The sequence below is a fragment of the Hydra vulgaris genome, chromosome 05, assembly GCF_038396675.1.
Source record: "Hydra vulgaris chromosome 05, alternate assembly HydraT2T_AEP".
Classification (NCBI taxonomy): Eukaryota; Metazoa; Cnidaria; class Hydrozoa; order Anthoathecata; family Hydridae; genus Hydra; species Hydra vulgaris.
In genome coordinates this window covers 40,462,501-40,575,000 of record NC_088924.1, presented here as the reverse complement: position 1 = coordinate 40,575,000, position 112,500 = coordinate 40,462,501, and the positions used below count along the sequence as shown (strand labels likewise).

General features: G+C 27.2%; 3 protein-coding genes across 3 annotated transcripts in view; 1 reads left to right on the top strand and 2 right to left on the bottom strand.

Moving 5' to 3' along the window:
• The window catches only part of LOC101239597 (protein PFC0760c), a 22,187-nt gene extending 15,904 nt beyond the window's left edge, over positions 1-6,283 (top strand). Inside the window, exons 14-18 of the mRNA XM_065798199.1 lie at positions 3,706-3,876; positions 3,967-4,084; positions 4,450-4,565; positions 4,766-4,946; positions 5,067-6,283. Coding sequence (XP_065654271.1) covers positions 3,706-3,876; positions 3,967-4,084; positions 4,450-4,565; positions 4,766-4,946; positions 5,067-6,100 — 1,620 coding nt within the window. The 3' untranslated portion in view covers positions 6,101-6,283. The remainder of the gene's footprint in view (positions 1-3,705; positions 3,877-3,966; positions 4,085-4,449; positions 4,566-4,765; positions 4,947-5,066) is intronic.
• Positions 6,284-28,489: 22,206 nt separating this feature from the next.
• LOC100211700 (uncharacterized) lies at positions 28,490-94,155 on the bottom strand. The gene is made up of 15 exons (XM_065798198.1): positions 94,011-94,155; positions 81,898-82,040; positions 61,471-61,618; positions 56,562-56,756; positions 54,973-55,172; positions 51,791-52,083; positions 50,866-51,098; positions 45,907-45,945; positions 44,056-44,192; positions 43,706-43,769; positions 43,121-43,360; positions 42,581-42,724; positions 38,896-38,979; positions 36,734-36,900; positions 28,490-28,987 (listed from the first exon to the last, which is right to left on the bottom strand). Exons 2-15 carry the CDS (start codon positions 82,033-82,035, stop codon positions 28,661-28,663), a joined length of 2,409 nt encoding a protein of 802 aa, XP_065654270.1. The 5' UTR covers positions 82,036-82,040; positions 94,011-94,155; the 3' UTR covers positions 28,490-28,660.
• A 6,147-nt stretch (positions 94,156-100,302) lies between these two features.
• LOC100215306 (MYG1 exonuclease) overlaps positions 100,303-112,500 on the bottom strand; it is a 25,448-nt gene continuing 13,250 nt past the window's right edge. Inside the window, exons 4-8 of the mRNA XM_065798197.1 lie at positions 106,382-106,460; positions 104,248-104,370; positions 102,955-103,101; positions 102,713-102,747; positions 100,303-100,681 (exon numbers count right to left, since the gene is read on the bottom strand). Of these exons, the coding sequence (XP_065654269.1) occupies positions 100,522-100,681; positions 102,713-102,747; positions 102,955-103,101; positions 104,248-104,370; positions 106,382-106,460 (544 nt within the window). The 3' untranslated portion in view covers positions 100,303-100,521. The remainder of the gene's footprint in view (positions 100,682-102,712; positions 102,748-102,954; positions 103,102-104,247; positions 104,371-106,381; positions 106,461-112,500) is intronic.

Here is a 112,500-nt window from a genome sequence, read left to right as displayed (position 1 = left end):
CATACTTGTGACATGTTGCAGAAATATTTCTGCTGATAAAGATGAACTGCTGTATAATTTTGCTTAATCTTCAAAGTTCAATCAATCAACATACAGTTCTGTAACCATAGTAATATATTTTGTTTAGCTTTGCAAAGAAGTGAAATAAAAATTTATGATACAATTAATTATTATAATGAATATGGAGAATATATAAAAAAATTAAAAGTGAAAATATCTGCTAATACTCTTCTAACTATTGTTTCCTTTTTATAATGTTTCCTTTTTATGTTTTCTTTTTATAATATTTTCTTTTTATAATGTTTTCTTTTTATAATGTTTTCTTTTTATAATGTTTTCTTTTTATAATGTTTTCTTTTTATAATGTTTTCTTTTTATAATGTTTTCTTTTTATAATGTTTTCTTTTTATAATGTTTTTATTTTATAATGTTTTCTTTTAATAATGTTTCCTTTTTATAATGTTTTCTTTTTATAATGTTTTCTTTTTATAATGTTTCCTTTTTATAATGTTTTCTTTTTATAATGTTTCCTTTTTATAATGTTTCCTTTTTATAATGTTTCCTTTTTATAATGTTTCCTTTTTATAATGTTTCCTTTTTATAATGTTTTCTTTTTATAATGTTTTCTTTTTATAATGTTTCCTTTTTATAATGTTTTCTTTTTATAATGTTTCCTTTTTATAATGTTTTCTTTTTATAATGTTTTCTTTTTATAATGTTTCCTTTTTATAATGTTTCCTTTTTATAATGTTTCCTTTTTATAATGTTTCCTTTTTATTATGTTTCCTTTTTATAATGTTTCCTTTTTATATTGTTTCCTTTTTATGTTTCCTTTTTATAATGTTTCCTTTTTATAATGTTTTCTTTTTATAATGTTTCCTTTTTATAATGTTTCCTTTTTATAATGTTTTCTTTTTATAATGTTTTCTTTTTATATTGTTTCCTTTTTATAATGTTTCCTTTTTATTATGTTTTCTTTTTATTATGTTTTCTTTTTATAATGTTTTCTTTTTATAATGTTTTCTTTTTATAATGTTTTATTTTTATAATGTTTCCTTTTTATAATGTTTCCTTTTTATAATGTTTCCTTTTTATAATGTTTCCTTTTTATAATGTTTCCTTTTTATAATGTTTCCTTTTTATAATGTTTTCTTTTTATAATGTTTCCTTTTTATAATGTTTTCTTTTTATAATGTTTCCTTTTTATAATGTTTTCTTTTTATAATGTTTCCTTTTTATAATGTTTTCTTTTTATAATGTTTCCTTTTTATAATGTTTCCTTTTTATAATGTTTCCTTTTTATAATGTTTCCTTTTTATAATGTTTTCTTTTTATAATGTTTCCTTTTTATAATGTTTTCTTGAATATTTTATGACATGAACAGTGGTTCATGTCATAAAATATCTTTTCATTATCTTAAACAAAAATCAATTTAAGTCACAAAAGCTTGATCTTCAGTTTTTGCAACAATTTTTGCTATGTCATGGCTTTTTTTTATATATTTGAAAATAAATTAAATTAAATAAATAAAATTAGAGTAATAAAATAAATAAATAAAATTAGAGTAATAAAAGCACCTTAAGCGAAAATCGGAATATTTTCAAAAATAGTTATGCTGGATTCAAAATTTTTGCGAATAAACAATTTTTAGGGACTTCTACTCATAATCCACTTAGATTATTGGGCACCTAAAATTTTTTTCTTAAAAACACAGAGATTTTAAAAAAGTAGCAAAAGTGCTCATATTACCAAGACCACTTGGTAATATAAGCACTTTAAATGCGGTAGTGGTAGAGCGTGAGCTTCATAAGTGAGAGGTTTCCGAGTTCGATTCCCACCATGTCCCTGGTAGTATCGCACTTAACTTGTTTCTCCATGCAGCGGCCTTGTTTGTCAAGGTTCGTGTTTTGGAGTTATAGAGTTGAGAGAGGGTTATAACTAGTAGTAGCCTCCTCATCTGTAGTGGCCTTCTCCTTGGGGAGGTGAATTATAAAAAAAAATAACAATAATAAAATTAGCTCAAAAAAATAACATTAGTTAAGTAAAAAAATACCAATCTGACAATTAGAACTAATTTTTGCAATATAATGATATTAATAAAACTTATTATTAAAAGATCAAATTTTGTACCAATTTTTGTTGAAACAATATTACTATGTTTTCCGCAAAAAAAAAAAAAAAGTTTGTTATTTTTTCAATTTTATTATATAACTCAAACCTTTGAACGATGAAAATTCAGATTTTTTGAATTTAATTTACAAAAAAATATTTAGCATTGTTAAAATAATTAAATTTTTTATTGTGTTTTGTATTTATTCAAAAAGCAATTAAAACCACTGCTATTTTAGGACTTTAAACTAGGTAATTTTGATGAAAAACACTGGGTAATTTGAGCATGCTCATATTACACAAAAATGGCATCTTCTAATAAAGTCAAAACTAAATGTTTCTATGCATTGTTTTACAAACAAAAATGAGTTGGATTTTTAGCAACATATTTTTCTTTATCAAAAAATTAATTTCATTGTTTTAGCACCAAAATTTTGCGCCACAGATTTATTCATGCATGATGATATTATTATAATGTTAAAAATTTAACAGTGTTATAATAATTAGATAACAGCCGCTAATTACTGCATATAAAATTACGCTAATTGTACCGATCCTTGTAATCACCACAGATAGTCGATTCAAAAAATACAAAACAACTTTAACTCTACCGCTTATATCGAAAATTTCTTTAAGTATGCTCATATTACCCTAATATACTCTATATTTAAATTATTTAAAGTATTGTTGTAATTTTGCATGCTGATTTGATAATTAAAGGAAAAAAAGTTATTCCCTCTTGACTCTTTTTGAATGTTGAGGTTTTGCGCGAGTTTTGACAGACATTGAAGAAATTTTTTTGATTTTTTTACTATTTGTTTGTTTTGCATGGACTTTTAAATATACTGTTGGCTATTATGTTTCCTTGTTCCTAGAATCTGTATGAGATTTTTATTAATGTCTGATCTTTAAATTTTTATTTTTTGTAGTCAAGTCTTCAAAATAATAATTTGCACGCTTGATAGAAACTATTTTGTTTCTTTTATTTTTAGAAATCCTTTGGTTATTGAGCATAATTGATCATCCTTTTTTAACTTTTAACAAAAGTTAAAAAAAGGATTATCAAAGCAAAAAATTTATGTAAGATAATTAAACTATTTAATATAATAATATACTCAGCTTTATTATATTAATAATATTGCATAACTATGTATTTATATTATCTATTAATTATGCAATAATGATTAATTATATTTATAAATCTAACTGACCCACGGTACTCACAAAAGCTTGTTGAATCAAATGATCATCAGGGGGACTGGGGACAGGGGGTACAACATAAAACCGGTTTATGATAAAATTTAGATAGAATTTAGATAAAATTTAGATATTTAAATAGAACAAATAGTTAGGCAATGAAAATAACTTGTCTTCCGTAAATGAACAAACTAATTCTATCCCTTGAAAAAAACTTTAGGAGTTGAATGCTCCAAGGTTTTGTGCCTACGCTCTACCTGCCTGTTTATTACTACTCTAGTTAATTTTCAATTTTTTAAGCATAACTTACTTTTATGTAAAAAAACAAAAAAACAAAAAAAAAAGCCTAAAAACAGTTTTTTAAAATAAATATCTTTACTGAAGTTTTGTGTATTTTAGGGCAGCCCTGGCCTATTGAACGAGTTTTTATTGATAATATCCGATGATAACACATGCATATTTGAAAGCGTTGTTCATAATGGTTCTTATCTCAGAAGTGACGAGAATGGAAATATTTCGATCACAACTGACGTCACTTCTGATTCTGCAAAGTTTCAATGTTTTATGAAGGTATTTTTGAAATATTCATTGACATCACGCTTAAAACAAAGTTATATATAGTATTAATAGTATTGTACCATGCAAATATAAATGATTTAGGATGTTATTCGTGATAAAATGGAAGTTCAATTAATCTCCCATTATGATGGATCTTTACTTGCTGATGTTAGCAGTAAACCAGCATTTGTAATAGAAGATAATAAAAATGATGAAAAAAGTAAGTTTTTTTTTGTTTTTTTCTTAAGAAAATAATGAAAAATGTTAGCTTTTTTTTATTGTTTTGTTGTTTTATTATTCAATATTATGTTAAATTATGTTAATTATTCAATATTATGTTAAATTATGTTAATTATTCAATATTATGTTAAATTATGTTAATTATTCAATATTATGTTAAATTATGTTATTATTTAATATTATGTTAAATTATGTTAATTATTCAATATTATGTAAAATTATGTTATTTATTGAGATTCACTATATTTAAATCATTAGAAATAGTTCAAGTATTTACTTCACGTTTCATTAATCGCTCTTTTCATCATTTACATAAATTGCTTATTTTTTAAACTTAATTTTTAGGTACATTTGTCATATCTACGTTTAATGATTCAAACAGTTCTTCGATGATCACGTTGAAAAATAAGGAGTCCGATAATTTAATTGTTGTAAAAAATAACTCCGCTGTCATCTTGAAGGTTAAATACATTTTAATGTTCTGACATTTTTTTTAGTACAAAATTTCAAAGTTTATTCTCCATACCTATCCTAATCTTCTCCAATCTTATTCTTCATAATTTATTATCCAATCTTACTTTCTGTTATTCAATACAAGCTACTAAAATATATAATATTAGAATGTATTTTTATTGACTGTTATTGTGTTTTTTTTCTGTAGAAAACAAATCCTTCAGATATACAATGTCGATTAAAATTTCATAAAAATGGAGATATTTTTCAGTTTGAATCTACTAGTGTGCCAAATCAATACTTATCAAAAGATGAAAAAACGAGTCAGCTTGTTTCAACTTCAAATTCTAAAACCGTAAATGCAAAGTTTATTTTGAAAGTTTTAAAAGGTAATTTTTCCAATTTTTTTTTTAAGGATCATTTTTTTTAACTCTTACATCATAATAATCATCTCAGTGAACTATTAAATCTCAATTTTAAAATACTGTTTGTCTTAAACTTCCATCCAGGAGGAGATTTTATTCCGTTTGATCTCGAAGAGTCTTGTAATGTACAAGATGCACATGACGATGACGATGCACATGACGGTGAGCATTCAGATTCTCAATACGAAGGTGAAGATGACGCTCTTCTCTATCGAGATGAAAATTATTTTTCACCAATCTCTGAGTCTTCTCAATCCAACTCTTCTGATGACGGCAGTGAAACTGAAAATGAAGATAATGGCAAACAGGGGGCGAATGATGAAGAAAATAATAAGTCCTTAGATCAAGGCGATGAAGTATCTTCAGATAATGAAATTCAAAAACAATCAGCTGATGAAAGTGAAGAACGTTCTTTGACCAATAATGGCGATGATGAAAGCACAAAGTTTACTAATATTGACGAAAAATCAAATGTCGAAGAATCAAATCAATCCAGTGATAAAAATAATGATGAAGAAAATGGAAGATCTACTCCTCAAAATAATAAAGTAAACCAAGATACTCTTGATGACGAATCTGATGACGAAAATGAAAATATAAATGTATCTTCAGAAGAGGAGAGCACCAGAATTGACCATACGAACAATGAAGATATAAATAATGATGAAACTTATAAAAAAAATGAAAACGACGATGCCGAAGGAAAAAATAATGAAAGTGAATTAAACAACAATGAGGAAGAAAGCTTCATGGATCCGACAGTCGAAGATTTAGCTGGAAGTATCGTTTTGTTTATCGTTAATGAAGTTTTGAACGATATTAAAGACATCAACAAATCCTTTGAAATAACCGACAATAATTTTCTTTCCTCAAAAGACGATAATGAAAATTTTGAAAATCCAATTGAAAGTATAGCTCGAGGTATTGTTCAATCTGTGTTTGATTTTGCAGTAAACTCTGTGACTGGCATTGATAGTGTTGATTATGAAAATAAAGAAAACAACCAAAATCAAGTTTATGATTTTGCAATGGAAGATGTAGCTAGAGATATCATTATAAATTTGGCTGACGATGTTATTACTAACTCAGACGTTGAAGAAGAAGAACATAAAGAATGATGAATGAATCTTCTTCACGTTTTTAATAAATTAAAAATAAATCCTTAACTGTTCTGTCACTCGTGCATAATAAAAATATAAGCAATATTTTTGTAATTTAAATTTTAAGCATAGCACTCTTATTTTTTACCTTTTAATATCGTGCATAAAGTTTTATTAGAAATAAAAATATTTATAATACGATTTTTATAACACTTTTTGCATAAAAACCATGAAAACTAAATTTTTACAGATTTTATAAAAATTGTTAAAAAGAAAAGAAAGAAAAAAATCCTATTCTATATAAAAAGTAGAGATGATAATCGAACCCTTATTTAAAAGTTCGGGTCCGGTTCGGTTACTTTTAAAGTTCGAGTTCGATTCGGTTCGGTCTTGAGTGAAGTTCGGGTTCGGTTCGGTAACAATTAAAGTTCGGGTTCGGTTCGATTCCGTATCAACACAATTGTTTTTTTAATAAAACACTGATAAAACACAAATAAATTAAAATAATATTCAGTAGTAAAAGCATTGTAAGCTATTTTAAATAACTTACAATCCTTTTACAAAACTACTGCAACTTCAAAAGTTTAAAAAACAAAATGCTGCAATTAAAGTGTGTAAGACATAAAAGTAGTAACTTTCTGAACATAAATAACGATAGCTTAAGTACCCTACTGTCAGTCTAGTAATTAGGGCTGCATATTGTATTTGAGAAATATCAGCATTTCTAATGTTTCTGGGTTTAGACGAGCCCTGCGATCACACAGCGTCACCTCACACACTGAAAACACTCTTTCACTGGCAGTACTTGTAGCAAGAATAGCCAACAACTTTCTAACAACCGATGTCATTGTCGGAAGCTTATGTTCACAATCATTGTCTTTCTTGAATTCCAATTTATCAAACGCTGTCATGGGCAGTCCCGAGTATTTGTCAAATTCATGTCTTGTGTCATTACTGTCAGCCTTAGACATGGAATGAACAATCGAGTGGCAACTTTCAAAATCTGCTAGCAAATCATACAACTCAGGGCCAGTTTTACTCATTTTTAAAGGAAACTGTTGATCTGACTGCATTCACTAAAGCTTTCTATATCTTTTCTGCCTGAGTCCTCGCCTATTCCCTGAGGTGTTGAAGAAGAAATCGTTTTGTCTAATTTATTGCTTTGAATCAGCGAGAATGGACTTGATATCATCTAACTGGCATGACAATGATTGCAAAAGAAAAAGTTGACTGTTCTAACGAGTCGAAACATCCTGTTTGAGAGTGTGATGTAGCTCCTGGTTTTTCCCACTATGTTTGAAATAGCTCAACACTTCCTTTGAAGTCTTGATCATCTCATGAACTAAATTAGCACCATGGGATTTCAAAGCCTTTTCAATAGCTAAGTTCAGATTATGACAACGCATCTCTGAATAAACTAAGTTGCAATTTTCTGAAGAAACAATAAGTATTGATAGCTTGTGTAAAGGATGAATAATATATTTTTCATTCAAGCTGGACAGAAAAGCTGCCTTCAAATTACGCATACTGTCACTGTCTGGCCATAAACAATATAGCATTGACCATACATCAGGCGATGTCGGGACATTGTCATGAGACAATTGCACAGTAGCCTTGTGAAAGGGATGCAAAAACTCTACAACTTCACACAACAGTTTTTCATTAACGTTGTTCAATTGCTCTAGTTTGTCAAACTGCTTTGAATCAGCGAGAATGGACTTGATATCATCTAACTGGCATGACAATGATTGCAAAAGAAAAAGTTGACTGTTCTAACGAGTCGAAACATCCTGTTTGAGAGTGTGATGTAGCTCCTGGTTTTCCCACTATGTTTGAAATAGCTCAACACTTCCTTTGAAGTCTTGATCATCTCATGAACTAAATTAGCACCATGGGATTTCAAAGCCTTTTCTATAGCTAAGTTTAGATGATGACCTGCGCAGTTAAGTCTAACATCGTTGCGATTAGTTGACTTCATATTATTCCCATTATCAATCACACGTTCGGTTTGTTTGGTTCTGGTTCGGTTTGTTTCCCATCTCTAAAAAAAACAACAACAAAATTTTTTTTAATTGTAGAAATGCAAAAAAATGCGGTTTGGTGTAAATAAAAATAGAAAAAAAAAGAAACTAAATTAGTTCGTGTTCTCTGTTTGTGTCAAAATTACTTATTTTCTGATATTTAAAAAAATTTGGATATTTGCAATGATATTTTGACTGATTTATTTCGACAATATTTAAATGCAATAGCTCTATCTTTTTTTAGGAGATTTGCAAAAAAAGCAAAATTTGCAAAAAAAATTTTATTTAAATCTTTTTATTGCTTTTCAACGTAGCAGTTTCCAAATGCCACATTGTTGTTACTATCGGTAAGAAAAAAATTAATGTAAAACATAAATTATGGTTTCAAAAATTTTTGCTTTTACCAAATTTATGGTAATCAAATACATGTCTTGTTTTTTTTTTTTAGGTGAAAATTTATTTAGGTAAAAACGTAGTATTAGTGATTGGTCACAATGAGGGGCACCGAAAAGCGAGAAGGGTCGAAAGGGATAGTTTGCCCCGGGTGAATTGTGGTTGGAAATAGTCAAAATTTGGCCTTAATTCCAGATTTGCGAAAATCCCATATAAAAAGCTCTGATTATGCAAGACTGTTGCAAATTGATCATATTTTCATATTTTTTAGAAAAGATTTTTTTAGAGCACCTGGCGATTCTCCGCAGCTGCTCAAAGTTGTCATTTTTTTTTTTCAATTTCAGTGAGAAAAAAGCAATAATTTCCAACTTTTATTTTGTTTCTTAAACCACAACTGTGAACTTCTATATATTATATCCCAATTGGAAAAATTTAAAACAGACTTTCAAAATTTAATGTAAAATGTTATATAAAATTACATTTCTTGCCTTAAAAATGCAGAGGAAGTAGGGTTTCCAATCCGGATATCTGAATATCTAATTATCCGGATAATCCGTCTTAGTTTGACTATTCAAAAATCCGGATAATTTTCGTTAAATATCCGTCAATTCAGATATTTTTTGACAAATTAAAATATTGCTTTCAAACAGCGGGAAATGTAAACATGGAGAAAAAGATGGAAAGTTTAATTTAAAATAACAATCTTTCAAATAAGTTCAGTATATTTACCCAAAATAAAAACTTATTTTTATTTTATTAAGTATAATATAAAATATAAAAATATATAAATATAAAAATAAAAATAGTTTTTTTTTTCTACTGTATGTAATAGTTGTTTATTGTCACACTTTGTAGCTCAATTGCACAATGTTTTGTGTCTACTTAATATTACAAAAATGTAATATTAAGTAGACAATTATTATTCTTGTATGTATTTAAACTTGGGCATTTTTGATTATAAACTAAATGTTTTTAATATTCTAATTTCTAATTTTTTTTAATTGAATTTTAAGAGTAATGATTTTTTTTTTTTTTTTTTAGTGATTTCTGTAACATTAAGGATTTTTGAACAGTTTTTATCTTTTATTAAATTACTTTTAGTTTTCTTTTTCTTGCTATTTATATTGCTATTTATATTATTTTACTTTTTTATTATTATTTTAATCTATATTATTATGTAATAACAGCTTCCAGTTTGTTTTAAATTAGTCATACAACAAGTTATAAGCACAGATGCGATTTTACGGGTGTGTGTGAGGGGGGGGGGGGTGTTAGTATTATCAAGGATCTTAAGGGAAAAAACGTTAAATTCTCACTAAAAGTAGACGAGTGGACTGATAACTCTATGAATAGATATCTTCATGTTACACTTCATGCCCTTGTTGATAATTTAATGGAAAAATTTGAAGTGTATGTATTGGGGTTAGTTCACATAAAAAGTACGCGTAATGCTGAACAAACAATATTTTGAAAATAAGTTAAAAGAATTCGAAATTGACATTAAGTTAGATATAATATCATCAACACATGATGGAGCCGCTGTTATGGTCTAGTATGGAAGCCCATTAAGCATCATATCTCAACTTTGTTATAACCACGGTTTGCATTTAGCAAACTGATGTACTGTATAAAAAACAACAATCAAATTTTTGGAAAGAAAATGAAGAAGTATCAGATTATTTAGATGTTAGCGAAGATAGCGAAGGTGAATCTGTCAAAACCATTGATAATGAGTTTAATGCAAATAGATTTGAAGATGCTAACATAATCTGCAAGCTAGAGGAAGACATTGAAATCATAGATCTCACTGAAGATTTTCAGGAAGTAATAAAAAATCTCAGAAGAATTATAAAGTGATAAAATTCTATTCAGTCAAAAAAAATATTTTACAAGGATATGTCAATGAACAAGCAGGCATGACATTGCAGTTGATGTTAGATGTCAAAACTCGGTGGAATTCATTGATAACCATGCTCAATTAGTTCCTTCAAATAAAGGATCCTTTTATTTGAAAGAACTAATTGAGTTCCTTATATAAAACTTTAAATGAATAAGGGCAACAAAAGATTTCAGAGGAGAACGTTAGAAGAATTATAAAATGTCTTATTACCGATAGAAACTGCAATAAAGGAGTTGAGTAATAGTGCCGTAGCAAGCTAAAATGGCGCCAGGGGCCTGAGAACATTGGCGCCCCCACTTAAAATGGCCCTGTCAACTCCCATCATAAAAATAATCTACTCTTAAAAATGACTTTTTTTCTCCAAAAAACTAATTTAGTAACTTCTAATCGCGTATACAGGCTGTGGTTTGAACCTTTGAGAGATAGTAACAAAAAAATTGAAAGTGGCAACATTAAAAAAGTTCTTTAGCACTTAAAAATTTATTAGCAATAATAAATAAGTTTAATATACATCAAGTGAAACTTTGTGCTTTTATGCATGCAAAATTATCTATAATTTCATCATAGTTTACCTTCTTTGCTATTTCATTCTCAGTTGAAATAATAGCCAAACTGGATAAGCGTTCTTGTCCCATGGTTGATTGCAAGTAATTTTTGATTAATTTTAGTTTACTAAAACTTCTTTCACATGTTGAAACTGTCACTGGAAAAGTAAAAAAAATCCTGAGTGAAACTTCAATGTTTCGATATGCATCTGTTAAAGATTACGAGTGTATGAATTGCAATATTTCAATTGGATTAGCACATTCCAAATTTTCCATCATAGCTTTTGCCTGAAACTTGAAACTCTCAATCTCAGCTTACAGTTCTAAAGAATCCAAATCATATTTGTACTTCTGGGCTAAAATCGCCATTGCATTTGTGTGATTCTGTCAAACACACAGTTGCATTGAGTGACGAAGTCTTGTTCTGGTTTAATTAAAATTCTATTATCATCAGCCTCATCAAATATTATACGCATGACTTTTCTCTTTCGTTTAATTGGGAAGTCCGCGTCAATGTCTATTTTTTTTGTTGTTTGTTTGGCAGATTCTATGATGTCTTTCACTCCTCTTTCTCTGAGATACCGGATGGCCAAGACAAGCCCATTCATTTTTTTTGAAGCTGTCAATTGAAATATTTTTGCCTTGCATTTCATGATTTTCTCTGTCAATTAATGTAAGAACTTTAGTCCACAGGTTCAAAAAACAAAGAAATTTAAGATTGGACAATTTGAGTAGGTCTTTTGCACCAGCAACAGTTTCACGGTTTAAAGTTGTTTTTGCACTCATGTCTTGTAAAACAATTTAAACTTCCACAACTTGATTATTAAGGGAAGCAACTGCTTCTTTTTTTGATAACCGTCTTGTTTCACAGTGACCCTTTAATAAAATCGGGAGTTCTTTTATCAAGTTTTCCCATCTTGATGTAGAATTGGAGAAAAATGTGAATATATTTTGAATAGATCCAAAGAATGTAACCATGAGGTGAGACTTCAGCAGCATGAACGCCAACCAAATTAAAAGTATGGGCTGCACATGGTACAAATGATGCTAATGCTATTGATATTAATGATTTGTGCTTGAACTCCTTTGTATTTTCCAGTCATTTTGCTCCATTGTCATAGCTCTGGCCTCTGCAATCTGCAATATTTAATCGATCAATTTTCAGTTTTCCGAGGATTTCTTCTGCAATGTCATTTCCAGTCTTATGATGGCTCTCTATAAAATCCACGAAACTTTCTTCTATTGAGCACACTCCAATTTTTAAAAGAATATATCTTATCACTTCACTCAGCTGTTCTTTATGAGAAAAATCAGGTGTACAGTTAAAAAGCAAGGAATAATATTTTGCATTTATAATCCGTGAGAAGATTTCTCCTTTAACTTTTTCTCTCACAAGTGTAATAATTTCATTTTGAATTTGTGGTGAAAAATATGAGACTGCAGCTATTTGGCTTTCTATTGTTGCAATATGGTCTGCCAATAGAGGATTGTAATGACTAATCAACTCTAGGGTACTTAAAAAGATTTTGTTTCCCTATTGCATCCCCACTTTTTTGTTCCCCTATTGCATCTTAAAGCTAAACTATTATTTGCAAAGACACTCGCGAGCGATGAAGTGGGAGGAGATAAGTAACCTTAATAATTGAAAATTGCCACCTTTACAATAAACTAATTTAAAATATTGAAAGTAAAATTGTCCAATTTTCCGCCCTCACCAAAATGGCGCTCGGGGCCTAGCCCCCTTGCTACGGCACTGTTGAGTAAAAATACCGCAACTCGTTTGACCGCTGGAGGTGTTTATAAATTTATATTTGAAAGCTTATATCAGTTACAAACAAATATAAGTAAAAATTTATTAAAACAGATAAAAAAGAGAATGGATGAACGTTGAGATAAAATTCTTATGACATTGATAATCTTCTTAGAAACAGGTATTATTCCACATTCTACTAAATATTTTGAATATACTTCAAAATCTGCTGCCATTGTTTTAGCAGTAGAAATTTTTCAAAAAGTTTATACATCTAGTGGTGACAGTAGCAGTACTAAGCACAATGAGGTCAAGGATGTTGTAAAAGAAATTGCAAGTGAAAGTATGCTGAAAAGTCAAAAAGCTAATAATATTCTTTATACGAATTTATGTTTTTAGCAACCATAAAGGCCCATAATATATATATATATATATATATATATATATATATATATATATATATATATATATATATATATATATATATATATATATATATATATAAATATATATATATATATATATATAAAAAGTATATATATATACATACATATATATATATATATATATATATATATATATATATATATATATATATATATATATATATATATATATATATATATATATTATAGTATATATATACACATGAACTTATATATAATATATATATATATATATTATATATAAGTTCAATTGTTAAAGCGGAGACCCGTTTTTAAGGTCTCCGCTTTAACAATTAATGCACCTAAACCCCCACGTTTTTAAACAAAAAGTTGGGACCTTTAACATTGAACTAAAAACCAATACTTTTTATATGAATTCTAAAAGGTCTAAATACTAATTTGGAATTGTTTGGGAAGTTTACACTAAAAAAATACATAATAATTTAGACCAAGAAAAATGGCTTAAAACGCAACTTAGTATAATTTTTATGTATATTTAAATAGAATGACGCTTGAGGTCAAATTTATGTCAGGTTAGGTTATCCTGCTACTGGTAACATGTAACCCAGTACAATCTGATTCATGTCATGCTGCCTTGTAGGATACGCCTTTTTAGGCAAAGGCTAGAAGATGCCAACTCCGACTTAAAACACCCCCTGCCTTGGGGCTCTCGGTTGAGTAAAAGCTAGAGATGGTGTCTCAATAAAAATGCTCATCTTGGGCATATGTTAAATGCATCCGGCTACTTTCTTGTTGAAGGCCTTCTAGGCAAAGACTAAAGGGGTAAACAGGTTCTAACTGTTGATCAGCCTCGCACCCCTTCTTCATCTATTAGGCTGGCGCAGATGTATTTCTAATACATTGTTTCCAGTTTAGGATGTTGAATGCTGGATCTTCTTGACTCAATGCTTGGGTTTTGCTTGTATCTCTGTTTCTATGACTAGACAACTCATTCTATTATCTCCTAACGAGGGTACAGCTCTAAAACTCAGTTTTATGGTTCTGAGGCAGGCTGGTAGGCAGGTTTCCCGAACTCTGTGGTAGCTCTCAGAGAGGCTGATTCCATCAACAGCTGAAAAATATCAAAGTATTCACAGTGCCATGTTGCGCATGGTGCCCCTGTTTGTACTTTTGGTGCGCATTGCCGAGGTCACATTTGGAGCCCTTTGTAACAGCTTAGGGTTTATTAATAGTAATGAGGCTATTGCTTGGGCTATTAAACAGTGTTCTGAGTATTATATATGCTTTGAGTCAAGTTCTTCAACAAATTTAAAAATTAATAAAGTACCAAAAACTATAAAATACAAAAAACCATCATCATCATCACCAAGTTCTCTAAACCTATCATTCAATAATATTCGTGGTCTTCGAAGTAACTTTTTTTCTGTTGAGTCTTATCTCTTGCAAAGTTCACCAGACCTACTTGCTCTTTGTGAGACTAATTTGAGTTCAGCTGTCACATCTTGCAATCTTAGTGTTGATGGTTATCTTCCTTTAATTCGTAAAGACTCCAATAGTCACATGCTTGGCCTCGGCATTTACATTCGTAAGAATTCACCCATTTGTCGTGAAACTATGCTTGAATCCAAAGACTATTTTTTCACGTACTTTCGTTTAGCACCACTTCACTCTATCGTCTTTCTCTTTGTTCTATATTGTCCTCCTTCATCTCAAGACTGTACTCTTTTTGATGTTATTTCTGATCATATTGACCAAGCCCTCTCTCTTTATCCATCAGCTAGTATAGTTGTTGGCGATGACTTTAATGATCACCACATTGAATGGCTTGGCTCTAGTGTTGGTGATTCTGCAGACATTAAAGCCCACAACTTTTGCCTTTCTCAATCTCTAACTCAAATAGTCAACTTTCCAACTCGCTTTCCAGACAACCCGAATCATTTACCTTCTCTACTCGACTTTTGTCTTGTTTCTGATTCCAGTCAGAGCTCAGTTTCTCCACATTAACCCTTAGGTTCTTTTGATCACAGTTTGATCTCTCTAAAACTAATATCTCATTCTTCTTCATCACCTGAATCCCCCTATTATCGTACCTCTTACAACTACCTTAAAGCTGACTGGAACTCTTTCCGTGATTTTCTTCGTGATGGCCCTTGGGTACAAATCTTTCGTCTTCCTGTCGACAAATGTGCTTTTTACATAACTTCGTGGAATCAGACAGGCATGGAATCTTTTGCTCCCTCTCAAAAATTCCAGTTCAAGCCTCTCTCTCCTCCATGGTTTTCCTCACACTGTGCTGCTGCGATTGCCAATCGAAAATGTACTTCCATATCTATCAGAGAAACTATTCTTCAGAAAACAGACGTCTGTTTATTACTGCTAAAAACCATTGTAAAATGGTTTTGTCAAACGCCAAAGCCCGCTTTTATCAGGTCATGAAATCTGGAGAATCTTTAATAGTATTAATAATAAGGGCAAATCTTTAATTCCACTTCTCTTGTATGGTTCAGACTTTGTCACCTCACCTAAACACAAAGCTGAATTGTTTGCTAAAAACTTTTCATCAATATCATCTCTCGATTCCACTAGTTGCGTTCTACCTGATATTGCCAACAAACAGGTTGATCCATTATTTGACATTCGTACCACTTCAGCTTCTATATCTAAAGTGATTTCCTGCTTAGACTCTTCTACAGCTTGTGGCACGGACAACCTACCTGTTATTGTCTTGCAGATGTGTTCTCCGGAGCTGTCGTCTATACTCTCAAAACTATTCAACAAGTGCTTATCTTCAAAAATTCTGGAGAGTGATCTGATTCGTCTAACTACCGTCCCATTAGTCTACGTCCTATCATAAGCAAGGTTATTGAATCTTTAATTAAAAACACTTAATTTCTCATCTTGAATCTAATAACTTACTTTCTGACCATCAATATGGATTTCGATCTTCTTGTTCTACAGCTGATTTGCTAACAGTAATAACCAATAGGCTTTATCGTGCATTAGATAAAGGTGGAGAGGTTAAGGCCAATCGCTCGTGATATTTCAAAAGCGTTTGATAAAGTTTGGTATGCTGGTCATCTTCATAAGCTTTCTTCTCATGGTGTATCTGGCAACATCTCTAGGATTATTAAATCCTTCCTTTCCAATCGTAGTATAAAAGTTGTCCTTGATGGACAGCACTCTTCCTCTTATTCTGAAACTTCAGGGGTTCCTCAAGGTTCTATCCTTGGCTCTATGCTCTTATGCTCTATGATCTTCCAGATATTCTCACATCTAAGGTGGCATTGTTTGCTGATGATACTACTATTTATTCTTATCGTGATAAGAAACCAACACTCTCTGGTTGCTTGGAGGGGACATTTGAGCTTGAAAAGGATCTCACTTCTGCTACAGCATGGGGCTCACAGTGGCTGGTGAACTTCCATACAGACAAAACTTTTTTTTGGCCAATCATTATCGCAATAAGTTAGATCTTCCTATATTTATGAACGGTGATGTACTCGATGAGTCATCTACTCTTCATCTTCTAGGATTAACTCTTACTTCTGATCTTTCTTGGAAACCATATATTAAATCAGTTGCAAAATTAGCATCTGCTAAGGTTACATCTTTTTATCGAGCTCGAAACTTTCTTACTTCGGATTCTATTCTCAATCTCTTTAAATCTCAAATACGGACTTGTAGGGAATACTGTTGCCATATCTGGGGCGGATCTTCTAATGATGCCATTTCTCTTTTAGACAAGGTGCAAAAACGCATTGTAAACATAGTTGGACCTGCTCTTGCAGCCAACCTCCAACCATTATCACATCGTAGTAATGTTGCTTCTCTTTCTCTTTTCTACAAATACTATAATGGGCACAGTTCTAAAGAGCTAGCTTATCTTGTGCCATCTACTAAAATTCATTCTCGTGTCACTTGTTATTGAATTAAGTCTCATCCTTTTTCTGTGACTGTTCCTAAGTGCTCCAAAAACTCTTATTCGTCAAGTTTTTTTCATCGAACATCAGCTCTTTGGAATTCGCTTCCTTCATCTTGCTTTCCTGATTCACATAATTTGCAATCCTTTAAGTAGTCCATTAATCGTTATCTCCCTCTACAATCTTCATATTTTCTCTTCTAGGTACTTCCAACTTTAATTAGTGGTTGCTTGCAGCCTTGTTAGAAGCGAAGATGTTTAAAAAAAAAACCAAAAAAAAACCACTAATACAAGAACAAATAACTTAAATGGATTGTTTAACACACTTCTTGCAATAAGACCAACATCTACTGCAACAGAGCACGTTTTTTCAATTGCAGGTTCAACTCGGACTAAAATTAAAACTTCTATAAATTTTGAAACTTTTAGTGCAATTATTTTTTTAAATATTCGTTTTTAAAAATAAATTTAAATTAGTATTATTGTTTTAATTTTTTATATATTTGAATTTTCAATGTATATAACTAAAATTATATATAACTAAAATTATATATATCTAAAATACCTAATTTAAATTTAATTATTGCGTTAAAAATACCATGAAAGTATTGAGTTCAATCTATCATCTTTATTTTCTTTTTTGTTATCCGGAAACATCCGAATAATTTGAATTTTTAGTATTCGATATCCGGGTAGTCAATAATGTCGGATAATTGGAAACCCTAAGAGAAATGTAACTTTTTAAACTAGGAAGTAATTGCATACTTGAATGTGACTTTAAATAAATTCTGTGTGTTTCTGTAAGAATCTAAACACGTATGGCTAAACTTCGAATCTCCTTTAAATCCAATATAGGTTTTGATGCCGCCCAGACCCGCCCAAGACCCGCCCAAGAACAACAATTTTCGATTTAAAAATGTTTCTACTTGTTTTTTATTTAAAATAAAATAAAGTTTTATTTATTATTTAAAATAAAAGTATAAAAATTGAACTGTTTTAAAATACAAAAGAGGTTTTCCCCAAGTAAGGGGATTTGCGGAACGAGTAAAAACATGCAAAATAGAACCACTGTTATCATTTTATAATAATAGTTTCAAGTTATTTTAATTAAAAGTGAATTTAATAGTTATTGCTAAGCATTTATTCGCTATGGGACTCTACATCAACGCAATCTACTTGTCGATAAACATCAATTAGGTCAGCTAAAACTTCTTCATTAACATCCTTACTTATTGTGGAATTTTAAATCAGTAAAAGTTGCAACACCTCTTCTGGTAGTACTGATTTATATACTGACTTCAAACGTATTTTTAAAATAATACCAGAAATATAAGAATCTGATGTTTTTAAGCCTCGACAAAAAACACTATTTAAGTTACCAAATCTTGAGGCTATTCTAGCATGATCCAAACGATATTTTCAGATACATTTGTGAAGACTTTCTCCAGCATTTTTGCCAGAAGTTTCAACTGGTAAAATTAATTCAACCATGATTTGAGTTCCATCAGCTAAGTTAGATGAACCAGTGCCAGCTAGATGGGGTTTGTCTGCGTGTAAATTTAATTTTTCCCAAAAATTTTTGTATAAGACTTTTTAGATCTTTTACAAAACCTTTATTATTATTATTTCCTTTTGCCTGCCAATACCCTATTTATTCGACAAACAAAGGAGATATTCCATGCCACGGATCCAGTAATGAAGTGGACTCGACCCAAAGCATAAAAATGTGACTCATTTCATTAGGTGTTGCTTTACGAAGCTTTTCCATTGATGGCTGTTTTTTAAGGAAACTTAACTCGTTTAATTTAAACTTCTATAAAATTTGCTTAAAAAAACATTTTAGTTTAGATTTGTTAATTCGTTTTTACAATATAATGAGAGTAGATACAAATTAATACAATTCATAAAGTAAGCAAATACTACTAACATATGAAAAACTAAGTATCTGATAGAAAATTATTACGATCTTATCGTCACAACATTATACAAGTGTAAATAAAATATTAGGTCAAAGTAACTAAGAACAACATAATAAAATAATATATACACATATCACTTTGTAGTATAGGTAAGAAAGTTTAATAAATATTTCTATAATATAAATGTTATTCTCAAATTTTGATAATATGGGAGAGTTATAAAATAATTTTCATCTTGATTTTAAAAAGATGCAAAGAAGTAACTATATCAAAACTAAACTTAGGCAAAACAATTTTATTCCAAAAATAAAGTGTACGATAATCGATACAAAATTAGTTAAAAAATTGGAAGGTTGGTATTTTTTAGCGAGTATTCATTGGTAGGTTTCAAGGTAAATAGATCATTAAAAAAGGCATCAGAAAGATTATTTTTAGATATATATACAAAGCATAAAATATTAAAAATATTGAGTTCGTAAATATCAAATATTCTCATTTTAGAAAAAAAGTTGTTTAGAGTGAGAAAAACGATTAGCAAAGTTAATTACACGTATTGCATGTTTCTGACGGCAATAGAGAGATTGTAACTTACTTTTTTCAGTTCATTGCCCAAGCAACATTTCCATAACTCATATAGCTATGAATGAATGCATTATAAAGTTGGGATAAAACATTTTTATTTATATAGATTCTAGCCTTACAAAGAATTCCAATACTTTTGGAAACTTTAGTATCAACATAATTAATATGTTGCTTCCATGTGATGTTTTTCATCAAGAAAAACACCTAAAAATTTTTTGGCGCAATCTCTTTTTATTTCTATTTGGTCAATAAAAATATCAGTTAGAGCTGGGGGTAATTAACGTTTTTTATTTATCGAATGAAAAAGAATACATTTTGTTTTTTTAATATTTAGAGTAAGTTTATTGCATTTGAACCAGCTAGAAATATTTTTGAGTTCTTCATTCATAGTAGTAAAGAGCTTATTAATATTGTTATCAGTTAAAAATAAATTAATACCATCCGTAAATATAATACTTAAAAGATTAGAAGCTTTATGCAAATCATTAATGTAGAATAATAAAAGAAGTGACCCCAAAAATAATTCTTGCGGAACATTACATGAAATATCGAAAACATTTTTTTGATAAGAATCGTTAAGCTGGTAGGCCAATAAAAATTTTTTTCAACCATCAAAGTTCACAATAATAACATCTGTTCAATATCATCTGAAAATTCAAAGCCCCCTAACAACATTTATAGAAAGATGTAACTACACTGTGTCATAAAAGTTTTCATCCACCTGTCCTGTTCATTTTTCAGACGCGATAACTTAATGCATTAAATACGATAAATAATGCATTATTAGTTAATATTTTTTTCCAGATGTAGTTACATTTGGGAAATTTCTATATGCAATAACATCTGGTTTATTTTACCCAGATGTAGTTATATATAGAAATATTTTAAGATGTAACTACATCTGGAGAAAATTCTTCCAGATGATATTGGACTTAGAGAAAAATTGTAATAGTTGTAATAAGTGTAATAAATTGTAAAAATTGTAATAAGGTCTCAGTTTTTGTTGTCGTGGCATTGCTAAGGTAAACAAACAAACTAGCAAGTAAAATATGTTATTTTAAACACTTTTAGTTTGATCAAAACTAAACGAGTTAAATATCAGCAAATAAATTTTACATGTATACCATATATTACCTAATTTTTTAATTTTAGGTCAAAAATCTATTTTTTCATAGGCCTACCACCTTAAAAGAAACAAATTGTTTTCGGTTTGTTAAATAACTTTCAAACCATTTTAAAATTACGCCATTCACTTCATAATACTTACGTTTACAAATCAAAATGCCATAATTTACCGAGTCAAATGTTTTTAATAAATTTTAAAAAAAATAACTAATATGAGTAGCATATTTTTGAAAGATTTCACGGACGAAGTGGATCATACTCAGTTAACTATTTCTTTTAAAACCAAACTGATATTTATATGAAAAATACTTGTCCTTAAAATAAGTATCTATTGTTAATATTTTTTCTAAGATTATTGAAAATGTTGATAAAATAGAAGTAGGTTCGTAGTGACATATATTAGTTCTGCCACCTTCTTTGTAGATTGTGAGATTGTCTTGGCTATTTTTAACTGATCAGGAAAAACTCCTTGCTGTATTGACGCTTTGAAAACTTTAAAGAGAATATCTTTTAATTGTTTAAAGCATTTTAAGACTATGTTTCCGGTTATATCATAAGTTCTAGGGCTTTTTTTTTTTTTAATAGATTTAAACTATTATAATTGCACCCGAATGAAGCAATTAATAATAGTTTTTTAAATTGTTCGTATTATATATGCGTTTATTTATTTTATATTATATATGCGTTTATTTATTTTATATTATATATGCGTTTATTTATTTTATATTTAGTTTCGGTCTTAATTTTAGTATTTGAGTTAAATGATAGAAATATTGGAAAATGATTAGATATATCTGCTTTCAATATACCTTTTTGTATATTGCTATTTAAGGCATCAGTTGTAATGCTATCAAGAGAGTAGCTGAGTTTGTTGATTCTTTAGTTGGACGATTAGTTAGTGAAATAGCTCCTAATTCAAATATTAAATCATAAAAAAATTTTATTTTACAGTCATTTTCGTAGTCAAAAATTCATGTTTCGATTGCCTATAATAATTTTTTTTTTCTTTAATACCAATTTTGATTACATTTTGTTCAAAAAACGTGCTCAGACCGTCAGGTGGTCGATAATAGCAGCTTAGTAATAAATTTTTAGATTCATCATTTAAGATTTTAATAATTAAAATTTCTTTATTGCCGTTAGAAACGCTTAAATCATTCCTGACGTAATGCGCAATGGTTTCCTTCTCATAAACAAGAACTCCGTGTTTATTTTTATGTTTCTATAGAGTTATACAAATAAATACGGTGTATGTCTCGACTACGGCCTTGTAGAGACATACACCTGTATGTCTCTTCAAGGCTGTAGACAACTTTTTTTGATGTTTGAGCTAAGTAACTTTGAAACATGAAGAAAACTCTATATTCAAGTATGTTCATATATATGAGGAATGAGGATGCTATGCAAAAAATTGCGGAGATTGGAGACTGGGAACAACAAAAACCCCAAAACGTTAACCCCCCCCCCCCCCCAGTTACGTAAAATAACGTTAGATCCCCAGCCCCAAATACGAGAGCAATGAGTCAAATTTGTTATTTTTTCATTCATTCACTCAATTTCACTTATTGCCCTCCTATTTGGGCTGTTTTTGTTGTTCCCAGTCTCCAACAACCGCAATTTTTTGCATAGCATCCTCATTCCTCATATATATGAACATACTTAAATAAGGAGTTTTCTTCATGTTTCAAAGTTACTTAGCTCAAACATCAAAAAAGTTGTCTACGGCCTTGCTCTTGAGACATACACCTGTATGTCTCTAGAGACATAAACGGTGTCTAGAGACACATCTGTCTCTAGAGACGTAGCTTTTCAAAGTTGTGACTCATATTTCTGATATTTATATAAAGAATTTAAATTTGTTTGCCGTTATTGACATTAAAAAAAGATTCTTCTATTTCACTGGGATTGTAGTAAAAGCAATCATTGATAAAATCATGACAATAATTAGGGTCTTTTTCTACATTTACATCTAATAAAGTTTTTGTTTAAAAAAAGATTAAAAGCTTAGTGCTTAAAATCGCCTATTTCAGCCATTCCTGTGAGAGTTATAGAATCTCCTTTTATTTCCACGATTACATTATTTTATTTATTCATATCTTTAACAAATATTTTATCATATTTGATTACTGTATACTTACCCTCTTTGGATAATCTTCATTGATAAAAATTCCAGTGCCTTTAAGTTTTTACACAGGTCTTCAAATTTTGCATTTATCATCATAAATAAGGAGTTTGAGGACAATAGTTTTTGGTAGTTTTTCTTATTTTGAGTACTATATTTCTTGGTTTGTATGTATTTCAAGGACTATAGTTCTGGGCAGTTTGTTTTGAGGACTATAATTCTTGGTAGTTTGTATTTGTTTTGAAGTGTATAGTTCTTGGTGGTTTGTCTTTATTTTGAGGATTATAATTCTTGGTGGTTTGTCTTTATTTTGAGGACTATAGTTCATGCTAGTTTGTTTTCAGCAAAGGCAGCGGCGGGTCCAAGGTTTTTGGAGCCAGCAAGAAATTATTATATACTTTTTTTAACTAAATAAAAAAATTATTTTTAATAAATTATAAAAATTAAAAAAATGGCAGAGTATTCTATTTTTATATCTTGAATCTATATTTTTTTAGAATAAAAAAATAGTTATATAAAAAAAAATTATTTTTTTTAGAATAACTAAAACATTACAATAAATTTTTTTGTATGCAGTGTTGTCTGGCGTTTATAAAAGCTCATAAAACGGGTGTTTTATTTAGGCTAAAAGCTTTTAAATTTAAAAAAAATAAAAGCTATAAATATTTTCTTAAATAAACACTTAACATTATGGTGTATTTAAATGTCAACACTAAATGCAGTTTAATGAGATTACAAAAGTTTCAAATTTGAAGAAAACTTAAATGATTGATTTCTTTTAACAAGGATTTTCGAGTTAACGTTTTTTGCCAGAATACTCACAATATGTTGTGGGTATTCTGGCAAAAAATTCTACGCTGTGGGCGTTTTTATTAATTTATGACTTGGCTGTGTAACAGCACATATTATTTATTGACAGTTATATCAATTTGATTTAACTAAAGTTATGTATAAACGTATCATACTCAACCCTTCAAAAAGATTACAAAAATAACCAGCTTATTTTTGTAATCATATAAGGTATTTCCATTTCAGAGGTAATTTTAGAAGTTGATATAGATAGATTTTCACTACAAACTGAACTTAAAATATTGTTTAACTTTAATGGTAATGTCAATTATACGGTTGCGATAAAACGGTGCGATAAATCCTTCTCAGTGAAAGACTACTTGACACCGATGAACCATCACCGGTGACCAGTAGCACCAGTTATGATTCAGCTCTACTTCGTAAGAAAAAGAAATGTAAATGAAAACGATCATACTAATCTCTACGAAAAAATGCACAGATATGAAGATGTGAAAAAGACCAATTCCAATTGCAAATGATATTAGTTTTTACATGAAACCGTTCGCTTAAATTGGACAGCAAACCCTTATAAGTATTGGTCAGCAAACGCGAAACATTATCCTAACAGAACTTGCTAAAAAAAATTTATTATTTGCCGGTGGCAGTGTACATAGTGAAGGGCTTTTTTAGAAAGTATGACATCTCTAATTATAACTATTACTTATTTTTTGTTTACTCTTATTAATTTTTTGTAAAAATTAAGGAAATACATATGTATTTCCTTAATTTTTTTTTCTTTCATTTACTCGATGCTTTGATTTTCATAAATACTTTCATATAGGATCGCTTCAAGCTGGCTCGGGAACCTGGGGCAAATTACGTTGTGAAGCTTCGAAATCAAAATGTTTTCTATGCAATTACAATGTAAATATGATTGTAAAGACTTTGATATATAGCAAGTATTTAAGGCAGTCCTTAAATCATTGGGGTCTGGGAATAAATTATCTAGTTGTCGGAGTGGCCGTTGACTCAAATTGTTTTACTCTATTAACATTTAAATGATATGATGTTAAAAAATAGAAAACGAAAATAAATTGCTATATAATTTTTATGAAAATTTATTTCAAAAAAATAAATTATTCCCATCGTCTGACTAAATCGACTTTTAGTCGACTTTTAAAATGTATTAGTCGATTTTAGAAAATATATTAGTCGATTTAAATCTAATTATTTAATAGTCGTAACAACACTAATGATGACAAAACGTATGAGCGGTAGTAAAAGTTATTAGACTTCTCAAAAAGTGGAAGCATCCGTCATGACATCCGTCATGACGGATGTCATGATATCTGAAGCACAATTATAAAATATATAGTGCTGGATTAGCCAATTTTTTTTGGTTTAAAACCACCCAATTATAGGCTGTCTTTTATTTGACATCTAAAGTTTGCGCAAGAGTCACGTAATCGTCATTTCGCTCAACACTTTCAACAACTCTTCTTCTTTCATTCGGTGAAGATAAATGTAATTTTTCTTTCAACTTGTTCGGTTGTATGCATTTCATGTCGACAAATTCGACAAGTTGGTTCTGTTTGTACCAGAAGTGGATGTAAGAAAATCTGATGAATTAAACGCTAACATGGATTCAATTTAATTACAGACTTTCGGGTCATAGTATATTGATAAATAAAATAACGATCTTTCAATTCCATTATTATAGCAGGTGCATACAATGCTTAATTTTGTATTACTAAATTCATGTTCCAGAAAACCTTTTATAATGACCTAAAAGCTAACATTGTGGGTTTGCAATTACAAACAATGTATTCTCATTTACATAATACAATTTCTTAATTACAATTAATGTTTTCTAAACAACATATTGCGATTTCTAATTTAAATGTTTTGTTTCTCAATTCCATTTTACGATTTACGTTTCTCAATTACGAATTGTGACTTCTTAATTATAACATTCATTTCCTCATTTTAAAAAGGTGTAGCGCAGCATTTTTAATTTCTTTTGCATATTTGCGTAAACTCTTGATCATTTTTTTCTTTATTGAAGGTGTAGTTATTGAATATAAGGATATATACTTTGATGAAGTTTTTGTTATTTCATGCATATTTTGGAATAAAACTATATTTTTTTGTTATACTATTTATTACGGTTGATATGTTAGTATGTGTAAATACGATACTCTTAGCTATTGGTAAGTGATCGCTAATTAAATAGCAAGCTAGTTAAATAGCAGAATCCTAAGCCTTAAGTTAAATAGCAGAATCCTAAGCCTTTTTGGGATACGACTGCAAATTTCCAGCGATATTGTATTCATTTACATCTTTATAGTTTTTTATAATTGACAAAATAAGGTTTATTTGTTGCCTATACCTTAAAAAGAATCACTCTTTATTTCGATATGATGTAAGGTAAATACCAATTAAGATTAGATTAGAAGTCTTACTGAACTCTGTGCCCGTTAGAAAAAACATTGCTAAAAAATTTTGCTTATACTCATTATACTTAAATTGGTCTAGCTGCAGCTCAAAAATAATAATAATAATTATATAATTATATATATATATATATATATATATATATATATATATATATATATATATATATATATATATATATATATATATATATATATATATATATATATATATATATTAGGGCTATGCAAATCACCTTTTATGGTATTGAATCAAACCAGGCGTTGGTTTACAAATCGAATCGAATCTCAAATCAAATCATCATTTTGAGAATGTCTATGTTTTAGTTAAACTTAGATTTCCTCAAAATGCTTATTGGAATCATGATTCAATTCGATTTGCGAATCAATAGCTGCTTCGAATCGTGATTCGATTCGAAACTAAAAATAGTGATTCGCAGGGCCCTAATATATATATATATATATATATATATATATATATATATATATATATATATATATATATATATATAAATATATATATATATATATATATATATATATATATATATAAATATATATATTTATATCAATTATATATATAAAATATATACGTAAATATATATAAAATCAATTATATATATATAAAATCAATTATATATATATATATATATATAAAATCAATTTTATATATATATATATATATTTATTTATATATATATATATATATATATATATGTGTATATAATATATATATATATATATATATATATATATATATATATATATATATATATATATATATATATATATATAGTTATTGGGATGAGTTAGTATCCCAATAACTATATATAGTAACGGGGCATCTGCGTTAAGATCTACGTAAATTACTTCTCAAGTCTGTGGATGATTACGGCAATAGTGTCAGTATTGAACTTGTTAAATTTTAAGGTTGTCACACAAACAAATAACTTTACTCTATTTGAAGAACTTGTTTGTTATCTATGTTAATCATAAACAAAAAATCATACGCTCTATTTATATTATACCATATATTATTATGCAAACTATTAGTTCATCCTGGCCACTTACGTTCATCTTCTCTTTCTTTCTTTCTCATTGAACTTTTTCTTTTTTACGGACCACTTATTATTCCATATAGATTTTTCTTATTAATATACGAGCATCACAGTGCTTCATTTATTTTCATTCATAGTTTCATCCCAGACCAAAGTATATTACCATATTTACTATTACGATTTTTTATGATTGTTTAATAGATTTCCGTTCTTAGAGTATACTTTTTTTACTTACTGGATTCTTCAATTTGTTCTGTATCTAATTTTCTATTGCATACCTTTCTGTAGATTTAGTCTAGGCCAGTAGTTGCTGTTATGACAAAATTTTACTAATGTTAAATAAAATTAAAAAAAATCAAATATTTCTAAAATTAAATATTTTAGATTAAAGTAAAAAACGCACATAAAAAGTTTATTGGTAAACAATATCATATTATAAAAGCGCTTTGAAGTAAAACTAAAAAAAAAAAAAAAAAAAATTCGTTTTAAAAGACTGGTAAAATTTATTTACAGTCTTTTAAAACGAAAATTTATTTACAGACAGAATAATTTTATCAAATTTGTATTTTAGTATAAAAAACAACAACAACAAAGTTAAATATATTAAAATTAATGTCTAAATATTAACATATCATAATTTGTATTTTAGTATAAAAAACAACAACAAAGTTAAATATATTAAAATTAATATCTAAATATTAATATCATAATTTGTATTTTAGTATAAAAAACAACAACAACAAAGTTAAATATATTAAAATTAATACTAAATATTAACATATCTTACGTAGTTTAGTTTTGATAACAAATTCTAATCGATTTTATGTAAATAATTTATACAATTCCAAAGACGTATAACATATTTGTTGACTAATGGATCGAAATTAAAACTTATTCGTACTTCCTCAGCTGCAGCATTTTATGCTTTTATTTTTTGCTTTTTTTATGTTGTGCTATATAGCTGGTAGTTTTTTATTAAATTTATTTTTATTTTTTAATTATGATTAAATTAAATAAGATTAAAAATTTAAAAGCAATTTTTAGGCATTTTCGTTGAACTACTAAAGTATTCTTTACATTTTTTATATATTTTTTGTTTTCATTTGATATTTGATTTCATTTGATATAGCATTCATTTGTGATTGCAAAATTTTTTATTTACAAAAATTACAAAACTATGATTATACAAAAAATATTCGTTAAACGACTATAAGAAAAATAAACGAATACACGAAAAATATTCGTATACATCAATACGTAATGTGTTGTTAATGTTCAAGATACATTCGGATACATCAATATGTAATCTGTTGTTAATGTTCAAGAAAAGATTAACATTGTTTTAGAATCAAATACGTTTAAATTTTTAACGTAATATGAGGAAGGGAGGGGAAGGGGGGCAAGGAGTCGCAAAAGGACAAAACTTCAACAGAGGTCAGAATTCTATATTTATACACTTTACAAGATACTGAAAATAAAATATTAATCTATAATCTACTATGCATATCATTTTTCATTAAGGTTTATAAATATAAATTTGTCAAATTCTATATAAAAAAAAAAAAAAGTGAAAAAAACAACCAATATTTAAACAGTTAGTTACTAGCAGTTGGTTTCTTTCGGTACCCATGTTTTTTCGTCTTTTTTGCTAAAATTATCGTAGAGTTGGTAGGCAATGATTCAACAGCTTTAGTTAGCTCGATGTTAGTAATTTCCATAGACTTGACTTCGTATGAAGTGTCAATGCTTGCACCAGCGTCAATTACAGGCATAGAAACCGGCCCAGCGTACGGACCCAACGAAAATCCCTTATAGTTATACTCTGTCCACAACTCAACTTTTTTACCTGATGGTATGGTCATGCTTTTTATCTTTTCTGAACCAGAAAGTGTACATCCATGGAAAGTGATATTGCCATATTTCTAAAATATAGGGAAAAAAAACTATCGTATAAATAGAGAAAATAATATTGATCATAAAACGTGTTATGTCGTAAGACATGATAACGGACCAATTATCAAAATTTGAAAACATAAACCGGTACAAACTAATTTATATCTCTTTTTACATTAAAGTATTTGTAAGTACCTTTAAATTATTCGCAAAAAAAAGTGATATATTTAAGGCAGCATATAACACTTTCTAAAAAAATAATAAATTTATAACATAATTATTATCACATTTTTTCAACTTTTAATTCAATTCGAAATTTCAATTTTACTAAAATACAATTTATTTGGTTTTAAAGATGTTGAATAGAATTAAAAGATGTTGAACAGCAGACTGTAATGAAGATGGGAGTATTAAATACTATCCTGAATACTGACTGTTTAAACAGACAAACATGTCGGTAGCCAAAAAGTTAAAATCAACTAGAAATAAATAGAATAAGAACCAAATATAAAATTCAATTAATAAGTAAAACTTCTTTACTGTTTTAAAACAAAGCAATGGTTGCTCATGGTCTGAGAAAAAAAAAGGTTCTATCTTTGGGCAGGATATGTGATATATCCTTAGAAATGCTTATCCTTCTTAAGCGGAAAACTATATTACAAATAATCATTTGGCATACATTTTTCTATGCTATAGGTATAAATAAATAAAAAAGTAAAAATTCAAAGTAGACCTCAAAACAGTTTCTCAATAAATATTTTTTTTCTATTAAAATTGCAGTTATACACTTAAGAGATTAGTGTGGAAAAATATAGCTTTCATAACTATAGTCGTCATGACTACAGCCTCTAGCATTGACATGATCACTAGGCCTAAAAGTTGCAGACATTATTGCAGACTTGATTTGACGGAAGTAACGTCAATGATGAAAATATATATAAAAAAAAATGTTTTTCAAAAGTATCTCTTATTGGGTCTCAAAAGAAGCAAAACTATATGAAAATTTTAAAAATTATTATTATTTTATAAAACATTGATAAGGAAAATTATAACTAAAAAACTTTGTAAAAACACTTATCTTTTATTTTTAGTTGAAAAATCTCACACTCTAGTCAGAAAAATCTAAAAAAATATATTTTTTTTTAAATTATGAAATCTTTATATAATTTCGCTTCATTTGAGACCCAACAAGACTTATGAAAAAAAAAAAAATTATTTAAAAAAACTTTTAAATCCGGTGTTATTTTATCATTTAGAACACAGAAGGTGTGAGCTGCAGATATTTTTCAAAAAATGTTGTTTTTTGAACCACCCAAATATATATATATATATATATATATATATATATATATATATATATATATATATATATATATATATATATATGTATATATATATATTTATACACACACACATATACACACACATATATATATACACACACATATATATATGGCATTTTCAAAAAATCACAGACGGAACATTGCACCTGTTGCATTAATTATTTTGAAAATAATGCAACTTGTAATCACCGACTTATTTAATTGACATCTATGTATATATTACCTATACAAAGTATGGTAGCTATGGCTTGCTTCATTATAGAATAAATTAATTTTTTAATGGAGTCACGCACGGAACAGAAAATAGCAAAAAATAAAAAATTAATAAATGAACCCCATTTTCTCTGAAAATGTATTAGTGATGAGTGTTTTGTTTTTTATAGGTACTTATACAAGCATTCTTAAAGATTATTACAAAGTTACAGAATTCAAAGATGTATCTTTGCTCCACAATAGTAGTTTAAACCAAAATCACGCACGGACAAAAAAAAAAGTAATGAACGGAACATGCAAACATTAGTCATTTTTGGATTGTATTTTCGGAAATAAATCGATTGCGAATATCATAAATAACATATATATCAATACTAGTTAATTAAATACATGTTTGATTGAAAAATAATACTTTAATGTATTATATTTAAGAAAAATAATGTATTATATAGTTAATAATATATTAAAGATAAGAAAGATATAATATCAAATTTTTAGCAATAAGTTTAGTTGTAACACTTCGGCTTCATAATAATGTGTCCACGGTTATCAAAGTGTGGTTGCAGTACTAACGGTTTTAACTCACACAAGTCATGCCAGAAGAGGTCGTCTACAGATGGGTATATAAAAATGAGTTCATTTTGTTCTTTTAGAAATTTAATGTGCCATATTATCTAAAATTTCTAATACTTCGGCAAGGTATGTCTTTGCTCTACCAGCAGAACACAATTCTACAAAGACAAATATACCTGGGAAATAGTATTAAATTTGTGCCTTTCAGATGGAGACGATACCGCGTTTATCAAAAATGAAGATGATGAATTCTTAACAACTTTTACCATTTCTGATTGGTTACAAATTGCCATACAAGCACCATCAATATTAAAAAAGAGTGGTGGCGACAAATTCCCTTGACTTTAAATTTATCTTTGAGAAGCATCTCATCAATCTCATTTTGGTTTGCGGTAATACACTCATTTGTAATCGAGATGATCTAAAAAAATAAAAATTTAATAACTAAAAAGTTTCATATCTACAACTTTCATTTTGAGGTTTTTTCTTTTGGCACCAAATGAGTCTATTACATTAGAAATATATTCATTAAACTTTAGCAACCCACAGTTCGCTTTACATTCCATAAACATGCAAGATTAGTTGTTTTGATTACACACAGATCTCTCAACTATGTCTGACATAATATTAATTTTTTTTTGAAGAACATTTGTTAACAATCTGAAATTTTCATGGTATATGCAAAGGCAAATATCGTGGGGAAGATCATTTACTAGCTTGACATAGAATGGCTGCAGATCGTAAAACTTTCCCCACATTTAAATTAATATGCTCACTTTTAAAAAGTGAATATGCTTCTCCTATGGTCTTCAGCATTTAACGAATTTGTTTCTAAAAGAAAACAAAAATTGTTTACAAAAACTGAAAACCTTATTAAATAAAATGCGATTCCTACATATAAACAATGTCATACCTTCTCTTTTGTTTTCTCTTTGCATCCTGGAGCCATTCTACTGATATTTTCTCGCAAATAAAAATCAAGAACTTTGCAATTAACATCATCCAAACCGGCGTAGTCTGAATTTGAAATATCAGAAAGTAGCATGTTTTCACGTTTACAAACTTCTTTTAAAAGGTATTTTCTTTTGTTTGAATCGGCAGGTAATGCTGAATTAATTTTTTTAAGTGCCTTTCCAAAACTCTGCGAAGATAAAAACGATTGTTCAATATCAGATGTAGATTGATTCACCTCTAGATTTCGCTTCTTTCTTTTGCAATCTTTTTGATATACTTCCTCCTTTTCCTTTTTGCTCATGTTAACTCTTTTATTTTTCATTCGATTAGTTTCAGCAATCTGATATTCTGGATGTTTCTTTCTAAATTTTTTCTGGACTATTGAATGCTTAATTTTAATTCTAAATTCTTTAAGGCAACTGTTTTCAATCTAACTAAATTATACTCAAACTAATTAATTAGCAAATATGCAATTCAAACATTATAAAGCTAAAGAAAAATAATTATCATGCAAGGATGAATATTTGTCCATGCGCGATATGTCTGTGTGTGATGCAAAAAAACGATGCTAAAATGTCATGAAAGAAAAAATATACTTTTGCCATTCAATTCAGGAACCTAAAAATATGCAAAGTAAAATAAATCACTTTTACTGAAACTTTTTCTAAATAATTAGATCTTTTAAATCACGCATGGAAATTCAAAATGCTTTAGCATAAAATTTAAGATACCTCCAAGCTATTTAGTTACAATTTATGATAATGAAATATTAAAAGACATCATTATCTTTAAGAATCAAAAAAATCAGGGCTATGAAATCAATTTTAAATATTATAATCACATTTTCGTTTTTTGTCTTAAAAAATTTATTTATTTATTGCCAAGTTTGAATAATTAAAACATGAAGAAACACTTGTCTTCTATAATTTTTTTTTAGATAATCAAAGTATCACTTATCTTCTTTTGATATCCATCTTTCGAATTAAAAAAATATTTGTTTTAAAATTTCCTTTTTTTTTGACTCACTGGAATCGAAATGCCCATATACATACATATATATATATATATATATATATATATATATATATATATATATATATATATATATATATATATATATATATATATATATATATATATATATATATATATATATATATATATACAGCTATTCACGAAAGTTTAAACGATTGCAAAATTTTTATCAAGTATGTTTGGTTTTTGTTTAATAAAAAAAAACTGTAAAATGATATTGAATTAATTTTTTTTATTAAAAAAGAAAAAGTAACTAGCTTTAAAATGAATATTATAACGTATTATAAAAATTTTAATATTTAGTTAGAAAAAAACATATAGGAAAAATAAGAAGCACAAAAGTTTAAACGAATTGCAACATTCGAACAAAAAATGAAAAAAACAAGCAAAATTAATATTTAAAGTGTCCTCCTTTGTTTTTATGGCAAAGATAAACTCATTTATGCATTGATTCAACTAATTTCATGCACATCACGCGATGTACCTTCAGGCAGTACTCATTCAAAAGTTGCTTCAAATGCTGAGTTGATTGAATTTTATGGTATGCCAGTTGATTGTCGATCCAAGACCAAATATTTTTAATTGGGTTGAGATCTGGTGATCTAGGGCACCAAGGAATCATATTAAATTTTTTTTTCAAAAAATATTCTTTGATTGAGTGAGCTGTGTGAGCTGAAGTCCCGTCGTGTTGAAAGATGAACTGCTTGCTTCTGCCATACAAGTGTCTGATTGATGACACTAAACACTATTATTGTATTGAATTATTTGGCCTTCGCACAACTCATAGAAGCCTATACCTTTGTGAGAAAAACATCCCCAGATGCCAACCGAACCTCCACCACCTTGTCGACGATGTTGCAAAAACCTGTCTGAATATTTCTCAGTTGCAAATCTTTTGACATAGATTCTTCCCTAACGGTTTACAACTTAAAAATTAGCTTCATCACTCCAAATAACTTTTGCCCACTGTTCTACAGACCAGTCCAGCCTTTCTTTGGACCACACTCGTTGTTTACGTTTATCCGTGATTGAAAGAATAGGTTATCTAGCAGCTATGTACGTTCCAATACCTTTGTCCAACAATGTTCGTCTCACAAGCTCTCTGCTAACTTTTGGATTATTTTTTGACTCATTGAAGATTTGTGCTAGCTTTTTGTAGCTGAGTCAGGGTTTTTTTTTGATCATTCTGAATACACCACTTTTGTCACAGTTGCTGCGTTTGGATGGTTTTCCAGTACGTGGCATGTCGGAGACGTCCTTGGTTCCCAGGTTTTAATGGTTTTTCAAACGCAATATTCAGAAAAGTGAAGTATTTTGCCTCTTTGAATATTTGTGTGATTTTTTTGTCCTCGCCATACCAATAACTTGCCACTTGATCTCACTAGAAACTGATTTTCGATCCATTTGCACGCAATTGAAATTAATTTGAAATTTACAATATTTCAAGTTGATTTTTAATGAATTAAAAGCTGCCTCATGATGTTGTGATTAATTTTTTGATTGTAAACTACTAATTTTAACTTTATTTTAAAATAAAAAAAATTATTTTGATATCTATTTCTGTTAGATTTTTATTCAAGAAAAAAGTGACACATCAATGCTAGAGGTTGAGATTATTACCACTACAGTTATGAAAGCTAAATTTTTCCATATATATATATATATATATATATATATATATATATATATATATATATATATATATATATATATACATATATATAGTATATATATATATTTACATATATAATTTTAATACATTAGGAACATTTTGAGTATCTCAAAATGTTCCTAAGGTATTGTTTCCTTAATGAAATATTTTTATTTTGGATGACTATTTAAACTCGCGCCACTCTTTCAAATTTTTACTTTTTTACATTTTTTGAATTTTTAAGGATATTTTTAAATGATTGTTGCAATTAGAAATTTACAAATCAATAACTATATACATACATCATTATAAAGAAGCGAAGGTTTTTTATCTATATTGATTGAGCACATTTTTATTATTATTATATTTGTTACCTGATGGTAACTTGATATCACACAAATTTGTTATGAAATTAAAAAAACGTGATTTTCAAACACAGTAGTGCTGAGTCCCCCCAATACACATTGATTCAAAATTTGCAAGATTTTTTTGATCTTAGACAGTTCACCCACTTCAAGCACTGGATATTTAAAAGGGGTTTGTGCAAAGTTAGCTAAGTTTCATGGCCAACCATTATTTTTGTTAACCTCCTGCCATCATGTTGGAGAGCTTCTTAAACCCGTAGCCACAAATAAAACTGTTAGGCTGGACAAGCAACTATTTAAATCTCTGAAGAAGAGGTGGGATGTTGTTGATGGAAACAATAAAATGATGCTGTTGCAATTTAATCACAAGAATATTAAGAACACCTGGTTGGAGAAGCATGCTTTATTGGCCCTCAAAACATGCGGGAACCTAATAGACTATAAAAGGTTAAGAAATAGTAAGGTAAGGATAAAATTATATTACTTTAAAATACCTATATGCAAAAAAATATATATATAGGTTTCTAATTAGAAATAGACTTTTGAATTATAATAGACTTTTGAAAGCACAAAGAATATGGTGAACTTGTGGAAAATCAAAAATGAAGCTATTTCACATGTTATATTTTTGGCAAAGACATTTTGCTACATGAAATTCAAGTTGCATTTCCCCAAAATTAGGCAGGTTCTTATTCTGAGTGATAAAATAGTAAAGAGATCAATACAATGGCTGACTACATTTCTCTATTCTGGGCATCATGGTTTTTGACCTATAAGTTTTCTGATTCTGTAACTTTAAAGTAAAACTTTAAAGTTTGATATTTAGTCTTATCATTATTTTTTCATGGTTCTCCCAGAAATTTTAATAAAATCATACCATAGAGCACCATGAAAGAGCATTTAAATGGTAAGCTCATGCCTCCTTTCTTATCAATGTCACTTATTAAGCTAAAGCTGGCGTCAAACTTCGGACCTCTTGGTTCTTAGCCAAAAACTCTAGTCATTGTTGCCAACCACTGCACAGCAAAGGCTGATAACCACTGTGCCATGGCTGAAATTATTGTGCCAAAGCTGCGTTATTTATGAATAATATATTTCAAAAAGTAACAAATAAGTTGTTTAAAAACAATGGTTTGCAAAATGATTTTAAGTCAGATGTAAAAAATAAAGAAAAGAACTCTCAACCAATTTTTTTTTTCATTGATAGGCTTTTCTTAAAATCAGTAAAAATATAATAGAAATGAAATCAACAAAAATAGCACTTTGATTATATCTTGTCAAAATTAAATGTAATAATATTTTAGTAGCTTTATTTTAAACCGCATTTTATCTACATCAAATAACTTTTCAATTTACAATTTGAAGATCGAGACCATTGGCAGATCTGCCATTACACTTAATATGAGGCTGCTGCAGAGGTAGTAATAAAATCATGGTAAAACCATACAAGGTGTTTGGATCTATTAACCATGATGCTGGTGTTAGCATCTGCTGACAGAAATCAATACATAAAAATGGTAAAACTTCTTTATTTACCTTAAACGGAGGTCAAAAAAAAATGTAAGAATGGATATAAACTCCTAACTGGATATATAAACTGAACAAAACTTTATTAAAAAAAAAAGTAACTAAAACACTTACGCCCACATCAAGATAATCACAATACTGTGAAAATGACTCCCCATTACAAATTTTTACCATATCTGAAACATTTTTGTTATGATACGATACTTTTATGGACTTTGCATTTTTCTCACCACAAATTCTATCAATTACATTAGGTCCATACAATGGACCGATTTTGTCACCTGAAACAAACAAACATACAAAAAGTTTATTTCTGGAGATTATGTTCTTATCTGTAGTGGTTAATTTTGATTTCTAGGTTTGGATATTTTTTTGAGTTCTTTATATTTTTTTTACGTTTATCTTAATCCTTTAATTTCTAAATTTTTTAATATTTTTATTTCCTAAGGAAAAAATTTTATGTAAATAGCACTTGTGAAAGCAATATAGAGCCAAACTGAAGTGAGATCTTTAATGGAAGTCTTATGTAAAAATATCTAGCAAATAAAATATTTTATTCAAACTTTGAAAATCACTTCAATGCATAAACATGAAATCATTTATAAGGTTAAAAAAATTTTAACCTTATAAATGATTTCATGTCTATGCATTAACCAAAAGCACTTATATTTCTTAATTATGACTAAATATTTACACCATTAATAACTTAATTTGTTTATATCCAAAATTATAAACAGACTAATATTTTCTTAATAAATTTGTAAAGTGACTTAAGAAATACAATAGTACGGTTCTTCCCCATTTTGCATTGCATAGGTAACAGAGAATTATTCAGAGTGCAATTACTCTGGATAATTCTCAAATTAAATAAAGTAAGCATCTTTACAAATAAACAGCACAATGAAGCTAATTGAACTATTTATTTCAATAATTGTTAACATTTTTTTTGGATGCTTTGATTATTAGATATATACTTTTGTGAGAACTTGACATCATCTGCTGGATCTTCCTTTGAGTTATTTTTTTAAGGCAATCATACATTTTTCTTAAAATCTTTTTTATCTATAGCTAATATCATGCTTTTCAATAGAATTTCTTTTATAATTGACTAATAATTTTCAATAATTCACTGCTCAGAACATTTTGAAGGATTTGCTTTTTTAGGTACAAATTTGATGCCATTTTGTTCATACCAGTCTAGAGACTGTTTGTGGGCATATCATTCTTTTTAATAAATGGCAAAAGGTATTTCTTTAAGCATACTTTTACATACAAATTTGCGCTCAACGTTTCTCGAGTTATGCATGGTGTACTTTTTAAACCACAAGTGTAGATTGTTTGCTATATAAGCAAACTTCTCAGTTCGAATGTACTTGAATTCAAAATACCATTACAATCAAACAACAATACGTTTGATAATCAAAAAATTTAAACATTTTGTTATACAATTAAAGTATACAATTAAAGGGTGCTGAATTTCTCATGCTCAAACTTTACATACTTTTTATATATTTCTTTGAAAATACTGGTGCTTTATGAATTTTGGTTGTCATAAGTTTTTAGCTATTTGCAGTTAAGTCTTTTATTATTATTATCTTTTATTATTTTATTATTTACTGCAATATAAAACAAGCATCTATTTTATATTGCAGAATATAAGGCACTGGCGCATTAGCCTGGAATGATAAAGTATTTATAGTTTATCTTGCCAGACTAATATGCCAGTGCTTTATATACTGAGAAATCTTATAACCAGCATTTTAGAGTCTCTTTAAAATGCTAGTAATAAATAATAGACATTCTGATTATTATAAAGAGCATATATTATTATAACATATATAGAATATATCATTATAAATAGATATGTAATAACTTACTAATATTATTATAATTGTAGTTAATAGTATATAATAGTTTATTATCTATCACTATAGATATCATTAATACAAAATCATTAATATTTTTTTGTATTATTTTAATTTTGCAGTTGATTTTTTTTAGTTTGATAAATAATACTGCTTTTATAATTTTGTTTATTTAATGTTCATTTTGTTTATTTAATGAAGATCTGTGTACTATTTTAAATGTTGTTTTATCTGCTTGTTATATGTGCTTTATCTGCTTGTTATTTGTTTTTAAATAATTAATAATGCTATTTTTTATAATAATAATTCTATTAGACTTTTTCTTTTCAAAAACTAACTCTTAATTTAGAAATATTTTGTAAAAGAATTTAAAAACATGTTTTAAAATGGAATAAAATTAAAAAAAACAACCTTCAAATCCTTCTTCAGAAAAAATCTCTATTTGATCTTTGTCTGTAATTCCAAGAGTAGCTATTTTTAATTCCCAACTTTGATCTAAAACATAATAAATAAATAAATATATATATATATATATATATATATATATATATATATATATATATATATATATATATATATATTAATAGCGCACAGCATTTTCAGAAAAAGAACAGAAAAAAGATGAAAAAATAAATAAAGTATCAAATATTTAACAATTTTATTTAAATCTAATTAAATAAATATATAAAAATGCTTTTAAATTAAGTTCTTGAATTAAAAATAAAAATCTTATATCTGTGTAAATATTTTGAATTATATATGTGTTATTATAGATGTATGTATATATATATATGTGTGTGTGTGGGTATATATAAACTTTGCAATGATATCGCAAATGGCAGAAGCGTTTAATTAACAGTAAAAAAAAAAAGAGGAAAGGTAAAACAAAGGAAATTATTTGAAAGAATAAAAAAAATAAAAAAAAAATAAGAAGAAAAATAATGAAAGGTATAAATGAAAGAAAAAATAAAACAAGAAAAAAAATAAACAAGTAAAATGAACAAATAGATTTAGTAAAACAAAAAATTAAAAAAAAATAAATTAAAATTACCAAAAAAAGAAAAATAGTTTAAAAAATGTTCAAAATAATAAAAAATGAACTAAACATAAATATAAATCACCACCAATTTTTTTACTACTTTCTTTTTCCAAAAAAATAAAAATAATAAAAGATCATTATTATTTTGTAGAATTTTTGTTTGCGTGAAGTTAATTGTGGTGTTGTTGTTAATTATTTTTATTGTTGTTTGCTGATGTTATTAATTGAGTGTTCTCAAATTTTTTAAATTTATAATAATTTAACTGTTAGTTATTTTTTAATGAACTTAATTTACACTTGAATTTTTTGTTACGACCGTCACAGACACAACTGAAAAATAAAAAAATCCTGGCAAACCTTAAAGTAATAGCTATGAAAATCAGCATATAATAATATCAATATGTGCTAAATTCACGTACCAAATGATTTTTTTTTTTACTATGCTGTTCCCTGCATTAAGTCTGACAAAGTTGTTTTGTTCAGAAGTGGTAAAACGTAAACGTTACCACTGTCACGCTACGTAGAGTTTTATTTATATATATATATATATATATATATATATAATTATATATATATATATATATATATATATATAAATTAGTAAAAAACACTTATCTAACTTTTATCTTCGACTTGCAGTTTCACCATTGCTGGATCATTAGGAAGAGTACTCTTCCTAATGATCCAGCAATGGTGAAACTGCAAGTCGAAGATAAAAGTTAGATAAGTGTTTTTTACTAATTTATTATTGCTCTGTTCTTTAAGAACATTGAGCACTCTATTTGTAAAATACACTAACATAATTTACATATATATATATATATATATATATATATATATATATATATATATATATATATATATATATATATATATATATATATGTATATATGTATATATATACATACATACATTTTTTAATAAAAAATGTATGTATATATATATACATATAAAAAGTATATATATACATACATACATTTTTATATACATACATATGTATATATATACATATGTACATATATGCTAATAAAAAAAAATCGAACTCATGCTCTAGGTATTCACTGTTTTGAGCTTGGATTTGGGAAAGTTGTTCTCAATTGATATGATGGAAACAATGTAAGAACAAGAAGTTAACTAACAACACTATTATATTATTTTGCTTTTGCTCTTTTTAATGTCTTCTTTTTTAAAGGTTTGCTTTATGTAATTTTTCTAAAGCTTTTTCATTACCTGATTATGCTGACTTCAATAGGTCAACAAAGTATTGCTAATATATAATTAATCAAAATATATTTAAAGAAATAGTTTACACCCTTTTTTTTTAATCAAATTCAGCAACAACAGAAGTGTTCTCCGGAGCTGTCGTCTATACTCTCAAAACTATTCAACAAGTGCTTATCAGAGTCTTGTTTTCCAGCCTGCTGGAAAGTGGCATCTGTTATCCCTATCTTCAAAAATTCTGAAGAGCAATCTGATTTGTCTAACTACCGTCCTATAAATCTTCTTCCTATCATAAGCAAAGTTTTTGAATCTTTATTTAACAAACACTTAATTTCTCATCTTGAATCTAATAACTTACTTTCTGACCATCAATATGGATTTCGATCTTCTCATTCTAGCTGATTTGCTAACAGTAATAACTGATAGGTTTTATCGTGCATTAGATAAAGATGGAGAGGTTAAGGCCATCGCTCTTGACATTTCAAAAGCTTTTGATAAAGTTTGGCATGCTGGTCTTCTCCATAAGCTTTCTTCTTATGGTGTATCCGGCAACATCTTTAAGATTATTGAATCCTTCCTTTCCAATCATAGTATAAAAGTTGTCCTTGATGGACAGCACTTTTCTTATTCTGTAACTTCAGGGGTTCCTCAAGGTTCTATCCTTGGCCCAATACTCTTTTTAATTTACATTAACGATCTTCCAGATATTCTTACATCCAAGGTGGCATTGTTTGCTGATGATACTACCATTTATTCTTGTCGTGATAAGAAACCAACACCCTCTGATTGCTTGGAGGGGGCATTTGAGCTTGAAAAGGATCTCACTTCTGCTACAGCATGGGGCTCACAGTGGCAGGTGAACTTCAATACAGATAAAACTCAATTTTTTTCAGCCAATCGTTATCGCAATAATTTAGATCTTCCTATATTTATGAACGGTGATGTAATCGATGAGTCATCTACTCTTCATCTTCTAGGATTAAATCTTACTTCCAATCTTTCTTGGAAACCATATATCAAATCATTTGCAAAATTAGCATCTACTAAGGTTGCATCTCTTTATCGAGCTCGTCACTTTCTTACTTCGGATTCTATTCTCTATCTCTATAAATCTCAAATTTGGCCTTGTATGGAATACTATTGCCATATCTGGGGCAATTCTTCTTACGATGCCCTTTCTCTTTTAGACAAGGTGCAAGAACGCATTGTAAACATAGTTGGACCTGCTCTTGCAGCCAACCTCCAACCATTATCACATCGTCGTAATATTGCTTCTCTTTCTCTTTTCTACAAATACTATAATGGGCACTGCTCTAAAGAGCTAGCGTCTCTTGTGCCATCTTCTAAAATTCATTCTCGTGTTACTCGTCATTCAGTTAAGTCTCATCCTTTTTCTGTGACTGTTCCTAAGTGCTCCAAAAACGCTAATTTGTCTAGTTTTTTCCCTCGAAAATCAGCTCTTTGGAATTCGCTTCCTTCATCTTGTTTTCCTGATTCATATAATTTGCAATCTTTTAAGTCGTTCGTCAATTGTTATCTTGCTCTACAATCTTCATCTTTTCTCTTTAAGTAACTTCCAACTTTATTTAGTGGCTGCTTGCAGCTTTGTTAGAAGCGAAGATGTTTAAATTTAAAAAAAAACAAAAAATTTCATTGTTCTTATTATTTTATTGTCTGTTATTATATGCCATAACTTAATAACAACGAGCAAGGCAACAATGAGCAAGACAACAGCAACATAATAAATAATAATAGTACATAACAAAATTGCTGAAAGTTATAAAAACTAAAGATAATATAAAAATTTTAATACTATTGATTTAAATTACAATTTACCAAATTCACATTCCTGCCATGAATCCTCTGTTCTGCACCATTTATAACTGTAACCTCCATATGTACAATAAGTGTACACACGCTTATCTTGAATAAATGGAAATTTGCATTTACCATATCCTTTAGTTGTCATTATATCACCATCTATAAAAAAAATGTCAACACATTTTTTGGCTATATTTTGTAACAATTTTATATTTTAGATTTTTTAATTACAAACAAGTTCTTAAATAATCCACCAAATTTATTAAGAAATCAAATCCCCCAGAAAACACATAATTTATTATAAAATAGTTAATTTAATGAGGTTTGATTAAAGTTTAATTTTAACAATTTATTTGTAATTTTACACCATAAAATTTCATGAAATCATGGATTTCATGGAACCTAATTTTGTGTGAAAAAAACAAAACAAAACAGTAATACTAAGTAGTCCTAACTTATTGATATTGATAATGATAATGAGCTTATTTGCAATTGAATATACAGAACTTTATAAAAACCTGCAATGTGAGATGCAATGATGGATGCAATACCTACTTGGAATGCAGTATCCTTTCTTTAATACTTTACGATCTTGCGATACTTGTGTTGCACACCAATATCTTTTAAACTCATCTCCCTCATTTGTGCAATGTTTGTACTCCTTCTCAATTGTAACTTTATTTTTATCTTGGAATGTCATATTAAATGGAAATACACATTTCACTTCATTTGAACTAACTTTTTCATCTTCATAGTCCCCTTTTGAAATAAATTCATACGCACGAACGTCTCCATCTAATTATGAAAAAAACATAATTTTCAATAAAGTTTTTTTACTTAACTAATTTCAACAACAAGACAACAAGACAGTAAGTAATTTATTTAATAATATATTACTATATTATTAACACATTTATAATTAATTTGCACACATTTAAGAAGTTTGAGAAAGTGGTATTTTATATATAAAATTGTTTTTAAAAATTACCACTTTTTGTTCTAAAATTTAAAAATTTTCATTTTCATTTTATTTTATTGTATTTTATTTGATAATATTATATTGTTAACACATCAATGAGTAATTACTTTTTATTTGAAAATTTATTCATTGAATTATAAATAAAAAATGTAATATATTACCAAAAGCATGAATCTTTTTTAAATCTGGATAGTCAATAACATCAAGCTGGTCACACCTGCTACCCTAAATTTCAACATCAAAATTTAATAGCTAAAATCTAACTTTAATATAAAAAAAAAACAAAATTGATTATAAAAAGTAACATATCATAATCACTAAAGTTAAAATTATTTTATAATAAATTATATTTTATCATTTTAATTTTTCAGCGATGTAATTAAAAGTAAAATAAGAATGTAAGAAGATAATGATGATGATGACAAAAATGATAATGATGATGATGAAAAAGATTTTTATTATAAAAAATAAAATATTATATTAGGAACTATTTTTTTCTACTCAAAACTACCTGGTCAAGGTTGTATTCCATACATACGCGAACCATGTTTTGAGCATGTTTGTCTGTAGGTGCTACAGTAATTGATTTCCATGCTCCAGGTAATACTCCAATCACAGTAGGTCCATAAAATGGACCGTATTGTGCACCTGATTAATTTTATAAAAAATAAGGATAAATAAATATAAAAAATAATTTTGATCAATAAGACTCTCACCTAGAATACTGTTTATCAAAATTTAGAAATTAAGGTATAATAGATAAAACAAATATAAATATCAAAAAAGTGTTTGAGCCATCAATGGGTTTTTATTAAATTGGGCGTATTTATTATATTAAATTCAATCAAGTGCACACATTTAGGCAATTTAAGAAAATTCATAAAATATCATTCAATAATTCCTTAAATACATAAAGGATTAATTAGGTTTAAGTTTATATACTAACTTAAACTCAGATGAATAAATTTTGGAAATTTCATTTATAAATAAGTATAAATTATTGTTAATTAAATGAAAAATAATTATAATTTTATAAATAATTTTAAAATGCTGAGATATGTGTGTTTTTAATATGAATAATGACAAATAGAGAAAATTAACATTTAAAAATATTTATAAAAAAAAAGATCCCTTAAATAACTTTCTACTCCCTTGTGGCATCCTTTTTCATGGCATCCTCTTGATCAATAAATCCTTTTTTATACCTCTTTTTCTTTTGATTTCCTTCTGATAGGTAACTATATAGTATGATAGGTAACTATATAGTATGGTAGGTAACTATATAGTATGATAGGTAACTATATAGTATGATAGGTAACTATATAGTATGATAGGTAACTATATAGTATGATAGGTAACTATATAGTATGATAGGTAACTATATAGTATGATAGGTAATTTAAATTATGATAACTGATAATATGAGTTGAATTTTTTCATATAAATATGACTGTTTTAGAACCAAATCTCAGAGCAAAATTTTTAAGACATCGTTCGGAGCTATCTTACTTATCATAAATTTTTTGAAACAAATATGCTATTAAGCATTTTTGTCAGAAAACCTAAAATGCATTTGCATTGTAGTTGATGTCTCTTCTAACCAAATAGGTTTGTGATTATATGACACAAAATTTAAAGGGCAGTTTACACTTATTAAAATCATAATATTTTTACTTCCTTATATTATTATTTATAAATACTATTGTTTATAACTTTTCCTAAAATAACCAAAGAACGTGTTGCTAAGGGGGAAATTTAAAAAATTATTTTTTAAATATTTTTCTAACAGAAAAAAAAATTTAAATTTTTTTATAAACTATCCTATGAACTAAAGTTTTTTTTTTTTTTTTTAATAAATAATTATTTTTTTACTTAACAATAAACTTAAAACAAGTTAAGCAAGTTTCAGAGAAATATTGACACTGATTCTAGATTACTGTTCCAGAGAAATGGTGACCACTTCACCGCTACTGTTCCAGAAAAGTAGAATAAATAGAAGGAAAAAAGTTTATTTAAAATTAAAATATTAAAATCATATCAAAAATTTGATATTTTTATCATTCGAAATTCTATAAATTGTCATTATTAGTATAAATAATTAAAGTTTAGTTTTTTAAATTTGTTAATTGCAGGTCACACTTATTTTGAAAAATATTTGGATTATTTTTGTTTATTTATTTTTATACAAAGTAATTTTAAACATTTTAAGTTATTAATTAAAAAAACAAAACAAGAAAAGATTAAAATAAATAATATTGGAATATTAAAAAAAAAAAAAAAAAATTTTTTATAAATTTAATAACTCGAAACTATAAAAAAAAAAAAAAAAAAGTCAAAATCTTAGTTTATTTAAAAAAAGTACCTTCATTGTCACCACTGTATCCAGTTACTTGAAGTTTATCTTTAATTAAAAATAAAAAATTTCGCTTAAAATCCTGATAAACATACATACATGCTTACATACATATATACATACATACATATATACATACATACATACATACACACATACATACATACATACATACATACACAACCCTCAGAATTAGGAAAAATGAGGTCGGCAATTATTTGCTGACCTCATTCTTTTAGAGGTCGGCATCAGGTTGGCAAATAAAATTTCATACAAAGGTCTTACCATAAAACATAGAAATGAGGTCAGCAATTTTTTTGCCGACCTCAAACACTTCTAGGTCGGCATATGTATGCATGTATGTATGTATGTATGTATGTATGCATGCAGCCCTCGGAATTAGGTTCAGCATTTGGCAATGCTGACCCTAATTCCGAGAAAATTATTACTGAGAAAATAGCAATAAGATCAAAGCACCAACAACTTTAGGGGACTGGAAATCAGTCTCAAACTAAAATATATCACATGGAAATAATTATGGTTATAACCCTCTCTCAACTCTATAATTCCAAAACACGAACCTTGATGAACAAGGCTGCTGGACGGAGAAACAAGTGGAGTGCGGTACTACCAGGGACATGGTGGGGATTGAACTTGGAACCTCTCACTTATAAAGCGAGCACTTTACCACTACACCACTTACCGCATTATATATATATATATATTATATATAAGATAATCTTATATATAATATATATAATATATATAATCTTATATATCTTATATATACCGAGACTTGCACTAACGTCACTCATCAGGGGCGTGTCCTTGCAACAAATCTCACCGCCTGCACTCTATGTCATGCTAGTCAATATTGCAATATAATTGGACTACACTACAAAAACCAAAAATCCCAATCCCTATCCCAGTTTTTAATACAGCTCCAACATTCTTAGAGATCTCATGAGGGTGGTGAGGGATGCGGGTGGTGTGAATATTTACAAATATGTAAAAACATATAAATATCATGTAAACTTACACTAGAAGAGATAAACGTGTACACATGCATGTATGCGCATGTATCAAAATAAACAATTTTAATGTATAGAAATAGCACAAAGCAAATAGAAAGTAGTAATTAATAATTATGAGTAACTTACCAATTCTTTCATGGCTGAAATATGTCTTATAAATATAATAAGTAAATACCACTCATAAACATCGAAACTAAGTTAAGAAGGTTTGTGGTTAGTAAAAAAGTAGTTAGTAGAAAATATGGTAGAAAATGTGGTAACTCCAATAATATGAGAAATATAAATCTTACCTGATAAGTAGAGAAAATAGCTATCACACAAAACAGACTCAGATTAATACATATAATCAGTAGGCAGAGAATAGTGAAAAATAAATAGATGAGACAATAAATGCAATTTTTTACTAATACAGCTTATAACCACTGGAAAATGTAACATTAAAAAACAATATTGTTGACAAAACGACCAAAAAAATGTTAGTGAAGACTGTATAATGCAAACCACAACAAACTAACTTAGCGACGCCAGATCAAGAAAATTAGATAGAAACAAAAAACCTCATGAGATTGTGATATGTCTAAACTTATCTAGTAGTATAGTTCAGTACATTCCAACCAAGAATACATTCGTTATAAAAATATGCTAATACATATTTTTGTGTAAAATTTTCACACTGTTATGCTTCTTACAAATATACAGTCTCATTCACACATAACACAAACCTGAATAAATATACAAGGATAAGGTCAAAAAAAGATAATGAACAAAAGTATATAATAAAGAACAAATATTTGATTGACTGATTTTAAAGACTGTTGATGTCTACAGGTGTGATGTAGTGCATTAGTATGATCCGTTTGGTTGTCTCGTATGGTCTCATTATGATTTCGTTCACTTTCAAATCAGGTGAATAGAAAGCTAAACATACTCACTCCTTGCGCTTATGGGCTAGCACATCAGAGCCTGACGTAAGACCTACAGAATGGATTTCAATTGATCAAATGCACACATTAGTCACCATAGGCCACAAGCCATCACTCTTAGCCAAAAGAGCTACTGCCTCGTACTGGTTTGGAATGATGTGCTGTGAAGTGAGATTTTAGATCCAAGCACATAGTCAGCGAGCGCTGATCCAACGTGCATTATGGAGTTTCAGTTTTATAAAAATATATATGATCTTCATACCTTAGAGATTCACTAAGCAAAGTTTCAGTTTTATAAAAAAAATTTTCCCAAAAATAATCCAATTCAACTGGACTATAAAGTTTTTCATTTTTATTAGCGAGTTTATTTTCTAATTTTCAAAGCCGGTTTACAATTAAATTTTTTTTTTAGTTTTGAGATAAATTTTCTTTGTTAATAACAAGTAAAGTTTAATATAAGGGAAGGATGAAATAAGCTCAAGATGGGTGCGAAAATTTTCTGGAAAATATCCCCCCCCCCTCCCCATGTATTAAGTACCTGAGAGTAATATGACATTTTTTATAAACAATTCTTGTAAAATACTTCTAAACCTTTTCTATACAATACTTTTCAGCACTTATCAAAGTTGAGAATCATTACTGATAGAGATCTAAAATCAACTGATAGAGATATTTTAAAAGTAATATAATAACATAAGAAATGAAAAAGTTTTTCCAGCAAATAAGAAAAATGATTAGAACATTTTATATTGGAGAGCACAATTATGCCAATATTTTGATTTAAATTAACAGATTCAATTAGACTATCAATATTTAAAGAGTATTAATTATTCTTCTTTAGGCCTTGGAGAAGTGAAACTAAAACATTTTAAAAATATCCTTTTCATTCATTTAAAGAAAAGAATTCGAGTTTCATATAATTGCAAGTTGAGGTAAAATAATCATAATGAAGGTAATTTTTAAATGAAATAACTTTATAAACAACCTTGTACAAAGCTTTTATTTTTAAAGTACTACTGGCTGCACATGGTGGGAGATAAGTTAATAAACTTTGTAGTTTTAGGTCATTAGAGACAAAAATGCTAGAATTTCAAGAGTTGCAACGATTAAATGTTATTGCACACTAATATGAGTGAACCGCTGCCTTTGTAGTTATCCTGTCAAAATACTTTGAAAGTATTGCTATTTAATAATAAAGAATGTAAAATTTTATTATTCAGCCAAGTTTCTGTTATGTATGATTTCAAGATATTTTGATATTTTGTAATCAGTAATATATTTGATATTTGTAATCAGATTTCAAGATATTTTGAGATGCGAGTAATTGACCTTTCATTAAGTTAATGATACTAGATAAATTTGTTTTGGTTTTAGTTGATTTGATTTATTGGTTTTGAATTGATAATTTTATTCTATTAGGTTTTTTACCATTTGTTGTAGAACTAATATTGATTATAGTTATTAATTAACTTAAACATTGGTTTATCTTGAGATAAACCAAAGATAAATTTTAATTAAGTTTAATTGAGATAAACTTTAATTAAGTTTAACAATGAGTTCTCCATGAATTTCATAAAATCTTGTTTTGTTTTCAGGTTTTCAAAAACTTTTTATTTGTATTTTGAAATGCTTAATTACTTTCAGTTTTGGTCATGTAAATATTCTTAATTAATATTGTAAATATTCGTAATAAATATTGTAAATATTCATAATAAATATTGTAAATATTCATAATAAATATTGTGAATATTTGTAATAAGTATTATAAATATTTGTAATAAATATTATAAATATTTGTAATAAATATTATAAATATTTGTAATAAATATTGTAAATATTCGTAATAAATATTGTAAATATTAGTAATAAATTTGTAAATACTTGTAATAAATATTGTAAATATTTGTAATAAATATTGTAAATATTTGTAATAAATATTGTAAATATTTGTAATAAATATTGTAAATATTTGTAATAAATATTGTAAATATTTATAATAAATATTGTAAAGATTTGTAAATTTGTTGAAATTTTTCATTTCTTTTGCTGAATTTAATATCTTATTTTGATTAATTCTCTTTTTACTTGTTCAATGACAATATTAAGTGATCAAGTGTTTATCTGTGTTTTAATTAACAAAGTTTAATAATTTGATACAATACCAATTTTTAATTTTTACATTTATTTTTACATTAATTACTTTCTCAATTTCCTTTCTGTTTGCTTCATGTGCCATTAGTGCATCTTTATTGATTAAGGTACTTCAAGAGTCTATTTTGCTGCTTGCCAATACAATGTTTTACCCTTCCGTTGAATTTTTTTTTTTTTTTTTTTGCCTTTATTGATATTGCTCCATAATATTTGGCTACTACCAATATCTTTTACAGTTTGTAAGATGTAATACATTGTCAGTTTTTATTTAAAGATATAGAATATTATAAATTGATATCTATGATTTATTATGAATTTCATAATAAATCATAGATATCATACAAACAGATATCATAAAAAAATATGAATGTTAAAAAAATATTAGTTTGTTTACTTTTAATAAACCTTTTCTAAACTAAGTTAAGTCATTCTATTAGTATTTTTTATTAAGTGAAAATAATATAACTGGAGTAAAAAAGGTTTTTAAAAAAAACTGGTCACAAAAAATGTCAGAAAATTTATTTTTTAAATAAAATATAAATTTATTTATAAAATTTCTCTTAACATAATGCTTCGTATTTTTTTAAACGCATAACAAAATATTTTATTAGTGAAACAATATTATACTACAACATCATCTGCAAACATCATTTTGAAACACAAAGCAAACTTCTTATAGATAGATAATAATAATAGGGAGGTAATAAAACAGATAGTAAGATGGATACATCTTACTATCTGTTTTATTACCTCCCTATTATTATTATCTATCTATCCCGATCAGCCCTACTAACTAGTTAGTTTACAGCTATTAAGTAAAGCTATAAATTTTTTTAATTGAACTGAAATTTAAAAATTACCTGAAATAAACAAAGATTTTATACTTTCAGACCATTTCCCTAAATCATTAGCTTTAAACATTTTAGCATCTAATTTGTGGCATAATCCACGTAGTTCTTCACTTGAACAAATAGCAACATCACTAGGAACAACTTTTCCTTTAGGAACTGTTTTTAAGAGATCAGAGTAAGCTTGAATGGTAGGATATTTATTTGGTGCACCAAAGTATTGGGAAATACAAAGTCGTTGACGACTGTAAAAAAAAAATTTTACAATTCAATTTTCTATTAAAGATTATGAACAATTAAGTTGAAACAAAAATTCATGACAACCCAACATGTATTTTAAACTAATTTTCTTAGAAGAACATAATAAATTAATAAAAAACTTATTCTTATACTGAACTTTTCTACTAATTGATATATTTACATAATACTATGTAATATATATATATATATATATATATATATATATATATATATATATATATATATATATATATATACATATATATATATACATATATATATATATATATACATATATACATATATATATATATACATATATATATATATATATATATATATATATATATATACATATATATATATATATATATATATACATATATATATATATATATATATATATACATATATATATATATATACATATATATATATATATATATATATATATATATATATATATATATATATATATATATATATGTATATATATATATATATATATATATATATATATATATATATATATATATATATAAAATTATATTACATAATATTATGTAAGGTAAATACAAATATAAACAAGTTAAAAATTGATAAATTATTAAAATAAAACTTTATAAAAAAAAATTAAAAGTTGGTACAAATTATAACAATTTAAACTAAAACTAAAAATGGAAAAAAAAAAACATACTGGTTATGAATAGGGTCAAATAAAAACATTATAACATCTTTATCTGAAATCTGTTCTTTCTCAAGTAGCAATAAAAGATTATTTGATGTATCATTTAGCTCAACTGAACTGAAAAGGCTTGTCATATCAGTAATAAGCAACATACGATATATAGAAAGATCCGAATACAAATTGATAAATTCTAAACATCTACTGGACTTCTCTTTTGCCTCTTTTATTTTACTGTTATCTTTAATTGAGCAGTCACAGTATTTATTTATTTCATATTTTAGTTTCCCAAAAAATGTCAAACCCTAAAAAAAAATTTACCTTGCTCAAATATCTACGAGTAAAAATTACTGCCACTTAAATTTAAAAAAATTACTGTATCCTTTATTTGAAAAAAATTTTTTAAAACTTTTAACTTGTAAAAGCAATTATACCAAACATTTAAGAAAATAAAGTTTGAGAATTAACACAAACTAAAAGCTAAAAGCAAAATATGTATTTACATAAATATAAACTAAAGTTTGAGAATTAACACAAACTAAAAACTAAAAGCAAAAAATGTATTTACATAAATATAAACTAAAGTTTGAGAATTAACACAAACTAAAAACTAAAAGCAAAAAATGTATTTACATAAATATAAACTAAAGTTTGAGAATTAACACAAACTAAAAACTAAAAGCAAAATATGTATTTACATAAATATAAACTAAAGTTTGAGAATTAACACAAACTAAAAACTAAAAGCAAAATATGTATTTACATAAATATAAACTAAAGTTTGAGAATTAACACAAACTAAAAACTAAAAGCAAAATATGTATTTACATAAATATAAACTAAAGTTTGAGAATTAACACAAACTAAAAGCTAAAAGCAAAATATGTATTTACATAAATATAAACTAAAGTTTGAGAATTAACACAAACTAAAAACTAAAAGCAAAATATGTATTTACATAAATATAAACTAAAGTTTGAGAATTAACACAAACTAAAAGCTAAAAGCAAAATATGTATTTACATAAATATAAACTAAAGTTTGAGAATTAACACAAACTAAAAGCTAAAAGCAAAATATGTATTTACATAAATATAAACTAAAGTTTGAGAATTAACACAAACTAAAAACTAAAAGCAAAATATGTATTTACATAAATATAAACTAAAGTTTGAGAATTAACACAAACTAAAAACTAAAAGCAAAATATGTATTTACATAAATATAAACTAAAGTTTGAGAATTAACACAAACTAAAAGCTAAAAGCAAAATATGTATTTACATAAATATAAACTAAAGTTTGAGAATTAACACAAACTAAAAGCTAAAAGCAAAATATGTATTTACATAAATATAAACTAAAGTTTGAGAATTAACACAAACTAAAAACTAAAAGCAAAATATGTATTTACATAAATATAAACTGTAAATATTTTTAGACTGCATAACTTATTATACAAAAGTTTTTTTTATTTTAAAAACAGAAATATAGTGATTTGTTGAAATTTTATGATTTTAAATTTCATTTCCTCAAAAACTACTTAATTAATTTTAACATTGTTTTTTAAAATAGTGCATACATATTTAGTTTTTAAGTAATTTAATTTTTTTGTAATAAACTTTCAATTTTAGGTAAGTAAACTATTTTTTTGTAAAGCATCCCCTCCCCCCTCCTTTATCAAATTGACAATTTGACTTTGTGCCACTTTTTTTTAGCGTTCATCTCTATTTACACAATTTGTCTCTTTTCCTCAGTATTTTTTTCACTATTGACCAGTAAGATTTGATGACATGCTGTTAAGGACAGTTTAGAGAATCCACATTCTTTGAAACAGCATTGACTCTATTTTTCTTATACTAATCTATTACTTTTCTAGAATAGTGGATTGATGCCAGACTTGTCCATAAAAAATCAGTCAGATTTATAATGTTTTGACCAATAATAGTATTACCCGGAAGCATCAATTGATTTCTTTCATTTCATATATTTCATGCAATTATATAAAAAAAAAGTTGCTCACTTAAATTAATAAATACTAATTTAAGTGAACTTCAGAAACTTAAAATGATAGATAATGTAGTATAAAGCCTATAACTGTTTATTTATTTTAACTTTAGAATAAAGAACTTAACTTTTTTTTTATTGTTTAGTTATTTATTCTAACTTTAGTAAACTTCTTAAGTTAATTAAACATAAAAACCCAAAAGAAAAAAAAATTGCTTTAAAAAAAGTACCATGACTGGTTACAAATTAAAAATACTATTTAGTTTTTCTTGGTTACTACAAGTAAAGAACTTGATAAGTTAATTAAGTGCCATAACACAACTCTAGGAAAACAGCAAAACAAGTCTAAGAAACAAAGAGACTTAACAAGACTAAGAAGTGAAAATAAAGCAGAAACATTTTATTACATCTTGAGGATGCCCAGACACTAATTCTTACCATGCCAATAAAATTTAGGCAAACTTGAAACCATAGAAATTTATTGTTTTTTTTAAAATAAAATTTCTATGGTTTCAAACCCAAAACTACGGGAACTTTATTGTCTTATAAAGAAGGCATCTAGGGGAAACTAATGATGACAATGCCCACATTAGATTCAAGGTTTTAAAATATTTTAGAATAATTTTAGTATATAAAATATATTAAATTTTTTTCACTTATTTTGTGACTTTTTTTTGCCTATGCTCTGAGCCACAGCCATGCTTCTGAGCCACAGCTGTGCTTCTGAGCCACCATCTTAAATTTACTATTTTGCGGTCAATAGTTTATTTAAAATAAAATAAAAACAATTAACAAAACAATAAATTTGATCTATGGTATAAACGGCAAATTATTAAAATGGATTGTAAATTTTTTATATTCACGTAAACAACAAGTTGATTTTATTTGAATTTGGGTAAAGGTCTTTTTTTGGGTGTTCCACAAGATTTTGTGTTCCAGCTTATTTTATTTATCATTTTTTGATTATACATATACCATCTATATTCATTAATGTGTAACTATGTATATTCATATAAATATACATGTCAATTCATGTAAGTAGTAGAAATTCAATGATATACTAGTTTTTTGATTATTTTAATGAAAAATATAATAGCTTTGTAAAAAATTTAAATTAAAGTATTGAAAAAGAGTATTTTAAAATAAAGGCAAAAAAAAATTTTTATGGCATAACATTTTAAGACTAACCGTGAAAACTTGAGTATACAATTCATTTGCTTGATCTGGAGTTATTTTTTCTGACTCACGAAACTGGTTCAATGAATTGCGAATAGACATGATTAATTTCTTCAACCCTTCACCGTCAGCTTTTAGTTCCTCAGCACGAGCTTTGGTTAAAGCTTCATCAATTACTCGTTTCAGCATTGCTTCCTGACTTTCTTCTGCTTCTATAAACATTAAAATTGTTTACAAATTTTAAATTTATAAACATATATTAAATTTCTTCAACAAAATATTATATATGCATATGCATATATATATATATATATATATATATATATATATATATATATATATATATATATATATATATATATATATATATATATATATATATATATATGTATATATATATGTATATATATATGTATATATATATATATATATATATATATATATATATATATATATATATATATATATATATATATATATATATATATATATATATATATATATATAACAAAGAATTGTATTCATTAATAATTTTATCAAAGAATAAATTAAGTTTAAAGCGGAATCATGCAGGGAACAGAAAAACACAAACTTTAGTTACTACATATATAAACTTGAATTTCTTATAAAATATAAGTAACAGCAATAAGATTTCCTAAAAGTTACAGGATTGCACTTTGTATCTTAGAGTCACAGCAATTGATTAAATGCAGTTCATGAATGGCCAAGCACGGAAGTTAAAAATTTGTTGATTTCATGTAGTTATTTTTATGAAAATAAAATGCTTGTGAGTATTTCAAGTGAAAAATTATACCTCTACAACTCATACATAATATATTTTTGATGGAAAATAGCATTCATCAAATATTTTTAGAGTAAAATGTCCAGAAAATTGTTGTATATTTTTCAAGCAACTGCGACATTAACACACACAAAAAAATAAAATGATTAAATTATATATATTTAAATATTCAGGTAGCCTAAAATACAAACAAAATATTTTTGTTAGAGTTGTTTCTTAAGAAAATCAAAACAGCATGCAAATTGCTATAACTCCCAGCTTCTAATTGTAAAAACTAAAAAAAATAAAAAGCAAACAGCAATATACAACCTAATGCCCAACAAAAATATACCGAAAAAATGGTCATAATATATTTTTAAAAAATAATATAACAATTGAATTTAAACCTTAAAAACACATAACAACAAATACAATAACAGATAATAATACTAATTAAGATAATTTTAAAACATTGATGAAAAAACATTTAAATTAATTGCTTGTATTCTAAAATAAAGAAACTTATTAAGCAAAATTACAAGATAATGTTAAAAAGAGTGATAAAGAAAAGTTAAATAAAGTATTTAATAAAAAACAATTGCAAACAAAAAATCCTTAAAAAAAAATTAATAAAAATAATTTGCAAACAAATAGACATAATTACACTTGCAATATTAACCCAAGAAGTTATTTAAGATGAAGCAGCAAATTTTGTTATATTTTATTTGTTGTCCAACTTTTAAAGTATTTTTTAATAACATAACAATTTTCATTAAAAATAAAATAATAAAAATTTGCACCTATTAGTAGAAAACCATACCTTGAGACCCTCCAAACAATCCAAATAGCATTGAAATCACACTCAATATAGAAGAAATAAGAGCTCCTACTGGACCTGCTAAAGCAGCCAAACCACCAATAATACCCAGTGCACCAGTAATCAAATCTTGCCAATTTCCATTTACAATACCTTTTACTAATGTGACTGAAGCACCACCAACCTTTTCAATAGCAGCTAATAAATAAAAATAAATAAAAATAATAACAATTAAAATTTAGTTTACTACAATTTTCAAAATCTTTTACTAGTGTGATTGAAGTACAAGTTTTTTATAGCTGCTAATAAAACAGAATATGATAATAATAATTATAATAATAATAATAATAATAACAATAATAATAATAATAATAATAATAATAGAACATAATAATAACAATAATATTTATAAGCATATATAATAGATTTACAAAAAACTTTACTGAAATTTACTTTACTGAAATTTTAAACCGAATTTTTTTAATTTATTTTTAGAATATTTAAATAATTAGTTTTAAGTATTTAGGAATAATATTTTTTTTATCTTTCTTTCTTATCTACTAGGATAATCTTTATGATCACCTAATGATTAGTGATTGGTTTTACAAGCATCTAGTAAAATCAAGTAAACTAAACATGGTACAATAAAACATGTTTTGTAACCCATGCAATTTTATAAAAAATGTACAGAATTATGATGACTTTTTCTTAAACTTTTTCCAAAAAAAAAATTTTTTGTTTACATTTTAATCTTATATTTGTAAATTTTTATTTTTATGTTGATCCTTATTTTGTAAATCAAGAAAAAAAATTAAAGATTTTGTTTTTTGTTGCAGAAACCCTTATGACTAAAAATAGAAAACTTTTTTTGACTTATTTGAATGTTTGTTTAATTGCTATCTGAGCCTTTAAAATTTTTACAATATTTTTAGACATTATTCAAAAAAAAATTTTATAAAAAATTGAGCTATTTGATCTGAGCTTTTCATTTTTTTGTTTGTTTTTTATTTCAAGAAATTCAGTTGGAACTATTGCAACATTTTAGTTGAAATGAAGAAATAAAAAGTAAATAAAAATTTCATTAAAGATCAAGAAAACAGTAAACAAAAGATTTTAAAAGCTGTAAATAATTTAAATCATAAAAATAAATAAACAAGAGAAAAAAAAATTTTATCAAGCATAACAAACAGAGTAAAAATACTTTGCTGAATAACAAGTCACACAAAAATAACGAGTCAAAAAAAATGAATTTTGGTTAGTAAAAAAAAAAGACAGCTCATATGAACAACAATAACAAAAAGATCAGTGATAGTAAAAAAAAACACATTGATAAAGTTGATTTTACAGAAGCTCTAGTTTGGCTACTGAAGCAGAGAGCACCACTAAAATACCCAACCTAACAATTTTCTAGAGAAAATACACAATTTAGTAATTTGAAAATAATGGGCCTTAACAACCTTTTAAAAAAAATTTCAATGTTAAAATTTGTTCTCAGAATTGCTTTAGTAAAAAAGGTGAAAGATGTGATTACAATTAAAAATAGCAGCAGCTCAAAAAAAAAACCATGGAATAGAGAGAGAATTAAAATTGATAAGAAACAATTTTGGTTTCAAGATAGTGACAACGGTGTTTAAATTTAATACAATAGCCATATTCTAATTTTTAAAATTGTTTTTAAAGGTCTGATTAATGCAGTCTTAGCTAGGGTTTTTTTTACACGTTTGATGCTGTATTCTTTTCTGTAAAAGCCGGATATCTGGCAACCCTAGCTAAAACTGCATTTATCAGCATTATGAGGCTGTTAATACTTAAGTAATTCTTAGCTGTTGATGGAATCTCCTCTAAAAATGGAAAGCCCCTCTAAAAGCTACCACAGAGTTTAGGGAAACTAAATTACCAGTCAGTTCATAAACAATTTGTGATAAAATGAGGACACAATAAGATAAAAAGTCAATTTAAAATAAAAAAAATTAATTATGATTCTTTAAGTTCCTTTTTTAAGGAACTTCAAGACATTTTTAAGAATCAAAAACAAACTTTGAGAATGTAATAGGAAAAGGCAAAAATTTTTGACTAGCAAGAGAGGAAAAGAACAAAATATTAGATTAATTCATGGTTGCAGCAAAAACATTTTATTATTTTATGTTTGTTGACTATTGATTATTGTAAGTTACTGTATGTTTCAAATTATTTTTGAAGATATTATTTATTGAATTTTAACTTCTTTTTTCTTTTTGCCTTTTTAATTTTTTCGAAATTACAATTATTTTTTTTGTAAAGAGTTTCACTGAACTGATTTTTAAATCTGTACCCACATTAGGAGATAAGAGAAAGAACTTTTACAAGTAAAAAAGCAAAAAACCATTAGTAGTATTTAAAAGATCCATGGTTCATCCTACAAAAGAAACAATTGATTAATCATCTTAGAAAAGAAACAATGTAACACAGGTTTACATCTGGGCAAGCCTTATAAAAGACAGGGTTGCAATCAGAATTATTTTTACTTAATAAGCATTGCCTAGGACTCTTTCTACCAACCTCTTACCTAGTCCTTTACCTAGGACTCTTTCTAAAAACAGCAGCAGAATGATGTTTATACATACTCAAGATGAATATTTTAAGTGAGCATTACTTAAAAAAAATAAAGTAGCTGTAACTTGATGCTATCTTTGTTTTCAAATTCATTTTCTTTTTATATCAAGCTTCTCGCATCATCATGGAAGAAATTTTGTAGCAAAAGCGCTTTCTAACAACACTAAATTTCACTTTATTTGCAAACTACTTACTGATCTGATGCTAGATTATCCCCTGCAAACATTGTTTTATTGGATTTGAAGTGGACCTATATAAGCATTTTTTAGCGGTTTATTAAAGTTTTGCTCATTGGTTACTTAGTGGACCATTAGTGGTAGTACAAAACAACTTTTATTTTTTTCAGATCCAATTAATAGATCCATAACAGATCCACAGAACTAATTTGTGACTGTTGCAATAGCTTCTTGCTAACACAAAAGGTTGAAAAAAAAGACTGAAATTCTTTTTTACTACTAGTTTGTTAGTTATCAATTGTTCAGCTCTTAAGAGCCTGGGAACACAAATGTTCAAAAAAATAGCTACCCTTACCCTAATATATATGCTCAGCACGCTGTGCAGTTTATTAAAGACTATTATTTTTTAGTATTGTTTTTTAATGAACCTTTCTTGTTACTCCGTAAATAAAAAAATCATTTATCCATTATGTTTTGAAATAGATCATAAACTGCATAAAATAGTATTAGTATAGACCATGAAAATGTCTTCTTGGGTGATTTTACGCTTCTCTCTATTATGCTCTCTCATAAACTCAAGCTGCAGCAAATCATCAAACCAAGCCGCAACAAATTCTTATAAATATTATTCTGTGGTGCTCTTTGATTTTCAAAGAAGTCTCTCTAAACATCTACAACATTGTCTAACTTTCAAACTTTTGAAGAAAACCTTTTAAAAACCTTCAGAAAAGATTTAAAATTTTGGTAGAATTGTAAAATGGTAGCAAAAGCAACATAGCAACAAGAATTAAAAAAATATACATATATTAATTTATAGTTTAGAACAGTCTAATTATATATAACTTTAAGGTTCAATTTCTATTTCAATGTTTTTATTTTTCTGCTAACTAAAACTTAAATCTAAAGTTAACCAAATAAAAATAGGGGAGAGTGGTGTACCTCGGAGGTATTTTCAAACTTTTACAAATATTAAAAAAAATACAATATGTTCTGTAATAATATATTTTCATTAACTTTATGATATTAGTTACTCTACGATTTTTTATTAAACATCCAGACATATTTTTTCATTCTTTTTTTTAGTTTAAAAAACAGCTTACATTAGAGCCAAGGTACACCACCAGTGGTGTACCCTCTATGTTTACTTATAGGATAATTGGACTTCACATCAGAGATAATATTAATCTATCTAGTTAGATTTATATAAACTATATATTAATTGATAACTATATTTAAATTTATAATAATATATAATTTCAACATAAGTTGAAATTATATATTATTACAAATTTAAACTAATTTATACTTAGAAGTATTAAAAACTTACAAAAGAAATGTTGATTAAGAAAAGAGTAATAACAAATATCTATATTAAAGTTTAGTAATAATAAGTATTTCACTTTGATTTAACATTAGTCTACTCTACATTCAGGTAATCAAAGTTGATGCTAAATGAGTTTTTCCACCTGTCGATAATTCAAGCAAATTATCAAAGAGAAAATAACAATTTGAAAAAAATAATTACAATTTAACAAAGAAATACACACATATTATACTAAAGAAATTCTTAATAAACAAAAAAAATATCATAATAAACTATAACAATATGTTACATTGAAAAAATACTTTCATAACAAATATTACTTATAATAGTATTTACAAAATCATGCAAGTTTGTACCTTGATGGTACCACTAAGATAGACAACATTAGCTACCTCCAAGGTACACCGCTACCACAGATTTTACAAAACCGCTACCATATGTTTATAGGTTAGGAGTTAAGCAGTTTTAAGCAGGCATAAATGCAGCTGAAAACATGTTTTACAATTTTTGATAATCAGTTTTAAAACAAAGTTTATACCTACAGTTGTAGAAAAAAAAGGATGCACTCTAAAAAAATTACTTTTTGGTACTAGAATACTGTTTATTTAACCACTGCTCTTTAATTCCAAAGAACAAGTCTTGATGAAGTAGTTGAAAGCAAGATGTGGTTGGGCTCTACTAATCTTATTCACAAAGCAAGCTCACTAAAACTTACCTGAAACTCACTCAAACTTACCTGAAACTCACTAAAACTTACCTGAAACTCACTAAAACTTACCTGAAACTCACTAAAACTTACCTGAAACTCACAAAAACTTACCTGAAAGTTTTTCTGATTTATCAGCTTTATCTTTAAGTTCAGCATCTTTGGCAACTAGCTCTTTACGAAATGGAGCTATCTTTTGATCTAATTTTCCATAGTTATCTTTGTAACTCTTTTCTGCAATACTTTTGACTTCATTTGCTTTCTATGAACAAAATATATACTTATATATTTTGTTCATAGAAAGCAAATGAAGTCAAAAGTATATATATAAATATATATATATATATATATATATATATATATATATATATATATATATATATATATATATATATATATATATATATATATATATATATATATATATATATGTATAATGTTAAATTACTTTGTGTGTGGAGGGGGGGGGGGGGCTGGAAGGTGTGGATGTGTATATATGTATGTATAAATGCATTTATATAATCCATTAAAGCAGAAGGAAAAAAAGTACTACAAAAATGATAAAAATACTTCCTATTTTACTATTTACCTATTTTGCTATTTATATAGAATATGGTTACTAGATTAAAACTGTGTAATCATATTAATTTAAATTTCTTTTTAATTGAATTTTTTCAGTTTAGCTCTTAAATCACAGCTACTATTATTAATACATGTGTGTGTGTATGTGTGTGTGTGTATGTGTGTGTGTGTGTGTGTGTGTGTGTGTGTGTGTGTGTGTGTGTGTGTAAGTGTGTGGGATGGGAAGGTGTGGGTGTTTTGCTTTAGAATAACAACTACTTTTATTTGAAAAAATATTAATTAGTTAAAAATAATTAAATGCCACCTAATTATTTATATTATTATAGTATCGTAACTAATTATGTGCATGATTGAATGCTACTGTGAGTAAATTAGTGAACTATTATTTACCAATTTTACTTTTCAATATAAAAAAATATAAATAACAAAAATTACAATAAAATAATAATGTATTAAATTGTTTGTAATTAGAAAACAACTAGGGGGTCAGGTTTGTAATTAAGACTAAACAAATATTTAAAAAATTTCTCTTATTTATCCCAACCACCTGTTGCCAGTTATCTGCAACTACTTTTTTCTCTAAAAAAAAAAATACTGATAACATATTCGTTTTTGTGTTATTTTTTTTTAAGTAAAATGTTTTTTAGTAAGAACACATCTTTTTTAATTTATTATTTATTTTTATAATTTAATGAATGGTACTTTAACCTAATTTTATTTTTGTTTCTTATAATACAATGGAGCACATTAATATGAATTTATAAGCCTCATTCTCTTTGTGAAATCATATTGAGATTTCACAAAGAAAATGATGCTTATAAATGAAGAAAGGTAAAAGAAATGACCAGATTTTTTATTTGAAACACAAACCAACTTTTAAAGAAAAAAAAACTTTTGTATTTCTTGATAAAAAAAATTTGCATGTTTTTAATATTTTGTTATTGAGTCCAGTATTCATTAAAGGTATCTGCAGGGGCGCACAAAGGGTGGGGATCTGGGTGAGTTTCCCCTGGGCATCACCTTTATGAGGCATCATTAGATGACAAAAAAATAAAAATAATTATCAGTATGCCAAATAAAAAAATGAAAACATCAATAAAAAAATTAAAATTGTTTACTTTGTTACCTTCATCCATCAGATTACAGTGAGATTTCAAGCTCTGAAATAGCAAGGTAGATTTTTTTCCTTCATCTGTCTACATCTGACATCAATTCTGACTAATCAAACAGTCAAGAATCTAAAGTTAAAGATCTCATACTTCTGTATCCAAATGATTTTAGTGAAGACGAGTTTATTGATGAGTGGTGTCATTTTTCTTCTGTTTGATGCCATCAACTGACAAATGATCAGCCCTTAGATCTTCTGAATAGCATTTATGCAAAGGTATTTGAAGGAAATTCCCCCCAGATATGCATCTGTCTTTGTATCTTTCTTACTTTGCCAGTATCTGTGGCTGAAGGTGAGAGATCTTTTAGCAAGTTAACTCTCATCAAGAACTCTCTAAGAGCTACTATGAGACAGGATCATCTTAATGACTGTCTTATCCTTTAATTCGAAACAGATCTTGCCAAGTAAGTTAATTATAATGTTGTAACTTCTAACTTTGGGACTGTCTATAAATGATGTCAGTGATTTTTCTTAATTTTTCGATCCCCCTTCCCCCTTTGTCAAACTCTGTGAATTTTTGGCCAACATCCCCCACCCCCCTCCTTATATATGATGTCAGTTTTTGTATCCCCTCTCCTCCCTAAAGTAACATTAAAAATATCCATAAACACGTTTGATTTTTTTCTGTTTAAATTACAAATTTATATAGTAGTAGATCTCAGGAAATTATATTTTAGAACAGTTGATATCTCATCAAATAATAAACAAACTAATCAAAATAAGCAAATTTTATTCTATATCTATAATATAAAGTCAATCATTCATCATCTTCCCATGGGTGGTTAAAGTGATCTTTGCTTGAAACAACAGGTAGCGAGTGCTTTCCACAAACTAAACGGTTATCGTCCTTTTGAGGGATAATCAGATCGGCTGCTTTATCCATATTTGTATAAGTATTGTTTACATCACAATTAAAATAATGATTTTGCTCTTGTCAGTGCAAGTTGTTTAAAATAATTTCTTCAAGTCACTTAGGAAAAATAAGCATTTATGTTTTTTCATGCTATTTTTTTCTATACAATTTTCTTATATCCAAGGATATTGTTGGTTTAGCATAGCACAGTTACAAATAGTCATTAAGATTAATTCAAAGTAGCGTTCGTTATTGACCAACATTGTCAATCATTTATGGATAGTCCCTTTGCTGATTGCAGTCTTGGTAACATCAGAAAAAACTTGATACAAAATCCAGAAATATTTTTTTTCTTTGTTGTGTTTGATTCGTGAATTGTCTTAAATAAAGAATTTTTAAAATTTTTTGTGAATACTAGAAATAATAGTTTTATTTTTATTTATTTTTTTATTTTGGTAGTGGTTATGGGGGAGGGGAGAGGGATAAACTTTTTTTATAATATACCCAGGGCATCATGAAGTCTCTGTGCCTCCCTGAGTATAGGTGGGACAATTTCTCTTTTTAATTTAGTTTTTTAAGCTTTTTATTAACATTAGCTTTGAATGTACCCAGTGGCGTAGTTAGGTAACCAAGGGCCCTGGGGCAAATTAAAAAATGGGACCCCACTGCTATGTAAACTGGTTAGGTTTTATCAAATAAAAATATGAAAATAAACAAATACTTTAAAAATGCTAAGCTACTTAAGCTCTTTTTTGTGCACTGCAAGATAGGGTTGTTTTTTTTCCAAAATTCATACACAGCACATGCTTCCAAATGGTCACTCGAACAACTGTGTTGTTTAATTTTTTCTGATAAATGCTTCTAATCTCAAATTCCCGTACACCAAACATTATTCCTTTGTGAAGCAAATAACCAGCAGGGTTGACAATAGGTACCATCTAGATTTTAGAATAACACAACCAAAAACAATTAACTGGCCCATATTTAGAACATGAAATGTAGTACGATTTTGAAAAACACCTATTTTTCTGGTTAATGTCTGTTGGAAAAGGTCCTGAAGGCTGTAAAGACCCCATAACAAGAATTTGACATTTTTCGTTATCACTTAATATTTTTTTCGTGAAGTTTCTCAAGTCATAATAAGATTTGTCATACACATTTTCAAAAAATATGGAGGTCTGTGATTCCTCCAAACCCTCCGCTCTTATGTGCGTCATGCAAACATCACCCACGTTCACATGAATGGCGGCGGAGGTATCTCCAACTGCAATAATTGTCGAATCTTCTTCAGTAGGCTTTTCAACCAACACTGCAGTTACCATATTATTTGAGTCACTACCGATAGAAGTATTTTAGCCAGATGTACTTGCAGAAGGCTGACTAAAAAACTTGTCAATTTTGGGCAAATTTTATTTACTATCTTCTTTCTTGGCGTTGTTTGCATTTTAATGCACCACTGGGTTCCTTCTTTTTATCCATAATTTTAGTTTTCTAATTTATTTAAACAATACAATATTGTAATGTTTATACGATATATAATATAATAATATAGTATAATTTGTGCTGGGCAACGAATAAAATTTTTAATCGTGACTAATCGCACGATTTGGTGGTTTGCTAGCATCAAGAGTGTGTGGTGCTTCTAAGTGATACTTCAAACTTGAAGCACTACAATGATAAGAAAATTCAGCTTTGCAGTGGTTACAAATAGCTTTATTTCTATCAACTCCACTGTCTGGAAATAGTTTAAAATAAAAATGCCCATTTAAGAGTTCTGCACCTTTATCCGTTTTTTCTGTTCACACAAGATATTTTCTGTTTCAAATTAATTTACATTAAAAAAATAAAGTTTCACTTGAATCAAACAAACAAATAAAAAAAATTTATGTCTTTACATGGTTTTTTGACATAAGTTGCAAACAATTTTCTAATATTATTCGCTTGATTGTTAAAAAAATAACTACGTGCAAGTTTAGAACATTTTTGAATGTTTTTGACTGAATAAGAATGTTTTTATCATAAAAACATTCTTATTCAGTCAAAAACATTCAAAAACGTTCTAAAAATGTTATTAATTTCGCTTTCAACAGTAGAAGAAATGAGCCCATCAGATGCATAGTGCTATAAGTCACTTTTTTCAATATTTTGAGTTAATGCCACCAATGCTTAGCATTTTATTTATTCTATTACATGGCAGAGTGGTATAAGTCTAATGATATCGATAATGATGCTATTTTTATTTAATTCCTCTAAAACAGTTTAATGATTTATGATATGATGTCTACTAAATGCCTCTGTATCTCAAAACTCGATATGAGTGACTTATACCTCTATGCATCTCAGGGGCTCAAATATACAACTATAATAACTTTTCCGATTATGTTAAGTATAATTATGTTAATTATAACTATGCACATATTTATTTAGAAAGCTTATTATATCCATAGTTATTAATTTTTTTATTTATATAAATGAAATTTTTATAAATAAACTTGACATAAATATATGAAATAACATCTTTTGACAATTTAACAATCACATAAACTAAAGTAATTTTAAATATTTTAAACAAATTTGTTTAAGGATTGACGCGCTGCAGCTCTCAAAGGCTCACAACAAATACTTTTTCATTGGTTAAAACGCGTGATAAGGCCCACCCCAAGCAGCCAGTAGCTTACTGATAAACATCCCATCCCCTGCTGTGACCCGGCCTGGTTCACCCAGGGTTTTGTGTGTACATTCAGAAGCAATGAGAAACGAATTTTCAAAATAATAATAACAACAAATTGAAAGTGCGTTAACGCGCGAAATAATTGTCGGCTTTAATTTATTATTTAAAGCCGACAATTATTAATTTTTTTTTTTTTTTTTTTTTTTTTTTTAGGTGCCCCAAGAAGTCCTTACGGTCTTGTCACAGAACACCGCGGAAGTGCATTTAACCAGGAAGTTCACGCCTCCTTCCTTACCGTGACGCGAAAATTTGTCCACAGCTCGGTTTCGAACCTGGATCTCCTGCTTATAAAGCAAGCGCTCTAACCACTGCGCCACGGCCGCAGTGCCGCAGTGCGCTCTAACCACTGCGCACGGCCGCAATTAATTAATGCATTAACGCGATAATAACGCATTAACTTGCCCAGCATTAAATATAATATAATATATAATACTTAAACAAATACCTACTACTACCTACCTACTCGAGCACAATCTAATTTAGATTGTGCTCAAGCAGGTAGGTACTCACTGTTCACTGACGACGTTAAAAGTAAAATAAAAGGAAAGAGAAACACACTTATACGCTATAAGTATCGTTGGGGAATGACAAAAATTTCCAAAAATTGAGTTCGATCGAGATTTCTGGTGAGGATTCGAGAGCATCCTGAGCTTGAGGGCCTCGGTGCACTGCCCCGCGTAGCCCCTAGGTTGTTACGCTGCTGAATGTACCCTTGGTATGTATTAATGTACCCCTTGAAAAAGACATTTTGATGGGAATTACTGTTTTTGGTAAAAGAGCAATAAAAAATTTTTTTTGATGAATCTTAGAAGAAATCATGTCTGTAAACTACTCAAATTTTTTTGAGCAAAATATGTCTACTGTCCAGTGTTTATCATTTTTGATAAAAAAATAAAAAAATTACAACTTTTGATTTTGCTTAACTAGCATCAAGAAGTTAAAATAAAACAAGTAGAGATGGAAATTTACTTGCTTTCCAAATAAAACATTCTATGGCGCTTTTCATTTTTTTCAATAAACATGCCTAACAAAAAATCCATTTCAAGACTTCGGGTAATTTCTTTATGGTTATTCATGTATTCATTGGAGAAACAGCGTTCAGCTTTTCCTGGCTCAGGGTCAATCAAAGAAAAGTTATTAATCTACGCAGACTACTAAATGAATTTCTGCTGTACAAGTAGAATGCTTGAATCTTCTTTGGATGGTAAAAATGATTCAAAGAAATTCCAATTTAAAAAAGGTGTCAAAAACCTGAAAAGAAGACAAAAAGGCCATTGCTTCCGCTCGGCATTTGGTAAAGTCAGGGTTGGTGGTAAGGTCTTCCAGCCAAATTAGAAGTGATCTGTAATTACTGGTAATAGATGCTAGAGATGGCTTGCGCATTATCCAACTGGTTGGGCAAAAAGGTCTAAATGATGTTCCATTTTGGTATCCATCTTCGCTTTTATTTTGGTCTTTTAGATTTAAAAACCAAGCGAGCCTTTTTGGTGAGCCTCTGGTAAAAGCAATGAACTTTTGAACAAGTGACATAATATTTTATACACCAGGTATGTTTTATATTTCATCTTGTACAACCAAATTTAAATTGTGACCTCTGCAATGAACATAAAGAGCTCTGCTTTCTTGTTGAAGAACAAGTTTTTTCAAGCCAGCTATTTCAGAGGATATGGCAGCAGCTCCATCGTAGCATTGTCTCCGAAAGTTTTCGAGCCTTAGGTTGGAACGAAAAAGTACCTCTTTCATAATCAAAAACATATCCTTGCTTTTAGTTCTGGCTGTCTCTATTTCTGTGATATCAGACGATTCATTTATCATGAATCCAAAGAAATCCCTTTTTTTAATTATGTTTGATAACTCACGTTGGATAACTAAGGAAATATGAAACAAAATTTAATTTGTGACGTCTGGAGATATCCACTTGTACTTCTCTGGTCGATTAATCAGTTTTTTCAAAACCCGTACATCCCTAGACCTCAGTTCTAAGAGCTGGAATAGATTTGAAGACACCTTTGTCTTGTCTCTGATTGCCAAGCCTTGACAGCCGAGAAAAATTAGACTAGAAAAAATATGGTCGAGAGCTTTTCTTGCCTCCTTCATATCTTGTAGATGTTGAGTAGAAAGTTTACTGAAATTTGTAGAATCTGACGTGCTTGCCGAAATCATTTCGTTAGCGGCTAAGTAAAAATGGCTTCAATAGCGGCTAAGTGAAAATGGCTTCATGACGGCGAAACTTTTTATGAGCTTTCCTCCAATTATTAAATCCATTAATAACAAATCCTAAAGTGGATTTTCTTTCTCTTGATTTAGTTAGTAACAGATAGCTTTTTATTTAACAGCGTCATACTTAATCCACTTTTACTTGTCTTCCCAGCTGGACAAATATCGACGAATATTTTTTTCTAGTTGAGGATAGGGGTAAGTTAGGCAATTGAAAAAATCTAAAAAACTACGCATCACATGACAAAACATCTAATGATTGAAAGTTATGGAATTAGAATGTTAACACAATGCGCTACAAAATATTGTTGGAAAGCAGTTAAGTAAGATAAACGACCAAAAAAGTAAAAAAAAAAAGTTTTTCTATTTTTTGCTTTGATGCTTATAAATTTTTTTACCTGACATCTCTTGAATGTTGATATTTTAACAATTTGTCGGACTTTCGATTAAAACTACCCGTTTTTTCATAAGTCTTACTGTTTTCTTTGAAACCTAACTAATGTGTCACCTAGTCTGGTAGGGGTAAGTTAAGCAGTTTTGAAAAAATAAATAAAACTAAACTGTCTAAAACAAAGAAACAACTTTGATAAAAAATAATTTAAGATAGTTTAGTAATTTTTAAATCGGGCTCCAAAGTTCAAGATAATTGTTTAAAATAATATTTTTATATTTTATGACACTTTCTCACTATTTAGTTCTTATTATTTAATACATTAAAGTGTATAAAATAAAAAATTAAACACACACTTACGTTAGTGAAAATTTTATGGATGATTCACCCAAGTTTTGCACTATGCATATTCATTGATTTGTTGAATGCTCAAATTACACTACTCTTTTGCTCAACCTACCCCGTTAAGGCAGGTTGAGCAGCTCAGCAAACTTTAGGCACTACTTTTTTTAAAAAAGCAAAAAGTATTCTCTTTTCTTAACAAATATTAAGCAGATTAAATTATCTTTCAAATAGTTTAAAATCTACGTAAATCCGTTCATGAGATCAGTAGAATTAGTAAAAATTGCTCAACTAGCCCCAGCTCTACCCTAGTTTGTATAAAAATGTAAATGTAGTAAAACTTCGATTTAAATTTTCTTTTAAAATTCTAAAAAGAAAGACTAAATGTCGAAACGTCAGCGGTGGACGTGTTTGAAGTCTTAAAACTTCATTAAGTTATCGTCAAGTGAACTCACCGTTACTTTGAAATTTGCATAAAATAAGCTTCACGACCGTTAAGTCAAGTCCACCAAGGTACCTTGTCTAACTGGCTTTTTTTTAAAGATTTTTTAATTGATTCTTTATTTTTATTTGAATCTTAAAATTACTTTAAAGCACAAGTATACAACGTAAAAAAATCTTAAATTAATATCAAAAGGCTGAAGTTTTATTTTATTGAAAAAACGTATTTTTATCTGAAAAAAGATTCCCTCGTTCGTCAAGTTTTCCAAGTTTTTATCTTAAAAACAATTTTTTGGGGTATGTTTATAGCAAAAGATTATATATTTCTTCGCTTTTTACGGAAAAACTTGATTTCTTCCTCTGTTTAAAAATATATAACTGAAATAATATTTATTATAAGATTGGATAAAATTTCAAGGGGAGGCAAACGAATTTTCAAGGGGGGCAAGATGGACTCAAGGGGGGCGGCCTGCCTCGTTGCACCCCATTCTCTACGCCTATGGAAGAAACTCTTTCAAATGATAAATGAAATCAATTGGTTCTAATCAAAACTTTTATTAAACGACTTATAATTGATAGAAAGGTTGTCTTATTTGACAGTATTAAAAAGAGATAGATATAATTTACAATTTCTGCATTTTAGCTTCAATATCTGAGTCTTTCGCTTATTGTACTAGTAAAATAAATAGACATTAAATTAATTATTCTTAAGAAAATCAAATCTCAAAAGATATTGAAACTTTAAAATTTTAAGTTAAAAAAATCTTTTTTGAAATGAAGTTATATTTTCAATGAAATGGAGGACAAAATTTTTAAAAAAGTACTTCGTAAATATTCGCAAAATTGTTTTAAATTAGTCCCATTTAGTCGAAAGTAAAACGACTAAAATACAAATAAACTGTGGTTATTATAACTTCAGTATCAATTGACAGTGCACATGATGCTGTGTTAATTGCATTTGACAAAATATGTGCATTGCAACCGATTCTTTGTATTTTCTTTTGAAGTAAGTATTGTAATTTTACATGGACATTGCTTCTTTCCACCTTCATCCACCAAAATTTGTATAACCAGCTGTTAGTGCAACCATGTATAGGTGCTGTGATAAAATGTCAGCAGTTTCATCCTTAATAGATCTTAAATTCAGAATATTTACTTGAATGCACTTGATAACATTATAATACTTTACTAGTATTAAATACAATTTGGTTTCATTCTGATTTGATTTGCATTTTTTTAAGTCTTCTGTAAGTACCAAAAGTATATCAAAAAGGAGGACAAGTGAAAGGACACTGATTAAGGTAGTACAAGACCTAAAAAAGGAGGACTGTAGTTCCAAAAGGAGGACGATTGGTCACTTTAGAAATAGGAAAAAATGTCATAACTCTTTTGGATGTATATTATAAACTGTATATAAGATATTAAAATTAACTTCCTTTTTGACTTTGAACAATGCAACAATAGCTGAGATGGAAATAGATGATAATATTACTAAGTTAGAAGAATAAGTAGTTGATTTAAAAAAAATAGTAAAATGATAATAGTAAAAATAATAATAAAAAATAGTATGATAGTAGTAAAAATAATAATAAAAAAAAGTAAATTGATTTAAGAAAAAATAGTAAATTGAAATACAGTTAAAAGAAAGAATAGTAAATTGATTTAAGAGTATGTTGGTGAACATAGTAAAGATGTAAAGAAGGTGTATCGGATGCGTAACAGAGGTTTATCGGAGCCTGAGGTTTAAACTAAGACTTTCAAATTACAGTTTATAAGCAAATGTTGCGATATATTTTAGTTTAAGTTTTTAATATCAAAACAAAGTTGTCATGAATCAAAACTTTCAAATTTGATAGAATACGCTGCGTTTTCACATTTTATTTTTGTTATAACTTCCAATTTGAATTATCAGAACTTAAGAAAATCAATCGAAACCAATCCAACATATCGAAGCAGGAGTTAAGGCACTGTAACATGTTATTTTATATATGCGTTTTGCTAAATAATAATTCGATTTCAATAAATTAAATTTGAAACTTTTATTATACCTCCGATACACCTCCGTTACATCCCGAGAACCTCCGTTACATCCCGAGAACCTCCGTTACATCCATAGTACTTCATTAAGGATAACATACTATTTGTTAGCGTGAGTTTTTTATTGAAATGAATCAGTTGATATTACTATTATAAGTATTTCAAATATAAAATATTTTCTGACAAATACTATTTGTCAAAAAATATCCAAGATATATATTTAGATAAAATTAAGTTAGATTAATAATATATTTAGATTAAAGACTCTTTTAACAATAACAATAATTCTAATTCTCACGTTATCAATAATTTTATTTTTCTGTGTGGTAAAAAATAATATATTGATATCTTGATTGTTTTGATCTCATAGCTTTGTACAAAATACTTTTGTACAAAGCTATAAGATTAAAACAATCAAGATATTGACGTCAAATATCTGGTCTGCAAGATTAACGACTGGATTGTTCTTGCGCTCTAAAATTTATTTAAAATGTAATACGTCTATCAAGATTTTGTTTTATATGATTTAATTTAACATAATATAATTGAGTAGCCCATCTGCAAAACGCGCTAAGCTACAGAAAAAAATTTTGAGTTTTTTTCATTTCCACATTCTATATACAGGTAGACGAGCCCCAAAATTCACATGATTTTTTCTTTTGTCATATATTTTGCACAAAACAAATAGTAACTTTTTTTTGCTTTTTTATATGCTTTTATATAGTAATATTTTTTCCCAGGGGGTTTAGAAGTATTTTGGTATTTTTATTAATACTGTAAAGGGTAAAGAAAATTATGTAAGAGGACAATTTGCAATTAAAACAAGACAGTTCCCACTTATTAACGATTGTAAAACAATAAACCATTGACTCAAGTTTACGATTTATTGTTTCAAGTCTGGGAAAATAGTCAATGGTCTTGAAAGACAGTTCTGTGTAATTCTCTTGGAAAGAAGAAAAATCGCGTAATGTAAAGCATAAACAAAGCAAAACTAACAAAACTTGTCATTGAAGTTCTGAAAGTTAGACAATACACAAATAAAAGGTTGACGGGTGGGAGAAAATTTACAGCATTATCACCAAATGCAAAAAATGCTCTGACAAAAAACAAGTATTTTTGTTTCTTATAAACTTTTTTAAATAAAAGACATTATGGTAAGATATAAAAAGATTGCCTATAGCTACAGAGTTTTAGCTTTGTAAGAAAGCCTTTTTTGCTTTATTTTTTAATATTTTTTTTGTTTCAAACGCAGATTAGGTAAATTGTTCTGGATGCTCTTTAAAGAAAATAACTCAATCTTAACCCTTAAGCGACAATGTATCAATAATAGAGCTCTAAATTGCAAAAGAAAAAATGACTTGTACCCACCTATGGTATGAGTAAATATTGGGTTTTTAATTACAGTTTATAATATAATATACACACATGCTTCATTTAACATTTTACAATTACAGAGCTACACTCAATCATTTGTTTATGTATTGTTACTGTACTTTTCATTCATTAAAAATTGTTCGAGCAAAACTGAGTTACTATTTTTTTTTTTCAGGATTGCCTTTAGACACTCTTACAGAAAAATTAATTAAAGCTGACATTATGACTGAAGCAGAACAAAAGGAGACAGAATTTTGGTCTGGAAAGATTGATATAGGGAGAATATTTAATCATAATTAAAAACCACAGTTCGTAATTTTTGGTTTTGATAGTACTCCTGCTGGTCTTATTTTTGCTGCAAAAGGGAAACATGCTGTAAAATAAAAAGAGAAAACTGTGAATGCTTCACCATACATCCTCTAGTATCATTTTCAGGTAGCTATCCAGAACCATCGAGGCAAAATTAAAAACGACAAAATTATTTGATGGCGTACTGAACTCAGTTGCTACAGCAACGACATACAGTATCGACCAAGTAAATAAAACCAAGCAGCTGATTGTTTAACACGTTCCTCATGCTCCGCCCTACTAAATTAAAAATTACCAAATAATAAAAACACAAATTCGACATGTTCCTATATATGTAATAACAAATTATAAGAGCACTATAATGCTCTGTGTCATTCAGGCATAACAAAAATGAACCATTTTGTCTGCAATCGAAATTTGTCATATTCCATAGAAGAAAGCAAAAGTGTTGTAAACCAGTGTATCACCTGCTGTGAACTTAAACCTTGATTTTACAAACTACCTAATACTCACCTTATAAAGCAACCCAACCATTTAAACGACTTGATGTAGATTTTAAAGGCCCACTTCCAACAATAATAAAATCTCTATATTTTTGCAACTATTGACAAATAATTGCGATTTCCATTTGCTTTTCCTTTTCCTGATACTTCCTCTACTTCGACTTTAAAGTGTTTCAAGAACTTGTTCTCCTTATTCAGTACCCCAGCTTATGTTCATTCTGATAGACGTAGCTCTCTAATATCAGAGGAACTTTATAATTTCCTGCAAACTCAAGGTGTTGCAACTAGCAGAACAACACCTTATAATCCTAGCGAAAACGGGCAGGTAGAGCGCTTTAACGGGTTAGTATAGAAAACAGCGACACTGGCTCTTAAATCAAGAAATCTACCAGTCGAAAACTAGGAAATAGTGCTACAAGATGCATTACACTCATTACGATCATTACTGTACACTGCAACAAATGTAACACCACATGAGAAAATCTTCATTTTTCCACGGAGATTTTTAAAAGGAAAATCTATCCCAACCTGGCTGCTAGAACATGGGAAAGTGTTTGTGAAGAAATATCTTCGATCTAGCAAATACGATCCCCTAGTTGAAAAAGTTGAACTAATAGAAGCCGAGCCTCAGTATACGCACATCAAATTTCTAGGCGGAAGAGAATCTATAAAAGATAAAGCGCCAATAGGAGATAGTGAACCTTCCCGTTCGGATAATGAGAATGCTGATAAAAATATTACCAATCACTCTGAGTATACTTCGCAACTCAACAAATCTCTAGTTGCAGACAAAGAGACCTTACTTGATACGGAGTTGGACATTGTAACGCAAACATATATGCAATCTAGCCACCTTCCTAAACAATCGCATCGAAACCGAAGAGCGACCAAAAGATACGGTTTTGAGGATGAACAAATTTAATGTTTGGAAGAATGTCATAAATAATTACTTATAATCTCCCTTGGGGAGCTGCGTTGTTTTACTACTTGTGTATATAGTTACTACTTTATATGTATATGTTCCTTAGGGAAATATGATTAGTTAATATTAAATTTTTTTATTGTATAATTTACATATGATACATAAAACCTTATATATTAAGAGATGAAATAATACCTGAAATAATATAAAGTATTATAATATTTTATATTATTTCAGGTGTTATTATTTTCACTTTTTTTTTATAAATATTTATAATAGAGGTTAAAAGGATGACGTTGTATCAAATTTCTTTGTAATTATAAGAGACCTTTGTGTCTGTAAAGTACTCTTTAGTACTGTTGGAATAGCTAATGAAATGGCTCCACAGGTAGCTGTGGCAAATGTTCGGCATCTTCTGATAATAATGTGCAATCATGGTTTATCTGATCAAGTTTTGTTATTAATTATGATTAAAGACTTTGATGAATTACTTACTTAAAAAAAGTGGCACAGCTAGAAGTTTTGCTTTCTGATGGGCCTCACGCTCTAATTTTGATGTTTTACAGTTTTTACAAAACATATGTATATTTATTGTTCCGCCAGATACCACTTGTATGACACAGCTTTTAGACCAACTCAACAAAAACCTTCATCATGACTATCGTGGTATGAAAGAAAATATTTTTACTGATTTCAACTCGCGAAATTAAAAAGGCTTTTATGGTTATCATTAGATTCCACAACAATCTATGATCAAAGCTGCAAGACGTGTTGGAGTAACTTCCATATCATTAAACGTTAATGACATGCATCAGGACAAGTTTGACCAAGTAAAACAACCCCTGAAAGTATATCTTTGAATATTGAATCTACTGATAAAAGAAAAAATTTAGCTCAGTATTGGAAAGAAAAATTGGAGCGTTCACTAGAGATAATTCAAGAGCTCACAGAAAAGAGCATTCAACTTGAAGAAATCCCTGGCTTTCTCAAGTTTTACTGCTAGAGTTACACAGGTTTACGGATCAATGAAAAAAAAAATGTCTTAGAGTTGGTAAAGGTTAATAAAAAACCAAGAATTAAAAGATAAAGAAGAAAGGTCAGTCTGTTTAAAGTTATCTTGTAAAGTGATAGGATATATAATGCTTTTAACTGCTACAATAACTAACAATTTGCTAACTTGATTATTTTTTTCAAAAAATTGTTTTGTCAAATAAAAAAAATCTATTTTGCTCTTTGATAGGGTTTAATCTATGAGTTACTGGTACTAATGTGAGTGTGTGGCTTTTGGATTCAATGAGTTTTTGGGGCCCGTCTACCTGTACTTAAATCTATCATTTATTTAAATATTAGACCAATTTAAAAAATCTTGGTCATAAAAAAGGACAAAGAAAATATCAACTGTGTTGATGAAGAAGTAAAAGTAGTTTAGTTTTTTGTTTTTTTCTCAAAAAGAGTTTACTCGGTAACCTGGTAAGTCTACAAGTAGTCTTTTTTTTTTTTTTTTTACTCGGACTTGGCGCGTTTTGCAAATGGGCTCCTCAATTGCAATATAATATGGAATTCTAACTTTAGCTTCAATTTCCAAATCGATGCTCAAGTTCTTGAAGAGTATTTTTAAGTGACTTTGTTGGAATTATTTTACCTATTGTAAAAACATTAAGAAAATAAAAGAAATATAAAATAAAAGCTACTACCCCCATTTTTTTGTTTGCTTTTACTAAATCGTGGAAAATCTTAGGTAACCTTAATCTTTGAGTGAAAAAACATGTTTTTAAGGAAATTTATGGACTTAAACACATTGTAAAAGTTCCAGCTCATAATCTATAACCATATCCAAATTAAGGTCGCTTTTAAAGTTTATTAAAAATAACTTGAAGCAAACCGGCAGAGCAAAATCCTAAAAAAAGTTAAATAAGACTTTATTAATGTCTTCAATTCTGCTTAAACAAAAAAAAAAATTGTTTAATAAATTTTCTTTTAAACACTAACAAAAAAATTGTATGAAACAAAAATTTCATTTATTTTGTTTCAGATAAAACCTAACTTATTGATATATATATATATATATATATATATATATATATATATATATATATATATATATATATATATATATATATATATATATATATATATATTTTTTTTTTTATATATATATATATTTTATATATATATATATATATATTTTATATATATATATATATTCGTCATTATTAATATAAGTTTGTACAATATTTTAACGTGAAATATATGACTGGAGCAGTAGAAGACAATAGTCTTATCATCTTGCCCCATTTTTGTCGTTGACAAAATATAACAAAATATAGACCAAATACAAATATAATAAAATATTTATAATACATATAATTTTTATTTTTTATTTTTTTATTTTTTTTTTATTTATTTTTTTATTTTTACTTCTTTTACGATGAACATCATTAAATAAACAAGCAAGTAATATAATAGAATTTCAAGAAAAAGTGAAGATTTAAATTGAAAAAGGAAAAATTTTAAAAATAAGAAAAAATTTTAAAAATAAGAGATTGTTTCATTAATGTTGAGGTCTAGTAGCTGTTGTTTTACAACGCATTTAAAATGTTGGAATGAGTTTATCGTTTTTATTTTGTTTGTTAGAAATGAGTTCCACAATTGGGGTCCTCTGCTGGATATTGAGAACTTAGATTGTCTTAAAGAGGTTTTTTGAATATAGTAGTATGATTAAAATTTTTCCCAAAGTTGGAATTTTTCTTCTTTCAAAAACAAACTGAAAAAAGTTATTTTCTCAATAGAAAATATTTTCGAGTTCTTCTGATCTCGTTTCTCTTTTATAAGTGCTTCTAAATGTAATTTAAAATATTTGTTTTTATTTTTTATTGTTTTTTTAATCGGTATTTTATTTGTATGACGGTTTTCATAAAAACGGTATTTACTAATTTCAAATATTTTATTTTATTTTTTTATTGTTTAGTTAAACGGTGTTTTATAGTTGAGGTTATTTTATTTGTATGAAGGTTATCTTAAACGGTATTTACTTTTTATTTTATATTTTTTTGAAATAATTGGTTTATAATTTTTGTATTGTTAAACGGTTCTCGGTGACAGGATCTTATGATCCTCTTCGAGTTTCCGTGTTCTTTATATATTATGTACCAACGACACTTTTACCAGAGAATATTGTTAAATGAACAAAAAAAAAAAAAAAAAAAAAAAGTAGTTATTGATAGAGTATTTTGTTTGATATTTGTTATTAATAAGGCGAAAAAAGTTATGGAAGACTATATATATATATATATATATATATATATATATATATATATATATATGTGTGTGTGTGTGTGTGTGTTATATTATAGACGATATATTATTGTATTCTTTAAATACCTGGTTATATTTTTATTATACAGTCGTCCCCCGGTTAACGAACTTAATTCGGAGTACGAACTAGTTCGTTATCCGAAAAGTTCGTTAACCGAAACGCGTTTTCCCATAGGCCGCCATTAAAAAATTTTTAATTGGTGGATTCATGAGTTCTTCAAAGATCTTCCTTGCTTTCATGCAAATGTGCTCACCAGACACAGGATCCCCTCTCATCTGCATGTCCTCAATCCAGAGGATCAGGAGCTGCTCCATTTCATCCATGACTGGGTGCCTTTGCTTTTTGCTGACAATTTTTGTGGATCCTTTTGTAGCAGTTTGAGCAGCAGCCAAGATTTTTTCCTTCGAGCTGATGATGGTGCCAATGGTTGATTTATTCACACCAAACTCCTTAGCCAGGTCACTTTGCTTTTCACCTTTTTGCACTCTTTGAATGATTGTCTTTTTCTCTTCAAGAGTGAAAACTTTTCTGCTTTTTTTCGCAGGGTTCGACATTTTGAAAAATCGCAAAATCGAAAAAATCGCAAGTGGGAAAAAAACCTAGAAAAAAGCACAAAAATGCATGAAAAATATTAATGAAACAAGAAAAGAAAAAAATGAAACAACAAAAGCACACCCAGCACAACCATTCACCTCCCAGGCTTCCATGACACTCACAAAACTGAGGGGGAAATGCTGGACGGCGCGCCCGACCTAAACACGCGCGTGTGCACGCCATTTGGCGGTCCCGGTTCGTTAACCGAGTTCCGGTTCGTTAACCGGGGGAGGATTTTGGGCAAACTTTCGGTTCGTTAACCGAAAGTTCGCTAACAGGGGGGTTCGTTAACCGGGGGACGACTGTATTGTTAAATGGTTCTCGGCGATAGGATCTTACGATCTTTTTCGAGTTTTCTAAACTTATTTCCAAACTTTATGTACAACGGCATTTTACCAGATTATATAGTAATAAAAAAAGAAAAACAAAACAAACAAAATTGTCAAAGATGAGATTTTCGTAAATAATTTTGATTTAAGTTTAACTAACTCGCCATTACAACGTTGAGCAGAGCCGACAACAGCGGGTCTGCTCAACGTTGTTATCCTCCCCTCACACTTTTTTTCTAAAGGACCTTTAGATTTTTTTTATTTTAGAACTCTAGATATAGTAGACATTTTTTTCAAAATTGAAGATATTTTTTTATTTAGTGCGGTCACCATGCATAAGTTTTTAGACCAATGGCAAGATGCAGATGGGGATCATCATGCTTTTGAATCATATGTATTAGTCGCTTTTTTAAACATTCTTTCATTCAAATTTTGAACATCAAAACGTCAGGTCTCGTTCCTTTTTGTATAAAATTGCTAGCCTGGAAGCGTCGAACACTCAATTTCGAAGCAAGTTTCATTATCTGTTATAATGCACTTTTGATTTCCTTGATGCTTTTCTTGAAGCAGTTTTTGACTGCGTTTTTGCCTTCAAAATGCCTGTACAGCAATTCAGAGCAGCCGTAGCGCAGTGGTAAGCGCGCTTATGAAATAGTTCAGAAGAGCCACCCGCAGCTACGAGCAATAACGCAGCATTACTTATTACTAAATCTTTCAGAGTTTTTGTAGCAGAATTGAACAAAAAATTTGAGACTGATATTGCTTTTTTTTTTGCCAAAATTTGTTGAACTAAGAAAGGGAGTTAAATAGGCAAAAAAAAAAACAACGACAAAAATGTCATATAAATGTTATAGAAGGGGGTGAAACTATCAAATAAAATAAAATTTCAAATATTCGGAAGGCTAAATATTTTTTTTTTCTCGAAAAATTATCACAATGCTGATAAAACGCGTTTTTTTCAAAATCTATTACGTTTAGAGTCTCTCTCCATTTCTTAAAACTGTTGACGACTTAGAACTTTAGTATTTATAAAAAAAGTAAATTGTTTCGTTTTTAAACTTAAAAATAGAAGTTTTAATTTCAAAAAAAAATTACTGTTTTTTAAAGTAAAAAAAAAAAAAAGTCAAGTTCACTTATCAGATAACAGCAGGATCCTAAACGGCAGAAAGTTTTATAAAGGCGCTCAACTACTTGATATATGAATTCATTTATTTTTTTATTTCAATATATTTATAGTTCATTGTGTTGCCATTCCATGACATTGTTAAAATTCAACATATAAAATATTTAACATAATGTAACCTAATATTACAAGTTTAATAAAGTATAACGTAATTTAATAAATAATGTTTCTTATAATAAAAACTTACAGTATTTCTTTAAAAATAAAAAAAACAGTCGTTTCCTCAAATAAAAACATGTTGTTATAAAGCAAACTCGTAGAAGACAATGAATGAATGAAATCTTATAATGAATGAATAAAGTCTTATAATCGATAGGAATCTCTTTAAATAGTTAAATGAAATCTAATTTATATTTAGATATAATCTATATATAGATATATTACATAAAACCTAATTTATATTTTGATATAGTCATAAGTCGTTAAATAATACGAGTCAGTGATACAAATAAACACTTTAGAATAAATCTTGTTGTCAAGTTTATACATGTTTATATATAACTGTTAATATTGATTGTGAGGCGTTTTATATTTTTTTTTCAACGTGGCAGTTTTATTTAATGTATTAAGTTTTATATTTTCGAATATTATTTTGTTATATATGTAGGAGCCCCGGTAGGAAATAGAGAACTGAGAGAAATTTGTTATATTTATTCAATATATTTAGTCAATGTGAAGTTGACTGTTGCTCTTGTGATATATATCTATCATATTTTGATAAGCTCCTAATTTAGTATTGTACATGTTGAGGTATTCGGTATTGTACGTGTTGACAGCATCAATTATCTATAAGCATTAATATTTACAAATAGTATAACAAATATATAAATATATAGTATTTACAAATAGTACTTGTCAATATAATTAAAACTCTATTTTAAACTCAAAGAGGATGAAGATAACACGTATTGTTATCTTCAATCTCTTTGAGTCTCTTTGTATTTTTTTATTTTTATATATCTTGATTTTTACTTATTAAACAGCGAAATAAATGTAATAATAATGATAATAATAATGTTAATAATACAAATAGTTGGTAAAAAACAATATCATCGCCTTTAAAAATATGTAGCTTTTTATTTGTATTATGTTTATGCAGTGAAATTTTTTATTTAGGGGCACTTTAGTGTCTAATCTCTTTAGTGTCTAATCTCTTGACTTCTCCTTTGGAGTTAGAGTATGAGTTGTTGGAAATATATTCATTAAAATTTTATCTCATATAATAAAAAGTAAAATCTTTTAAACTTACAGTCTTGACTTGATTCATAAAGTTATCAAATTTTATCGCTATTGTTGGGTTTGTTGCTGCAGGTGTTTGCTGACTAAAAACTGTTGATTTGCAAAATACTAAAACTATTGCGGCCAGAAGAAGGATCTTTGAGCTCATTTTAACTAAATAAAAACAAATTAACTTTAATGTACTTGAAGATAAAATTGTTTCATTTTCAAGTTTAGTGTTTTTTTGTATTTTCAATGTTAGTACTTTTATTTTATTTTTATACTTTGTATTTTTATTTTTGTAATTTTTTTTAAATTAAATTTAGTAATGATTTTTCTTTTACATATTACAAGAAACTATGCGTTTAAGTACTAATTAGTACTTAAAATATGTTACTAAATTGAGACTTAATTTCTTTTTATATTATTTGTGAAGTACATTTTATATTTTTATATTATAAACATTATATTTTTTAAACTATAAGTTATTTTATGTTTTTTTTTTTGGCAAAAGGAAGTATGGCACAAGGAGGCATGTCACAATAATTTGAATGCTACAGTTATTTGTTTAGTATTTTAATGAATAATACAATTTAAATGAATAATACGATTTTAGAATACAATTAAGGCATTGTTTTTACTTTAAAATAATAAAACGTGGTTCTTATAATATAACATTATTACGTGTTTCGAGAAAATAAACTGTAATTTACTTCCTTTTGACAATTCATGGTAGCCGTTTAAAAGAATGTCGTAATCGGTCTTAGGTTGTCGTTTTATATTCAAAAAGCAATATTTTTTATGAAATTCAAAGATATAATAAATTAGTAAGGTATGTTAAACAGAAATTAAAAATTGTTTAAATAAATAAACTGCATTTATTTATACAACATTTAAATTATACCTATATAGTAAACTAGTGAACAAATATGAAATACTATGATTTGCAAATAATTACCAGGATAACTTATAAATACAATTTAATTAATTATAAATATAAATTAATTAACTGTAAATATAATTTGTTTTATTTTATTTCAAACTTAAAAAGAAAATATTCATTGTTTACTGAAAATGCAAAATAGAAGGCATGCTTTAGCTTTATCAACAGTTGTCTATCGGAATTTGAGTCAATAATAAAAAATTGTGCTAAATATGGGTCATTCAAAATGTGGGTAGTTTTAATACACTTCATACCGCATGAATGCTTTGGTTATTAAAAATCTTGATGCGTGACGGGTTTTTTCATTAAAACAGTTATTTAATTAAACATTTAGTTAATTTTAAACATTTTAGGGTGGAATGCAAGAAGCGAACTTGAGTCAAGTTCGACTTGAACTTTACATTGTAACCAATAGCGGCAGAGTATGGATTTTCCCCTCAAAAAATACTCTGCCGCTATTGGTTACAATGTAAAGTTCAAGTCGAACTTGACTCAAGTTCGCTTCTTGCATTCCACCCTTAATCTTTTTTAAAAAATCTAAAACGCAATCGATCAAGTTCAATAGTTGGAAAAAAAAACTGGAGGAAAAAAAAACTGGAGGAAAAAAAAACATCAAGTTAAACTAGTCTTTTATTTGTCTTTTCTAAAAACAACTAAGTCACATTTAACATGTTTTTGTGCGGCCGTGGAGCAGTGGTTAGAACGCTTGCTTAATAAGCAGGAGATCCAGGTTCGAAACGAGCTCTGGACATATTTTCGCGTCACGATATGGAAAGAGGCGTGAACTTCCTGGATAAATGCATTTCTCGCGGTGCTCTGTGAAAAGACCGTTAGGACTTCTTGGGGCACCTAAAATAAAAAAAACAAAAAAAAAATTAAAATGTTTTTGAAAAACACCTATCATTTATATCAAATTAAAAAACATTCAATAAAGAATTTAACAAAGCACTGATTAAACTAAAGCGAAATAAGTCGTGCAGATATGACGACATTACTAGCAATGTCATTGAATCTATTAGAAAATCCTTATTTTATTTAATATCATCTTCTTTAGAACACAGTTCTTTTCCTGATATGTTAAAAGTTCCTAAAGTCAATTTTGTTTATAAAAATTGAGGTTGTAATAATATGTCTAACTACAGTCCAATTTCTCTTCTATCAGTGTTCTCTAAAATTTATAAAAAAGTAATCGAGTTTATAATTACTTGAAGCAAAACAAATTTTTATATAAAAACCAATTTAATTTTCAAAAAAGTTGTTCAACAGAGCATGCTATTTAAATTAACAAATAAAATATTTCAATTTTTTTAATAAAGGAGAGCATGACAGGGAGTATTTAAAGGCATTTGATACAGTTGACCATGGCATTTTACTCTCAAAATTAAAACATTATAGTATCAAAGGACTGATGTGTATATCGGTAAAAAAAAAAATTGGATAACAGAAAGAAGATTATAATTAACAAAGAGCCAAGTGTTCTTGCCCATTTCTTGATTTCTGCTCAAGATATATATATATATATATATATATATATATATATATATATATATATATATATATATATATATATATATGTATATATACACACACACACACACACACACACACACACACACACACACACACACACACACACACACACACACACACACATGTATCTTTATATGGTATACCTGAAGAAGAAAAAATAAATAAATAAAAAGAAAAAAAAAATGTAAAAATGAATCTCCATAATTTTATAACCGCAAATAAAGATGACGAACAACTTTTTAATCATACAAACATAGATTTGTACCATTTTCAATGAAGAATGTTAAAAAACTCAATTTTTTGGAAAAAATCAACTTAGCCCCCTTTTAGAAAAATGCTTCTCTTATTTAAATAAGTATCCCTACCCAAAACAAACTCTTATAGAAATATCTATTTTTTGTGATATGACTCTTTGCAAGCGCCTTATTTGATTTGTTTTATGAGTTGTTTTTATTATTATTATTTTTTACCATACATATTTTTATAACAACAATGTAATTACAAGTTGCCATGGCAAGGCAAAGTAATAAGAAGATTTTTCAATGCATTTAACACCAATACAATTGAAAAAACATTTTTAGTACAAAATTAGATACGCTCTCGTAATACGCTCTCGTGAAACATTTTGCCTAGTGCATTGTTAGTGTTGTAATATAATGTTAACATTATTTTATTATAATATTCAAAAAAAATATGGTGACTTTAGAAAGTAATTTAAGGGATGAAAACTTTGTGGAGGATCAATAACTTTTTGCTACACTACTGATGATTTTAATTATAAAGAAAAAAAAAAAATTTGAAATACACGATTTTTTTTTCAAAATGAGTTTAATTTTTTCAAAAAGCTGTTTAAAGCTGAATTGAGAAAAGTATTGGGGTGGTCGGGGCTAATAGCAACAGGTTGCGACATTTAAAGAATATTTTTAAATCTACTTTTTGCAAATATTTTCACAATAACTATAAGGATAAATCGTCAGTTAAAAAAAAAATATTGTAACAAAATAACAACTGAAAAAGTCATTAAAATTTCTTTTTTCCGATATAAAATAACTTGCGCAAGTTATTTTATAATATCGAATACTTTTTTTAGTTTTACTGAAAACTAAAAGGTATATGAACATACTAAAAAAAAGCGACGTAAAAAATCTTTTTCAAAAACAAAAATCTAAAAAACACAGACTCATTCTACAGGTTAAGTTGCACAAATTCATAGGGGTAAGAGTCATATGATAACTTCGGGTTTTTAAGCACTTTTTTTAAAAAATGGATGTTTTTATTATAATCGTAGATGAAGTTATTTACAAAAGTTGTTTATTATGTATTGTAATCATAAATTCAGCAAATAAGTCAGGCTTATATGAAGTTTCACATAATAAACGTTTTGTATCTCAAAGAAAATACTTTAATCTACGGATTTTTTCTGTATTTTACCATTTTTTTTTTATTATAAGTTTAAAATTTATGTGAAATAATACAAATTACAAAGTAACTTATAACTTTGCTGAGTTCTCTGCAAGATATATACTATTAAAGTTTTTTAATTTACACGTTTAGCGTTGCAACTTGCTTTATAATTTGCAAAAAAATTTTCTTCATTTTTACCATTGCGGGGTAACTAATTTTTTAAATATCTATCAATGTTGGATTAATATGTCACTTAGACCTTTTTTTTACCTTTTTCACTTATTACCTATAAATTTAAAAAAAACTTACGAAACATTTTATGAACATTTGAGCTTAACAATAATAGGTTTAATTTAAATTATTATTGTTGTGTTCTTTAAGAACATCGAGCAGTCTATTTATAGAAATCGTTAACGTAAATATAAAACTTATATAATAATATATAATAATATATGTACTTATATAATACTTAAATATATATATTTTATATAAATAAGTATATATATATATATATATATTATATGTATATACACTTAAATAATACTTATATAATAATATATAATGATATATATACTTTTTTTTTCTGGATACAAATGCTATATATATATATATATATATATATATATATATATATATATATATATATATATATATATATATATATATTATTATTATTATTATTATTATTATAAAAAACATTCATTATAATAAAAAGATTTATCAAGGTATCTTTTATCTTATGATCACAAAACCATGAGTTGTTGTAGTACAACAGCTTTATTATTATTATACAATATTTTTTTCAAAATATCGTATAATATTTTTAAAAACCTAAAAATTTAGTTCAAAACTTAAAAAATGTTCATTCTCTTTATCTTCTTTATTTTTTACATTAGAAAATTTTGTTCTATAATTTTGATTTTCAAATCATCAAGATTTGTTTTGATCGGTAAAACTAAAATGTGCCCAAAATTTGTACAAGCAAGTCAATTCGCGAGGATAACACTGGTGGCAAAAGCAAACATCATCAAGCTAAAAGTGAAGTGGTCTTCAACGAGAACGGTGCGTTTTAACAGCGAGGCAAATAAAAAAATAAAAGAAAATGTAAAGTTTTATATTACTTGAAAAAATAATAAAATTTAAAAATATTTATATAATGTTAAATAATTATGGCGGTTACGAGTGAACAAATTAAGAAAATGTCAAAAAAATTGTTTAAGGAGTTTAAGAAGGAAACTGAAGACATGATTAAACAGCAGCTGATATATGGTTCAACTTTGGATAAAGTTGAATCATATATCAGTGAAAATTGTAAGAAAATAAAATCGATAGAAAAAGAAGTTGAGGACATAGAAGTGAGTTTAAACTTTCATGAACGTATTGAAGGAAAGATTAAGAGCGCCATTATTTCACACAGAGCCGTACCAAGGGCGGGGCCGGCCGGGCCGCGGCCTGAGGCGCCAAAATTGGGAGGGCGCAAACTTTAATAAATTAAAAAAACAATAATCAGTTTATGAAACTAATTTTCACGGCGTCGCTGCTGTTGAACAGAAAATTAATTAAAATTCCGCCTCTTGACACAAACTCTTAAATATTAAAGCTCATATACTGAACAAAAAAGCGCCCTATAACACAAATATACCTTTGATAACTTTTGAGCATTATAATTCTATTATAAGTCAAACCCAAAAGTTATCTGGTGCTGAATTTAAGAAGAAAAGAAAACAGCGCCAAGAAAGTGACGAGAAACTACAAAACTGTTTCAAAAAGTGGTTGATAACAAACTCAGTGGAGAAACAAATTATTTCAGAGGATATTTGTATTGAAATTAATGACAATTCAACAGATCCTATAATTGACTATAATTGAGTTCAGATCATCATTTGGAATTAATTGAAGAGGAGATTTTCATCAGCCAAAGTCAAGAAGAATTTTGCACTACTGATTCAGAACCAACCAGGGAAGATGAAAATGCCTAGCTTTCAGGCCCAGCTGAAATGGACGAGGATAAACTTCATTCAGAAATCTCAGAAATTCCAATGGCCTCGGAAGAAAATTTTCAACATAGGGATCCAGCAACACGGCCTAGAATAACGGACAAAACAAGATGCTTTTTGATTGAGCATAGGTCAGAGCAAGACAGAAGAGAATTTTTCCCAAACACGCTGTGTGATTTTGACAACAGAATGCGACACTTCAGCTCAAAATGGTATGAAAAAATTCATCCCAATCGTAAAAAATCTGTTCGCACTTGGCTGCAGTACAGCAATAAAAAAGATTCTTTATTTTGTTTTTGCTGTTTGTTATTTTTAACAACAAAAACCAACAATTTCTTAGAAATTTCTAAAGGGTTTTGTGACTGGAAAAAACTAAACCCAAGAATTCCTGAGCATGAAAACAACAATGAACACCAAAGATGCTATTCTGATCGGAAAACTCTTGAAAAAAACCTCAAGGAAGGAAAGACCCTGAATTCTGATCTGTAGAGAGTTATTAGTGGAGAGATGAAAAAGCGGAGAGATATCTTAAAAGTGATTGTTGATGCAATTTTTTTCTGTGCCAAGAACAATCTTTCCCTTCGGGGAACAACAGAAGACATTGGTCAACAAAACAGTGGCATTTTTCTGAGCTTAATTGAGTTGATTAGCCATTACTATCCTTTAGTGGCTGAACACATTGCGTCCATTAAAGCAAAAAAAACCACAACATCCTACATTTTTTCCTTGAATTTAAAATGAGCTGATTGAGTTACTTGGGCAGAAAGTCAGGAAAGAAATTTTGTCAAACATCAAAGAAGCTAAATACTACTCTATTCTGTTTGACTGCACTCCAGATGCCTCCCACAAAGAGCAGATGACTCAGATCATCAGGTATGTCCACATCAGTGATGAAGCCTGCACAATTAAGGAAAGCTTTGTGGACTTTATTGAATCTCACCAAAAAACCGGAAAAGGTCTTGCAACAGAGATAACTGAAAAATTGGAGAAGGATGGTCTAACCATTTCCGATTGCCGGGGCCAAAGCTATGACAATGGAGCCAATATGTCTGGAAAATACAATAGCGTCAAAGTTCGCATCCATTCTCTTAATGAATCAGCAAGATTTTTTCCATGCGCAGCTCACACTTTAAATCTTGTTGGTGTTCATACTGCTGAGGTTTCCCCACTCATGATTACGTTTTTTGGAAAGGTTCAAGCCATCTTTAACTTTTTTTCAAGCTTCACGTCAAGATGGGAAAAACTGATGAAAACGTTGACCATCTCAAGGGAAATAGTGATACAAGATGTTCTACCAAAAAAGAAGCAATTACACCACTGCACAGACAAATCAAAGATGTTCTTCAAGTTTTGGAATCCATTATCCACAATCCCATGACAAATGCTGTCACAGTTAGCAGTGCAAAAAAACTTCTCATTCATATTGATTTCATTTTTTTGTGTTTGTTGGATTTCTGGTGTCAAATTCTTTCTCTAATTGACCGGGAAAACAAACTGCTTCAGTCAAAAACCATTTCAATTGACATTGCCGTAAAAAAAATGAAATGGTTGAAGGCTTTCATTCAGAATTTTTGAGATGTTGGGGTGGACAATATTATTAAAGATGCCACAGAAAAAGCTAACCAGAGCGGAATTGATGGTGGCTTTCCAATTAAGAGGAAGCGCAAAGTGAAGCGAATAGCACTTTATGAAGCTGAAGATGACTCTCACCTTCTAACAGCAGAAACAGAATTCGAATCTCAGTGCAACCTTGTGTTTGACAGCATTATTACACAAATAGAGTGGCGGTTTGAGGCTGATGTCTGCTGTATCCTCTGATTTTGGCTACCTCAGTGGGCATTCACTCTCTAAAAGTTCAGTGGATGAACTCAAGAAAAAAGCTGCAAATTTATCTCAAATTGACAAGGCAGATTTAGATTCTTCCGATTTCCAGTCAGAAATGGCAAGCTTTAAATATCAAGGTGCCGCAATGATGGACAACTTTTGAAAAATCTAGCACGATCGACATTTTGCAACTCATTTATAAATATTCTTTGACCGATGCTTATCCCAACACAAAAATTGCTATTCGCATCTTCCTCACCATACCAGTCACAGTTGCTACGTGTGAGAGAAGTTTCAGTAAACTTAAGCTCATAAAACACTATATGAGGTCAACAATTGGCCAAGAACGTTTGTCTAGTTTGGCTATGATTTCAATTGAAAATGAAGTGGCAAACAACATTGATTTTGATGATGTCATTAGTGAATTTGCCTCAAGAAAAGCCAGAAAAGTGGCATTGAACTAAAGTTTGTGCAACCTTAATGACAAATTTTACTTATAACTTGATGTGATAAATTTTGTGATCAATAAATCATTTTTTTCGTTTAATTTTCTTCTTTTTTTTTTAAGGAGGGGGAGGGGGAAAGGAGGGGAAGAGGGGGCGCGATTTTCTTTTCTTGCCCGAAGCGCAAAATTGGCTCGGTACGACCCTGCACACACGTATAATAATTGTTACAAACAACAACTTTTTAGATTATAATATAGCATAATTAAATTGTGGTACATTTGATAAAACCATAAAGTGTATAATACTTGATATTTGCGGTAATAAATAGAATTAGCCTCATCAACAATTTACTTGTATATTTTGATCTGGTGATACGCATTTGTGTCTTAGTTTTTTATTATTATTTGTAAGTTAAACAAAGACTGTGAAATCAGTGCTCATAAAGTTAACATTTGGTTTTTGATACCTTAATTTGAAATGGGACGTGGTAAGCGTTTAACGAATGAAGAATTAGCAGTAATCAAAGCATACAAAGATACAGGCTTATCTAATCGGGAAATTGCTAAGAAAATTAAAAGTGGTTAATAATTACTTCTCCAAAAGTGGTTAATAATTACTTCAAGATTGGGGTTAATTATGGAGCGTTTAAGGGAAGTTGTGGCAAGCGTAAAATTAATAATCGTACTAAATGAGTTATTGTACATTATGCTGCTGCTCAGCACATGACTGCATCTCAAATTTGTGCTGATTTACAATTACCTGTGTCTGTTCAACGTGTGAGACAAATCTTACATGAAGATCCAAACACAGTTTGGAAAAAGCGTAAACCAAAACCAAAACTTACTCCTCGTCATAAAGAAGTTAGATTACAATTTGGAAAAGAACACATGTCTTGGCAGGAAGAGTGGCATCAAGTACTTTTTAGTGATGAAAAAAAGTTCAATATAGATAGTCCTGATGGCTATCAATATTACTGGCACAATCTTCGAAAAGAGAAAGAAACTTGGATGAGTCGTAACTTTGGTGGTGAAACTGTTATGGTTTGAGGGGCTTTTTCCTTTGCTGGAAAACTCCCACTGGCATAGATTTCAACAAAAGTGAATTCACAGGACTACATTGACTTATTAGAAATAAGTTTGCTTGAACATGGTGAGGAACTGATGTCTGAAAATTTCACTTTTCAACAAGATAATGCTGTTATCCATAATTCAAAGCTTACAAAAGCTTGGTTTAGAGAAAAAAATTTTCACATAATGGAATGGCCCACATGTAGTCTAGATCTTCACTCAATTAAAAATCTATGAGGAATACTTTCTAGAAAGGTTTATGAAAATGGTAAGCAATTTGAATCCACCTTGGAGCTGAAAACTCGTACCAGGGAAGCTTGGAATGAAATATCTATAGGAACTATCCAAAATCTTGTGACTATGTATGTCAAGTTGCATATTTGAAGTCATTAAAAAATCAGGAAGCAATACTAAATATTAAATGAGCATAAAAACAAAATATTTTCTGTATTTTCTTGTATATAACGTAAATGAGGCTAATTCTATTTTCTCCACAAATTGAATACTTTTAATTTTTTTTCCATTTGGAATTAATTAAACATACCAATTTATAAACTTTTAAGTTGTAGTAGAAGATAATAAGAAATAAAGTAGATGTAATAATTGTTTCACTGCCATTTTTGTTTAATTACAACGAAAAATAAAGGTGAGGCTAATTCTATTTTCTCCGCTGTAGATAATTATTTTCTGATTATACCCGATTTTAGGAAGCAATTATGAAAATTATTAGTGAATATATTATATATTTACTAATAATTTTCATAATTGCTTCTTAAAATCAGGTATAATCAAATCCGACATAACATCTGGTCATTACCCAATATTCTTAATTACAGATAATATTACCCTTAACCGTTCTGCCTCCAAATCAAAAATCTTAATACGACAAATCAATGAAAACTCTATATTATACTTTCGAAATTTTTTATGTGAAAAAACTGATTGGAATCTTATATTACAATATCAAAATGCGAATAATGCGTATAAATTATTTTTGGCACAGTTTTGTAAGCACTATGATTTGGCATTTCCAGTAACAAAAAAATTATAAATTCTAATTCACTTTTAAACCCTTGGATGACCAAAGGTTTGTACAAATCATCAAAGAGAAAATAAAAACTAAAAAAAAACATGTTTGAAATACAGAAATTATAAAAACGTGTTTGAAAAAACAAAGAAACATGCAAAAAAAAATTATTATGCAAGGTTGTTGGAAAAAAAACACGCGGAAACACACAAAAAACGCGGAATGTGATTAAGCAGATAATCGGTAAAAATAAATGTCCAAAAAATAATTTGCCACAAAAACTCTTAGTTAACGGGGGAAATGATTTATAATAAAGAAGCCATAATTAAAAAGCTCAATAAATTTTTTCTTGAGATTGGCCCATCGTTAGCTGATGAAATTCCAAAAAACACCTCAAACTTTGAATCTATATAAAATCTTATATGAAATCTTATATGAAGTCAACCAATACATCTATGAAAGAAGTAAAATTCAACATAAGTGAGTTATGAAATGCCTTTAACTGCCTAAAAAATAATAAATGTGCTAGCATAGATAAAACTAGCGTGAATGTTGTTATAGCAGTATTTGATTTTATTGAATCATCACTGTTTTACATTTTTAACCTTTCACTAAAATCCGGAATTGTATCAGAGAAATTAAAAATTGCTATTATCATACCTAATTTTAAATTTGGCGATGACACAAATATGTCTAATTATAGACCTATTTCTGTCTTACCACGCTTCTCAAAACTGTTAGAACGAATTATGTATGATAGACTCAATAGTTATTTAACTGAGAGCAATATAATGCATAATAAACAATTTGGGCTCAAAAAGAATCCTTCAAAAGATCATGCCCTAATCGAGCTAATAAATTACATATTCAATGGGTTCAATAATGATTGCTATATATTAGGAGTTTTTATTGATTTGTCAAAAGTATTTGACACTGTTAACCATGATAACTAATGAACTAGAACCATGAAAACTAGAACTGTATGAAATACTAAACAATAGCTTACTATGGTTTTAAAAGTTACCTGCCAAACAGAAAACAATACATAATATATACAGCAATTGAAACAGAAAAACATACTATAACTTGTGGTGTTCCCCAGGGATCAATCTTAGGCCCACTATTATTCCTACTCTATATAAATGATTTATATTTATTATTCAAAATTTTTAATGTTATTTTATTTGCTGATGATTCGAATTTTTTTTTATTCAAACAGTAATATAAAAGATCTGTTTAGAATATGTAACGAAGAATTATAAAATTATTGGATTACAAATAATAAACTTTCATTAAATGTTGGGAAAACTAAATTTATTTTATTCCACAAACCTATTAGCGGAGATAACTTTTCTTTAAAATTACCCAACCTCTTTATAAATAAAACAGTTATTAAAAGAGAGTCAACGGTTAACTTTCTAGGAGTGATTATAGATGAAAATATATCATGGAAATATCATATTAAATCTATTGAAAACAAAATATATCTCAATGTTATATAAAGTTAAACCATTTCTTAATACCAAGTCTTTAAAAATTATATATTTTTCATTTATTCATAGTTATCTTTCCTATTGCAATATTACATGGGAGAGTACCAATTATGGGAAGCTTAGAAAAATTTATAGCAAACAAAAATATACAAGTAGAATTATATTTGGTGTTAACAGAACTGTTAATGGTGAATCTCTTTTAATGGAACTCAATGTTTATAAACTTAATGTTTATAAACATTGAGTGTTTATAAACATTAAGTTTATAAACATTGAAAGCATAACTTGGTATATGTTAATTTTATAAACATGAATGCACTCAAGGTTTATAAACTTAACATATACCAAGTTATGCTTTTAATGTTCAAGTCAAAACTTCGATCTTAAAATATTTTTTTAAAATAAGTACCTACTTTTTTGCAGTGAAGGATCCAGGATTTTTTGGTGGTGGTGGTGGTGGTGGGGATGTCGATACCAAAAGTGGTTAGCGTAATTTTTTTGGAAATTACGAATCAAAAGATATTGACTCAGTTTCGATTCGACTGATAGTATTTGAGTTGTACTATTGGGAGTATATATATATATATATATATATATATATATATATATATATATATATATATATATATATATATATATATATATATATATATATATATATATATATATATATATATATATATATATATATATATATATATATATATATATATATATATATATATATATATATATATATATATATATATATATATATATATATATATATATATATATATATATATATATATATATATATATATATTATATATATATATATATATATATATATATATATATATATATATATATATATATATATATATATATATATATATATATATATATATATATATATATATATATATATATATATATATATATATATATATATATATATATATATATATATATATATATATATATATATTATATATATATATATATATATATATATATATATATATATATATATATATATATATATATATATATATATATATATATATATATATATATATATTATATATATATATATATATATATATATATATATATATATATATATATATATATATATATATATATATATATATATATTATATATATATATATATATATATATATATATATATATATATATATATATATATATATATATATATATATATATATATATATATATATATATATATATATATATATATATATATATATATATATATATATATATATATATATATATATATATATATATATATATATATATATATATATATATATATATATATCTATATATATATATATATATATATATATATATATATATATATATATATATATATATATATATATATATATATATTATATATATATATATATATATATATATATATATATATAATATATATAGTATATATATATATATATATATATATATATATATATATATATATATATATATATATATATATATATATATATTATATAAATATATATATATATATATATATAATATATATATATATATATATATATATATATATATATATATATATATATATATATATATATATATAAATATATATATATATATATATATATATATATATATATATATCTATATATATATATATATATATATATATATATATATATATATATATATATATATATATATATATAAATATATATATAATATATATATATATATATGTATATATATATATATATGTATATACATATATATATAAATATGATATTATTTAAACTTATCTTAAAATTTAAATGTTTTCTAAAGTTTTTGAGTGCGAAAAAAAAAAAGTACCAGAAAGTAAAATTGTGCGGCGCAATGGTATCTTTTTTGTATGGTTAAATCAAAGTGAAAAAAAAAAAAATAAAACATTAGGCATTTCTTATGGAAGAATTTAAGATCAAGAGCGCAGATTATTTCAATAGTTTCAATATTTTGATTATTTCAGGGTATGTATTTTCTGGTGGGGGGGGGGGATGCATACCCCCATTCCCCCCCTGGATCCGTCACTGCTTTTTTGAATAAGTACCTAAAATAATTAAACTGAAAAAATTTGTCATTACTCACTTATTTCTGTCTTGATTCATTTCTTATTTTCGTCTTATAAAAAAGAAAAAGAATTAACTAAAAGAAAAAATATATATCTTATTATACGATTTACTACATGTAATATATTGTGTTTTACTATATAATGTTCAACCTGTAAATTTTTAACTTTATTTTTAATTAATGATATCATAAAAAAGGTTTCCACGAAAATAAATTCTTTTAATAAATAAACCTACAAGACTAACAACAAAATCAGCTTCACTAATAGACAATATTATTACAACCGATACTTCAAATAAATTGCTTAAAAAAGGAATTATTAAAAGTGATTCATCTGATCATTTTCGCATTTTTTTTCTCTATTAATAGAACTACTGAATTATTACCTCTACAAAAACAAATAATTATAAAACGACTCATTAACAATAAAAACTTCCTCTTATTAAAAGAGCAATTATCTTTGATAAATTGGAGTCTTATTAGTACTACTGAACCAAGCAATATGTACAACTCATTTTTTTTTTAATATTTTATGAAATTTACGATGTAAATTTTCTAAAATGCGAGATTTGTAAAACAAATAAAAATATAAAATCACCATGGATTACAAAAGAATTAAGAAAATCCTCGAAAATAAAACAAAAACTGTATATTAAATACCTAAAATTTAAGACAATTAAACATAAAACGCTCTATAAAACTTATGCAAAACAATTTGTAAAACAAAGAAAAAACCTTAAAAAAATACTAACCAATTTATTTGAAAAATCCAAAAATGATTCTAAAAAAACATGGAAATGTATAAATAAAAAATTTATAAAATGTATAAAGTAATCATAAAATAAATATGTGCTCTTTGCCCAAAATTATTGAAATTTAGCAAGTGACACTCCCTCTCCTTTAAATTCTTCTCTAAAATTTTTGAAACAACATTTGAAGAATTTGAATTGGCCTACAAAATGATTAAACTTAATAAAGTGGTTGGACTAGACGATATCAATGGAAATTGGTCTTGTTATTGGTTCTTATGACATCATTAAAAATATTCTTTTTAAAATTTTTAGTTACTCAATTAAACAAGCAATATTTCCAGATGCTCTCAAAATAGCTAGAGTTACATCAATCTTTAAAGGAGGTGAACTAACTAAACTCAATAACTATCGCTCAATTTCAGTTCTCCCTGTTTTTTCAGAAGTTTTGGAAAGAATTTTGTTTAATAGAATATATAACTATCTAACTATAAATAAAATATTATACAAAAATCAATTTGGATTCAAAAAAATAATTCTTCTGTACATGCAATACTTCAACTTACTAGAAGTATCGCAAATTCATTTGAAAGAAAAATCGATCAAAAAAGAATTTTGTGATCAAATTAATCACGAAATTCTTTTTAAAAAACTACAACTCTATGGAATCATAGGGAATGTATTATTATTATTAAAAAACTATTTAAAAAATCGGAAACAATTTGTTAAAATAGATTCAACCTCATCATCAAATTTATTAAACATATAATGCGGAGTTCCCCAAGGATCCGTACTGGACCTTTGTTTTTTTTAATTGATGTTAATGATCTCTATAAAGCAACAAACTTGACAACAGATATGTTTGCCGATGACATAAATCTTTTTTTAACTGACAATAACTTACCAACATTATTCAATAAATAATGACATCAAATAAAAAGAATAGTGAAATCATTAAAATTTCTAACTGTTTTAAGTCAAACAAACTATCAACAAATATCAAAAAAACTAAATGGATTTTACCCAGCTTCAAAAAAAATCTTCTTTCAAATATGTCTTCCATGTAAATTGATAATACTGAAATAAAGAGAGCTAAAGTTACTAATTTCTTGGGTGTTTACCTCGATGAAAACCTCATATGGAAAAATCATGTTTACAACCTAAGCAATAAAATTGCTAGAAGTATTGGAATGCTATACAAATCAAGACCTTTTTTAAATAAATATACTTTAATTCAATTATATTACTCATTACCATATTAATTATGCTAATCCTGCATGGGGTGGTGTAAATAAAAGTACACTAGAACTTCTTTATCGTCAACAGAAGCCTATTGCACGTCTTATAAACTTTAAAGACAGTTTTACTCATGCCAGGCCTTTATTACTTAAAATGAATATTCCTAATTTATATCAGCTTAATGTATATAATATTCTTTGCTTTATGTATAAATGTAAAACTAACTTTTCGCATAGAAAATTTGGTAGATCTTGTATCTCTTATCGAGAAGCTTTTTATGAAACAAAATAATTTTAAAATACTTTGATTTTACTCAAGAGTGGAATTACAATACATTCAAAAGAAAACTTAAACAGATAGTTTTATCTATCGATAACATACTCTTATATTTTTAATATTTATAAAGTAAAATTTTTAAAGTTCAATTCTTAGTATTTACATATATGAATGTTATATAACTTTTACGTTTATTTATTTTTTTTCCGACGAGAATATATGTATTTAACACAATAAATGTAACGATGTAGTTGAAAAAAAAAAGTGGTTCTTGAAGACAAGACCTTAAAGTTTTCTACGAGATCCCGTGTTCTTCCTCTGACAAACTTAATTAATCTTGTAATCGTTCTATTATATTATTGAAATTATTATTATTGTAAAACGACTAATATTGCAAAACATTTAAAGAAAGAACAAAAAATTAATAATAATAAAAAAAACAAAAAAAAACTTAATTTTAACTTGTTTCATAAACTGAAGACGACAATGTAAACGGGGCTCGGCGATAAGACAATATACGTTTTCTTCTTGATCCGGCCATTTGTTAGTACATATTTATTTACATATCGTACATATATATGTACGATCTTTTTATTGTAAATTTTATTAAACGGCAAAGGAAATAAATAAATAAAAATAAATAAAGCTATGTAGACTGATAAAGTACAACATAAATTTTTTCATCGCGTAAAGATTTTCATAGTTTATCCTACTTGCCATTTCATAATAATTTTGCGTGTAGTTAATGCATTTTTTTCAGTTAATGCTTTTTTTCCCTTGTCTGGATTTTAAGTTCCTTTGACAAGGTTTTGTAGCTGCGGACCAAGACGCTTCAGGACCTGACTGACGCATTTAAGTCTAAGTATATATAAAAAAAAAGGTTTTTTAGGAAAAAAGTGAGTGTGTGTCGGGGGCACGTCCCCCACGGTGTCGTCGGTCCTGTGATGGCAAAGAAATTGTTTTAATAATTTTTCTGTCATATCATTTAGACTTTTTGGGCCACCGTTTATTTTCTATTTATACATATTATTTATTTACAATTTTTTGTTTAGAAAATAAAGTAAAAGAGATACAATTCATTCCAGAAATTGATAATGTTGATAATCTGACACTTGAGAAACAGTTACAGCGTTTTCAATTTTCCTTTTGCAAAGTATAACTTATTTTGATTGAATGTTAGAGCCACTTTTATCGCTTGACTATTTTATAGTCAGTAGTACATCAATTTAATAAATAATGAAAAAAACATGAACAAATATTCTCAAAAATTTTAGAGCTTTTATTTTTAACAAGAGCTTTGTCTTGCAACTTTACAAGATAAAGCTGTTGTTAGTTACAATTTTTTCTCTCCAGAAAATAAAATAAAAGAGATACAATTATATACAATGAAATTTTCACAGAAAACTTTGATTCATCAATTTTAATACCATTTTGTCTTATAATGTTGGAGCTTAAATTAATGACTTCCAGCTGGATCGTTTACAAATCTTTTCTACAATTTAATTTTTCTCTTCGTTTTTAAAATACTTTTTTCTTTTTTTTTTGCAATCTAAACGTAATTTCATAAAAAGTTGGTAAAATTGAAACAAAACCGATTTTAGTATTAGCAGTTGCTTTGTATTAATAAAAATTTCCTCTTTCTGTGAAATTTTTTTATACAATTTGACCTTCGACGTTAGTATTGCCATCATGATTTTTTAAAATAAAGTCGATAGTAATATTTTAGCCTGTATATGGGGTTTTAGTGGCCTAAAGCAGAGATTATCTTTGAGACTCTCTACGATCATGAAATAGAGCATTTGTCCTTGGAAAATGGACTAATTTTACTATCTGTACTAAAAGACAGGAAATAATTAAACATTTGTACATCACCAAAAGATGATATATAAATTTTTAATTATTTCCTGTCTTATTGCAACTTTATAGATGAAGCTTTGCAAATTACCCACTTTGTTTAAAAACGTACCCATTTTAGTCTAAAAAAGTGACAGATAAAATAAATAATTATCTTCAAACTTTTTTGCTTTTATTATACAATCTCCTTTTTTCGAAAATGAACCATTTTATTGAATAATAAAAAAATGTCAAGACGCTGTTTATTTAAATAACTGTTTCCAATATCAAAGTTGAATATATTTTTGAAAAAGATTTTACGCATATGCAAAGGCATTTATTTTTTTGCACAGAAATTTAATGAAATAAATTTTTCCGAAAAAAAAATATCCAGGACTTCGGACGCAAATTTATGAAAATAGATTTTGTAGGGGTAAATTCTATTAATTATAAGTAACAAATATTACAAAAAAAAAAAAAAAAAAAATTCGGTGTCGGTTTATTAAACAAAGCATGAATAACTAAGTTTGCTTAAATAGAAAAAAAAAATTTAATCAAATGTTCATTTAATTAAGTAACTAAGCAACCAATTGTATTCGCCAGAAAACTGCAATTACAAAGTAAAATGAAAAATTCTTTATGAACTTAATGGAACTATAAACACAATGATTACGTTACTGTTGGCGTAAAATTTTCATTTAAAAATCATGCTTTAAGAGTGTGTTTCGCCATTTGCAAGGCTCCCTCGTAAGTTTTGTTACCGCCAATAAAACCAGAAGCATGAACAAATATGCAACCAGGGATTCCAGAAGTGGATGAAAGTATATCATCACGAAGACCACGCCATGATTCACAGAGACTTAACCTGAATATTGTAAAAAATAAGTTTCCATTTAAAAAAATGATAATCATAGTTTAAAAGTTTTAAAACAAATAAAACCAGGTTAATTAATAATCTCTGGTTTTATTTTATTTTTGTTTTTGTTTATACCCCTCAGGGTAGTAAAACCAGGGATGCGGAGTCAACTTTCAAATTTCAAGATCTTTGAATTCTACAGATTTGTATATTAAAATTTAACTTTTATGTATGGAACCGACTTATACAGGATCTACGATATGCACAATAGGATGAGTAGATAAATTTTCTGACTTTTGATTTGCTATAACGCGAAAAACTTCCATTAAGGGTACTTAAGGGTAATGCAGAAATAAATAATACAAATGTTTTACACCTGGAGCTAACGCATCGCGGTTGAATATTTAAAGAAATATTCTATAATATTAAATTTAAAAATACAATTTTTCTAACGAATGAATTGAAATTTAATAAAATTTAAAAAAAGAATTGAAATTCACAGCAAAGGTAATGGTAAAATCCTAGTAATGTTCCAGTCAATCATCTGTGTAGTCTGTAGCAAAGAGAATTTTATTTTGAACAGTTGAAAATTCCTGAAAAATTTTCTTTGAGAAGGTGGGCCTCTTGTCTTTATAATTCTTCTAAAACCCAATTCCGTGATATGATCCCGTTTGTCTACTACCATTATCATTTCAAAGACATTTTCTCTCCACAAGTAAAGTATTCACTTCTTTTAAATATGAAACCATGATTTTAAAAGAAAAGAAATTAAGATATTATGCTCCTCTGTTGAAGTTTCATGGCTAAAATACAACTGTAAAACTATATTTGCAGTTGTTGACCACCTTGAGGGTAAAATTTTCCACGTTCGCCAGGCATGGAAAATCAGCCAGGCTCAATAGCAGAACTTATACCCGACAAAAATCGCTGACCTTTACTTAAAATTTTCCAGTCAGTTTCTGGAATTTTACAACCAACACTGACAAATTTTATCACTGTTAATTTCTTATAAGGTGTGCGGCAGATCACTAAATCGGATCGCGATTCTGGGCCTGTCATTTTTCCATCTAACGTTTAAAAAATTGCCGGAATGGCGATTTGTTGAAGTGTGACAGGCAAATCCCCAACTGCAGATGTTTTTTTACATATTTTTCAAATGTGTGAATATTGCAAGTTTTCTATCCAGTATTAGTAACAATGCCATCGTACCTGATTACAGTTCCAGTTTATGAAATGAAAATCTAGTTTTATTTAAAATATGAAAAAATGAATAAAAGTAGAAAAATAAATTCAGCAGACCCAGAAAAAGGTGATGAGAAACTGAACCTGGTTCTTGTGAAATTGAGCAATGTTTATCTTTACGGATTACCAAAGCTGCTTAAATTTAATTTTTTTAATAAATATAGTTTTTTCCTTCCTCCCATCAAAATACAGTCCTTGATGTTGTATACGGTTATCCACTTTTGCTCTTCTAATTTTATTTTTATTTGATACTGCTGCTCTTTCTGTTAATTAACAGCGATCGCTAATTAGCGCAATATTTTTTCATGGCGATGAGCATCTGTCATAATGACTAAAACTATCTTTGCTTTAGTATTTCATCTAATTGATTTATGCATGAATGTTGCGGTAATAAAAAAAACAAAGCAATTTCACAGTGGGAAAAAGAAAACTTTATTAAGAAAATAATAAAAGGCGAATATTTATTCAAATATTTGCAACAGACATATATTATTTGTATTATATTTGCATTATGTTTTCCATGGTATAGTAAATCAAAAATCAAAAAAATATCATTTTTGGGCCCATATGCACAAATGTAAAATATACCAACTTGACTGTAAGTATAATGATTTAAATGATGGCCTTTTTAAGATATTCAGCTAAGCTCAAATATTGTTTGAACAACTTCGAATGCGATCTAGAATTTAAGGATTAAACACTGGTATAAAAATCTAGGATTTAAGACATCCACATCCCTGATTATAAATAAACATTATAACCAAAATGTAAAACTTTTAATACAATAATAATAAAGACCTGTTTTCAAATGAACCAAGTCTTTCTGGAACGCTCTAGAAATAAATATGCATTAGCATCAATGTGGTTTCTCAAGCACATACAACTCAGACACCCTTCAAAAAACTTTTTGGGTACATTCCTGATTAAATCTTGCACCTCACAAATTCATTTCAAATTTTTATGACAATCAGCAGTTACCTGCAACCTATTGGACCTCTCACATTTATTTTCGATTTTAATTTTATAAACATTAAGATCACCTGTACTCTCCAATTGTGATTTTGGTCTTGATACAGTACAAACTTTATATTAGGAACAATGTTTTTCTCAATTTCGATATCAAATAAATGCTCTTTCCATGGGCATCCTGATTGATGAAATACTATCACTTCACCACTCTCATCAACCTAGATAATAATTAAAAAATATAAAATTAATAATAATATAATTACATATAGGTAAATTTTTTTTGCTTTAAGTGGGATAGAAAAAAAAACTCAGTTATTTATGCTGATTTTGTAATTTTTGCTGACTTGATAATTTACACTATTTCATGCTGATTCCATTGCTAATTGCAAGTACTTTTTACTATGGTCAGTTATATACAAAAATATAACTTTTAAAGAAATCAGAAATAGGATTATCTATTTAGGGATCTTCTAAAAACTGGTACAGAACTGCTCACATCCAGATTGAAAAAATGAGATCTATTGCAACCTATTGTGAAAACTATTGTAGCCAATATTCTCTAATAAAAGTTGTACTTAAAAAAAGATAACAACAATGTTAAGACTGCTGCAAAATTTTTACTAGAATTGCTACAAATGAGACATTTGTCAAAATTTTAGGATTTTTTCTTAAACAGAAAAAAGAATTAATCAAGTATCTTTGCTTCTTGTGTTCGTGAAACAGCAGAAACACTGCAAATTGATTTCACTGAAAAAGATGACATAGATAATGGAGAAGTGGTACCAAGAATAATAGGATAAAGCCACAATGAATGATTATACCTGATGTTTCCACTCACAAAAAGCAAAAATAATTTTTGAAAGTAAACTTATATAAAAGCATGTAAATTTAACTTTAAACTCAACGTAAAGAAATGTTAATTAAAGCATGTAAATATGTTTCATGTAAATATGTGGTATTTTTGTTTTCTATCAGTAATTGCTGCTGTGTACAGATAATTTCCACAACCGTTATAGCGAGATAAAAGCTGAAGCAATTTTCAAAAATAGCAGGCAAAACTCAATTTTTTCTGAACTTTTCTGAAAAGCTGTTGCACAGCATAATTTATGAAAAATATTTTTAAGTTACTACCAAGTGTAACTTATGAGAAATATTTACTTTCATTTTATTTTTTAAGGTTTTTATAAAGCAATCTTTAAGTTAAACTGTTAAAAAAAAAGTACAGAACTAAAAAACACATCTCTAAAAGCCATGGAACATTAATAGTTTTAAACATAAATATAAAAAAAATATTAGTTACGTATGCTTCATACATTCTCATTAAAATTACTTATTAAAAATTAATAACTTCAAAATCATCATACACTATATCTTTCATCAATTGCATCTTCAACAATTTTCCGAGCAGGTAACCATGCGTCTTTATAATAATGAATTCTGTCTAAAAACTCCAAACCAACCATATCAAGGGCTTTGTAGAATCCACTCTAAAAAACGATTTTAAAAATGAACACAAATGAAAATACTACCAAAAAAAAAAGCAGCAAGTTTGTGGTAAAGAATAAAAAATCATTAAAGATAAATTTGAATATTTTAATAATTACTTATTTGTTATTTTTTATCTTAACTTTTATCTTTTAGTCCTGTTTTAAATACTCTAGGGTAAAAACAAGGAAAGCACCAATTTCAATAGAACTAAAAATTCCCAAGTTCAATTTTTATTTATTTACAATCAAAGTTAAACTATGTGATTGCAGCTAGCAAAAAAAAAAAAAAAGCAATAAGTTAATATTTAGTGGAGTGGTGTTTCTCTATTAAAGAAGCAACATCTAAAAGTCAAAATACAAATTTCTAAAAATATTCTACATGGTCAAGTAAAAAATGAATAGGTTCTTGCAAATTAGTAACTTTAACATTGAATCAAATCTCAAGTCAATACACCTGAGAAACGAGAGAAATCTCAAACTTTTAATTTTTTTCCCTTTATCAACTCTTTATAAAAATAAACTTGGGAGCATCATAATCATCCTACTTCTGGTAACATGTAATCCTGTCCTACTGCCCTATACAACTCGCTTTATTAAGCAAATGGTAAGAAAATTTAACTTCTTAACAAAAACTTGCAAAAATGAACTATATGCTAACTAGAAACTAATTAAAGTTTGACTGTTTCATCTTGCAATCTTAGAGTTGATAATAGTTATTATACTTTGATTCCTAAAAACAAAATAGATAAAAACAAAATAGTTAGAATAAGACGTCCTTTTTTGTGATTTCAGCATTGTTATTGTTTGTCATTGGTTGAGAATGACTAGAAAAGTTTATTACATTTTTATCAATTAAGTTAACAAGTTGTTTAGAAGAGCAAAACAGATTTTGTAAATGTTCTACAAATAAACACATCAAAGTTCTAAACATAAAATTTACTTAAATGCAACAAAATATATACATTTTTTTATTAATAAAGAGAAATCAATTTATAAAAGAATGTTTTTTAAATTTAATTGCTCTTTATCTAATAAGTACACAGAACATCAAAATGGTAATTGTATATTTCTTTGATAGCTTCAAAGAGGAATTTTGGAAAAGTTTTTAAATTACTTGCAACAATATTTTACTCAATATTTATAAGATTCTACAATATAAACAGCCTATTATTGAAAGTTGAGCTTTTGTTATACAAAACAAACAACTATAATTGAACGGGTCATTTTAGAAACACCATAAGTCATTTAAAAAAATGATGAAGCAAAAAAATGATGAAGGGTAGATACATGTTACATAGATGTCTGACCTTTCGTCAACACTTTATAAGGTGTTGACTGAAAGATCTGATAATGTAATTTCTTAAAGAAACATGTATCTACCCTCAGATACCATGATATTTTTGTCTAAAAATGACTTATGGTGTTTCTGAAATGACCCATTTAATTGTAAGTTGAGTTTTTGTTTCCAAAATTTAGTTAAAAATTGTTTGGTTCAATTATTTAATTTTTAATTTTTTTTCTTTTGATTTAATTATCATTATTTTTTTTGTTTGTTTTTTTGCTTTATAATTTTATTTCAAACTTAAAAAACTTAAAAAAAAAGATGCGCAACAAAATATTTTCTGCACTTTTTAATGTATTAAAATGAATCCGCTTAAATGTCTAAATAAAATAAACAAATGTTAATGTTAATGTAAATGTTGTGTTTATTATTTTTCTAGTACTTTTTAATATGATAACAAATAAAAATATTATAAATATTTATAAATAAAAAATAGTAGAAATATTTTTTCATGTCAAAACATACTATTTGATTTTTAAAATGTTCTTGATAAATTTCAGAAATTTTCAAAATTCTTAACTGTTAAAGAAATTAATGCTGTTCACAATTCTTTATTTTTACTTTTACTTAATTTAACTTTAAACTTAATTTAACTATATATTAAAAAAAATTAAACAACATTAAAATGAAAATAAAATTTAAATAGGTATTAATAATAATGTGAATTACTGTTGCATCTTGATTGCCATCATTCCAAGCTGGATTCAAACCAGCTACACGGCTTGACAATGTTGTAGTGACTTGGTATCTGAAAAATGTTGAATTCTTAAAATATATTTAAAATTGTCATTAACTAATAACAATGTTTTAAAATATATGATAATGATGGGATGCAAAGTAATTAGAGGTGCACCTGATCTAGATTTTGTTTAGTTTCCGATTCTCCAAATAAAAATATTGGTACCAAGTTTTTGAAAACTAATGACATTTGTTGTATTAGTTAAATTTTGCTTATAAATGTTTCAAAAATTTTGCTCATAATTTTGTTAACAAAACTAATAAATAAGAATAAATTTTGTATGCAAAGAAAGAAATTTATAAAAAAATACATACACCGTAAAATCGCCTAAGTTTGGTTGTTATGTAACTTGGGTTATTTAAAAATAAATTTAAAAATGCACGCGTCGTTTAATTTTTACAAACTTTATTTTCTCCAATTATATTTGTACTTAAAGAGATCCCAAACCTCAGAGACACATTATGTTCATATTAAAGAGAATGGTAAAAAAAATATTTGGGCTAAATTTTTTTGATTAAAACAAAAAATTAATGCAAACCAATAAAAACTAACTTTTTTATTTTAATCGAAGATGCCTTCTCTGTTTTGTTGAAGGCCATAAAGTCAGCATAATATACGCAATCTACAGACATTGATAATTTATTCAAGTGCATTTTATTCCTTTTTGTTTGTTTAAATAATTGGTCTCTCAAACAAAAAAATTAATGACATCATGTACTGAAACTCTTGGGAATAAAACGCGCTTGAACAAATTATCAAGTCTCTAGATTGCAACATATATTATGCTGACTTTTTGGCCTACAAAAAAATGGAGAAGGCAAGCTTGAACTAAAATAAAAAAGTTAGTTTTTCTTAGTATGCATTTATTCTTTTGTTTTAATCAAAAAAATTTAGCCCAAACATTTTTCATCACTTTTTTATCATGATTACAAGATCTTTCGGAGGTTTGGGATCCCTTTAATAATCATGAAAAAATGTTTATTTAAAATCTGCTGAAATAATTTGTTCATTTTTTAATGTTTATTTGAAATCTGCTGAAGTAGTTTGTCTGCAAAACAAAAGTTTTGAAATTATGCTTACTTAAAATCTAAAATAAGCACAGCATTGAATAAAATGATTGAAATGAATACAATTACCAGTAATATTGTTAAGAGTCACCAAGTTAACTTGTTAAGTCAGTTTGGAAAAAGTTTTTAATATTTAAATATTAAGTACTCTTGTTTCTTCAAAAAAGAAATTTTAAAATATCATAACTTCAGTCAATTTTTGATTGAGTGTAACACATTACTAAACAATAAAAACAACAATTAGCAGGAATGTTATGAAATGTTGAATGTAAAAAATGTGACTTAAGTGTACGTGAACCAACAACAAGAAAAGTTTTTTAATGCACCACGCTGAAAAAATTCGCTTGCAAATAAAAATTTCAAAATCATGCATTTAAACTTCAAATAAGCAAACTCTGAAATAAATGTTAAAAGTTAACATTAGTATATTTAAAAGACATCTAAATAAATTTGTTTGCTAAAAATAATTTTTGATTTTTGCTTTTTTATAAACTATTTTTATCAAAGTTGTTAATTAAAAACTTTTTTTAAATTGAATTAAACTATTTTGTGTCATTTTTTTATTGTAAAATTATTAATTAATGTTAATATATTAACTTTTAAAAATTATGAAAACTAGTTTTCATAATTTTTGATGTTAAATTTGCGATATTGCAATGTTATTGAGATGCATTATTTGGATCTTAAACTTGTGATAATGCAATGTTAAACTTGTAATATTGCAATGTGTTGATAGAAATGTATATAGTGACTGAATTTATGAGATAATAATTAAAGTTTGATCTGATTAGCTGTTCTTTTATGAGATAATATATTTATATTGTTTATAATATATTTATATTGTTTATAATATATTTATATTGTTTATAATATATTTATATTGTTCTTGTTTAAAATAAAATATTTAATGCTAGTTTTTTTTTTATTTATTTTATTTTTATTAATATTATTTTAATAATAATATAATTTACAATAAGATAAATAATTTTGTAAGATTTATAAACTCTATTTTCTTCTACAATAAAAACATCTATATACCTTATATAATGAATATATAACCAAGTGTGGCTCATATAAAGAGAAACTCGTAATAAAACCTAAAAAACCAATATGCAGTATAGCAAATGAAAACATCTTTTTAAAAATCAAAAAAAATTAAGAATATTTTTTGTTGAAAAAATAATTTTTTTAATAGATTGTTTGAAAAAAGAATATGTCAATTCAGATGAAAAAACAAAATTAGGCCGTACTATTTCATTCCAGAGAAAAGGTCCACAATAAGATATACAAAATTGAGCTTGTTTATTATTGCAAATAGATTTTTCTAGAATGCTATTATTATGTAGGTTATATTTGTTTTGGGGTTTAATTTTGTAAAAGTTTACAAAATCATTGGGGAACATAAGTTCTTTACATAAACGCAAAACATTAAATACATTTAGTTGATAAACATTTAAGGCATACTTTTCTTAAAAAAGCAGTTCAGAGTTTGAAAAATGATTTTTTAAATTTATTTGCTGCGTGTTTCAGATGTAGGTAAAGAGATTTTAGTTTAGTTTTATGTGTACTTGGTGAGCTTATGAAAGTTTGGGAAAAAGCAGGAGTATCAATTCGATCAGATAACTCTGGCCTTTCATTGCTTACAAAATTGCTGGGAAAAAAAATGAAAGTATAATAAATTGAGCAGTCAAATCAAAATATTAAAGCTGGAAAAGAAAAAAATTGTCAGATTTTGCAACGATATAGAACAACTTTGCCACGTTTCAGCAGTAAATGCATATGAACAGCTGATGACATCATGAAAACTAAAATAGAAAGTAGATTAGGCATTTTAATAAAATAAAAACAGTAGCAGTAGTAAATATCACATGACAGATAATATTTTTTCCCTATATAATATTTGCATAATTTATATGACAATGAATAAAAGAGTAGCATAATTGTGTTAATTGGTTTTTGTTTAAAATACCTCTAGATTTTTATAGAATTCCAATGCTTTTTGCAACTTTATTAGAAATATTACTGATGAGGTCTCCAAGACAGACTTTCTTCAATAAAAACTCCTAAAATTTTTGTCATTTTATGTCTTTTTGGATGATATTGTCAATAAAAAGATCAGGCATATTTACAGACAGTATCTGTTTTTTAGTTTAAAAAAAATGTCCATTTTGTTTACTCAATATTTAAAGATATTATTATTTTTTTTTCAAGTTCTCTGTTCATATTATTAAAATGTAAATTTGTATTGTCATGTGACTGAAACAAGTTTGTGTTGTCTGCAAAAATTATAGTCTTTAAATTGGATACTTTATTTAGATCATTTATATAATGATAAATTATATGTTATATATAATGAAATTATATTTATTAATGCTTAACATTAATTCAAATTATATTCATATATAATACAAAGAATTGGTCCAAGTATGGATTATTGTGGGACACCATATGTTATGTTCATTAATGTTCGAGATAAGGAATCTTTGTTAAAAACAAATTGCTTTTGGTTGGAGAAATAACTTTTGAACCAACTTAGAGTTTTACTTGCTATGCTATAGCATTCAAGTTTTTTAAGCAAAATATTATGATTGACTGTGTCAAAAGCTTTTGACAAGTGAATGATAACACAAAGGGTAAATTTTAGAATTTTGAAAGATTTGTTAAAACAACGTGTTAATTGAAGAATAGCAAGTTCGTTTGAGTTGTTTTTTTAAAAACCAAACTGATTTTCATTAAGGAGCTTATTGGTAATTAGGTATGTGTATACTTTGTTATACATTATTCTTTCTAATATGTTTGGAAAATGCTGGAGCAACAGAAATAGGTCTGTAATTTGTTATATTGGAACTTATAGTCACATTTTCTGTCTTCAAAATAGGAATTACTTTTGCTATTTTCAGAGAGTCTGGGAAAAATTTCATGACGTCATAAGAATGTCTTATGACGTCATGAAATCACAATATCTCCATTTGTATCGTCAGGTCGTACTGATTTATTTTAGCAATCTAAAAGCTATATCAAAATTCCTCAAGCGTTAGGTTTGTAAAATGTAAAGAATTTGTTGTTTGAAGTTCATCTGTTGATTTATAATTTGTTAAAAGAATTTTGTTTGATGAATTTGCTCCTATTGTGGAAAAAAATTTGTTAAATTCAGTCACAATTTCATTAGTATCATTCATTATTTTATTTCTAACTTTTATTGCAAGCGGAATAGAGATTGAAAATTATCTTTACTTTCCTGTAAATTTTTTCATTAATTCCCAGAGAAGTTTTAAATTTTGTTTGTGCTGTGTAAGCAATATAAAATAATAATTTTATTTGACTATTCTTATTAGATTATTTTACGAAAATTTACCAAGATTTTTTATTTTTTCAAATGAAGGCCTATAGAATTAGTTCAATTGTTAAGATCTCTTGATTCATATCAGAAACACTCTTATCGCTTATAACTTAATAGAAAATATTTTCTTTCAAATAAAAAAGTCCTCTTCGCTTATCATTGTTTCGTTTTAAAACCAGGAGGAGATTTGAATTTGATTCAAAATCTTTTTTAGAACACCAAGCTTCGGTTACACAAATCAGGTTAAAACAATTGTTAGTTTCGTAAATTAAATTTTCAAAATTTTCAAAATTCTTTTTTAAACTTCTTATATTCATGTGAATGATATTAAAATAATCACTTTTATTATCCACTCCTATAAAGTTACTAACTTTATTTGGTTGAAAATAAGAGCATACAAATTCAGACAAATTAATTTTGTTAAAGTAATTTATGTCTGGATTGGATTCATCATCTGATTTAAAATCATTAATTTGAAAATATTTAAAAGTATTTTTAAAATTATTATTTTTCGAATTCATTTTTTATTATTAATTTTTTAATCCATAATAAATAACTGTGAATATACTTTGCTTTAAGACGGCTTAGTGATTATCTTATTCTAAACAACTTTACCTAATGCTCGTAGTTCTTTTGCTTGTTGGAAAAGTTGTTTGTGAATACTAGTTGTCCGCTCGCTGGATTCTTCATTAATATACATGTTTTCCTCCCACAATTTTATTTTGTATACCTTTATTAATATCCATTTTTTCTCTCAGTAGATTACGTTTTTAATCAATTCTTGGCTTTTCTCCCATGTTTTGTCTTCGGTTTCCTCAATACCCGCAAATCACGAGTTATTTCTTCTACTTCGGTCTTCTAATTCAGCAATTATATACTTTAGTGCTTCATTTTCATCGTTTAAAAATTTTTGATTTAGTTGACCCTGTGCTTTTTTTTAGTATTATTTAATGTTTCTTTTATTGTTTCACTAAAGAACACTAAAGATTTTAATAGCTTTATTTCATTTTAATTCTTTGTTTTCTTCTTTTATAATGATCAGTTTGCTTTCAAATTTTTGTATACCATCATTAAAAAATTATTAATTAATTTATTTTCATTATTTTCGTATTTTCATTAATTTCCAATAAATCTTTTACTTGAGTTAAGGAAAATTTGTTTGTTATTATTTAAAAGTATATATATATATATATATATATATATATATATATATATATATATATATATATATATATATATATATATATATATATATATATATATATATATATATATATATACTTTTTTTATGGTATATTAAAAGAAAAAGAACATTAAAAAGGGTTTTTCTTTGAAAAATTTATTAAAAATTTATTTAAAAATACTTTGTATAATACATAATAGCAATCTATTTATGTTAGCAATAGTTAGCAATCAATTCATGTAAGCATATGCTTAATTCTCTATTTTATACAGTAAATAACTCCATACATTGTATGCAATTTTAAATTTTTTGTTCTTTAATTTGTTTTCTCTTCAATAAATATTTGTATTTTAAAGGATGTTAAATTAAGTTTATTTCCTTTTACTTATATTTATATAATTTATTTTATTTATTCTATCAAAAATAAATAGTGATCTTAGAAAAAAAGTTTGCATCAAT

Excerpts from the sequence above, each read along its gene's own strand:
- LOC100211700 (XM_065798198.1), bottom strand. The coding sequence starts at position 82,035 with ATGAGCTCAAAGATCCTTCTTCTGGCCGCAATAGTTTTAGTATTTTGC. Across the intron at positions 56,757-61,470 it reads TAAATCAGAAAAACTTTCAG|CTGCTATTGAAAAGGTTGGT; the intron begins GTAAGTTTTTGT and ends TTTATTTATTAG. Across the intron at positions 43,361-43,705 it reads AAAAAAGATTCATGCTTTTG|ATGGAGACGTTCGTGCGTAT; the intron begins GTAATATATTAC and ends TTTCATAATTAG.